The following is a 144,179-nucleotide window of genomic DNA, read 5'->3' as shown; positions in this document are numbered from 1 at the left end:
GGACTAAGTTCCACTATACGGGCAGTCGGATGGGCTGAGAACCATACCGGCTGTTAATCAGGCTGGTAAAGACCGGTCAGGTATATAAATATTATATAGGACAAAGGTCCACTATACGGGCAGTTGAATGGGCTGAGAACCATCCCAACTGTTAACCAGGCTGGTAAAGACCGGTCAGGTATATAAATATTATGTAGGACAAAGGTCCATCAGTCGGTTGCGATCGGCTCCTCCGTAATGTGAGACGGGGCAGGGTGCTGCGGGGCCGTGTCAGAGCTATATGCGCTGACCCTCATGTTTGGGCATGCGATTGGTCCTGTGGCGCCAACAAAGTGTGCTATGTGATGAGTTATGGATGAGTTGTCTTTATGAGTACCTTGGGGATGTGACTATGGGATTTATGCTGGGGATTGTTTATGTTGGGTTATGTTTATTAATTGTGCTCAGCTTTATCTGTCTTGCCTGTTGTGGATTGTATACGCTTGTTATAACTGTTGCTTGTGTCTAGCCTTATCTGTCGAGTCATTCTCGGTTTTAAAAGCTAGAGTTCGTAGGATATATCTTCATGCTCAAAATGGTTTTCGTATATCTATATATATCTCTATATGTATTGTATTTCAACGCGTTGGAGTGGGTTACCAGCATCTCTCGCTGAACAGATATATTTGGCTTTCAGGCACAGAGGATTAGAGCACTAGAGCGCGCTAGACTGGAGCGTAGAAGTAGAGTAGTTTCCCTTTCGGCCTGCGTGCCATGTTATGCATTTATATTTCGGAGGATATTAGTTAGATAGCCTGTGCACCTGGGTTCTCTAGCCCAGGTGTGGCATAACACCCCGTACTCTTGTATCGTATTTTGGGATTTAATGAGATTCTATCTTTATTATATAAGTTTTAAAAGTCTTGAAAATCTGGGGTGTTACAGTTGGTATCAGAGCCTAAGTTTGACCCTAGCATAAAACTCTTAAGACCGGACTTTAGGACATTAGGCTTGAACTCTAGGTATTTAGGAACATAGGACTCAGGAATCTTTTGACGCGCGGTGAGATTGTGAAACCCATACATAACCTCCCCTCACTTTATCCCTCACTAATTTAAAGAACTCCCATTCGCTTACCACACCAAGGTAAGGGTACAACACATCAACGCATCATTATAATAAATATTGGCCCAGAGAACCAGCGGCACGGCGCCAACGGGAAGTTAGTCAAGGACCCCACATCCCTCGAAGAATGGATCCAAACCTTAGAGAAAATCCTCGAGTTAGTGGAATGCCCAGAAGAACGTCGCGTAGAGATAGCCTCATTCTGCTTCGGACACGAGGCCGATCTCTTACCAACAAAAACCAGGGTTCGACTGGGAAAGCCCCAAAACACGACTACAAGAACGATTCTATCCAACACACGTAAAAGCATCCATATACGAAGAGTTCCCCCCATTTGAAACAAGGGACAGCTACCGTCATGGAATACTATAAACGATTCCTCGAACTAGCATGCTTCGCGCCAGAACTAGTTCCCACCAAGATAACCAAAATGGAAAGATTCGTATCGGGCCTCAACTTCGAAGCCCGAGAAGCACTAGTGGTAAGCAGACCTCGGACCCTCAACGAGGCTTACTCCAGTGCAGCAAATCTCTATCGAATCCAACTACTCCAACGTGGGGTTCAGGAACAGATACGAAAGAGAAACACCGGAGGTGGAGCACCACCTATAAAAGAACGAGAAACGACACTAACACAAGACCGAGTAACCTAGCCAGCCAAAGGTCACTGTAACACCCCGTGTTACGGCCCTCAATCCCGGATTAATTATTAAATTAATCCCATTAATAATAATTAAATATGATTTAATTCGGTTAGGTTTCCTTTAATTAATTAATAAAGGTCCACCATGAACCGTGGACCCTTGCCTAAATTAGAGTCCTAAGCCTATTAGGAATAAAGAAAGTAAACCCTTTACTATTCAGATTCTAATTAGGAATCCTAGACCTAGTTATCTATTAGGAATAAAGGAAGTAGGCCTTTTACTATTCAGACTACGATTAGGATTCCCTTTAATTAATTAATTAATATGGTCCACTATGGACCATGGACCCTATCCCTAAACCCAATCCTTAGTTCCAAAAGGAATAGAATTAGCAAGCCTATAATATTAGTTCCTAACCAGGACTCCTAAATATATAAATAGGGGACTTAAGAGACACCTAGAACCCCCCACCACAATAAACGTTCCACCACCCCAAAGTGCTCCAAGAATCCCCTTAGAAGAAATCAAGAAAGCAAGAAAGCTTAAAGAAAGACCCTTCATAGCCAAGGAATTAATTAAGGCTAAGAGGTAACCCATGTCTCAACAAAAACTATTTTCATAGCTATGATTTCCCCTTAGGGTTTCCCCCATATTATTGTGAATGGCGAAATTATGGTGATTAGTATTGATGTTGATTTGATGATTCCATGGGGAATCCTGATAATCTTGATAATTGGGAGTTTCTTGATAATGATGATATTCTTGATGATTAATTCGGGATCCTTGATGATTATGTGTTGTTCTTGATGATTATGATGTTCTTGATGATTAATTGGCATCCTTGATGTTTATGTGTTATTCTTACCGAATCTTGTAATTAGAAGATGAATCGTATTCTTGTTGATATAAAAGTAATTAGAACCCTAGGTTGTATCGTATGTTATTATTCTTGGGTTATCGGGTGGGGAAATCGCATGTTTGGGTGTTGATTATGTTTAGAAAAGCATGATAGGTTAGGTGCCGTTCGTTTCTCGTATTTGATCCGTTAATTGTCTACGTGTTGTCGTTAATTGCGTTGTAAAGTGTCTAAGCATGGTTTCGGGTTTCACAACGGTTCCTGGGGCGAAAAGTGATGAAAAGAGTCAGTGGGGGGTAGGTGGGGGTAGGGGACCCGCCACCTACCCGTGGCAACTTCGGGCAGTTCCGGCAGCGGGCAGCCGGCGGGCGGGCAGCTGCCCGCCGGGCACCCGCTGCCCGAAACAGTGTTGGCCGGCGGGCAGCCAGCGGGTGGACCCCCACCCACCGGCTACCCGCTGGAAAATCATCCCAACTTGGGATCCCGGCTTCCCCGTTTGATGTTCCCCGTTCCCCGTGGTGTCCCAACGGACTCCGTTTATCGTGCCTATGTCTAGTTTGATGTTTCGGGTACCGTTCGTAGGTTTATGAGTCTATTATATTGCATGCTAGTTGAATTGGTATCCCGTTGACCTAGGTGGAAGAAGCATGAACCCCTTAGGACTATTCTTAGTATGTGATGGATCACGCTTAGGTTTCGTTATACGTTCTATTCCCCTTCCCAACGTGTAATGTGGGTTGTATGTGCTTGCTATGTGTTATGTGTGCGTGTTGCCCCAATTCGGTTGCGATCGGATTGGTTATCCTGAGCTGCGGTTCAGAAGCCGGCTACAGTCAGATGGGAATTCCTGGCTGCAGTCGGATGACGGTATCCTGGGCTGCGGTCCAGAAGCTGGTTGTAGTCAGATGGGAATTCCTGGCTGCAATCAGGTGACATCTTTCCTGAGCTGCGGTTCAGAGGCTGGCTGTAGTCAGATGGGAATTCCTGGCTACAGTCAGATGACACACTCTCTTGGGCTGCGGTCCACTGTTTGGTTGCGATCAAACATTATGATGAGCTGCGGTTCATCGGTCGGTTGCGATCGACCTCCCCGTGTTGCGATACGGGGCATGGTGCTGTGGGGCCGTGTCAGAGCTATATGCGCTGACCCGCATGTATGGGCATGCGAGTGGTCCTGTAGCGCCAACAATGTGTGTTATGTGTTGTGATATGGACGAATTGTGACTATGAGTGCCTTGGGGGATGTGACTATGGGATTTATATTGGGGATTGTTCATATTGGGTTATGACCATTGTTTATGCTTTGCCTTATCTGCCTTACCTGTTGTGAACTGCATATGCTCGTTATACCTGTTGCTTGTGTCTGGCCTTATCTGTCGAGTCATTCCCGGTTTTAAAGCTAGAGTTCGTAGGATATATCTTCATGCTCAAAATGGTTTTCGTATATCTATATATATCTCTATATGTATTGTATTTCAACGCGTTGGAGTGGGTTACCAGCATCTCTCGCTGAACAGATATATTTGGCTTTCAGGCACAGAAGATTAAGTCACTGGAGTGCGCTAGAACTTAGAAGTAGATAGTTTCCCTTTTGGCCTGCGTGCCACGTTTACGTATTTACGCTTTGAGGATATTAGTTAGTTAGCCTGTGCACTTGGGTTCTCTAGCCCAGGCGTGGCATAGCACCCCGAACGCTTGTATTTATATCTTGGGATTTAATAAGATTCTACCTTTATTATAAGTTTTAAATGTCTTGAAAATCTGGGGTGTTACAGTCACCCCTAGGGAACAACAAAGCTAACGCAAGGAGCCTCCCTTGCCCGGAATGCAACAAAAGCCATAAAGGTAAAGACTGCATGGGCAATCCCTGGCGCTGCTTCAACTGCGGAGAGGAAGGACACAAGGCCTTCCAGTGCACTCAACCCCAAAGACCACGCACCACCACCACGGGTCAACGCGGGGGCACCACTCGTCAAGGAAACTACGGCACCCCCGGAAAGATATTTGTCATGAGCCGCACCAAGGCCAAAACTCGGGAACGAAAGCAACCACGAAGAAGGGAACCAAACCCCAGAAGATGAGGACCACGCAAACCCCGCGGAAGAAAACCAAGATAAAGAAGTCTGCGATGAACCGCAAACTACGAAACCCAGGAGACCCTAATCATAAGCAAACCCTGAACCACTAGCAAAGCCTACACCAGTGCTGCCGACCTCTATCAAATCCAACCTCTACAACGGGAAATTCAGGAACAAACCCAAGGGAAGGAGTAACAGAAGTGGGGGACCACCTGTAAAAGGGACTGGAAACGCCAATTAAATACAAGGATGTAAAGTAACACATAAACAACATCCTTCCTCAACCTTTAATGCGAATTGTCGAAAAGGACTCGACATGGCAAGAAGAGGCGACAGACGCATGGAAAGTACCACACAACTAAAACTCCCCAGCAATCAAGGTCGTACCTTGGAACAAAGACCTCGATGGTTTTAAGACACCGTAAGAAGTACATGAGACACACAAAATCGCCAAAACACCACGCGACGTCGAGGGCAGTCAATCAAATGCATTCCAAGGAAGGGAAATGCATCACCAAGCACTTGGTCACCAAAGGATCGAACAAAGAGCGAGCAACAAGCCGAACTCCAAGAAAAACCAAGAAGGCTTATCAAGCAAGGAAAAGACGAAGTTGACTTATAACCAACTACCCGGTGAAGATGACGAGGTTGCTAATTGGAAACCGGATCCGGCCTACTGGGCGGAAAGAACATACGAGAGTCTTGACTCGGCTAGAACTCGTGCTTAAGGATCAATAAGCATTGTGCGATGGGTCATCCTATGTATTCAAGTCCCTTTTATTGTGCACAAAGGCATGGGACTTGTCGGGACATGAATCTGTGCATTCTTGGGATCTTTCCCGAAGGAATTCACCCTTCCTAGTCAACTTCCCGCGGGTCCCCAACGGGACCTTGATGGGACCCTAACGGGTCCTTGACGGGACCTTGGCGGGACCTTGACGGGTCCCTGACAGGAGCTTGGCAAGCGGACGACCGCCCACCTCGCGCCCACTGGAACAATGTACTGATTTCTTAACTCCTCGTTTTATTGACTCATGGCGCACTTGTGTGCCTCGATTGATGAATGCGAGACTTGGGTAAAGAACCATGGGTTGCCCACACATGGTGTCCTTGGTAAAAGACCTTGACACGCACGACACCATCGGAAAAGCATGACCAATTGCATTACACGTGGAGTTGAAGTTGGACTCTACGATACAACCAACTAGGGATGATTGACATAAAAGATTGTGCAAACCAAGGAGGCGAGTTGGGAACTCGTGCTAAGGACTCACAAAGACCTTAAAAGTCAAAATGCTAAGGATGGACCGGGACTCCTTCAAACCATGGATATCGTTCAAGCAAATCAGAGGACCCCTTACAAGTTGTATGGAATCAAGAACTACGTAGTCCATGGTGCTAGGCAAAAAGGTAAAAAAAAGCACATTTGTGCCAAGATCTCAAGGGTCATTAAGAACCCACAAGGAAATGAGATGACTCGTAAAGTCACCGAGTCATTACACAACGAGGTTAGGTAACCAACTGCGCTTCAAAAAGAAAAAGAGCATGCAAGGACGCCTTCACCATTAAAAGTAACACAAAAAGGCACAACTGGTCGAACCTCGGGGAAGACATGAAGTCTTACTAAGAATTTCATTCACTAAAGAGGAGATGAAATTCAATAAGAAGGGAAAATCAACCCAAAGTTTACCGACTTCCAAGAAACTTTGGGAAGAATTTGGGAGGTGCGCCCTAAGAGATTGGCTTGGTTGACCAAACTTGGTCAAGACCTTGGACGCATTAAAGAAGTAAGTGTTAAATCATCACGGGAGATTCCCTCAAGATAGGGGAGAAGGATGAAACCTTAGCCGGGGAAGCAAGGTCTAACAAGGATCTTAAAGTCAAGCAAGTGCCAACACCAAGGAAGAAGGATCATCAGTTCGTCAATACGTCATGATCAAAGCATCAAGCCAGAATAGTCACTTGAAGATCGAGAACCCTTAACCCATCCTAGCCGAATTCCCTTCCCTCCCTCGAAAAATCGGCCCCCTCCTTATTTCAAAACCCTTCCTACCCTTCGACCACACTCTTGATCTCCTATTTTAACGATTCCATACAAGGTGGCAACCTCACACCCTAAGTTGCAACCTTGAAAACTTTGATCCTAATTCCTAAATTCACTTTGTCCTCAGGATTAAAACCCACTCTCTTAGCCCTTTAAACCTAATTGTTCCCAAAAACCCAGCACGCATAAACATACAATTATACAGTTTCCCCGTAGAATGCATTCGCTATAGGACCACCGTACTACTTTGGACTCGTTACCCCAGCAATGATTACCAAGCTTCGGGGACGAAGCTTCTCGTAAGGGGGGAAGAGTGTAACACCCCGTGTTACGGCCTTCAATCCCGGATTAATTATTTAATTAATCCCGTTAATAATAATTAAATATGATTTAATGCGGTTAGGTTTCCTTTAATTAATTAATAAGGTCCACCATGAACCGTGGACCCTTGCCTAAATTAGAGTCTTAAGCCTATTAGGAATAAAGAAAGTAAACCCTTTACTATTCAGATTCTAATTAGGAATCCTAGACCTAGTTATCTATTAGGAATAAAGGAAGTAGGCCTTTTACTATTCAGACTACGATTAGGATTCCCTTTAAATAATTAATATGGTCCACTATGGACCATGGACCCGTATCCCAAAAATAAGCCCTTAGTCCTATAAGGAATAGAATTAGTAAACCCATACCATTCAGACCCTAATTAGGAGTCTTAAATATATAAATAGGGATATAGGAGGCACCTAGACCTTTCACCACCACAATAAACAACTCACCACCCCAAAGAGCTCCAAGAATTCCCTTAGAAGAAATCAAGAAAGCAAGGAAGCTTAAAGAAAGACCCTTCATAGCCAAGGAATTAATTAAGGCTAAGAGGTAACCCATGTCTCAACAAAACCTATTTTCATAGTTATGATTCCCCCTTAGGGATTCCCCATATTATTGTGTATTAATGACTTGTGATGATTATTATTGATGATTGATGTGATGATCCCATGGGGGATCTTGATAATCTTGATATTGGGAGATCCTTGATAATTATGATGTTCTTGATGATTATATGGAGTTCTTGATGATTATGTGTTGTTCTTGATAATTGTGTGATGCCCTTGATGCTTATGTGTTATTCTTACCGAATCTTGCAATTAGAAGGCGAATCGTATTCTTGTTGATATAAAAGTGATTAGAACCCTAGGTTGTATCGTATGATATTATTCTTGGATTATCGGGTGGGGTAATCGCATGTTTGGGTGTTGATTATGTTTAGAAAAGCATGATAGGTTATGTGCCATTCGTTTCTCGTATTTGATCCGTTAATTGTCTACGTGTTGTCGTTGATTGCGTTGTAAAGTGTCTAAGCATGGTTTCGGGTTCCACAATGGTTCCCAGGACGAAATTGTGTGATAAGAGTCAGTGGGGGGTAGGTGGGGGGTAGGGGACCCGCCACCTACCCACGGCCGGAATGGTGATCCCGGCAGCGGGCAGCCGGCGGGCGGGCAGCTGCCCGCCGGCGACCCGTTGCCCGGAATAGTGAATCCGGCGGGCAGCCGGCAGGTGGCCCCCCACCCACCGGCTACCCGCTGGAATTTTCCACATCTTGGGTTCCCGGCTTCCCCGTTTGATGTTTCCCCGTCCCCCGTGGTGTCCCAACGGACTCCATTTATCGTGCCTATGTCTAGTTTGATTTTCGGGTACTGTTCGTAGGTCGTATGAGTCTTATATATTGCATGCTAGTTGAATTGGTATCCCGTTGACCTAGGTGAAAGAATTATGAACCCCTTAGAACCATTCTTAGTATGTGAAGGATCACACATAGGTTTTGTTATACGTTTTCTCCCCCTTCCCAATATGTTAATGTGGGTTGTATGTGCTTGCTATATGTTATGTGTGCATGCTACCCCGACTTGGTTGAGATCGATCGGGCTATACGGGCAGTCGGGTGGGCTGAGAACCATACCGGCTGTTAACCAGGCTGGTAGAGACCGGTCAGGTATATAAATATTATATAGGACTAATTTCCACTATACGGGCAGTCGGATGGGCTGAGAACCATACCGGCTGTTAACCAGGCTGGTAAAGACCGGTCAGGTATATAAATATTATATAAGACAAAGGTCCACTATATGGGCAGTTGAATGGGCTGAGAACCATCCCAACTGTTAACCAGGCTGGTAAAGACCGGTCAGGTATATAAATATTATGTAGGACAAAGGTCCATCAGTCGGTTGCGATCGGCTCCTCCGTAATGTGAGACGGGGCAGGGTGCTGCGGGGCCGTGTCAGAGCTATATGCGCTGACCCTCATGTATGGGCATGCGATTGGTCCTGTGGCGCCAACAAAGTGTGCTATGTAATGAGTTATGGATGAGTTGTTGTTATGAGTACCTTGGGGATGTGACTATGGGATTTATGCTGGGGATTGTTTATGTTGGGTTATGTTTATTAATTGTGCTCAGCTTTATCTGTCTTGCCTGTTGTGGATTGTATACGCTTGTTATAACTGTTGCTTGTGTCTAGCCTTATCTGTCGAGTCATTCCCGGTTTTAAAAGCTAGAGTTCGTAGGATATATCTTAATGCTCAAAATGGTTTTCGTATATCTATATATATCTCTATATGTATTGTATTTCAACGCGTTGGAGTGGGTTACCAGCATCTCTCGCTGAACAGATATATTTGGCTTTCAGGCACAGAGGATTAGAGCACTAGAGCGCGCTAGACTGGAGCGTAGAAGTAGAGTAGTTTCCCTTTCGGCTTGCGTGCCATGTTATGCATTTATATTTCGGAGGATATTAGTTAGATAGCCTGTGCACCTGGTTTCTCTAGCCCAGGTGTGGCATAGCACCCCGTACTCTTGTATCGTATTTTGGGATTTAATGAGATTCTATCTTTATTATATAAGTTTTAAAAGTCTTGAAAATCTGGGGTGTTACACTAACGATGATGAGGTAAATTCTCAATCCTCCTCATCTACTCAAATAGAAGCTAACTCAGATAGTGAAGGAAATTCAAATGAGTCAATTTTTGAGATGATGATGAATTTCAAGGTAATTGAAAGCACATACTCCAAGTTGAAAGAAGAGAACTCTCGACTTATGATCAGTTATGATGAGCTCAGACGCGTAAGAATTAAAATATCGAGCTAGCTTAGCCATTGCTAATGATCAACTCGAGAAGCAAGTTTATCTTCTGAAGGAGCAGTGCACAGAAAGAGAGTTAAGGGAGCAAAATATTCGTGAGGTCATTGCATCTTTCACTAATTCATCTAAGATGATAGATCGAATGGTGAATGCATCAAGATCACCTAGGGAAAAAACCGGAATTGGCTATGACCCAAGCTCCTAATCACAAATCCTATTGGACAAACCTATGGATCCTTATCCTAGTGGAGGTTTAAAATCCATGTTCGTTCAAGGACCAACCTAGATGCCCGAGCCAATGAATCAGATTGACAACGGTAAGGCACCACAAACGAACAACAAGCCATTCTAAAGGAAAGTCTATCCAATGTGTTGTGGAACCAACAAATGGGAACTTCCCGAAAGGCAATCCTAGACATTTTAATAATGTCAAAAGGAATGGATCAAAAGTATATAGACCGAGTCTATATTATAAAAAGGGTCAGATTACGAGAAACAACAATTTGAGGGTAAACTCTAATGTTAATAAGAGGCAAGTTCGTTTAGTGAATCAATGCAAGGCTTATTCACATGGAAATCAGAAAAATGAACGAAATGGGTATGCTAAGCCTAAGAGGTCACTTGGAAGACCAATGAAAGGCGACGGAAGAAGTGGACCTTCCGAAGAAGACTGGCTTGTGTTCCCCGAACCTTTATCGAAAGCAGAATTCGAGAAGATTCACAGACAAAAACAAACTAACTATTCTAAGGTGTATCGCAATCCACCCGAAAACTATTTTCGAAGATGATACGAAGCCAAAACTTTTGCAAAAATCCCTTATACATATCGCGTGTTTAATGGATACAGGGGACCAAGGTTGGGTAATACCAACTCTAGGTTCGTCTGGATCCCAAAATTGCCGGCCTAATTTCACTTTGTGGAGAATTCTTTTCTTTCCATTTTATGAGAATGCAACACTTCTTTTTACCTTGGGTATTGCTTTAATTAATTTTGGAGAATGCAGCATTCCAACTTTTAAAGGGCGCCTCTTGCTTTAATGTGGAAGCAGCGCCTTAAATTATTATTTTGCACACAGCGATGTTCGACGCATCGAAAACAACTCGACGCGTCGAGTTTCGTGAACTTCAGATTAAAAGGCTGCTGTCCAATTTCGACGTGTCGAGTCCGGGACTCGACGCGTCGAGTCTTCTGGGCTCCAAACTCGTACATTTTGGCTCCAAACTCTCCTTTAAACTTCCCTTACTTATAGAATTGACCTACAATAGTTCAAAAAACACTAACAAACACCGTAAAACATTCAAAACAAGTGTGAACCATATATAACTAAATAATAAAACAAAGGATTAAGCAATTAAATCACCAAAATCATGAACCTAAGCCTAACAAATATAAATAAATCAATATTATAAATATGCACAATTGGACTCACATAAACCCCCCCACACTTAAGCATTTGCTTATCCTCAAGCAAAACCAAGAAATAAATCACAAGTCTAGCATATAAGTTACTCCTACTCTCTCTTGCACAACCTTTCAAACCACCAACCAACTTGCTACAAAATAACAAGCTTCAAGAATCAAATTAGCTTGGCACATAATACCCATTCTCAAGCCAATAACCAAGGACCAAGAATTTAAAGTGTGTGAGGATCAAGTGTTCACAAATACTCAGTTGCGATTATGCAAAACACGACTCATGAATGAGATCCCATAGGATTGCCCTTCATACTCCTCTAGATTAAATCTCAAAATGTATGCTAAGATCAACTAGGACTTTATTTAGCTTGTAATGGGGCTACGGGTGATGGCTAACAAAGAAGTGGTATGGAAAAATTAATCAAAAAGAGAGAATGTCACAATTATCTATCTTTTCAAAATTTGGAAGAGATGAGACAATCACAATTCAAGGAGCAAATTTCTTTTAAGAACAAAGCAACTCTTTGGTAAAGTGGGGTCCAAACTCAAAAACTTCCAATCATTCTTTCTTTCTCTTTTTTTTTTTTTTCCTTTTCTTTTCTTTGATTCTTTTCTATGGATTTCTTTTGAATACATGAAGACAATTTTGATCCAATCTTTCATGACCCCCACACTTGAACATTTGTAATAACAGATGCTTTTTGGCACAACTCCATAAAACGCTTCTTCTAGAAATAATAAAGATAAAGGTTTAATTCTCTCAAAAAGGGTGGAAGGGAAATATTTGGCTAAGAGCTAAGGGTTATAATAACGGGGGTAAATCAAAGAAAAACAATCACAATGAGGGGATAAGTGCTTAGCACTTATTTAAACAAACGAGGCGTACAATGAGGACATAAAGGATAAAAACATATGTAGGGACGGGTTTTAAGGCCATGGCTAAACAAAAATGGCCTAAATCACTTCAAAACGTGCAAAACTTAGACATCTCTTAGGGAGTAATGAGGCAAGTTCTAGCAAAACACCCATGACCGGAATTTGACATAAGCCTTCACTAGCAATGCATAACATCAAGAATTAATCCCATTATTAAGTGGTTGACAAAACTATTGTCAAGGGAATAGATCAATTATGTGTTTCACCTCAAATCATCAATCATAAATTGAATTGCAACAAGCACCACTAAAACAAACCCCAAACCAACAAGAGAAAGTAATTGCAATTGCATGCTAAGACAAGTAACTTATTTACCAAAAATAGCATATGAGTCATCCAAGCAAAAGCAAAAATTTTAAAATTATCCCCAAATTATTGACTCCTCCCCCACACTTAAAAATTTGCATCGTCCTTGATGCAAAACAAAAGAAAAGGAGAGCAAGAGAAAAGAGAAAACTAAAAAGTAATAAAATAATCACGAACTAGAAAAAAATAAAACTAAATAAGATGAAACTAGAAAGAAATAAATAAGGAAGCAAAATAAAAGATAACATGGGGTGCTCCCATGAAGCGCTAAGTTTAACTTCGCTAGCTCGACGTTACCTCTCTAGCCATAAAGGGATTGGAGAAGGAAAATCCCCTTCTTTCCATCAATTTTCTCTTCCAAATATTTCTTGAAATGATATCCACTTATAAACTCTCTTGAGCTCGAACCCATCATATCATTATGTAAGGCACCACATTCTTCCGAATCAAGAATTATGCCTCCATTCTCTTTTCCTTCTTTTTCAACACTCTCTTGTTCAACAAGTAATGAGAGTCTCGGATCATCCACATGAACCAGCAAGAATTGGGAGTCATTGGATATATAAATAGGCAAATGTGTACCATCATTCTTAAGAACTCCAATGCCTCCGGAATTCAAAATTTCTTTAAAGTCCTCTCCAAGGGAAGTGTTCTCCATTGGTAAGACATCCTGTAACACCCGGTGTTACGACCTTCAAACTCGAATTAATTATGGAATTAATCCCGTAAAGAAATAACTAAAACGGACTTAAATTGGTTAGGACCCCCTTAATTAATTAATGTGGTCCACGATGGACCGTGGACCCTTGTCCATATTAAAGACTATGAGCCCGATAAGAATAAGGAAAATAGACCATCTACTACCCAGACTCTGATTAGGATTCATGATATTATAAATAGGGGGTTAGAAAGCAATTAGAACCCTCTCACCTCTCATAACACCAAATACACGAATCGCCCAGGAAACCTAGCCAAAGGGATTCCCCGCAACCAAGCCTAGGGAAATCAATCGGGAGGAAATCTTGAGAAAGAACCTTAATAGCCAAGGGAGGATTAATTAAGGTTAAGAGGTAACCCATGTATTACAAAACCTATTTTCCTTGCAATATCTTGATTATTGGCTCCTTTAATAATTGTATGTGTGATTTTGTGATTGAGTCTTGATAGAGCTTTTCCTAGGATTTATGTTGTGTTTATTTGATAATCTTGATGATCTTGATATTGTGACAGATTATATGTGTGGTCTTGCGTTTGGGCATGTCTAGAGCTTGTCGTTTGGGTTTATTTGATGGGATCTTGGTCTTCTTGTGATTCTTCTTGTTCGTGCATGATCAGGAGTTGATTCTTTAATCTTGATTTGTTAAGAGCATGTAATTAGGATTTAACTGTATTCGTTTCTTGGCTTAATTCTTGTGGTTCAAGTCTATATTGTCATTGTTGTGTATTGGGATGTATTCGGACTTTGTTTTGGGTTTAACGGATGAGTTCCCGGGTGGGAAAATGCCAAAATACCATCATACCAGCGGGAGGTCGGCGGGGGGACGAACCGCCATCTGACCACCCGCCAGGCATACACAACAATACCAGTGGGCCGCCGGCGGGTGGACGACCACCCGTCATGCAGCCGTTTGTACATAGTGCTGCCCACCGGCCGGTGGTTGACCACCCGCCGTACACCCGCTGGTACGGGCGGGGTGGTGCCGTTGTGTATCGTTTGTTGTTTCCCCATGTCCCGTTGTGTCCCGTTTGGTGTTTATATGTCTCGTTTGATATTTTGGGTACTGTTTTAGGAGTTATGAGTCGTGATTATTGCATGTGGGTTAAGTTAATATCCCGTTAGCCTAGGATGAGATTTGTATGATCTCGTAGGTGTCTTGTGGTTGTCTCTTTATCTTGGGAAGTAGAGGTTAGGCTGTATCTTGTGGGTTGCATGTTTATGTTGATGTGATTGTCGTGCCTTCCCTTTGACTACCCATTGCTATGTGTTGATGTGTATAGATTGTTGTTGTTATTGAGCGGTGGCCACTGCGTTGTTGTGCATGTTCACTGATTGATTGTACCTGATAAGAAAGGGACGTGATTAGTGGAAAAGAATTTTTGGAGTTTAGCACAACGAGTGCCCAGTTATTGTGCTAAAAGCACAGACCATTCGGTTATCGTGCTGAAGGCACGGACCAACCTTGATTAGTTTGCTAAAGGCATAGATCAAGTTATAAGCACTGCGGTGCCATGTCAAAGCTATATGCGCTGACCCCTTGGTAGTGGTGCTAGAGGCATGGATCATGTGAATGGCACTGTTGTGCTATCAGATTGGTAACATGTTGGAGATATGTTGGAGGGGAGCCATGAAGTACTCTAGAGGGATAAGGGGGTGGCGTTATAAGGGTGGCCTGGAGGTACAGGTTGGAACTGATATAAGGATGGAGAGGAGTAAAGGTTGGAACTTGGTATAAGGATGGATTGTGATGCTATTGTTGGTATTGCCTTTGCTTGTCGTTGTGACTTGTTGTTGTTATTATTTGTTATTGCTGAGCTTTGTGGTTATCTTATCTTGTGAGTTAGGACGCATGCTAGTATCTTTACGATGGTTTGTAATGCTAAACCTGTTGTTATGCCTTGAGTCTTGATCCTGGTTTAAAGCTAGTGTTTGTTTAGGATTATATATGTATTCCGGTTTCGAAATGGTTTTTATATCTACCTATATTGTACTTAATGCGTGGGAGTGGGTTACCAGCATTATCCGCTGACGGTTGTTACACCGCATGTTTTTCAGGCGCAGATCTGTAGCTTTTGAGTAGTGCCGTCAAAAATGGATTTTTCCCGCGGGTCGACCCGTCCCGCCCCGCCGTAAGTAGGGGACGGGTTATTCATTAGGTGACCCGCTAGGAGGCGGGCTTTTTAGCCCGGCCCCGCCTTGGTCACGGGCTCAGGCGGGGCGGGTCAGGCTAAGCCCGCGACCTGCTAACATAAAAAAAAAAAAAAAATCACTCGTAGGCCGCTTGCCCGCTTCATCAGTTCACCGATTCAGCCTTCAGGGAATTTCAAATTCTCGACTTTCCTCCCACCATCGACCACCGCCATTCATCAATTCGCATATTCCTAATCCTTGAAGAGTTGAAGCTGAAGGCATCAGTAGTAGTGTAGTACTCAGTTTCGTGGAAATCCCCAACCCTAGAAGGAGTAATATCAAGTATCAACCAAGTATATAAATCGCAAAAACTCAATGTCCCAGTCCCCAAATCCCAATTCCCCCAAATCGGCAAATCACCCATAGTTCTTCTGCAATCTCGCATCACACTGGTCACAGGCGAGCGGCGGCAGTCCTGCTCTTGGCTCTTGCAATCTCGCATAAGACATTCACACCGACAGCACTGCGACAGTCCTTCTGCTCTTGTAGTCTCGCAAATCGCAATCCCCATTGGCACTCCACACTCGGCAGTCTAATAGGTTCTCCACTTCTGCAGTTCTGCTCTTGTAGACAAGCAGTAAGCCTCACGGACCTCATCGCCTCACAGCCTCACAGGTATGTAGTATGTACTGGAGTTTCAAATTATAAATAAATTCAAAATTCCTAAAATATTTACTCTGTACAGTATGTTACTATCAATTGTTCAATATTATGTTCAATAGAATCAATACTATGTTAGTAATTAGTCTGTTATTTGTGACTTATGGTCTAATAGTTTTTTTTTTTTTTTGTTTTTTTTTTGTTTTTTTTTTTTTGTTTTTTGTAGATTAGTAGTAGAACGGTAGAAATAAGCAATGAATCTAGTGATGGACTCATGTGGTTTGAACCAAACGGAAACGATTAACCAAATTACTGGCGTTAAAGAAGAGACTAATAAACAAAAAGGTAAGTCTAAAGTACGTACCTCAGATGTTTGGGAATTTTTTTATAGATAAAGGAGTTGGTGAAGATGGGATACAAAGATCTGAATGTAAAGGTTGTACAAAAGTATTAAAATCTGGGGGTAAAGAATATGGAACTTCGTCATTAAAGCGACATAAAGATAGATGCAAAATGTTGAAATTGAGGTTCAAACATTTTGAACAAATGCATTTTGATCTTCAAGGAAAAATGAGGTCCAAGTTTAATCAAAATGTATATCGTGAGATGTTAGCTGAAGCAATTATTGAACATGATATGCCATTTTCATATGTTGAGTATGCTGGTTTTAGGAAGCTTGCTTTGTATTTGAATCCTGAAATTCCTATTATCTCTAGAAATACACTTGTGTCTGATGTTAACAAAGTTTACATAAGGGAGAAAGGTAACTTGAAACAAGTATTGAGGAATATTCCAAACAGAATTTGCTTGACTTCTGATTTATGGACTGCATGTACTACTGAGGGATATAGCTCTTTGACTGCTCATTTTGTTGATGAATGGTGGGAATTGACTAGTAAAATACTCTCTTTTGAAAATATGCCTCCCCCATACGGGTGTTGAATTGGCATAAAAAATATATGGGTTGTTGAAAGAATGGGGGATTGAAAAAAAGATTTTTAGTTTGACATTGGACAATGCATCTAATAATGATTGCATGCAAGATATTTTGAAAGATAAATTATCTTTGCATGATAGCTTATTGTGTTATGGGGAGTTTTTTCATATTCGCTGTTGTGCTCATATTTTAAATCTATTTGTCAAAGAAGGTTTGAAAGTTGTGAGTGGTGGTGGTGGGTCATTGGATAGAATTAGAGAATTTGTGAAATATGTCAAAATGACCGAGAGTAAGAAGAAAACTTTTGTGGAATGTATAAATGAAGTAGGTAATATTGATACTAGTATTGGCTTGAGAATGGATGTGTTAACTCGTTGGAACTCTACATATTTAATGTTGGATAGTGCAATTAAAATACAAAAGGGCTTTTAGTACTCTCCAATTGAATGATAGGAATTATAAGCATTGTCCTTATAGTGAAGATTGGAAAAGAGCTGACTATGTGAGTTCCTCAAACCATTTTATGAAATTACCAACTTAATTTCTGGCTCTTCTTATCCTACATCAAACATGTACTTTATGCAAGTTTGGAAGATTGAGAGAATCTTGAAAAAAGGTTTGCATGATGAAGACTCATTGATAAGTGACATGTGTAGAAGGATGTTAGGCAAATTTGAAAAGTATTGGAGTGAATATAGTGTAGTGCTTGCTTTTGGGGCTGTCCTTGACCCGCGGTTAAAGCTTACTATGTTGGGGCGTTTGTATGATAAGGTGGAGGAAGATCCTATTAAATGCCAAGAGAAAATGTCACTTTTGAAAAGAAAATTGTATAAGCTTTTTGATCAATATGTTATTCCTAGCAAGTCGGGTACTTCACTCTCAGATTCTTCTAATGCCATGCATTCAAAAATGCAAAGTCATGCAGGGATCAAAAATAAAGGGAAAGGGCTTTTTGATGTGAGTTTACAAATTCTTTATATATTAATCCTGCTATTTAATCTATATAATATAATTTGCTTATATAATATTATTTAATCTTTGTAATTTGCTTATATTCTAATAATATACTTTACATAATGTAGGATATTAAAGATCTTAGTAGTGAACCTGTCAGAACAGTTGAAAAATCTGAATTAGCCCGCTATTTGGATGAAGGATTGTATGAATTAGCATATCATGAAGATTTGAATGTCTTGGATTATTGGAAAGGTCTTGCTCATGTATATCCAAACCTTTCGTTGATGGCACGTGATGTATTGGCTATTCCTATCACTACTGTTGCATCAGAGTCTGTGTTTTTTTATTGGTGCTCGTGTGCTCACAAAATACAGAAATAGTATGTTACCTGAGAATGTGCAATCACTTATTTGCACTCGTAATTGGTTGCATGGTTTTAGTCTTGGTAAGCTACTAAACAATTTTTTTTCTTTACATTTTCTTACTTAGTTATTATTATTATTATTATTATTATTATTATTATTATTATTATTATTATTATTATTATTATTGTTGTTGTTGTTGTTGTTATTATTTGTTTATTGTAATTTTACTTTTAAATATCATTTTTATATTTTTATGTAGACGATGAAGAAGGATTAGAAGGCTCTAATGAAGACTCAAATGTTGTCCAAATCAATGATGATAGAGATCAAGGAGAAGAAGACCATGATATGAATGATATAATGGTTGATGAATGTTGAGTTTTAGAAGTTTAGTATTTACAACACTATTTTATTTTAATTCTTGATATTGGATAGAAACTTGAAAGTTTGAATAATTTCTTTTAGTTGATAGTTATTTTGTATTAATATTTAGTATTTAATGCATGTTATTACTTTTTAGTTAACTTAGTTTGCATAATTGCATGTCATTTTTTTATATAAATTTACACAGTTACATGTTGTGTTTTTGTTAGTTAACTTAATTTTCAATAATTTTAAAAAAAAAATCTCTTTAGTGTAGTTACACTACTGCAGTACTGTGTAACTTACACAATAACAATGTAGAATTTTTTTTTTTAATTACAAGAAAATATTGGCATGCGGGTTGGCTCGCCCCGCCAACGGGCTTTGGCATGGCGGGGCGGGCCAGCCACATTCCAAGCCCGCTAAGAGGCGGGCTTTTTAGCCCGTCCTGCTACGGGGACGGGCTTTGGTGTGTTTTGGCCCGTCCCGTCCCGCGAGACCGTTTTGACGGCTCTACTTCTGAGTGCGCTAGATAGAAACGATGATCTAGCTTAGATAGTAGCATTTGTTAGTTGGCCTGCGTGCCTTGATTTGTACTCAATTGTGAACTTGTGTATTTATGCTTTGGTTAGTAGTTTGGCTTGTGCGTCTAGGTAACTAGGTTCTCAAACCTAGACGTGGTTTAGCACCCCGACACTTATGTTGTTAGTTCCGCTTTGTTTGGATGGATAATGATATATTCGTCTTAATTTCGTAGGCTTTAAATGTTTTAAAAATTAGGGGTGTTACACATCCTCATTAAAATCATGTGCTCCATCAACAACTTCCTCATCTAATGGACAACTATCCATGTGTTCCTTGCAACCATTACCTTGCAAATCTACACTTTTCTCCCAACTTAGTGTCTCCATCTCAATGCATTCATCCATAACCTCATCATCATCATTTCAAGGTCCTCACCATCCTTTTTATTTCTCTCAATGCATTCATCCATTAAATGAATTTTGGAGTGGCTCTTGAATTGTCAAATCTTGTCATTGAGCCATCTCGTGATCAATTTGAGCTTGTCGCTCCAGAAGTTGAGAGTACAATTGCATTAAGTCATTACTCTGTATGCACTTCATCTCAATTGTTGAGTCGTGATCAATTTGAGCTTGTCGCTCCAAAAGTTGAGAGTAAAATTGCATTAACTCGTTAGTCTGTATGGACTTCATCTTGATTGTTGGGTCAAGTGGTTGACATTCTTGTTGAAGCTCTTGGTATTGAGGCCCCTGAACTCGCCCTGGATATTTGTAATTGGGATCCAAGATGAAGCAATTTTCTGCTCATGAGGTCCACCCCATATCATGCACCATAAGGGTTGTGGAGTAGGTGGTGTGCATCTTTGATAAGTGGCTTGACTCATGTTGGCACAAAATCCTTGAGTAGGTTGTTGAGGAACATGGTTGATGGGGTTCAACATATAACAATTTTCTACAAAGTGATTCCCACCACGAAATGAATACCGTTGGGGTTCTGATATGAATGCTTGAGATGAACTTTCTTGAAAATATCCTTGACTTGAGTTGGCAAAATTTGAGAAAGGGAATTGTTGTTCCATTCCTCTATATTCTTGATTCGTATTCTAACTCATCTCATAATCTTGGGAAGGAAGGTAGAGTGGTGGCATGGTTCCTTGAAATTCATATCCATCCATAAACTAAAAAAAATTGTTAATAAAGATAAAAATAAATAAATAAATAAATAAAATGGACTAGACTCCTAGAATAAAACTTTCACTAATATTAATACTAAACGCACTTCCCCGGCAACGAAACCAATTTGATTGTAGTATATTTTCAAACAAATAATACCCGGAGTATTGGGTAATCGATCCACAGGAAAGTGATTGTATTAAGAACTAGTTACTAATTTATTCATTAAAGCTAATACTAACGATAGACTTGGATGGTTGCATTAAATAAATAAAATAAAGCAGTGATTCAGGGTTTTGAAAACAAAATAGAGAGATTGAGATTCCTAGGATTCAAGTGTTTAATTCCCTAGTGCCTAACATAATGTAATATTAAATCTGGGTTCATACGAGTGTGAGAATGCAAGGTGGTATAGAGCTACTCTCGTAGTCACTAACACTGGTGAATTTCCACTCTCGTGGCTTAAACACCCAATAAAACAAGATAAGGCATCATAAATTCCTAATTACTACCATCTCTCGATGTGCAATAATCAAGAATTAAACTCCCTAAATAAATTACCATTTACCAAGGTACAACAATTAGGTGCAATTATGTGTGCCCTAAATTATGCCTAACTCTCATTGTGACACAAAGAAAGCAAACAAAGCAACTAACTATGGCCACTAATTACAAGCATCAAACAATAAAATCACAAATGCAACACAAGTATTAAACCTAAATAATAATATATTAAAGAATCTGATAACTCTGACACATAGGTTCATAAACACTTTTACCCAAGAATCTCTAATGGAATTTAGCCAAGCATGACTAAGTTATATATAGCAAATAATAATAAAGGAAATACAAATTATCAAAAGAGTACAAGAATGAACTAGACGATTCTCTCAAATCTCCCTAGTCTTCTTCTTGCTTCCTAAGATAACTTGTGGCTCTTGATTTCTCTCTTTCTTGTCTCCAAAGATCTCTAAATATCCCCTTAGGGTTGGACCAAGGTGAGATTTTATAGTGGGACTAAAACTGGGACGAAATAGAAATTTTCTTTATTTTATTTTCTTGGTGAATTGCTGCCCTAATTTCACTTTGAGGAGAATTCTTTTCTTTCCATTTAATGAGAATGCATCACTTCTTTTTAAACGGCACCTCTTGTTTTAATGTGGAAGCAGAGCCCTAAATTCTTATTTTGCACATAGCGATGTTCGACGCGTCGAAAACAACTCGACACGTCGAGTTTTGCGAACTTCAGATTAAAAGGCTACTGTCCAATTTCAATGCGTCGAGTTTTTCGGACTCCAAACTCGTACATTTTGGCACCAAACTCGCTTTTAAACTTCCCTTGCTCATAGACTTGACCTACAATAGTTCAAAAACACTAACAAACACAGTAAAACATTCAAAACAAGTGTGAATCATAAATAAATAATAAAACAAGGTATTAAGCAATTAAATCACCAAAATCATGAACTTAAGCCTAACAAATATGAATAAATCAATATTAGAAATATGCACAATTGGACTCACATCATTGCTCAAGCCATATGTCAGGAGACAAATCAAATATGAGCAATTTTAAAGAAGTCGATGGCCCGAAAGTAATATTTGGAGGGGAATCAAGTGGATAGACAAAAGGAGTAGGAGACATCATAAAAATATGGAATAATCATTCGAGAAGTCTCTTACGTTGAAGGATTGAAGTTTAACCTTCTAAGCACTAGTCAATTTTGTGACAAGGGATATAAAGTTGAATTCTTAAAAGACGAATGCAATGTGATCAGCACAGAGAATGGGGATATTGTACTATGCGCTAGACGAAAGAAAAATATGTATGTTATATCATGGGAGCTCTCTAAGGCAAATGTGTGCCTCATGGCCAAAAGTAGCACCGATCTAAATTGAGAGTGGCATAACAAGTTGAACCACTTACATCTCAAGATAATCAGCAAGTTAGCAAAAAGAAACCTGGTAGAAAGCTTACCGAAAGTACCATACATCAAGGACAAAATATGTGATGCTTGTCAAATGGGCAAGCAAATAAAATCTTCTTTCAAATCCAAATCCATAGATGCGAACTCTTGACCTCTAGGTGTCTTACATATTGATTTATTTGGTCCAGTTGATCCACCAAGCCTAAGTGGAGGAAAATACACTCTTGTAGTCGTAGATGACTTCACCAGATACACATGGACAATCTTTTTGAAAAAGAAGAACGAAACTAAGAAAATGCTACCAGATCTACTAAGACAACTTCAAAATGAGAAAGCAGTCAGCATCATTAGAATCAGATCAGATCAAGGCACTAAGTTCGTAAACAAAGTCAATACAGAATTTTGTGGACAGAATGGCATATTCCATCAACTCTTGGCAGCCAGAACTCCTCAACAAAATGGTGTTGCCGAAAGCAGAAACAGAACTTTGAAAGAAGCAGCAAAAACCATGATAGCTCATTCAGAATTGCCAAAACGATTTTGGGCTAAGGCAATCAACACAGCATGCTATACCCAGAATTGATCCCTCATTAATAAAGCTCATGGAATTACACCATACAAACTATGGAAAGGTAAGAAACCTGTAATTATTTATTTTCACATCTTTGGATGCAGATGTTTCATCCACAACAATGGGAAGAATCATTTGAAAGTATTTGATGAAAGAGTGGATGGATGTCTGTTCATGGGATATTCATTAGTAAGCAAAGCTTTCAGAGTTCTTAATAAAAGAACTATGGTGATAGAAGAATCCATTTATGTCAAGTTTGACGAACAAATGGAAAAGAGATCAATCAACAATGTCACAAATGATGTGAGAAACTTAAGCATACAGGCTAAACCAAGCAACACCGTCGAAGAAGGATCAGATCAAGAAGATTTCTTGATATCTTATCAAAGGTATCAACCTAAGTCTGTTGATCAAAACACACAATCTCCACCCGAACCTACTGTTGAGATGATTGCTCCCGAAGAGCATGTACCACGAGTTCAACCAGAACCAATGATCTACGTAGAACTGCCCTACATTCCTCAAGTTGATGAACATGCACCACCAACATCTTTTGAACCTGACTTGAGATGGTTGAGAGATCATCATCCTGAACAAATTATTGGAGATGTACGAGAAGGAGTGAGAACTTGAGCTTCGATTCATGAAAGTATGATGTCATGCTTCTTATCTCAACTCGAACCCAAAACTATAGAAGATGCACTAAGTGATCTAGACTGGGTTACAACCATGCAAGAAGAACTGCATCAGTTCAAAAGAAATAAAGTATGGGAACTGGTTCCTAGACCCTCTCACAAAAATGTTATTGGAACTAAATGGGTATTTAGAAATAAAATGATTGAAGATAGAACCATTGTTAGGAACAAAGCCCGACTGGTAGCCAAAGGTTATTGCCAAGAGGAAGGCTTTAATTTTGATGAAACCTTTGCTCCAGTGGAAAGATTAGAGGTAATATGTATCTTTCTAGCTTATGCTGCCTACAAAGACTTCAAGGTCTTCCAAATGGATTTCAAAAGTGGATTTCTAAATGGATTTCTCAAAGAAGAAGTTTATGTAGAGCAACTGCCCGGATTTCTCTCTGATCACGAAAGTAATAAAGTCTATCATTTAAAGAAAGCTCTATGTGGATTAAAGCAAGCTCCCAGAGCTTGGTATGACACACTCTCATACTTTCTCATCAATTGTGGATTCTCGAAAGGAATAGTTATAAAACACTCTTTCGTATTAAAGATGGAGATCACATATTGTTTGTGCAAATATAAGTGGATGATATTATATTTGGTTGCACGAATCTTAACTTATGTGAAAAATTCTCTAAACTCATGCTAAGCAAATTCGAGATGAGTATGATGGGAGAATTGGACTACTTTCTTGAGTTACAAGTAAAGCAATATCCTGACGGAATCTTCATAAACCAAGCTAAATATACAAAGGATTTGATCAAAAAGTTTGGTGTTGATGGGAAATCATTAGTCAAAATCCCCATGAACACTTCATTACGTATGGAAATTGATAATGAAGGGAAAGATGTTGATCAAACGAAATATCGAGGGATTATCGGTTTATTACTATATCTAACGGCAAGTATACCTGACATATCTTTTGCTGTTGGTGTATGTGCTCGCTTTCAATCCAAACCGAAAGAAAGTCACTTGATTGCAGCTAAAAAGATCTTAAGATACGTCAAGGGCACTCAAAGTATTGGACTTTGGTACCCAAAAGGAGGATCTTTCGACCTAATTGGCTACTCAGATGCGGACTTTGCAGGGTGCAGAATATACCAAAAGAGTACCTTTGGAACATGTCAGTTCTTAGGGGGAAGTTGTTGCGCACAAATCCTATGGATGGTGCAACAATTGAAAGATTATGGGTTGTGGCACGAGAAGTGCGCATAAACTGTGATAACATGAGTGCAATTGCCATAACTCATAATCCAGTATTACACTCTCGAACAAAGCACATTGATTTCAAATATCATTTTATTCGAGATCATGTTGAAAAGAAAGATATATCACTCAGATATATCAATACTGATGAACAGCTTGTAGATATTCTCACAAAACCACTCAGCGAAGGAAGGTTTTCCTCTCTTCGGCATGAGTTGGGTATGATTGAAATGACCTAATCAAAGAATCTTCTTTTTGGCACGCCTACTGCCATTATTCCCTTAAAAGATTTAGAAATGGAGCATTGGGAAGAGAAAATAGATATCTCTCACTCATCCCAACCTGTCTAGAAGATTCGGGTTCCTACTATTAAAGGATGCATTTCTATGTAGTAGAAACCACTCTAATCAACTTCTTTAGTCTTTCGTTCTAGTTTTTGTTTGCAGGAAAGCGATGAAGAACGACAAAGGAAAAGGAAAGATGGTCAAAACCAGTGATGACTATGCTAAGATGCATAAGAAAGGCAGAATGACGGCATGGCTTGAAATGAAGGAGCGTTGTGCCAGGCGAAGAGGAGCTAAAGCAAGCCATACTCGCTGAGACAGCTCACAAAATTATATTGTCATTTCTTCAAGTGATGACGAAAGAACACCATCTCTACCTCATCTTGATGAACGAGTAGCTCTACCGCCGGTTGAAGAAATCTCTTATGCCTTTCCACAAAGTCCTGGTTATGCCCCAAATGCACCCACCCTAACTTCTGCGGAGCTAAACGAGTATAACGAATTGTACAACCCAAGGAGAGAAGTACACGCGGACGAACTAGACAGTTTTGATTACTCTCCTCCAGGCACTCCATCAATCCTCACTCCATCCCTAAAATCAACTGCGACAAGCAAGAAAAAAAAAAAGACTAACATGTTATGATCTTTGAATCACTCCTTGGTTATCTTTCTCTCATTAATGAATGAATCATCCTCATATTGGTATGACTTGTCCAAAGTCTTTTCTTCGCTCCATCATGAGAAGAACGAATAAGGGATTTCTTAATCTTTATTTAATTAAGAACATCCTCATTGTTATATCCACTATATATGGTCCAATGATCAAGTGACACGTGGACATGGAAACTCACGTCTTCACAAGAAGTTACAAATGCAATGAATGCGGTGATGAAATAAAGCGGTCTTCATGTCATGATAAACTGACCAAAGCATTGAAGGGTCATTCATGATCACTAAATTCCATCACTCGTGATCTCTTCAAATGGCTATATATGGAGAGCCATTGTCTCATGTTATCTCACACATTCTCACAACAAAAATGGAAAACAAAGTGAATAGCTCAAAACTCTCAGGAAAGTACTCTACTAAGAATGATGTCAGGGTGCATAAAGAAACACAAAAGAAAATCAAGAAGGAACAAGGCAAATCTTCCAAAAATGCAGCCTTCCTATCAGAAGAAGTCCTTGCCAGTCCGGACTTTGAAAAGGACTATATGGAGTTCCTTCAAAACTATCCTGAAAGCAACACTTCTGATAAGGACGAATTGGGGAGTGAGGATGAGTCCATCATGTCCTACAACACCTGGAAGTAATCTGCCAGCAGCTGGATAACACGAGGAGTTCCTGAGGAGTCATATGAGGTGAAAGGACCAACCAAGAAAGGAAAAGGAAAGAAGTAGTTTCCTTTCATGCCAATGGTCTCAAATGGACATATGTTTTTCGTGTTATGTTTCGGTGTAATAAATGTCTATGTATGCAGTCCTCGTTCTTATGAAATAATAATTTCTTTTTCCTTTCAGTGTGTCATCAAGAATCTTTATTTGATTCATGATTCTCTAACATTATCACGAAACTTTATTTGTTTCTTGATACAACGAAAGTTCCGTCATAGACATCAAAAACAAATGAATCTTTATTTGATTCATTTAATCGAGAAGCAACTCAAATGAAATAGAAATGTCTTATGATCTGGCTAGTTTTCTATTGTTACCGAATCTTGATCATGGGAATGTCACAAAAGAATCCTACAGAAGATGGCATTTATTTCCTCTATGACTAATTCAATGAGTTTATGCGGTCAAATGCTCTATCAACACTTGGCTGATTGAAATGACAGTGGAAATATCGGTTACCATTTAAGTCACAAGTTGAAATCAATGCTGCACAGGAAATTTGGAATTAAAGTTTGGATAACTGACTCATGCATTGAATGGTCATTCATATCTCGCAAATCTATACCACCTGTGACCTCTCTCACTGGTTATATAAGGAGCTTTGTACTTCTGAATACATCACACTTCTACAAATCGAGAAAATGGACAAGAAAAAGAAAGGCTCCATGTTCACCAGAACATATCTCACTAGACAAATGCTTAAGAAAGAGAAGGAAACTCAGACATATCCGAAAAGAGCAAGGCAATCTGTATCCTGGAAACAGTAGCAAAAGTCCAATGGACATCTCCTCTGATGAAGAGGAGTCGACTGGTTATGAAGGTATTATTACTGAAGATGCTCCTCAGCCTGATCAAAACGAAGCTCCACCTCTTACTGGAGAAGATGAAACCTCCCTGAGCAAAGAGTTTCCATGAAAGGAAGACTTTAATTTGACAATACAAACTATGACAAGGACTATCTCAAATGGCTCCAGATGGTTGAATGGGGTGAGATGGCATATGATCAAAACTCTGATCTTGAAATGGATGACAATGAGACCACTACTTCTGAAGACAGTGGTACCAGACTCTCTGAACTCATCAAGAAGGCACTTGCGGAAGTAAGAACGAGCAAGAAAGCAAAAGGGAAGGGCAAGATTCAGTTTCGGGAATGGTAAGAAACTACTGGCCGAAAAATGATGTTCTTATAATCTGTGTTTTAAGCTTTCTTATCTTGTGTGATGTTCTGGTGTTCACTTCTCTCGTGTGATGGTGTTCTCTAATAAATGTCTAGTGGACGTTTGGTGTTATGAATCTATTTTAGTTCATTTATGTGTCATTCATGAAACTTTATTTGATTCGTGATGCACAATGTTTCGTCCAAAATATCAATGCACAAATCTTTTAAGATAAATCTTCATTTGATTCACTTTATTGAAGAAGAAATCAATCAAGATCATAAATTATTGGCAAAGATCTTGTGCTCTTATCAACAGTTGAAATTCATTTCTAGCATTTTGTCCTTTATTTGAATGAAATCTTCCTAACCGTTGGATGAAGACGTAGAGACTGATCGTGGGAAAGAGAAAATAGGTCCACTTCCCCATAAAGCAAGGTAGTGGGGCAGGCGAAAAGACAAGCATTAAATGTTTCGTAGACTACTTGAGTGATTTTCTCACTCCTCATTAAGTGTGCTATCAAGCTTTGATTCATTATTCACCCCAACTGAGAAATTTCTACAGTTTGTTACCTTAAAAAGGCATCAACTGACAATAATCCAAGGGGCATTTATGGTTTTTTTTCACCATAGATTAAATACAAGTATGGGTTACCCGATCTCGTGGACCCGACCCAGTAAACCATACCCCTTTATTCTAGAAACTCTCACCCACTACTCATTCCTTCATTTATACGTTTCTTTTCATCTTCTCCAAGCCATCAAACTCTCTTAGCGTTTTCACCTAAACACTTCAAGAAAATCTCTCATAGTACTGATTGATCATGTCAGGTCCAAACGCATACCACTTACCCGGGATGAAGATTTGTCGGTACTCCTCATTTAGGTTGTAGTAAAATTCGTAAGTCAGCAACTTAGAGTACGCACATATTGATGTTACTATCTTCAGCAGACCGACCTCACTCAGCAGAGGCAAAACATCACGAACTAAATTCAATTGATTCTCATCCACTGATCTCTGTACTATTAGCTCACGTCTCACCATTGTAGACCACTTATCTTGAGCAGTTGTAGAGACAAACTGTGGCTTGTAAACAGAAGAATTAGGACTGTCAGAAACATTCTGCAGATCAGGAGTAACACTCCTTCCTCTTGGCTTTGAAGTAGCTTTCATCTTTCTAGTTGCTGTTGATGGAACAACTGTAGGAGCCTTATTTTTAACAGAAGACCTAATGGTCTTAAACACTTGTCTGACCGGTGGGTCACTTTCACCCTTCTCAGAATCAGCCGACCTTCTTCTATTTTCAGGTTGAGTGGATTCGGTAGGTGCATCACCGGTAACCACAATAACTTTTTCTGGAACTCCTTTTCTTTTGGACTTTCGCCTTTCTCTGACAGGGGAGCTCTTTGTAGGACTTGGAGATACAGAATTGCTGGTCTCAGACACAGTAGAGGATGCAAGGAGTTGGGTGACTTCTTTGATTTTGAAAGATGTAGAATCTGGATGTGCTGTCTCTTCCACTTTAAGAGACTCAATTGGGTCAGAGGATGGAGCTTGTGAACCGTAGACTTCAGCCAGGATTCGTTCATCTTCACTGTCTCCTGGAATAGAAGGATCATTCGTCGGATGTATAACTCTGTATGGTTCAGGTATCGAGGCAGACGGTAATCCCGCAAAATGACGGATATGGTCAAGGCTCTCAGCCAAATTTGAGGATGTATAGACAGGGACAACATCAATCGACTCAGAAGGACGGGGGCTTACGGACTGTTCAGCAATAGTCTCAACAGACTTCTTTGTGGCAATTCAACTGGGCAATCCTCAACAGAGGGCTTATAAGATAGAGTAGACACAGGGTTAACAGAAACCATCAAACGATCAACATCCGCAAAATACACAACTAGACTCAATTTATCAATATTATCAGACTCGTGAACATTCCCCTCCGATTCAATCTCAAGAATAGGTTTTGCGTACTCAGATTTTTCAGTGGACAACTGGGGTGGATCATCAGATACAATCGGCTTAACATGCAGTAAGATTGTTGCAGACTCTAGACTAATATCAGACTTCTCAATAGGTAGCTCAGACTTAACATCAACAGATAACAACTCAGAAGGCTTATCAGGAGAAATTTCAATAGGAGTGTCAGAAGTATTTGACCTATTTCTTAGAATCTCGATTCGGTGCTTAGCCTCCTCCTGGGCTGCTTGAAGATAGAGATGATGTGCTTCTGCCCGTCGACGAGAAATTTCCTCCCATTCCAGAGCCATTTGTACAAAGTATTTGAGGAATGCCCCTGCACAATTCCCATCTTCTGGTTCATCAATAGAAGCATGGCTAATATCATCATATGCTTCTGAAGCCATCATCAAAAGGTTGCTTGTATCATCGTCTAACCAGTTCTCATAGAACTCAGGGTCGTCAGATATCACCGTGACAAGGATTTCGTCGCGAAGAACAGGGTCCAATTTCAGCTTCTTCTCATTGCGAGTTGGAGAAGTGTGTTCACATGCTTCTGAGCACTCTCTGGTGAGTAAGATTATCTTCCCAACTTCATAATGATATCACTCACTGCATCGGCCATATATGTGTGTTTTGAAAGAGAGAGTGGAAAACCCTAGGCAGAGATCTTTTAGAGAATATTAACAGAGAACAGAGTAGTGTTGAGTACTCCTTTTCCACTAAGACCGATCAGATGAAATATATAATCCCAAGGGTGAGGAACGCTAATTAATGCGGTTGACAAGAGGCATGCAGCTATGAAGTGATTAATGCAACGGTATAGCTCCATTTTAGGGATAAAACGGAAGATTTGAAATTTGAAACATGCAAATTAATTTTGGTAGGCTAGGTTAAGATATTTACTTAACAAAACAGAAGAGAGTTAATTTAGGAATTCAAAGATTGGAATTTTGACTCGAGGGTGAGAAAACCATAGACTCTCCTTCTGATTTACCGTTCTGTCTTAACAGTCCATCCTGCAGATCCAGAGAGCAAATCTGAGAATCTCAAACCGATTTGCGTATAGAGGCTTAGTCAGTGTGTCTGCCAGCTGCTTGTCTGTCTAAATATATTCCAACTCTATCTCTTTTGCTTCGACCAAATCTCTGATATAGTGATGCCTTAAATCAATATGTTTGGTCCTGGAGTGTTGAACATGATTCTTTGAAATGTTTATTGCACTGACATTGTCACACTAAAAAGTCATATATTTTTGAGAGAGACCATAATCCAACAGCATTTGCTTCATCCATACAAGTTGAGTGCAACATCCCCCAGCTGCTATGTATTCTGCCTCAGCTGTACTCAGGGAAATTGAATTTTGTTTCTTACTGAGTTCTGATACTAAGTTTTTCCCAATAAAGAAGCATCCACCAGATGTGCTTTTCCTGTCATCAATGTTTCCTGCCCAATCAGCATCACAGTACGCAATCAGACTCAGTTCACTGTCCTTGGAATACCATATTCCATATTGGATTGTACCCTTGATGTATTTCAAAATCCGTTTAGAAGCTATCAAGTGTGACTCTTTTGGAGCAGATTGATATCTTGCACACATACCAACACTGAACATTATGTCTGGTCGACTGGCAGTTAAATAGAGCAGGCTTCCAATCAGACTGCGGAATCTACTGATGGACCGGCATCATCTTTAGACTGCTTTGTAGAGGTCGAAATAGGAGTCCAAGGTGTTTTACATCAATACATGATTCCAGATCAAACTTCTTGACCAAGTTCTTAGCATACTTTTCTTGGGAGATAAAATATCCTTCTGAACTTTGTTTAACTTGAAGCCCTAGGAAGTAAGTCAGTTGACCAACAATGGACATTTCAAATTCTTCCTTCATGACTTCCACTAAATCATCAGTATACTTCTGTAGAGTAGACCCAAAAAGAATATCGTCTACGTAGATCTGAGCAATTGTAACATGACTTCCAGTAGTTTTAACAAACAACGTTTTGTCTACACTCCCTCGATCATAACCATGATGTAACAGATACTGAGTCAGTCGTTCATACCATGCCCTTGGGTCATGTTTGAGTCCATAGACAGCTTTCCTAAGTTTGTAGACATGAGTTGGATGAACTGGATCTTCAAATCCCTTAGGCTATGCCACATAAATATCTTCATACAAATAACCATTCAAGAATGCTGTCTTGACATCCATCTGAAACAGTGTGAAACCCAGAATGCATGCTATTGCTAGTAAGATTCTGATTGACTCCAATCTAGTGACAGGTGCAAATGTTTCATCATAGTCAACTCCCTCTATCTGAGTATACCCTTGAGCCACTAAACGAGCTTTGTTTCTTGCAATGTAGCCTGCTTCATCAGTTTTATCTTTGAAAATCCACTTTGTTCCGATTATGTTAACACTGTCAGGTCTTGGAACCAGATCCCACACATGATTTCGTTCGAACTGATGTAGCTCCTCTTGCATTGCCTTAACCCATAAGTCATCCTGCAAGGCTTCCTTCACATTTTTTGGCTCTATTTTTGAGGTGTAGCAGGCGAAACTGGCTATTTCTATCAGATTGCTTCTCATCCGGCTTCTGGTGTGCATTCCACCTGTTGTATCACCAACTATGTTGTCTGATGGATGGTTTTTCTGAGTTCTTGTGGGCTTATTTTTTCCATCTCCATCAGAAAGCAATTTGTCCTTTTCTGATTTACTTTCATCTTCTTCTAATGATTCATGTGTGTCAAATAGTTTGGTTGTGTCAGATATTTTTGGCGGATCACTAATAGGGGTGTTTGTTGTAGACCCTATAAGCTCGACTGTTTGGTGAGTATCAGTCACAAATGCTTCATCTGATCCTTCTGGATTATCATCAATAACCACATTCACTGATTCCATGACTGATTAAGTTCTTTTGTTGTAGACCCTATAAGCTCGACTGTTTGGTGAGTATCCAATAAATATTCCATCATCACTCTTAGGCTCGAACTTTCCTCTTTGTTCCCGGTCAATTAGAACATAATATTTGGTTCCAAACACATGAAAGTAATTCAATTTTGGCTTCTTCATATCTCATATGGCGTCTGTGACGTACCTGGCCTGAGATAGACTCTATTGACTGTATGACAGGTAGTATGCACTGCTTCTGCCCAGAAACGTTGTGGCAGATGTGAGGCATGTAACATTACTCTTGCCATTTCCTTCAAGGTTCGTTTCTTCCTTTCCACAACCCCATTCTGTTGTGCTATTCGTGGAGCGGGGAATTCATGAGGTATCCCATTTTCTGAACAGAATTCTGAGTATAAGGCGTTCTCAAACTCTTTTCCATGATCACTTCTCAACCTTTGGATTTTTACAATGGGCTCGTCCTTTTCTTTTTGTACTCTTATGCACAGAGTTTTGAAAGCATTAAACGCCTTAGACTTTTCTCTTAGAAAATATACCCAACTGAACCGTGAGAAATCGTCCACACACACAAAGATGTATTTCTTTCCTCCAATGCTTTCAATCTGAGTTGGTCTTAGAAGGTCTATATGAACCAGTTCTAGACATCTCTCAGTAGTAATCATCTTTACTGCTTTGTGAGGGGCCCTGATTTGTTTTCCAATAGCACATGCACTACAAACTCCTTCCTGTTCTATTTTAAGCTTTGGTATCCCTCGAACAGCTTCAAGTGTGATCACTTTGTCCATATCTTTGAAATTTATGTGTCCCAAACGTCGATGCCACAGTTTTGATTCGTCTGCTTTTGATATAAGACAGGTAGTTTCATTTGTTAAAACATAGCAATTATCAGAAGAGTGAGTTCCTTCCATTACCACTTGATCTGCCTTATCACAGACTCTGCAACAGTCTCGGTTGAAGCACACATTCCAATTCTAATCACATAGCTCACTGATGCTAATAATATTTGCTTTTAGGCCACTGACTAAGAGAGCTTCATCCAGATGTGGCAGTCTTGGCACATTTAAGGTACCTTTACCAACTATCTTCCCCTTTTGTCCGTCCCCATACGTCACTGATCCACTGCTAGGTTGAACAACCATGAGACACTTGCCATTCCCAGTCATATGTCTAGAACAGCCACTGTCGAAGTACCATCTTGCTTCAGTCGTAGAGGCGGTCAGTACAATTGTGGGATAGCAGATTACTTATGATTTCCTTACCCAACCTGCCTTGGGAAAGGAGTAATAGACTTGTTATGATATTTCTCCTTCCTCTGATCTCTGTAGAAGAAGTAGCATTCAGGTCTGGTGTGCCCTTTTGTTAGACAGTAGTGACAGATGGGTACATACTGTCTGACTTTAACAAACTTAGTCTTAAACTTTGAGTGTTGAGACTGAAATTTGACTCTGCTAGATTCAGCTCAGTAATCAGAGAGGGCATGCTTCCTTTCTGATAGAACTGAGTTGATCTTGATGATTGACCTCGTTCATGACAGAGAACTGAGCCACCACCAAATGTACCTTCTTTGATAAAAATAGGAGCTAACATTGAGGGCTGTCCACGTTCAAATCCAAGTCCTTTTTAATCACTAGGATTTCGACCAGAATCCATAATTTTGTCTAAGGTAAATGTGGTATCCATCATCTTGATGGTTTTCTTCAGATCCTCCAATTCTTTTATCAGCTTTCCCTCTTGAGATCTGATCTGAACAATAAGATCTTCTTTTGTGACTAATTCCGTGTTTAGTTTCTTCAGTAGTTCATCTCTGTGTTTCAGATCTTCATTCAGATTCTTGTTGATTTTCACTAGTTGTTCCCAACTGCCAACCAGTTTAGCAAATTCCATCTCTAGCTGAACATGTCTCTCTTCAAAATCATCGGATGATATGTAGGATTCTCCATCAGTTTCATCTACTTCTAAGTGATCCTCTGTTGCCGTAAAGAAGGCTACGAAGTTTCCAACATTTTCATCATATGGGTCATCTGTTGCTTCCTCTTCATCATCACTTAGGGTAGACACAGACATAGATTTCTTTCTTTTGAGATACGTTGCATATTCAGATTGTATATGTCCAAACCCTTCACACTCGCGGCACTGCACTGACCGATTTAGAGTTTTAACTGTGTCAGTAGGTGTACTTCTGAATTACCCTGTTCGACCAGTCTGGGACTGATTATTCTTTGTGAAGGAGGATAGCTCCGATTTCTGATATGAGGAGTTTCCACTTTTGTACTGAGTCCTGTTAGGTTGTCCTTGACTTCTTCAATTGATCTCTTTCAGTATTATCTTGAATTTTTTTTTTAACAAGGCTAGGGCTTCATCATATATGTCATATGTGTCAGATTCTCTATCAGCCTCAGCAACAAAAGCCACTGACTTGCCTTTTCTGCTGACTGCAGGATCGTCATCGGCCAACACTTGGAGTTCATAAGTATGTAGATTACCCATAAGCTCTCACACAGTCTTCTTCTCCCAGCCTGTGTTTTCCTGAATTGCAGTCACTTTCATTCAGAATCGTTTGGGCAGAGAGCGAAGGATCTTCTTGACAACTCTTTCATCTGTAAATGGTTCCCCAAGTACTGATGCTCTGTTCATCAAATTCTGAACACGACTATGGAAGTTAGAGATAGTTTCTTCTTCACTCATCCCGAGAGCTTCGAACTCTGATAAAACCATTTGAAGATTTGACTGTTTGACATCACTGGTACCCTCAAATCTAGTTTCAAGGATTTCCCATACATGTTTTGCTTCTTTTATCCCTGTAACCAAGGTAAAGACTAATTCATGTAGAGATCCTACAATAGAATTCATCGCTTTATTATTCAGATCAGAGGACGACATCTCATCTTCAGTCCATGTCTCCATTGGTTTGATCTCAGCAGATCCATCAGCATTCTGAACTGTCAGAGGACTCCATCCAGTGAGGACAGTACGGTAAACTCTGGTGCCTTGTGCTTGAAGATAAATCTCCATCCGAGCCTTCCAGAAGGAATAGTTGTGACCATCCAATTCTCGTGGCTTCATACTTGCATCCATCCTGAATCAAAACAGACAACCAGCCAGAACACACAAGCAGAGAGTAGTCTAACAGCCAACAGACAACCAAGTAAACAGCTTCTTAAAGAGAGAAAAATGCAAACGAAATTTCCCGTAAGGATCAAGTCACTATGTAGACTTAAAAGCTTTGATACCACATGTAATTTTGCATATTCTCAGTATAAGAATATTGATTCAGTTTCTAGCAAGTGGAATACTGGACTGGCTGACTCAGATACTTAATCAACCAGTCATCCAGATAGAAAGCGGATTAATTTAAAGCGGAAGGCTAAGGCAGAAAGTAAATCAACAGATATGTTTGTTTACCTAGTTCGATACAGTGTGTATCTACATTTGGGGGAAGATCACCGAGGCGTCCAATCCACTAAATCATAATTCAATGTACAAAGGTAGAGAAACAACAATCTCACCCAAGTGCCCCACACAAGGTCTGTACCCAGTCTACAAAGGTTTAGTGGATTGTTGAAGTCGGAGAGCCACGCATGCAAAAGTCCAATGAAATCCCTTCAATTGGAGAGCTAACTTTGATGCAGTCCGCTTCAATGACGCAGTCCCACATTGTTCCCACAACTGAGTGATCTTCGCGTCCTATCGTTTAAGCAACGTTGATACTTCTCAAGTTCTTCTTCATAATCACCAAGAACTTATTGTCTTGAGAAGAGGCATGACAACTAGAGATGTGTATTTTGTGTAGTATAGAATGTTTCAGCTTCAATCAATGTGTAACACCCCGAAATTTTTCAACTTTTAAGACTTATATAATAAAGGTAAATTCTCATTAAATCCCAAAAGATAACATAAAGAGTACGGGGTGCTATGCCACACCTGAGCTAGAGAACTCAGGTGCACAGGCTAACTAACTAATGTCCTCAATAATGTAAATGCATAAGCATGGCACGCAGGCCGAAAGGGAAACTATCTACTTCTACGCTCCAAGACTCTAGCGCGCTCCAGTGTCTACTTCTCTGTGCCTGAAAGCCAAATATATCTGTTCAGCGAGAGATGCTGGTAACCCACTCCAACGCGTTGAAATACAGTACATATAGATATATACATAGATATAAGAAAAACCATTTCAAAGCATGAAGATATATCTTAAGAGACTCTAGCTTTATAAAACAGGGCATAGACTCGACAGATAGGGATAAGCACAGTCAACAGTCATACAATTCACAAGCATAGGGAACAGACTCGACAGATAGAGATAAGTACAGCCAATAGTCATAACCAAGCATATATAGTTTACTAGCATGTATCCTATGGTCACGCTTTCATAATATTCATAACATCAAACCATCCATATCTCATCACATAGAACACTTTGATGGCGCCACAGGACCAATCGCATGCCCATACATGAGGGTCAGCGCATATAGCTCTGACACGGCCCCGCAGTACCCTGCCCCGTATCGCAACACGGAGGGGTTGATCGCAACCGACCGATGAACCGTAGCTCATCATAACGTTTGATCGCAACCAAACAGTGGACCGCAGCCCAAGAGTAGTCATCTGACCGCAGCCAGGAATATGAACCGCAGCTCATGTAAAACGTTTGATCACAACCAAAGGGTGGACCGCAGCCCGAGAGTGTAAATCTGACCGCAGCCAGCTTCTGAACCGCAGCTCAGGAATAACCAATTTGATCGCAACCAAATTGGGGTTTCATGCACACATAACACATAGTAAACACATGCAACCCACATTGACACATTGGGAAGGGGGAGAAATCGTATAACGAAACCTATGCGTGATCATCCACATACTAAGAATACTCCTAAGGGGTTCATACTTCTTACACCTAGGCCAACGGGATACCAATCCAACTAGCATGCAATATATAAGACTTATTCAACCTACGAATGGTACCCGAACATCAAACTAGACATAGGCACGATGGACGGGGTCTGTTGGGACACCACGGGGGTCGGGGGAACATCAAACGGGGAAGCCGGAATCCCGAGGCGGGGGAATTTCCAGCGGGTAGCCGGTGGGTGAAGGGTCACCCGCCGGCTGCCTGTCGGTGACAAGTCTCTGGGCAGCGGGTACCCGGCGGGCAGTCGCCTGCCCACCGGCTGCACGCTGCCGGCGACGTTAAACCTGGCCGCGGGTAGGTGGCTGGTCCCCTACCCCCACTTACCCCCCACTGACTCTTTTTCACAAATAACGTCCCGGGAACCTTTGTGGAACCCGAAACCATGCTTAGACATCTTTAAACGCAATTGATGACAACACGTAGACAATTAACGGATCAAAAGCGAGAAACATGCGGCACATATTCTATCATGCTTTCTAAACATAATTAACACCCAAACATGCGAATTCCCACCCAATACCTTAAGAATAACACCATACGAGTTTCACGTTACATCCTAGGGCTCTAATCACAATTAAATCATCAAGAACGTAACCCATCTTTTAATATCAAGAAATATCAAGATTCATCAAGAACATTACACAATCATCAAGAAACCCTTATCATCATCAAGATTATCAAGACAAAACCATATCACCAATTATCAAGATCACATCATCAATATCATAGCAATTCATCAAGACACAAGAATATAGGAGGATGCCTAAGAGAGAGAGATCATAGCTAAGAAAATAGGTTTTGTTGAGACATGGGTTACCTCTTACCTTAATTAATTTCCTTGGCTATGAAGGGTCTTTCTCTAAGTCTTCCTTCTTTCTTGATTTCTCCTAGGGGAATTCTTGGAGCTCCTTGTGTGGTGAGAGATTATTGTGGTGTGGGTTCTAGGTGCCTTCTATGTCCCCTATTTATATATCTAAGAGTCCTAATTAGGGCCCAAATACTATAGGCTTGCTAACTCTATTCCTTTTAGGACTAGGGGTTGGGTTTTTAGAGGTGAGGCCCACGGACTATGGTGGGCCTTTTCCTAATTAATTTTGTAATTTAATTCTTTCTTTGGATAATTGGTTAAATGATTAATTGGTTTTAGGGGTCGTAACACGGGGTGTTACAAATGGAACCCTAATTCTTGAACGAATAAGGATATATATACTTCTTTGATTTGGACACTCTCTCCAAAGATATCTTTGGCTGTAAATGGTAGGACTTTTTGTGAAGAAGGAAATCTTTAAGATTCGATTCGTACCTTTCATGCTGATCTGTTGATATTATTTCCAAAACTGTCTTCTCATAACCGCATCCCCGCTTTTTAGAAATCTTTCCTTTATCAGATCTTCAGTCGCTTGATCTAACAGTGCGTCTGTTGATTGTACTGATCAGTCAGTCTTCTATAAGAATAAACATACACCAAGCTAAACCCTACCTTAATTTGCCATAATAATATTGCCAATTATATATTCGAGTTTTTCTACACAAATAAGACACTAACAGAAAGAATGTGTCTCTTCTGAAGGCAAGGCAACCCGAGACAAAATCTCTGCTAAAAACACCTCCTTTGAACAAGTCACGAACTCCGCAATCAATGATCTAGCTAAAGCTGCGGAGCATTTGCTTCAAGACTTAGTACAAGTTCAGGCAAATCAACAGAAACTTGAAGGGAATCAAGAAAAGATCCTTAACGAACATCATCACATGAAGCATTCTAATTTCAACCTTAAAGAAAGGGTAGATCTTGCGTGCATGAAAGTTGATTCGATACATGATGATCTGTTCCGTGTAGGTGAAAATCAAATGGCCACTTTGAACTATGTACGAGAAATCTTAATTTCTCTTTGAACTCTCACTCAACCTCTATCCTCGGCAAACGATGATGCCAAAAGGGGGGAAAGAAGAGACAAAGATGGTGAAGGAGGAAGCGAAAGAAGGGACAGGAGAAATTTGGACGAAAGAAGAGATGAAAGAGGAAGCAACTCGAGAGGAGAAAAGTCTAACCATTGTAATAATGTTCATTCATTCTGCTCTCAGTTTTATATTTAGTTGTTATTCTATTCGCTTATAAGATTAGATTATCATCATTTGTTATGAGTTATGACTTATGAATTCAATTATCTAAGTGAATTTTAGAAGTACACGACAATGGCTTCTTTGGCTTGGCAACAATTAACTTGTTACTGCCTTGAATCCTTGGCCCCTTCCACTTGAGTCAATAGCAGGTTACAGGTATAACAATATCAGTTCAGTATGTGCTAGCATTTTGCCTTAATTCTAGGAATCCTGTTTGCATATGTTTGGCTAATCTGATATGGTATTATGATTCTACCTTACTCTTTTACCTTACCCTTTGGGCTATGATGATGCTTCCACATTTATTTGAATCAAAGGACTTTGGGATGGTAGGTTGCTCAAGTTTTGGGTTTTGTTTTAAAACTTTAGAAGCAATTCCCCCAATCTTAATGATACGAAAATACAGCAATCTAAGCCTACTTTAATTTCTGAGCAAAAATGTAAAATTGTGATTCTTTTCAGTTTTTTTTTTTAATGTTATTTAACTCTTTTTTAAGTTTGCACCTTAAGCAAGAGGATGAGGAATGCAGAATTGCTGAGTTGCTGTTAAATGCTGAGCCTACTTTAAGCTTGCTTTTGCCTGTTGGCTGTTGCTGTCACTTAGTTTTTGAATGATGCCTTAACAGCTGAACTAATTTTTTGTGAATTTGTAAAATGTAATTCAATTTTTGTAGTATGTATATGTTCAGTAAAGCTGTAAAGTTTATATAAGTTGCTACTTGTTAGGGCTAAGTGGCTAACTTTTAAGTTGTGATTTTAAAGTTGTAAGTTGTTAACTAGGTAGTAGTTACTACTTAGTAGTTAACTAGTTACTAGTTACTAATTACTACTTAGCTTTATTTAGCTGATTTACTTTTTTAGTACTTAATTAGTAAATTTGTAGTTTTTTATTAATTTTTTTTTATTCCAATCCGATTTCATCCGAAATTCGAAATTAACCATCCATTTTGCCCCGTTTTTGCGCGGAATTTCTCTATTTCTACCGGGATTGGTTCTAGCTTTGTAGATACTATAAAATCCTCCATTTCTCAACCCTAATATTCATTCGGAGATCATTGGAGACAAGAAAGAGAGAAATCAAGAGCCACGTATTATCTTGAGAATCAAGGAGAAGACTAGGGGGATTTGAGAGAATCGTTTGGTTCATTCTTGTACTCTTTTGATAATTTGTAATTCTTTTATTATTATTTGCTATGTATAATTTAGCCCAGTTTGGTTAAATTCAATTAGAGATTCATGGGTAAAAATGTTTATGAACCTATGTACTTGAGCTCTCAGATTTTTTAATATATTATTATTTGGGTTATAACTTGCGTTGCAATTGTGTTTTTATATTGTTGTTGCTAGTAGTTAAATGGTCGTAATTACTTGTTTCGTTTGCTTCTTTGTGTCACAACGAGAGTTGGACATAATTTAGAGAACACACAATTGCACTTAATTGTTGCACCTTGAGAAAGGGCAAATTAGTTAAGGAATAAATTAATTCTTGATTATTGCGCATCAAGAGATGGTATTAGTTATGAATTAATTATGAATGCTTGTTCTTGTTTTATTGGGTGTTTATATCACGAGAGTGGATATTCACTAGTGTTAGGGACTACGAGAATAGCTCTATACCATCTTTCCATTCTCACACCTGTTATACCCAGATTTAATATTGTCATTTAGATTTGGCACTAGGGGATTAAATACTTGAATCCCAGGAATCTCATCTTCTCTCTATTGATTTCAAAACCTGAATCTTGCTTTTACAATAATTTTATTTTAATCAGCCACCCATGTTTTTCGTTAGGATTAGCTTCTCGTAAATTAATTAGTAACTAGTGCTTGATGCAACTACTTCACTGTGGATCGATAACTCGTACTCCGAGTATTATTTGTTTGAAAATATATTACAATCATATACCTTAATTAATTTTTTTACGTCATACACTTTAAATAACCACTGACGGTGTTTTTTACACATACACGACGGTTTTCGAAGTGTCACGCGCGTAAGTGATTGCCATTGTAAATATACACTTCCTACAGCGGTTTCGGAAACAACTGTATATGTTAACTATATACGGCGGTTAAACAACCTCCGTGTATGTCAACTATATAAGGCAATTATTTAAACAACCGCCGTCTATTAAGTGACGTAGAATAACACAATATATTAGACGACAGTTATTTAAAAAAATCGCCGTCTATTAAGTGACGTAGAATAACACATTATATTAGACAACGGTTATTTAAAAAAAAAAAACCGACGTCTATTAAGTGACGTAGTATACCATTTTTGTAGTAGTGATTAGGGACAAAATTTGCAATTTTAGTATAACTCAGGACAAAAAGTGTAACGTCAATGATAACTTAGGGACAAATGTGAACATGACCAACACTTAGGGACGAATCCTACAATTACCTTATAACTCAGGGACGAAAAGTCCTACACCAATGATAACTTAGGGACGAAAAGTGAGCATGACCAACACGGACGAATTAATACCATCTGAGGTCCTCCGAGTATAGTGGTTTTGCCACGTTTAGTCTTAAACTTTTAAATTGACCATCTGTGGTCCTTCGACTTTCAAATTAAACCATTCGTGGTCAAAGTTAACCACTCATGGTACTTCAACTATTAAATTTTAACCAACTATGGTCCTTTCAAGAGGACCACGACTAGTTAAATTTTGAAATTTGAAGGACCATGGATGGTTAACTTGGACCACAAATGGTTAAATTTGAATGTTGAAGGACCACAAATGATCAACTATACTCGGAGGACCTCAGATGGTATTAATTCAATTCTACAATTACCCTATAACTTAGGGATGAAAAATGTAATTTTTCCAAAAAAAAAAAAAAAAAAAAAAAAAAAAAAAAAAAAAAAAAAAGAAACATAAAAGTCCATTTTGTTATTTTGGTCCACTTTGCCGTCCTAGTGTGTGTATATATATAGTGCAAATTGCGGTGTTTTAAAATGTAAGAAAATTTAACTAACGAGAATCTCGAAGTAATGAATGTTAAACTTTTAACTTTTTATATTTATTTTTTTTTGGTAGAGAACTTTTTAGGCTAAAGTGTCATCCCGCACCATAAACTATAACAGATTCTTCAACCGCACCTGAACTTTCATATCATTCAACTAGATCCACTTATTAATTATTTTTTTCCATCTAGAACTTTGTACAGATTACTTACAGGTTACAGGTAATAATATGCTGACATGGAATTTTTTAATTTTATTTATTTATTTATTTTGCGTTCACGTCTTCCTCCCTCACCGTTTCTGGGTAATATGCTAATCTTGGCCTCGGTTTCTACTTCCTCGACTGCGCCGTCGATGACATCGGGGATTTCGTCACTGTCCGCGTTGATCCCGACGTTCCTTCTGGACAAGTCTCAATGTCTGATCCTGGAAGCACATATCGCACACGTGACGAGATCTGGAGTGAGACAGGAGCGTGATATAATTGAAAGAGTACGTCTGAAAACTCATACTAGCTCATGATATTGCCATTGAAAATGAGCTAAAGGATATTGAGAAGGAAATTAGAAAAGAAGCAGATGAAACCATTAGCTAAAGCAAAGGAGTTCCAAATGCCAGATACTTCTGAACTCTTTTCCAATGTTTATGCCAAAGGGTTAGGAACCGAGGCTTTTGGAGCAGACGGGAAGGAACTGAAAGCAACACTCCCTTGATTCTACAAGTGCATCAATAGGCCACTATTTGAGGAGATAAAAGAGGGGTTTAAAGAATAACACCAACACATTAAAACAGTCAGTTTCCACATTCCCTTCCAATCTAGCACAGCCTTCCTGCCCCATTGATTTTTCACAGTTAGGTAGCTCCATTTTTTGATGATCTAAATAATGAATCGTCTGAATACCTGTAATGACAAATTTTCATTTTTGATAGTAATAATAATAATAATAATAATAATAGGCTAACTAGATATTTTTAGGTCTTATTCTTCCTAGGCCCAAATTATAATTTAGTTGGTTAAGTTTTGATTTGGGCTTAGTCCATTCTTGGGCCCAATAATATTTGTATATCATAAGCTTGAGAAGTCCATTAGGGGGAAGGAGGTTATTCTGGAATCTTAGTAGAGAAGAAAGAGGGGAGAAAAGGACACTTGGAGCTTTTGGCGTAAGAAGAGTGAGGAGGCAGTAGGTTTTGCTTTTGTGCTCAAAAACAAAGTAAAAAAAAAAAGGGGACAAGGTAATTACTTTAGTTTTGTTGTTAAAAGAAGATATTTTACACTTTAGCATCCTGGTTCATTTTTTTGCTGTAATTCGAAGCTTAAGAATGGGAATTCTAGTGAAGAATTGAAATTGTCAAGGGTTGTTTTAAAGTGGGTGTTTTGGGATAGCTTTAGTAGGGTTATGTGCTATTTTATTATTTCATTTCCCTTGCAAACCTATGATTTATTACCCATGTTGCAGCTGATTTTTCTCCCTAATGAACTACATCTTAATTGTTAAATTTTGACAGTACTTGTTTCAAGAAGAGTAATAGAGGTCTTAGGCTCATTTATTTATATTTTTGGCTTGTTGCTTGGTGTGGAGAAAACATGGTTTTTTATAAATTTACAAGAAGAATTTGTAAATATTTGGAATGCTAGTAAGTTATAATGGTGTATGTATTCGATAGGTGACCGTGAAGGTTAGTGCATAAAGGAATTTCTATGCTTAAAGCTTACTAAGGTAAGGGAACTTTGCACTTACTTACTCATTGTAACTTATATACCATAGCTTAAGTGATTGTAAAATATTGAAGCTATTCTTGAATATTATGGGCATGTTTTGTATGATAAAGAATTAGTACATATCTCGTGAAAATTTGGGAATTTGATGCGTTTTAATGTTGATCATGTTATATATAGATTTTCAAAGGTATTAATCATATTGGTGGTCTAACCACCCTTGTCTTGACTTGGAATGTTCCCTTGATTTCCAACTGGTGGTCTCGCCACCCTTGATTTGGAACATTCCCTTGATTTTAATTGGTAGCTTTGCTACCCTTGACTAGTGTAATATTATTAATTGATCTTGGCTCATCCTATGAGTATATTATAGTTCTCAAAGTAAAATGGTGAGTTAGGTAGGTAATATCTTTATTTATTTATTTCTATGATATTTTGAGCACCGACCTATGATTCATGACTTGAAGGGAAAACTCTGGAATTATTGATACTCTTATGCGATAAAATTGTATAAGAATACTAACGATTTCATTATAATTTTTATTAAACGTCTTATGTTACCTTATTTATTTGTGGTCCTCTTTATTCTTTATACTTGATTTGGTAGAGAAGTGTTATATGATGTACCATGCTTTGAGCTCACTTGTGTGTTCATGTTTTCAGATTAGAGTGTTGATCGAGGTTAAGACAAGGGAGGTCACATTTTGGGGTTAAAGACCATGGGGTATTAGTCTAGTGTTTTGTGATAGAGGAGGACTACTTCTAGTCTTTTTGTGGAGATCAAAGTCCATAGTAGGACCTTGGATTTCAAGTTGTAATTTTGGACCATGTCTAGAAGCTTAAATGTGTATATTATAATTCCAATTAAGCTATCTTTGGGAGAAGGAACTTTAAGACCAAGGGGTTGTTTAGGTTATCTTGTGATTGATATTTTGTTTAGCAGGCTTCGTATTATAACGATTTTGTTTTTGTCGTAATAATACGGCCGGGTTACGCTCATTTTTGGGGCGTGACAGAGTTGGTATCAGAGCCTAGGTTTGGAATTGATTTTCTATCCAAGCATAGGTTGACTCCTTAAAAAAAAAATTAAAAAAAATCTAGGCTTGTAAACAAATGTATGTTCTAATATGGATTGGGTGGGTCGTTTGTAAATCTTAGGTATTTGATGTTGTGAATGATTGTTTGTATTGTTTTTGTTATATTTCATTGTTTGTATGTCTTTCAGCAAATTAGTCAATTCATGGATAGAGGTCGTGGAGGAACCTCTGGCGGCGGAAGAGGAAGGCAGGCAAGGCAATCGAGAGGTGGTCGAATTGCTAGGCTAGTTCAAGGGATTCGAGATGTACCGGTTGATGAAGTCCCTTCTTCGGGTATTCCTCAACCTCAAAATACCTCTCAAGCTGCGCCTCAAACAACTACACAAGTTGACATTGCGGGCACCTTTCAAGTGTTAGCTAACCTTTTGCAGCAACAAGCAACTAATAATCAAGCGTCCTATTTTGAAAGGTTTAGACGTGTAAACCCACCAACTTTCGATGGTGGACCAAATCCCTTGGCAGCAATTAAATGGATCAAAGAGGTGGAGAAATTGTTTGTAGCTATGCAGTTCCCTCCGGAAATCAAATTGGGTGTAACTATACCATTGCTTCAAGGAAATGCAGAGCATTGGTGGGGGGTTACAAGGGCATCATACCCAGATGGGGATCATATAACTTGGGAAGAATTTAAGAGGGTGTTTTATCGTAACTATTTTCCTGATAGTGTAAGGAGGGTGCTAGAAAATGAATTCCTAAATTTGGTGCAAGGTGATATGACAGTCTTGGAATATGCTCATAAATATATGGAACTAGGAGAGTTCTTTCCAATCTATATGAGTAATGAGGAAACAAAGACCAATAGGTTTGAAAATGGTTTGAGGTCTGCAATCCGCAATCATATGTCATCTAATGTTTATCATAGCTACCAAGAAGTGTTCGATAGTGCCATAAAAGTTGAAGCAAGGTTGAATGAGTCCAAGGAGCAGTGGTCTGACAGAAAAAAGGTAAGAGAATCCATACAACAATATGGAAAGCCAAGGGATAGTGGAAATGTACCAAATAAGAAGACAAGTAAAGGACATGTTGTGCAGACCAAGGAGTGCAACTTCTGCCATCTTTATCACACTGGGGAATGTTGCCGTAAGTCTTGAGCATGTTTTGAATACGGTCAATTGGGACACAAAGTGAAAGATTGTCCAAGGAAAATGCATATTGCAGCAGGATCAACTCAACAAAAACCCAGGACTAATGCTCGCGTATTCGCTATGACTCAACAAGATGCAGATGTTGCCGACAATGTTGTTTCAGGTATATTGCCCATAAACTCTATAAACGCTTATGTCTTGTTTGACTCTGGTTCCTCTCATTGCTTTGTGTCTAAGAGATTTGTGAAGTCTTTGAACCTAATAACGGAAAAATTAGATGAACCCTTGATTGTTAGCACCCCTATGAAGAAGATTGAAGTTGCGGCGGATATGTGGGTCAAAAATTGTATTTTTTTGCTTGGAGGGAGAGAAATGGTGGCAAATCTAGTTTTGCTGGATATACATGATTTTGATGTCATACTTGGGATGGATTGGCTATCAAAGAACCATGCTTATATTGATTGCTCTAAGGGAAAGGTTATATTCTAGATTCCAGGGCAACAAGAATTTTGCAAGCAAAACTGCAAAGAGAGAGGTGTATTGGCCACTAAGATACCCCTACATATCATCTCAACCATGAGTGCAAGAAAATCATTAAGGAAGGGATGTCAAGGGTTTATAGCTTATGCAATTCATGCACAAACCAAAGATGTGAAATTAGAAGACATTCCAGTGGTTAGTGATTTTCCTGAAGTTTTTCCTGAGCAATTACCAGGAGTACCCCCTGATAGAGAGATAGAGTTTGAGATTGATTTGATCCCTGGAACAACTCCTAAGTCCAAAATTCCATATAGGATGGCTCCAGCAGAGTTGCGAGAATTAAAGGTACAATTGCAAGAGTTACTAGACATGAAATTTATCCGCCCTAGTGTCTCACCTTGGGGTGCACCTGTTTTGTTTGTTAAAAAGAAGGATGGGAGTTTTCGACTTTGCATCGATTATAGAGAGTTGAATAAGGTAACTGTAAGGAACAAATATCCGTTACCCCGCATAGACGACTTATTTGACCAATTACAAGGAGCAAAGTATTTCTCTAAGATTGACTTGAGATCTGGTTATCACCAATTGAAAATCAAGGCAGCAGATGTACCTAAAACTGCGTTTCGAACTAGATACGGCCATTATGAATTCTTAGTTATGCCTTTCGGGTTAACGAATGCTCCCGCTGCTTTCATGGATTTGATGAACAGGGTATTCAAGCAATTCTTAGATAAATTTGTTATAGTCTTCATCGATGATATTTTGGTTTACTCTAAAACCAAAGAAGAGCATGTAGAACACTTAAGGATGGTGTTGCAAACATTGAGAGACAAGAAGTTATATGCAAAACTAAGTGTGAGTTTTGGCTTAACAGAGTATCTTTTCTTGGTCATGTAATATCAGAAAATGGAATTTCTGTTGATCCAGCCAAAGTAGAAGCAGTGTCTAATTGGCCACGACCTACGAATGTAACTGAGGTAAGGAGTTTCCTAGGGCTGGCCGGCTATTATAGAAGGTTTGTGGAAGGATTTTCTCAAATTGCTTCTCCCTTAACTAACTTGACACGGAAGCTTGTGAAATTTGAGTGGACAGCAGAATGTGAAAGAAGTTTTGAGGACTTGAAAAGTCGTCTAGTAAGTGCACCCATATTAGCACTCCCCTCGAGCATGGGAGGATTTGTTATATACAGTGATGCCTCAAAGAAAGGGTTGGGTTGTGTGTTAATGCAAAATGATAGAGTGGTGGCTTATGCTTCTCGCCAACTAAAACCTTATGAAGCGAACTACCCAACTCATGACTTAGAGCTTGCAGTGGTGGTTTTTGCTTTGAAAATTTGGAGACATTATTTATATGGGGAACCTTGTGAGATTTTCACTGATCACAAAAGTTTGAAATACTTGTTCACACAAAAAGATCTAAATATGAGGCAAAGGCGTTGGCTAGAGTTAATTAAAGACTATGATATAAGATTTCACTATCACCCAGGAAAAGCTAATGTGGTTGCAGATGCACTTAGTCGAAAATCATCTATGGGACTTGCAAACTTTCTAACTATGCAACCTCAGATACTAAAAGAGTTTGAAAGGATGGAGGTAGAAGTGATAACTAAGGATAAGTTTAGTAAGGTTCTGGCAACTTTAACTGCTCAACCAGCATTATTGGATAGAATTAAGGTTGCTCAAATTGATGATCCAGGGTTGAAAAAGATAAAAGAAAGATTAGAGAAGGATGAGACTACAAACTTTTTAATTTTTGGGGATGGTTCATTGCGCTTCAAGTCTAGGTTGTGTGTGCCAAATGATGAGGTGATTAAGAGGGAAGTCTTAAGTGAAGCTCATAAGTCTCATTTTGAAATACACCCTGGTGCCACAAAGATGTATAAAGATTTGAAAAGAAACTTTTGGTGGAGCGGCATGAAGCGTGACGTAGCGGACTTTGTATCAAAATGCATGGTTTGTCAACAAGTCAAAGCAGAACATCAAAGGCCTGCAGGATTACTAAGGCCCTTAGAAATACCAGAATGGAAATGGGAACACATTTCAATGGATTTTGTGTGTGGGTTACCAAGGACTACTCGAGGAAATGATTCTATTTGGGTGATTGTTGATAGACTCACTAAGACTGCACACTTTTTGCCAGTTAGACGTACTACACCATTGAACGATTTGGCTCAACTCTATATTGATGAGATTGTTCGATTGCATGGAGTTCTAGTGAGCATTGTTTCAGATAGGGACTCAAGGTTTTTATCAAAATTTTGGAAGAGTTTGCAAAGAGCCTTGGGTACAGAACTTAAACTCAGTACAGACTTTCACCCTCAAACTGATGGGCAAACAGAAAGGACAATTCAGACCTTAGAGGATATGCTTAGAGCTTGTGTACTTGACTTTAAAGGCAGTTGGAGTAAACATTTGCCCTTAATTGATCGAGTTTGCTTATAATAATAGTTATCAATCAAGCATTGGAATGGCACCGTATGAAGCATTATATGGGAGGAAGTGTAGGTCACCTTTGTGTTGGGATGAAGTTGGAGAAAGAAAGATATTGGGTCCTGAACTGGTAGAACTTACAGTTGAGAAGATTCAATTAATAAGAGATAGGATCAAAACTTCTCAAGATAGGCAGAAGAGTTGGGCTGATTTGAAAAGACGAGGCTTAGAATTTAATAGCGGAGATTTTGTGTATGTGAGAGTGTCTCCTACTAAGGGCGTGATGAGATTTGGAAAGCGTGGAAAGTTAAGTCCTCGCTATGTGGGACCATTTGAAGTTCTTGAAAGAGTTGGTGATTTGGCCTATAGGGTCGCACTTCCACCAGGATTATCTAGTGTCCACAATGTCTTCCATGTATCTATGTTAAGAAAATATATTTCAGATCCTAGTCACATATTGGACTATGAGCCACTGCATATCAAAGATAACTTGTCCTACACAGAAGAGCCTATTCGTATAGTTGACAAGAAGGAACAAACCTTAAGGCGACGTAATATCCAGTGGGTCAAGATACAATGGTCTAATCACACATCAAGAGAAGCTACTTGGGAACGAGAGGAGATCATGAGAGAATGTTATCCTGAGCTCTTTACTGAGGAAGGTATGTAAGTTTCGAGGATGAAACTTTCATTAAGGGGTAGAGTATGTAATGACAAATTTTCATTTTTGATAGTAATAATAATAATAATAATAATAGGCTAACTAGATATTTTTAGGTCTTATTCTTCCTAGGCCCAAATTATAATTTAGTTGGTTATGTTTTGATTTGGGCTTAGTCCATTCTTGGGCCCAATAATATTTGTATATCATAAGCTTGAGAAGTCCATTAGGGGGAAGGAGGTTATTCTGGAATCTTAGTAGAGAAGAAAGAGGGGAGAAAAGGACACTTGGAGCTTTTGGCGTAAGAAGAGTGAGGAGGCAGTAGGTTTTGCTTTTGTGCTCAAAAACAAAGTAAAAATAAGGGGACAAGGTTATTACTTTAGTTTTGTTGTTAAAAGAAGATATTTTACACTTTAGCATCCTGGTTCATTTTTTTGCTGTAATTCGAAGCTCAAGAATGGGAATTCTAGTGAAGAATTGAAATTGTCAAGGGTTGTTTTAAAGTGGGTGTTTTGGGATAGCTTTAGTAGGGTTATGTGCTATTTTATTATTTCATTTCCCTTGCAAACCTATGATTTATTACCCATGTTGCGGCTGATTTTTCTCCCTAATGAACTACATCTTATTTGTTAAATTTTGACAGTACTTGTTTCAAGAAGAGTAATAGAGGTCGTAGGCTCATTTATTTATATTTTTGTCTTGTTGCTTGGTGTGGAGAAAACATGGTTTTTTATAAATTTACAAGAAGAAATTGTAAATATTTGGAATGCTAGTAAGTTATAATGGTGTATGTATTTGATAGGTGACCGTGAAGGTTAGTGCATAAAGGAATTTCTATGCTTAAAGCTTACTAAGGTAAGGGAACTTTGCACTTACTTACTCATTGTAACTTATATACCATAGCTTAAGTGATTGTAAAATATTGAAGCTGTTCTTGAATATTATGGGCATGTTTTGTATGATAAAGAATTAGTACATATCTCGTGAAAATTTGGGAATTTGATGCGTTTTAATGTTGATCATGTTATATATAGATTTTCAAAGGTATTAATCATATTGGTGGTCTAACCACCCTTGTCTTGACTTGGAATGTTCCCTTGATTTCCAACTGGTGGTCTCGCCACCCTTGATTTGGAACATTCCCTTGATTTTAATTGGTAGCTTTGCTACCCTTGACTAGTGTAATATTATTAATTGATCTTGGCTCATCCTATGAGTATATTATAGTTCTCAAACTAAAATGGTGAGTTAGGTATGTAATATCTTTATTTATTTATTTCTATGATATTTTGAGCACCGATCTATGATTCATGACTTGAAGGGAAAACTCTGGAATTATTGATACTCTTATGCGATAAAATTGTATAAGAATACTAACGCTTTTATTATACTTTTTATTAAACGTCTTATGTTACCTTATTTATTTGTGGTCCTCTTTATTCTTTATACTTGATTTGGTAAAGAAGTGTTATATGATGTACCATGCTTTGAGCTCACTTGTGTGTTCATGTTTTCAGATTAGAGTGTTGATCGAGGTTAAGACAAGGGAGGTCACATTTTGGGGTTAAAGACCATGGGGTATTAGTCTAGTGTTTTGTGATAGAGGAGGACTACTTCTATTCTTTTTGTGGAGATCAAAGTCCATAGTAGGACCTTGGATTTCAAGTTGTAATTTTGGACCATGTCTAGAAGCTTAAATGTGTATATTATAATTCCAATTAAGATATCTTTGGGAGAATGAACTTTAAGACCAAGGGGCTGTTTAGGTTATCTTGTGATTGATATTTTGTTTAGCAGGCTTCGTATTATAACGATTTTGTTTTTGTCGTAATAATACGGCCGGGTTACGGTCATTTTTGGGGCGTGACAATACCATTATATGGAGCGGCGCTATCTTGAGTTGCATTCCATCTGAGGATATGTAAGGTATCAGCCGCCAGACTGATATGCAGCCTGCATATATATGTTTTCTTTCATGGATGCTCTAATATTTTTCTATTGTTCATATCTTTGGACTTCTTTTTTGCAAAGATGTGAAAGTTGGTTGTGCCAACTTTGTATTTCATCTACTTTTCATTGTCATATCAATGATATGATATCATAAAGCAATATTTGACGGTAAAAAAAAAACCTTAATGCAAGGAGACGTCCGTACTACAAGGAGACGGAAGGGAACAACGGGGTTGCGTGTTCGTCGTCGAGAATTTGAAGAAGGGGAGGTTTAGCGACGTGTTGGGGAGTCTATTCACGGGGAAATTTGGTCGGAAGATGGGGATTGAAGGAATGAAACTCTCACGGGAAGAAGAAAGAAGTTCAAGGTGCCATATCAACTAGTCAACATTAAAATTAACCACGTCAACAAGAAAGAAGCTCCACATCAGCTGACAACCGGTGTCATGTCATCTTGTTACTTGAAAACTTGTGAAAAGTTCTAGATGGAAAAAAATAATTGGTAAGTGGATCGAAATGAATGATATGAAAGTACATGGTGCGGCATGAAGAATCCGTTATAGTTCAGGGTGCGGGATGACACTTTAGCCGAACTTTTTATATTTATAGTTGGTGGACTAAAATAATATAATATTAGATAATTTGTGTCCGCTGTTTTGAGCGACTTTGGCCATTAATTATTGAGAATTCAATAATTCATCTAAAGGAAATCATTTCATTTTGCACTCTAAATCAAATCAATTTCTGTTTCAACTTCTTCCACTTCCCATAAACAACACCGCCAATTCAAGTAGCTACCATTTCTTCGCTGGTAACAAATTTTGTTTTGCCCATGGCGGACGCTGCTGTAAAGTTTCTATTGGACCAACTATCAAAGTTGATCCGTGAAGAGTACTCGCACTTGGGAGGGATTGGAGATGATGCGCAAGACGTCAAGAATGCTTTCCATCGTTTGACGGCGGTTTTGAGAGTTGTAGACGAGACAGAAGAAATTGATCCTCAAGTTAAAGCTTGGGTGGAGATAGTCCGGGAGCTGGCTTATGACGCGGAAGATGTTCTTGACGAATTCTTGTTTCGCTTTGGAGGCGGGCGGAGCAGTGGTGGATTCTACGCTAAGATCAAGAACATATACACTTCGGTCAAGAACTTGAGGGCTCGGCGAAGGCTTGCTCTTGCGCTGCGAAGAATCAAGGCCAGAGTGAACAACATCTCTCAGGAACAGCCAAAGTTGTTAACAACCTCTGATCACACAATCCACAACCAAAACAAAAGGGTGTATGACAGCCGAAGGGATGCCCTTTTGCTAAAAGACTCGGATCTGGTAGGTATTGACAATCCCAAGTTGTTTCTTGTTAACCTCCTACTTGCTGTAGATAAAGATTTGAGAATCCATTCTGTAGTGGGTATGGGGGATTGGGGAAAACTACTTTAGTTAAAAAGGTTTTTGATGATGCACGAGTGGTAAATCATTTTCAGCCTCGTGTGTGGCTTACAGTTTCTGAAACTTTTAAGGTTGATGAGTTGCTAAAAGATGCAATTCGGCAGATAATAAAGCAAACCAATCAACAGCTCCCTCAAGGTTTTGAAGCCGGACACTGATAAATTGAAAGAATTCATTAATAACATTCTTTCAGGCCAAAGATATATAGTTGTTTTGGATGACATATGGGACGCTTCTGCTTGGATGGCATTCAAATACGTTTTCCCCGGTGAAAGTTTTGGTAGCCGTATAGTTACCACAACTCGAAATAATGAAATAGGTGTCCATGCAAGCAATGAAACCCATGGCAAAGTCTACCCTTTAGAGCCTTTGTCTCATAAAGATTCATGGATTTTGTTTTGCAAAAAGACATTCTTCGACGGTTCATGTCCTCCACACTTGGTGACCATGGCTGAAAACATCTTAAAGAGATGTGATGGTCTACCCCTAGCAATTGTGGTGATAGCTGGAGTATTGGCTAAAAAGGGTGAGAGCATTGAAGAATGGGAAAGATTCCAGTACAATTTCAACGTCCAAATGGAAAGCAATAATTGGATGAAGAGCATGCATAATTTACTTTCCCTTAGTTATTATGATCTACCATATTATCTCAAGTATTGTTTCTTGTACTTGAGCATCTTTCCAGAGGATGTCATCATCAACAGAAACAAAGTGATTCGACTATGGATTGCAGAAGGATTTGTTAGGGAAAACAATCGACATGTAAAAGAAGAAGTTGCTGAAGCCTATCTGAATGAATTACTTCATCGAAACTTAATCATACTTGCAGAGAAGGATACATATGGAAGGATGAGGGGATTTCGAGTGCATGATATTTTGCGAGAAGTTATTCTTTCCAAGTCAGAAGAGCAAAACTTTACCGTCATTATTTCCACTGGACAAAACACAGAGTCTTCCAACAAGTCTCGACGCCTTGCAATCCATAGGTTTGATGGCCACATTTTGAAGTACACTTCATCAAAAATGCATCTTCGGTCTTTACAATTCTTTGATCCACTTTCAAGCTCGGCATTATCTTCATTATCGAAGATGTTTACTGCCAAATATATTCCTCTAAAAGTATTGGATTTAAGTGGTGCTGAGTTAGAGGAAATTCCAGAGGAGGTTTTTAATTTGTTTCAATTGAAGTACTTGAGCTTGAGAAGAACAAAGTTGAGAAGCGTTTCCAAATCTATAGGACGTCTTCAAAACTTAGAGACACTTGATTTGAAGGAAACTGATCTGATTGAGTTGCCAACTGAGCTCTTAAAACTTCGCAAACTTCGGCATCTCCTTGTATACCTTTACCAAGATAAATGGAGTACTAATCCTTGGATTGGTACACAATGCTTTAATGCTCCATTTAAGATCGGAGAATTACTGTCTTTACAAAAGTTGTGTTATATACAAGCAAATGATACTCTTGGCATCAAAATAGTGTCAGAGATCGGAAAGCTAACACAACTAAGAAGACTAGGAGTTACAAAGTTGAGACAAGAAGATGGCGAAGAATTATGTTTGTCCTTCAAAAAGCTGACAAATCTTTGCACTTTAGATCTTACGTCAGCTTCAAAAGATGATATCCTTGATATCCAATATCCTCTACGTAGGGTTCCTCATAGTCTTCAAAGGTTATTTTTAAGAGGGCGTCTGGAGAGGGTACCTCAATGGTTATCCTCACTTGTATGCTTAACCACTCTTTGCTTGCAATGGAGTAGACTTGTTCAAGATCCATTACCATTTTTGCAAGATCTGCCCATGTTAGCATATCTTGATTTTTCAAAGTCTTATGAAGGGGAAGGATTGTGGTTCAAGGCCAAAAAGTTCTCAAAGCTCGAGACACTGTGTATCGGTGAGTTCGATGCATTGAAATGGATAAGAATTGAGGAAGATTGATGAAGCATAACACATCCAGTGAGCTAGCCAAGTGACCTCTCTCTTTTCTCTGTTGCTTGCTGCTGTTATAAGCTTTGAGGCATTAGGGGCTTATTAGTCTTTTTACCCTAAGAGTTAGTTATAACCGTTTTTTGCTTTCATCTTGTTCCCTTCTCTCTGTATAAAGAAGATGGATTGCCTCTATGTAAAGAGAGTTTTTTATCACACTGAATAATATTTTGGCTTCCTTTTCTACACCATAATGAAGTTCTCAAACCTTAGCATTCATGCATCACTAGTTTGATCATGGTATCAGAGCAGAGAAGGAGCTACGCTGCTGCAACAATGGCGCAGAACATAGCAGGAGGAGATGATCGTGGTAATCAACCAGCCGGATCATTGAATCCAAACCAGTTGAATCAACACAGTGTTGAATTCGACGATCCCTACTATCTACACATCACAGAAAATCCAAACATAGTTCTAGTTTCTCCAATTTTGAGTGAAACTAATTATCCTTCGTGGAATCGAGCTATGAAAATGGCGTTAGAAGTGAAAAATAAGTATGACTTTGTCAGTGGAGCCATTCCAAGTCCGAATGAGGGAGATCCGAGGCATGCGGCATGGAGGAGATGCAACCGCATCGTGTGCTCTTGGATCCTGAGATCTGTTAGTCCAGCCATAGCTGAAAGCGTCATGTACTATGACAAAGCTTCCGAAATATGGAGTGCTCTCAATCGAAGGTACTCACAAGCTGATCCTCACAAAATTTCTGAAGTGCAAAACGAAATCTATAAGAATGTGCAGGGAAATTTATCAGTGAATGAGTACTTCACTAAGTGCAACTCTCTGTGGCAACAACTGAGCGTCTTGAGACCCCTGCCTCTGTGTGAATGTACACCTAGATGCTCGTGTACTCTCATGGAGAAATTGCAGAAAGAAAGAGAAGATGATTGTGTCATCAGATTCCTAGAAGGCCTGGGTGAGGAGTATGAATCCATTAAGTCAGGGATCCTTGTCATGGATCCTATGCCGGATGTAGGAAAAGTGCTCAATATGGCATTAAAACTTGAAAGGAAGATCAAGGGAGTAATTAATCAAAAAGCTACTGACCTAATTCAAGCTAATGCAGCTCAAAACAGTGGTCAAACACAATCTATAGATGAGCAGAATGTTGTGGCCTATTCATCATCCATTAACAAGAAGAAATTCAGCAGTAATGGAACAAAAAATGTGCCTAAATGCACATTCTGTGGTATGCTAGGGCATACTATTGAGAAGTGCTACAAAAAGAATGGCTATCCACCAGGGTGGATTCCAGGATATAAAACCAAGCTCAAAAGCAACCAGGATGGACAGCATTCTATGAACACCTCTGTGAATCAGGTTGGAGATATAGGCCTGTCAGATGATCAGTTTCAAAGGCTGGTGGTCCTTCTCTAAAACCAGAATAAAGCCAACAATTCCAATGCTGCTGTTGCTCTCACCAACCATGGAATTACAGCAGACTTTAAGGAACTTGCTGAGAATCATAATGAAGGTAACCTATATATCAATGCCTTTCAAAATTCTTTTGATGTGTGGATACTGGATTCTAGTGCCACAGACCATATTACATGTTCATTAGAATATCTTGAAAACAACTATCAAGTCTCTGGAATTTCTGTTAAATTGCCTAATGGAAAAACTGCTGAAGTTACTCATATAGGGAAAGTGAAATTGGACAAAAACATCTTATTGCAGAATGTGTTGTGCATTCCCACCTTTGCTTTCAATATAGTATCTGCAAGTAAACTGACCAAACAAGCAGAATGTAAAGTCATTATAAGACCTGATTACTGTGATATTCAGGGACCTCTTGGAAGAGTGGATGGTTTTGCTAAGGAAGATGATGGACTTTACTTGATTACTAGACCCCCTGTCAGATTGAGAAAACAAGTGCCTGATAAGGAAGTGAGATCACAGTGTAATAGCATTAATATTGATGTATGGCATGATAGACTAGGGCACTATCCTGTTAATAAGATCCCTTTCTTGAAAGGAATAAACACTACTCTTCCTGCTAGAATTGTTGACAAGGTCTGTGAGATTTGTCATTATGCAAAGCATAAAAGGTCAGTTTTCCCTGTTAGCAATTCCAGAGCTCAGAAACCCTTTGATCTCTTGCATATGGATGTGTGGGGTCCATTTGCTGATGCTTCACTTAAAGGTGAACATTACTTTTTGAACATAATTGATGATTTTAGTAGGTTTACCTGGTTGCACCTAATGAAGAATAAATCAGAAGTTAAGGACATCTTCAAAAATTTCTGTAGTTATGTTCAAAACCAGTTCTCTGGGAGTATTAAGGCTATTAGAACAGATAATGGTACTGAATTTCTAATGCCTACTTTCCTTAATGAGAAAGGAATTATCCATCAAAAGTCATGTGTGTACACTCCCCAACAGAATGGTATAGCAGAAAGGAAACACCAGCATGTGTTGAATGTGGCTAGGGCACTGAGATTCCAATCTGGTTTGCCTACAAAATTTTGGGGTCATTGTGTGTTACATGCCATATATCTCATAAATAGACTTCCAACTGAAGTCCTTGATGGAAAAATTCCATTTGAGTTGATGACTGGAAAACATGTTGATTACAGTCAACTCAAATCATTTGGTTGTCTTTGTTTTGGTGCCACATTACCACATCCAAGAACCAAGTTTCAACCAAGGGCAAGAAAATGTATATTTCTGGGATATCCAGCTCACACAAAGGGCTATATTTTATATGATATAACTGACAATTCTGTTTTGGTGTCTAGAGATGTTAAATTTCATGAGCAGATTTATCCCTTCAAAGAGGCAGCCTCTGCAAAGCCACAATCCACAAAAGATGTGATGTTTGATCCTTCATTGCCCTTAGTTCCCATACATACTGACAGTGAGTATTCTCTTTTAAGACCTGAGCAAGAAGACCACATCAATAACCAAAATGATGAGAGCAATGAAGACTTCACAGTTACTCCTGATTTTGAAAATGAGGTGACCAATGAAATAGGAGTTGATCCCTCAGATTCTGGTACTCACACCATAGTAGATCAGCAGGATGATACTGAACCATCAGATGGTCACAGATCTCCTATTCACAATGACAGTCAATTCATCAGGAGATCTTCTAGGACAAAGAGTGCACCCCTCAGATTACATGACTATTATTGTCAACATCTATATGCTGATTGCTCAGGCAAAAAGACTTCTCCATACCCTATTCACAAATATACCAGTTTTGATCCCTCTTTGTCCAGAGTTTCTACTGTCTCAACTCCATCTGAACCCCAGTCCTATAATGAAGCTGTAAAAAAGGATGAATGGAAGAAAGCCATGAAATCTGAAATTGAAGCCCTTGTTCAAAACAATACTTGGATCTTAACAGACTTACCTGATGGAAAAGTACCTATTGGGTGCAGGTGGATCTATAAAATCAAGCATAATGCAGATGGATCTATTGAGAGGTATAAGGCTAGACTGGTGGCAAAAGGATATACTCAACAAATGGGAGTAGATTACACTGAAACCTTCTCCCCTGTGGCAAGAATGACAACCATAAGAACCCTTTTGGCAGTAGCTGTGGCTTTGAATTGGGAAATCCAACAGCTTGACATCAATAATGCATTCCTTCATGGGGATTTGATGGAAGAGGTTTACATGGTCCTTCCACCAGGCTTTGTAAGTGATAGACCTAATCAGGTGTGTAAGTTGCTCAGGTCACTGTATGGTCTCAAGCAGGCCAGCAGGCAGTGGAATGCAAAACTCACTCATGCCCTGCTAACTGATGGCTTCTGTCAGTCTACTGCTGATCCTTCCCTATTCACAAAGAGATCAGGTACATCCTTTACAGCATTACTAGTATATGTGGATGATATCTTGATAGCTGGTACAGATTCAACACAGATCACAAAGCTAAAACAGTTCCTGGATCTTTCCTTCAAAATAAAAGATCTTGGACAGCTACACTATTTTCTGGGAATTGAAGCTACTTGGAGTTCTAAAGGCATCAATCTGTGTCAAAGAAAATACACTCTAGATATCTTGAAAGAGAATGGATTTCTAGAAGCTAAACCTGCCAAGACTCCTTTCACCACAGGTCAAAGATTGAACACTACTGATGGGAAGCCAATTGCTAATCCTGAGCATTATAGAAGACTTGTGGGGAAACTTCTATATCTAACTAACACAAGACCAGATATATCCTATGCTGTACAACAACTCAGCCAGTTTGTGGATAAACCAAGTGATATTCATCTCATGGCTGCACATAGAGTTCTTAGATTCTTAAAAGGAACACCTGGCAGAGGCTTATTCTATGCTGCAAATTCTCCTGCTAAACTACAAGGATTCTCAGATTCAGATTGGGGAACTTGTACTGAATCAAGGAAATCCATCACTGGATATTGCATCTTTCTAGGAAACTCTCTCATTTCCTGGAAAACAAAGAAACAAGCAACTGTGTCTAGATCATCCTCTGAGGCTGAATATAGGGCCCTGGCTACTACCACTTGTGAGATACAGTGGCTTACTTATCTCCTCAAAGATTTGCAGGTTCACATTGCTGAGCCTATCATCTTGTATTGTGATAACAAGTCAGCAGTGGCTATTGGAGAAAATCATGTATTCCATGAGCGTACTAAGCATATTGATATTGATTGCCATGTGGTGAGGCATAAAGTTCAAGAAGGGTTGATCAGACTCCTTGCCATTCCTAGCAACAAGCAGCTTGCAGACAGTTTCACCAAAGGGCTGTCGAAACCTATGTTTGATGATTGCCAATTTAAGCTGGGCATGCAGGACATCCATGCTCCATCTTATGGGTGGGGGGGGGGGGGGGTGATGAAGCATAACACATCCAGTGAGCTAGCCAAGTGACCTCTCTCTTTTCTCTGTTGCTTGCTGCTGTTATAAGCTTTGAGGCATTAGGGGCTTATTAGTCTTTTTACCCTAAGAGTTAGTTATAACCGTTTTTTGCTTTCATCTTGTTCCCTTCTCTCTGTATAAAGAAGATGGCTTGCCTCTATGTAAAGAGAGTTTTTTATCACACTGAATAATATTTTGGCTTCCTTTTCTACACCATAATGAAGTTCTCAAACCTTAGCATTCATGCATCACTAGTTTGATCAAAGATGCATTACAACATCTCAAAGAGTTGTACTTGGATGAATGCTTATTGCTTGAGCAGGTGCCATTGGGTATTCAATATTTGTCTAATCTTAAGAAAATTGATATTTATGATATGGCTGACAAATTGATGGCAACTTTAGAGACAAATGGTGAAAACTATGCGAAGATATCTCACATTCCAGCAATTAACATTTCCCATATGGTAGATGGTAAGCGGAAGTTTTTACATTAATGGGTGGTTGCAAAATTTAGTATGCGCTAATATAATGCACATGATGTATATCTGTACTTTGTGTTTTCTTTTTTAATTTAATTATTTTTCAGAATAATTAGAAGTTTGTATATATTATGATAGATTTTGTAATAGGTAAATTAATGGATTGTAGATTTTCATATATTATGATTTTATTGTTATTGTCAAATATGGCATTTTGCGGCCTAGGTTGGTGACCTCTAATGCCCTTTGAAAGTGTTCGATGACCAATGATTTATTCAAAAGTTTAATAATTTGCAGTAAAGGTTTTTATACTGCCACCTTTTGGGTCCCAAACTCACAATATTGAAGATTGTTATTGTTGAGATTTTATGATATGATTGAGTCTGTTGAAATTTTTAATTTTATATTATGTAAATAAGTTTATAAATATAGGATTTTATTGTATATGCAATTTTAAATCATAATAAATTTACGATCTCTTAACGGAATATCTTGTTAACCACTTCATTTTTTATTAATCTTTAACATACCATTTGAACCAATATATGCCATTTTGAAAATTAATATGAACAATAAGATAAATTGGTGTGTCAAATAAAAATAAAAAGGCGAGAAAGTAAATTAAACTTTTTGTAAGTAGATGTCACACACATACACATAAATAGTTAACTATAGATACAAAATATGTTAATTGTGAACACATAAGATGTTAGTTACCATGTTTTGCGTCTACAGTTAACATATTATATACTTACCATTAATAGTTTGTACTGTGTCTGTAATTATCATGTTATGTGCATTCAATTTGTTTTTAGGTACAAAAACGGTTAACTATAGGTACAAAATGGCTCAATTACAGACACATAATCTAAAGGTTATTTTTAGACCAGGGTCCACAATACATGGTAGACCTGGTCTATGGTATAATTTGCCATGTACATCCATCTAAAATGTGAAATGAAGGCATATTAACCAAAGCAATGAAACCAAAGCAAAGCAATGAATATAAGCATCATCACATTAACAAACATAGCACTCGCTTTTGATTCATTATCATATAAAATAAGCTACAGATTGCATTATGGGAAACAAAGTGAAAGTACAAGGAAGAAGCCTTCAATTCCACATCCCAATGAAGTCCACTGGACCTTGCACTAAAGAGCATGGCCTAAGGGTATCCCCATTAGGACGTTCATACCCAAATTTTGGAACACTAAAATCTACTTGCTTTGCTTTTTAACTAATGGGAAGCCTAAAATTAAGCTGCATTTTTCTCCTGCAATGCCAAAAAATTGTCAGAAATTTTGAAAAAAAAAAAAAACAAATGAAGGGTGAGACGCGCAGGTGCGTCTCACCCTTCTGCTTGGCGGGCGCGTGTAACACACGCGCCCGCCAAAGCGTTTCAGATTGGCCGCCAACTGGTGGCCACTCTGAAATTAATTGTTTCTGGCCGTTGCCAATGGCAACGGCCAAAATTTGTGCCGACGGCCATAATTTGTGCCGTTGCAAATTGCAACGGCACAACTTATTATTATTATTTTAATTTTTTTTTTGTTAATAATTATCATTTTATTTGCTATAAATAACACATCTTTCAAAGTTTTTAACACTTTTCATCCTACTCTCAATTTTTATATTTCTCTCAATTCATTCAACTCTCTCAATTTGCATACAAAAATGGAAGGAAACAATTCAAATAACCAAAATTCTCACTCTTCTTCTTCTTCTCAAAATTACGAGTTACGTGACTCGCAATTGCATCATCAACTTCGTGCGGATTTGGTTGAGCATATATGGAACAACAACGGCAATTAATTTAACCGCTTTGTGTTTTTATTTTTTAAGCATTTGAGTTTATTTTTAACCGCTTTGTAGTTTAATTTTTAAGCAATTAGTTGTTTAATTTTCATGTTATAACTATCGTATTAATTAATTAGGCTTACTATGTTTATTTTAATTATACGTTTGGAAATGAATGCTTGCAATTTTTACGTATGCTAATTTACATATTATTTTTACGTATCATTTATGTTTACCTCTAAAATTATAAATTTTTAAATCAAATAATAAAGAAATAATTAAAATATGGTGATAAAATGGTGGGTCCATAAAAAGTTGAGAAAAAACTTAAAACTAATGGGAAGAAGAGATTTTGTGATTGAGTGAGATAGTGGATGATGAGGTGGATGTTGGGGTCCACAAAAATTAGGGGTAAAATCCTCAACTATTGAGGATGCCCTAAGGAGGAGGGAAGGATAAACTAATTAATTAAGCAACAAACAAAGAGGAAAATAGGCAGAGGGATCTTGGGTTAAAGGCCCCAATGTAACGTTTTCCTTATGTTATTATTATTATTATTATTATTATTATTATTATTATTATTATTATTATTATTATTATTATTATTATTATTGTTGTTGTTATTATTATTATTATTATTATGGTAATATGGTTATTATAATAATTATAATATTAAGTAAATATGTGGTGCAAATCAATAGGCTGAATAAATATTAGAACTTAGTCAGCATTAGGTAATTAGTTGCCTACATTGATGGGATGTAGGTATTGAGACTCCCAAGTCCTCTCACTGCTTAGTTGACGTATCATACACCATCTAGAGTCACTGAGAGAAGTGAGAGAAACACAATCAGTCTACGGTGATTTCACAGCAGTCCGAGAAACTCCCGTTCGTCAGACCACGAGTCCAGACGATCAAGGTTCTAAGCTATGGCTGGAGGTTAGTGGATCTAACTTGTTTATTTATTGCCAAGTATAAAGTGTTCTCTACGTGGATTATGTGCTTACATTTGGTATCAGAGCCATTTTGTTAATCTCTGCCTAGCCTTTTGATTGATTGCATAATCTACAGTTTGTTTTACATATGATATACATTCTTGTATAATTTAGGATTTGTATGTAATGTGCAATCATATTTGTTGGGCTGCTGGAAAATATTTGTGTTCCCTTTTTTCCGCATTTAGAATTCAAAAAAAAAAAAAATTGCAATTGGATTGCCGTACTACATTGTTCACCACCGATTTCCGTTCGCCGGTTTTGGACCTCCGGTTGTCGATCGGTTCGCCGGTGACCAGAGACGTCGATTGAGCACGTGGTCTGCTGGATTTGGTTCGTCGGCAGACCACCGTTGATGACGTTTTGCGATTCGACGGAGGCTGATGCGCGAGGCGGCGCTGGTTTGCAAAGAGGTCGGCGGTGGTGGCGGAGCCGGGTTTTCCCAGTGATGACGCCGCTGCTGTCTCCTCCTTCAGGCGTCCGATGATGGCTGGACGTTTCGCAACGGCGGAGGCAGGCGCACGGTAGCGGCGGTGGTTCGCGAGTGGTCAGGCGGTGGTGGTGGAGTCGGGATTTCCCAGCGAGACGCTGCTACTGCCCTTTCACTGCTGGTTCGCCGTTCGCTTCAACGTCTGCTCTTGGTTCCCGCTGCTGCTAAGTTTGGTAGTAGATGAAGAAGATGATGTATTAAGTTTTGGGCCGGGGTCTGGCCCAATTCGGCCAGACCTGGGCTTTATTAAAAATAATAATAATAATAATAATAATAATAATAATAATAATAATAATAATAATAATAATAATAATAATAATAATAATAATAATAATAATAATAATAATAATAATAATAATAATAATAATAATAAAATCAGTTCTGGGCCTGTTTATTCTTAAGTTCATTTGGCTTCCTGAACTTTTTTTTTTATTTCATCATATTTGGTTTCTTCTTTTGGATTTTATCCAATCGATTTTTTTTGCCTAAAGTTGATATTAAGTCATTATTCAAATTCTGAACAAATTAATATGTTTCAATTTGTTTTGAATTTTAATTTAATATTGAATTTCAGTTTAAATTGTATTAAGTGTTACAATTTAATTGTGGAGCATGAGTTATAATATGCATAATCTAAGCATGTTTTTTACTGTTTTATTGCACTAATTATTTGATTGTTATAATTATGCATCTGTTAGAAAAGCATGTTCTTTTAAGTATGAATTTAGAGCCTTTTTAGGTCTGAATTATATGCCTATTATGCATGTTATAGTGCCTTTTAGGTGAATTTAGTGTCTTTTAAAGATAGATTAAGCATATTATTTTACTCATTCGGTTATTGCTCCACTCGTGCCTTTCTAAAGTTATAAAGCACATAAAATACCAAAGTTCTAGTTTACCCAAATTTAAAGCCTTATCCATAGGTGTATATCCATGATCTTATAGATCTTTCAAACAATTTTACTTCAAATATGAGAACACATGACTTAGAGGGAAGTTTCTTGGGGAGGAATACTAGTTCTATGGCCCTGGATTAAAAGCCTTGTTGCTACTAGTTCCCTTGCGATGCAACTCTGTCTAAGGAGTTGGTATTTAACCAAGCTTCAACTCGACCAACTTTCCTGGGAGTATACCTAAAGATTGTCCATCATGTTTTGGTTTAATTTGTTTGCTAGGCTTTAAATTACCCTTTGCCAAGTGATTACAATTTTGTAATTAAAGAGTAGCCACAGGATCTTTAATTGCTTAAATTGTTTTTAGATTAACTCACATAAAGAGTTGGCAATATCCTTGTAATTAATTCTATATGATATGTCAAAATTTAGCCCACAGGCAATTTTGTTGTATTTGTAGGATTGATTAGGATGAAATGCCAAACTATGATCATAATTTGCCCATAGGGATTATGTATCGGCATATAGTTTTGGTAGTTTTGTCATTGAGGGTGGAAAAACCCAAACCGTACCCATTCCGTTTTCACCATTCAGTTTTGGTAAATCCATTATGTGTAAAAATTTAGTCCACAGGCAATTTTTATGGCATTCGAATTTATCTTTTGCATAAGTTTACATTGGTAAAATATGCACTTCAGTTCTTTTGTGCCTCAAAAATCAAAACTAACCAACTCATAATTTTCTTCCAGCAACTTCCCCAACTGTCGCGCAAATTGATGTTCCAATGCTTACTCCTAATAATCATAAAGAATGGAAAGATTCCCTTCTCATCTATTTTGGCTGGCTCGAAATGGACTATGCTATCAACCATACAGAGCCCTCGACTATCACCACGGAAAGCACTCAAGAAGCCAAAGAACTTTGGGCTAAATGGGAACGATCCAACCTGCCTATGCATCTTGTTCATTAAGTCTCGGCTTCCAAGTGATATTCGCCGCACGGTTGATAAAATTACAAAAGTTCAAGATTATATTGAGGCCATTGATAAGAAGTTTGAAACTTCAGACAAATCCCTAGCAAGCACCTTAATAATGAAGTTCACCTCCCTTCGTTTTTCTCCTGCTGATGGTGTGCGCAGTCACATCATGCAACTCAATGATATTGCAACTCAACTTGACAAGTTGGAGATTAAACTTCCAGACTCATTTGTGGTGCACTTTGCACTGAATACTCTCCCTTCTGAGTATAGTACCTTCAAAATTGCTTATAACACACATGACAAGAAATGGTCTGTTAATGACCTAATCAATAAGTGTGTGCAAGAAGAAGGGGGACTACTTCAGGAACAAAGGGGGGAGAGTGCCATGCTTGCAATAGACAAGCCTAAAGGGAGATATGGAAAGCGTCCCACTTCAGCTAAAGGGAAAGCAAAAGTATCCCCTCAGACTGACATTAAGAAGGCACAGAAATGCTTCTTCTGTAAGAAGAAGGGGCATATGAAGAAGGACTATGCAAAGTTTAAGAAATGGATGTCTGAGAAAGGTATGATATCTTCCTTTGTTTGTTTTTAATCCAATATGTCAAACGTTAATGCTAACACTTGGTGGATTGATTCTGGTTCAACAATCTACATTGTAAATTTTTTACAGGATATGCAAAATCTGAGACAACCGATGTCAAATGAGCGAAACATCTTCTCCGGAAATAAGATGGGCTCGCTGATTGAAGCCGTAGGGACTTGCAGGCTGATCTTAGAAAGTGGTTTCGTTTTGGAGTTAGAGAGGACTTTTAATGTACCAACTTTTTCACGAAATTTGATTTCCATTTCAAGACTTGTACCTTTGGGATTCAGTTTTAATTTTTCAGACAAGTATTTTAAGTTATTCAATAATTCTACTTGTATTGGAAACTCTATCGTCTTCACTTACAAAACGATGCAAGTTATAATTCCTTACATGTTCAAATTGGAAACCAAACGGTGTAGTATTAACGATAAATCTTCAATGTTGTGGCATCGGAGATTAGGATACATCTCCCTTGAGCGCATTAAAAGGTTGGTAAAGGATGGAGTACTTTCTACTCTAAACTATACTGACGTTGAGACTTGTGTAGACTGCATTAAAGGTAAGCAGACTAACAAGTCAAAGAAAGGTGCCAATAGAAGTTCAACATTGTTAGAGATAATTCATACTGACATATGCTGTCCAGACATGGATATGCAGGGCCAGAAATATTTCATCACCTTTATAGACGACTTCTCTAGATTTACCTGTGTATTTACTTCATCATAAGTATGAAGCATTGGTTGCCTTTAAAACATTTAAGGCTGAAGTTGAAAACCAATGCAAGAAGAAAATACAAATAGTTAGGTCAGACGACAGAGGTGGTGAATATTATGGTAGATACACAGAAAATGGACAAGCTTTGGGTCCGTTTGCTAAATTCCTTCAAGAGCACGGGATTGTTGCCCAATACACCATGCCGGGTTCCCCGAATCAAAATGGTGTTGCTGAAAGAAGGAATCGGACTCTTTTTGACATAGTGCGGAGTATGCTAAGCAACTCCACACTTCCAAAATCATTGTGGGCCGACGCTCTCAAGATAGCAACGTATATATTGAACCGGGTTCCGACCAAGGCTGTCCCCAAGACACCTTTTGAGCTTTTCAAAGGTTGGAAACCGAGTTTGCACCATATGCGTGTTTGCGGATATCCGTCTGAGGTGAGGATTTATAACTCATATGAAAAGAAACTTGACCCGAGGACTATAAGTGCTTTCTTTATTGGATATGCACAGTCTTCTAAGGGTTATAGGTTTTATTGTCCAAAACATACTACTAGGATAGTGGAATCAAGAAATGCTAAGTTTCTTGAAGATGATTTGATCAGTGAGAGAGATCTATTTAAGGACTTAGTTCCTTTATTTGATCATGTTGACTCTTGCGCTTCTACGTCATATAATGGAGTTGTACTTATACGCAACTCGCCTTCAGTCCCGCCTGCGGTTGTGCAACCCATTGTTGAGATTCCACAAGCTGTTGAAACTCAACCATTGGAAGAACAAGTTCAGGACTTACAGCAACCTTCTGAACTAGACTTCGAGCCAATGGTTGAACCAATTCAGGATTTTCAGTAAGATCCTGAACCCACACAGACCGAAATTGAACCAATTCAAGAACTACATCCAGTTCCTGAAGAGGTAGTTGCGCCACAACCTTCACAAGGTACTGGTTTTCCAACATTAAGACGGTCTACTCGGGTGAGGCGTTCAGCAGTTCCTAGCTATTATTTATCATATCTACAAGAATCTGACATTGGAGCTGAAAATGATCCCGTAACGTTTTCACAAGCTACAAATTGTGCATAGTCCAATTTGTGGTTAGAAGCCATGAAAGATGAAATGAATTCCATGAAGAGTAATGGAGTTTGGAACCTTGTTGAGTTACCTAATGGGGCCAAGCCGATTGGCTGTAAATGGGTATTTAAAACCAAAAGAGACTCATTAGGTAACATTGAGAGGTACAAGGCCAGGCTCGTTGCTAAGGGATTTACTCAAAGAGAAGGAATTGATTACAAGGAGACCTTTTCTCCTGTATCAAAGAAAGATTCTCTTCGAATCATTCTGGCTTTAGTTGCACATTTTAATCTTGAGTTGCAACAAATGGATGTGAAAACCGCGTTCCTAAATGATGATCTAGAAGAGGAAGTTTATATGAAACAACCTGAAAGTTTCTCTTCTAGAGGTGGTGAGGATTTGGTGTGTAGGCTTAGGAAGTCCATATACGGTTTAAAACAAGCCTCCCTTCAGTGGTATATTAAGTTTGACGGGGTCATTTCTTCATTTGGTTTTGTTGAAAGTCCCTTAGATCCTTGTATATACCAAAAAGTTAGTGGGAGTAAAATCTGTTACCTTGTTTTATATGTGGATGATATCCTACTCGCCACTAATGAGGTGGGGATGCTTCGCGACGCGAAACAGTTCCTTTCCAAAATTTTTATATGAAAGATATGGGTGAAGCATCTTATGTCATTGGCATAAAGATTCATAGGGATAGGTCCCGAGCCATATTGGGTCTATTGCAGGAAACCTATATTAACAAAGTTTTGGAAAGATTTCAGATGCAAAATTATTCACCGAACGTTGCTCCCATAGCAAAAGGGGATAAGTTTAATTTGGACCAATGTCCTAAGAACGACTTGGAGAAGGAGGTATGAAGGATATTCCATATGCTGAAGCGGTTGGATGCCTTGGCTATATTCAAGTTTGTACAAGGCCCGACATTGCCTTTGTCGTCGGTATGTTAGGGCGGTACTTGCATAATCCAGGCATGGACCACTGGGGAGCTGTGAAGAGAGTTCTGAGGTATCTCAAAGGTACCAAAGACTTCAAGTTGGGTTTTAGGCAGACGGATATCCTGGATGTTGTTGGTTATTCTGATGCGGACTTCGCTGGCTATGTTGATTCTCGGAGATCAACTTCCGGGTACGTCTTCATAATGGCCGGTGGGGCTATCTCATGGAGAAGTGTTAAACAATTCTTAATAACTACTTCTACCATGGAAGCCGAGTTCGTGTCGTGTTTCGAGGCCACTTCGCAAGGTGTGTGGCTCAAGAATTTCATCTCCGGGCTTAAAATTGTGGATTCTATATCTAAGCCATTGAAAGTTTACTGTGACAACTTAGCTGCAGTCTTCCTAACTAAGAACGACAAATATGGGAGTCGAAGTAAACACATCGACATCAAGTTCTTAGCCATTAGGGAGCGTGTCAAGAATAAAGTTGTATTCATTGAACACATTAATCTGAGTTGATGCTAGCAGATCCTTTGACTAAAGGCATGCCTCCATTTAAATTCAATGATCTGATTCAGAAAATGGGACTTTCGTCCACTTTGTAAATTTGTATAAACATTCAGATCAGTTAATGAAATTCTTTTGCACTTCAGTTTCTTCAGATACTTCAGATATTTTCTTTGAGTGTGTACACAATTTAGTTTTATCTCAATAAGAAAATATACTTCAGTGGAATTGAAATGAGCATATGGTTTGTTTCATTAAGTTTGATTACCTAAGTACTCGAAGGCAATTTGCATTTGATCATAATGGGTATTACTCGCGCTAAGAAGGACATATCATTATGCTTGGTGTGATCTTGTTCTTTGGGTTCCGTATATGCACCAAGTGGGAGAATGTAACATTTTCCTTATGTTATTATTATTATTATTATTATTATTATTATTATTATTATTATTATTATTATTATTATTATTATTATTATTATTATTATTAAGGTTATTATAATAATAATAATATTAAGTAAATATGTGGTGCAAATCAATAGGTTGAATAAGTATTAGAACTTAGTCAGCATTAGGTAATTAGTTGTGTACATTGATGGGATGTAGGTATTTAGACTCCCAAGTCCTCTCACTGCTTAGTTGACGTACCATACACCATCTAGAGTCACTGAGAGAAGTGAGTGAAACACAATCAGTCAAAGGTGATTTCACAGCAGTCCGAGGAACTCCCGTTCATCAGACCACGAGTCCAGACGATCAAGGTTTTAAGCTATGGATGGAGGTTAGTGGATCTAACTTGTTTATTTATTGCCACGTATAAAGTGTTCTCAATGTGGATTATGTGCTTACATCCTATACAAAACAAAAAGTAGTATATGCTCTGTAATGGGAAGCTAGGGGAGTGGCTCATGATTAGAAAAAGTGAAGTATAACAAACAATGTCATTTTACCTCATTAACATTTTGTCTAGAGAGGGGGCTGATCTTTGTTGATGTTGGAAGTTAGCTGTTCATTTGTTGGGTAAGTTGTTCCATGTGATCCGCTTTGTTCTATCCATTTTCAACTTTATTGGTTTCATCGACCATAGAATCTTCTAATATGGTTGAATCCATCTGGTCAACCTCAATAGGTGGTGGGCTCTGAAGAAACTTCTCCCAGAAGGAGGAGTCTAGAGGTATGTTGTCATCCATTAGGCCATTCTGCCACTCGATTTGAGGATCGGGAGAAAATCCATCAATTTCTAAGGGCATGTTCCCATTCCCCGCCAGTCATGTTGGATCTATAAGATTACCACTCGAAGCTTCAGATCCTAGGATATCCATGTTGCTTTCAGACACTATACCTCGTAACTGAGAAATCTCTGGCATCATCATATCTGAAGGAGAAAGCGAAACAGGAGGCAACTCTTGAGCTCCAACCAGTGGGCTTATATCTGAAAATTGATCACTGGCCATTTCAGCAGAATTGACGAGAGGGGAAGATTGAATCTCATACATAGTCGGTAATGAACCTTGAGCAGTAACTGAGGAAGTTGCAGGCACAAAAGGCTGCCCAAAAACGTGGTTGGGTGAATTCCCATGATCTAATGTATTATTAGATTGAGAAGAAACATCACTAATCATAAAGTTATCAAGACTACTGCTGCCAAAGTACTCCAATGTAGGAGAAGAATCCATTTTCATCATTTGCCGAAGCACTGCAGCTGCTGCATCATTCATAGGTTGATACTTCACAATCTGACCGTCCGCAGGGCTGACAGAGTGATCATCCAAACCAACTTCCTGTTTAAGCCTTCGTTTCTTGTTCCCTTCAATTATGCGCCTATTGCTGTCATTTTGCTGCTGCACAATGTGTGCCAGAAATCTAGGGCTGTTAACGGCTTTTGTAATGAACAACATCATCTGTTGTTGCCGCTGCCCCATACCCTGTAGGCGCAGCACCATTGTTTGCAACTGATTGTCAGTAGACTGTTGCTGCTGCCTCAACCTAACAAGCTCGTGCATAAGTACATTTTTGTCTCTCTTCAGCCTCTCAACTTCCTCATCAAGACCAAATTTCCCAACCTCGACACACATCCCAACAGATGAACTCTGTCCTTTGTGGTTGTTGCTGTGAGTGATTCTGTCCATGAGCAGGTTTTCGCAGACTAATACTTCTAAGCAGCTGTTTTTGACCACTTAAAAATCCCTCATTAGCAAACTTTTAATTTGTAAAATATTTGTGTCTATATTTGTGGGTTGATGAGATGAGAGCAGATTAGGGTCGTCTTTGGCAATTGAATTTTTTGTTTGTTTGACTTTTTTCGCACTTTGGTCAGAGTAAGAGGTCAATAGCAGTCTGAGAGACAAACCACTGAAAATTGGCTGAAAGGACCATTTTTTCAACAAAAACAATAATAGTGGATTGAGATTGCAAGGTTTGAATGTCGCGGATCAATCCTGATAGTATCACTATAGTAGTGGGACCAAAAGTGCAAAAACTCTGTCTTAAGCGGATGAATGATTAGAGTCATGAATTTTGACACCAAAATAATTTTCGTGAATGAAAATTAGTATTAAAACAATAATCGTGAATAAACATTGATAAAAATTAAATATATAAACCAAAACTGTCATTTTACTAATATTGAGATATTTGCTTATTTATTTACTATCTAAAATCGGTGTGGACATTAATGGCTGTCGTTTTGGTACACGTTATTATTGTGGGTGCCATTATATTAATTGTATGTCTGAAATTGAGGTGTGACTGATGAGAACTGAATGAATTATATTAAACGAGATAATGACAGAGAGTATAGACAATGAAAATATATACAAGGAAGAGTTACAAACTGGAATAAGGAGTTATAAACTGACTCAAATACATAGAGTCATAATACTTCCCCTTCAAGCACATGGTATACTAGTAACCTGTAGCGCGTCTCTAAGGAAAGAAAATCTAGGGCCAAGTAGAGCTTTCGTCACTACTATAATGTTAACATTTAGTGACGTCTTTTAAACGTCACAAAAAATAAAAAAAAAATGCCAGCAAATGTATTTACCGACAAAATAAAAACGTCACCCCGACCATCGGGTTAGCGGCGTATGGAAATGTATTACTGACGAAGTTATGTTTTCATCACTAAATGTTACTATTACCGACGTTTTTGCATGGTCTTGATAATGTCATGGAATACATACATTTTGAGACGAAAGATAAACAAAAACTTTAGTAATAGTTTGTGACGAAATAAAATATTTAGTCAGAAAATGTGTCTTTACTGACGTTTTTCATAAAATGATGCTTGTCATGAATAAATTGAATTGACGAAGAAATTGGTAATGCGTCAAGAAAATAACATTTATTGACAATTATGTATATTATTATGCTTGTCATATAATTGCTGATGAAATACCAATTTGTCAATAAAAATACATTTACTGACGTTTTTCCATATATTCGTTGTCATCACTAAATTTTATATTTGGAGATATTTATAATTTTTTAATAATTGATAATTTACACATAGTTATATCTAAAAAGATTTTCACAACAATTTCATGTAATTGAAATAAAATAGTTTAGCATCAATTAAAATTTCAAAATAGAACAATATTTTTCATAGTACAATATTGAATTACAAGAATGTAATGTGATATAAATGGTTCCTAAATAAGTTGGTCATACTAGACGTGAGAATATATGCAATTCTATGCACATAAAGACAGATAATAATTCTTAAGTTTATCGAATTTATTGTTGTCGGCACTTTGGAAGTCCTTTGTCTTAGAGAGAATGTCTGATATGATGTCTGGTCGGGTCCGATTTGATGTCTAGATATGCAATAATTCCCTGCCATTAAAATACATAGATGTTTTTCAAGTATGAATAATAAATTATTCAAAATTATATATTCAATTCGATAGTTGATTTGTATCACTTTTATACTTATTTGTGCTTATATTTAAGGGAAAATTGTAAAAAATGCCCCTCTATAATATGTCAATTATCAATGTCATCCCTGAATTATGAGTGGTGTAAATGTTGTCCCTCAATTATCAAAATGGTGCACATATAGCTCCTCCCGTAACGGACATGTGGTTTCCCACCGCTGTCCATTGCTGGTACTTCGAATCGAGGGAGGGAAAAAACAACTAAATTACATATTTACTTCGACTTAACGGTGTCGTACACTAACGGGGAACCACATGTCCGTTACGGGAGGGGCTATATGTGCACCTTTTTGATAATTGAGGGGCAACATTTACACCACTCATAATTCAGGGGTGCATTGATAATTGACATATTATAGAGGGGCATTTTTTACAATTATCCCTATATTTAATTTCTAACATAACTTTCCTTTGCTAATATTTCATTTAGTTACTTATAGCATGTAATCATATTTCATTCTCCACTAATTTACTTCCAAAAATCAAAATTTATATAACAAAGAAATGTTAAATAAAGTTCCAAACTATGGGTTATACCTTCAAATTTTGGTATGCTCCTAACTGATATCATTAACTAAGTTGTCAATACTTAATACATACTCATGAAGACCTCTACAAAATCAAATCCAAGCTAATTTATGGTAAAATCTCCAAATTTAAAAGTATTCAACTTTTAGGAACACTGATTTCAAATAAATAAATAATCGGAACACATGAAGCTGAATAAGAAAATTTTAATTTTCTCTTTGAAAAGTTTATATTCTTTTATTATCAAAATTTCAAATGTCAAACATTACCTCCACAATTAAATTCTAGCAAAATGTCGAAAGAGAATCCAAAGCTAGTATGTTAAATTCAAAATCTGAAATTTTATAAAGACAAATAAAACTTGCTAAATCTATAAAACAATTTCAGGAGAAAATCACTATAAAAGTTTAGATATCAAGTATTCCATCGATAACAATATGTACCTTGTTGCATCAAGTTGCAATCTTGATGCTGCCATATATATACTGCAACTCAAATTCATAATTTTAATTTCCTAAGAAATAAGAATACCACAATTATGATCAAACAAAGATTAAAAGAATAAAACTAAAAGCAAACCACATAAAAATATTAGAATACCATCAAAAGGAACTTAGTATAAACGACAAAAAAATCAGTAATGCATGTAATGGTTAAAGTCCTTCTGTGCCTTCAAAAATAATAGCATAAATAACAGTACAATAACGTCATTTGGCATTCAACTCCAAAAAAATACACCCTTCAGAACAAAAAATAAATAAACAAATAAAATGAGTGTGTAAGAATAAGATTTACAAGTTTCACCCAAGTTTAATCTTATCATAAAAGCATAAACTTGATATCACACCATAATCTTAGCGATGTACTTTACCTTGTAAAGCTAAAAAGTGTTGCCTAATCTAAAAAATTAAGACTTGCAAATAATGGATTAAATATTATTTTACAGTGTAAGAATATTTATGGAGAGGTTAGGCAATTGGACAAAAATTAATTACCCTAAAATTAAATATGAAAAATAGAAAAGAAAAGTGTGATCTTGAGTAAAACAAAGTAACCATAAAAATTAAATGAAGCAAATATGATAAGTTTGCAGTGATGCAAGACACAATAACAGAGTGGGTCAGATGCAATGAAATCATGGGGTATTATATTAGTATGGAGAGAACTTAAACATACATTTTAACTATATAAAACCAGTGTTAGATTCCGTAATATCTATAGCAACAAAAAAATATTTCATAGTTGTTAAACCTCAAAAAAGCAATAAGAAATGAATGCTATAAGTTTGCTTCTCACCCTAAGCAATGATCCATCACAACAAGCAACTAAATCAATTGATATATTGTCATATTGTATGTCCAGGAGCCGTGAAACACACATTGTATAGAAGAAACATCACTAATCATAAAGTTATTAGGACTTGGACTGCTGCTGCCAAATTAAGTCATCGACAAGCTTTTTTAGTTAGGGGACCCAATTGCGGGATAGGGGACTAATTTGACCATTTTTCCATTCGTAAATGATATATACTCGGCGATTCCTAAAGCTATAAAAAATTAAAAATTAAATGTTATTTTAATTTCCACTATAAAGCTCATTACACAATATTTATTTCCGATGTTGCAATCTTAAAACAGGGGGAAACAAACATTATTAGCACCAAAGTATCCATGAAGATAAAATCAGAGAATGAAAAAAAAATATCACCTAAAATAAAAATAAATAAAATAAAATCGCTGTCGAGATTGCCGGCCGGTGAATATTCAAAAATAAAGTTTTAAAAAAGCATAAAAAACCACTATGAATCTTAGTTCTCTACAATTCTTTGAACCACTTTCAAGCTTAGCGGCTTCATCTTTATTGTCGAAGATGTTTACTGCCAAATATATTCTTCTAAAGGTATTGGATTTAAGGGGTGCTAAACTAGAGGAAATTCCAGAGGGACTTTTTAATTTGTTTCAATTGAAGTACTTGAGTTTGAGAAGCGTTTCCAAATCTATAGGACGTCTTCAAAACTTAGAGACGCTTGATCTTAAGGAAACTTATGTGGTTGAGTTGCCAGAGGAGCTCTTACAACTTTGTAAACTTTGGCATCTCCTTGTATACCGTTACCAAAGTATGCGGTTCAATCCTTGGACTAATGGTGCACAAATCTTTAATGCTCCATTTAAGATTGGGGAATTACTGTCTTTACAAAAGTTGTGTTATATACAAGCAAATGATACTAATGTAGTGTCTGAGATGGGAAAACTAACACAACTAAGAAGACTAGGAGTTAGAAAACTAAGACGAGAGGATGGCAAAGAATTTTGTTCGTCATTGGAAATGTTGACAAACCTTTGCTCTTTAAGTCTTGGGTCGAATTCAGAGGATGAGATCCTTGATATTCAGCATCCTCTGAACGTCATTCCTCTTCGTCTTCGTACATTAGAATTGATACGGCGTTTGGAAAGAGTACCTCAATGGTTATCCTCACTTGTAGGCTTAACCACTCTATGCTTGCAATGGAATGGACTTGTTGAAGATCCATTACCATTTTTCCAAGATCTGCCCCTGTTAGCATGTCTTCAATTTTCAAAGTCTTATGAAGGGGAAGGATTGTGCTTCAAGGCCAAAAAGTTCTCAAAGCTCAAGCATCTGTGTATCCGTAACTGCAACCCACTGAAATGGATAAGAATGGAGGAAGGTGCACTGCTTCATCTGGAAAAGTTTGAACTGGGAAAATGCAAATTGGTTGAGCAGATGCCGATGGGAATTGAACGTTTGTCTGATCTTAAGGTAATTACTATCTATGACTTGGCTGACAAATTCATTGCAAATTTAGACTCAGAAAGCAAACAAAGTGAAATGTATGCAAAGATATCTCACATTCCAAAAATTAACATTTCCCATGTCATAGAGGGTACGAGGAAGTTTTTCTTTTTGTCTTTCTTCCCAAAAGGTTGAATCTCCAATCCCAATGGGCCCCTACAGTCCGGCCCGACACAGCATCTAAGAGGTTAGACCTTTGCTTACTGCGTACAAGGAGTCCCTTCACTTTGTGAGATTGCTCTCACTGCCACTGGTGAGACTTGGTCTCTGGTCTTTCTTCCCAAACTTCACCCATGTGACCAAACTGAGCTGTTCATGCGGGCTAAGTTTTTCTTTTTGTGATTTAATGGCGGGTGGTCATGAGATTTAGTATGTTGTGTTGTATATATATACTTTGTGATTTAAATTTAGTTGTTTTCTAAAGTATTAAATTAAAACTTTTGATTGTAATATTAATTGATGGTAGCTAGATTATCATATGATTTTATTGTATTGTCTAGTACTCTTTGAAAGTGTTCATCACCAAAGATTATCCACAAGTCGTTTAATTTGCAGCATAGGTTTTTATAATACTCCAGTTTGGTAAAATAGTTAGTTTATCAGTCAATTTTAGATTGTTTGGTCACTATTAGTTGCTTGACTTAATTAAACAACCAATATAAGTGTTTGGTTAATTAACTTTTTGTAACAGTTTATTGCTCCAAAAGGCTAAAATTCAAAAAAGTTGTTCAAAACACCTTTTTCGATTATCTTTTTTGAGAAAGTCATTTGGTATATAATCATCTCTCAGCTAACAACTAATTTACCAAACATATTTCTACAATCAACCAATACTATCATCTAATCAAATCCACTAACCCAATCAGCTAATACTCTAATAGCTATCAGTCAACAACTATTTACCAAACACCGTACCCCCAATATGCCACCTTTTGGGGCACAATAATATTAGAGATTGCTATTATTATATTGTAGAGATTTTTAAGACATGATTGAATCTGTTGAATTAATTTTAAATTTCTTTTATATTTAATTTTTATTTAAATATGTCTCTAAATATAAAATTCTGTTGTATATATTATGTATAATTTTTTATGGTCTCTTAGCGGGATATGTTATTAACCACTTCACAAATCATATTTAAATTAATAACATATATACCATGTGCAGCAATACTGCCAATACAAGTCAGTTTTAGTTGTAAGTGTTTATTTGTAGTGATGCATGGCCCCTGAATGTAGTGATGCACTCATGATTGATTTTCGGTGATGAGATTGCAAAATGGATGCTTTTATTCTCGTTAATATATAAAACTTTTTCTAATGTTAACTAATTACTTACACTTGTGCTATACTTTAGTGTCATAACTCCATTTATGACATTTAAATAGTTTGGGCAAATATGGATTCAGATTTCAGATGATGGATTTAATGAAGGTGCATTCAAATTAGATAACATTTTCCTTTGGTCAAGTAAATTTTTTGCATCTATGCAGTCCACTTCTCACAAAACAAAACTAATCTAGCGGAGTTAATTTTAATCTTAAAAGGATAACCCAGTGTGTGTTCTTCAAAAACAAAACAAGAAAAGCTCAATAATAATTTATAATTCTAATTTCAAAAACAGAGTAAATATTTTAACCAAAGCAATGAATATAAGCATCATCACATTAACAGAGTCAAAGTACAAGGAAGAAGCCTTCAACACCACAACCCAATGAAGTACATTATTTTATATATTGTACCTTCAGTACAAAAATAATGTACTTTTAAGTACAAAAATAATGTAGTTTCAATATATTAAAAAATGTATTTGATATTTTATGCTTTCAATAAATTAAAAAATGTACTTGATATTCATGGTTCACACAATAATTTACAACTTACTTATATGTGGGGCTAACATTTAGGTAGTTTGGGTAAATATGGATCATGGGTTTAATGAAGCTGCATTTGAAATTGATAACAACTTTTTCCTTTAGTAGAGTTCATTTTTTCCATCCAGCACTAGCATCTACTTGTGTAATAAGACTAATCCTGACTAGTTATTATGAACTTAAAAGGATAATTAAAATTAAAATTAACAAAAGTAAAAATACACAATAGTGTATTATTCTAATTTCAAAACTACACTAAATGTATATCCAATTGTTACACCATGGACGATGGTTCATATTGCATTGTGAACCGTAGTCTAAAAATTATGCATCTGCCGTTGATACATTCTGTACCTACAATTAACAGTTTCTGCACCTGTTAACAAATTGAAGACACATAACATGATAATTACGAACACATAAATATAACTACATACACATAAATAGTTAACTATAGATACAAAATATGTTAATTGTGAACACATAAGATGTTAATTACCATGTTTTGTGTTTACAGTTAACATATTATGTACTTACCATTAATAGTTTGTGTCTGTAATTATCATGTTATGTGCCTTCAATTTTTTACAGGTACAAAACCGGTTAACTATAGGTACAAAATGTCTCAATTACAGAAACATTATCTAAAGGTTATTTTTAGACCAGGCCAGAGTCCACAATACATGGTAGACCTGGTCTATTGTATAATTTGCCATGTACATCCATCTAAAATGTGAAATGAAGGCACATTGACCAAAGCAATAGAATGAATATAAGCATTGATGGATTTAATTAACCCGGGGTGGCCCGAATTATTAAACCCGGATAAGAACATAATATGGGAAATATATAAACGGGACAAAACAATGTCGTAAGGCCGCAGGGACCGTAGGTCGTGAGGACCGCATATTATATTAAATGCCGTGAATAGGCTATTACAATGATTCGCTATTACAAAGTATGTAAGTAGGATAGTTCGTAGATAGCATGTCCCTTGTTAGGACAAGGAGGGGGGCTTTTATACAAGCCAAGCCCCCAACCGCCTCCCCCTAAAACAGGGGGTTAGTTGGAACTGGAGTTGACCGCGTCCAGCCTCGCGACCAGGCCGCGCTGTGGGGGCTGGGCCGAGCCCATCTGGAGCTCGGACCGGGCCCATGTGGAGGTCGGTCCGACCTCCTGGAGAGGCCAGTCCGACCTCCTAGAGAGGCCGGTCCGACCTCCAATCATGGCCCGTGCAGGGGCCACGTGGCGAGGCCTCGGCCGGGGCGGGTACGTGGCACCGCCCCGAGACCTGTTCCTGCTCCGCGCCCTCGGGTCGATTCCCAATATATCCATCAAGCATCATTATCACATTAATAAACATAGCACTCGCTTTTGATTCATCATATAAATAAGCTACAGATTGCATTATGGGAAACAAAGTGAAAGTAGAAGAAAGAAGCCTTCAATACAACATCCCAATGAAGTCCAATGGACCTTGCACTACAGAGCATGGCATAAGGAGGGAAGGACAAACTAATTAAGCAACAAAGTAAGAGGTAAAGTAGGCAGAGGGGGATCTAGGGTTAAAGTCCCCAATACAAAACAAAAAGTAGTATATGCTCTTTAATGAGAAGCTAGGGGAGTGGGCCATGATTAGAAAAAGTGAAGTATAACAAACAATGTGATTTTACCTCATTTACATTTGTCTAGAGAGGTGGCTGATCTTTGTTCTGTTTGGAAGTTAGCTGCCCCATTTGTTCGGTAAGCTATTCCATGCATGTGATCCGCTTTGTTCCATCCATTTTGAACTTTCTTGGTTTCGTCAACTGTAGTATCTTCTAATATGGTTGAATCTGAAAAAGGCTCGTGGATCTTGAATGCAAGATATAACCTAAAGGTTCCTACTAAATTTTAATTCAATTATTAAGTTGGATTAGCTCCAGGATCTACTCCAGACAGAATAAAGAAATTAATTATAAAAGCAATAAAAGGAACCGTGCACTAGGAAATGTTCACGCAGTTCGGAGCCTCACTCCTACGTCTGCGGGGCCACTCACGTCAGCCCAATCCACTAGATGATCAACAAGGAGTACAAGGGGGAGTACATTACACACTAAAGCATAAACTACACTACTCAAGTGCACTACTCCAGCGACTACTCCAGCGACCACTCCAGCATCACCATGGTCTTGACGTGCAGGCTATCTTCATCACAACTTGAACCAGTTGAGAAACCTTCAACACACGAATATATTGATAGAAAAACCAGTGGAGGATTTGAGGAATGATTTGTAGAATTTTAATCCTTGAATCTTCAATTTTAATGCTTAACAAATTAGCATTTTATAGTGGTGATATGAAACCTCTTTGGTCTGAAAAAATGCAGCCTTCAATTCCTCAAATTAAGCTGCATCTCCTGATTTTAAAAAGCCATAGAAGTAGGATCTTGACCAAAATAAATGTTTGAATGAGTTTCACTTCTTCTGGATTACTTCCTGGAGCTGATCCTGGACTGCATCCTGGCGCTGACACTAGACTGGAGTAGGCGTTGATCCAGACTCAACCTGACACAAACACTGGACCATTTTGACAACTAATTTAAGCCAACTTAAGTGGGTTTTAAATGTGTAACATTTTACACTTACAATCTCCCCCTTTGGCAATTAGTTGACAAAATATACTTACAAATATACTAGTAGGCTTTTAAAGAAAAAATAGATAATCTTTATTAACAAAAATAGCCACTAAGTATATTTGCTTACAATGAATAAAACACATGATCTGTGAAACAAAAAAGATATACTCCCCCTCAACTTGATACTCCCCCTTTTTGTCAAATAAGGGCCAAAGGTGATCATTAGTGGGTAGGACTATGAGCTGACAGAGTGCCCGATTTATCTAAGGCAGGGGCAGGTTCCAATTCATCATCTATTATCACCAGTAATATCCATATCTCATCCATGCATCCCTTATCATCCATATCAATAATCTTCATATTCAACCCATGTCACAATAGAATTCACCATGAAGATGGTAAAATAATCAATCTCATCAACAAGATAATCTAAGGAAATAATCCAAATAATATGATAATCCAAATGATAATCCAGATGAGATAATCCAAATAATAGGATAATCCAAATAAAGATAATCCAAATGAGATAATCCAAATAAAGATAATCCAAATGAGATAATCCGAATAATATGATAATCCAAATAAGTATGCTTCCCCTCAATTAGTACATTGACTGTTCGTCAAAAAGAAACACCATAGCTTAGAGCAAGATTCCTTTTGCTTTGTTTGAAAGAAATTGCCATATGAACCTGCACAAGCTAAAGAGAAACAAGAGACCCAGAACAAAGCACATCAACTTGCACACAACTCAGCAAAACAACAATTCAAGAACTTAAAAAAAAGTTCAAACAAAACAGAAAGATTAGCAAATAAACAAGTCACATCTAGATAAAGTAGATTTAGACACAGATTCATATAAAGCATATTAAGGCACAGATTCATATAAAGAATATTAAGGCATAGATTCATATAAAGCATATTTAGGCACAAATTCATTACACTTAGCACAGAAAGCACACGACCAAAAAAAAAAAAAAAAAAAATCAAACACGGTCATGACCGAACAAAACACATAACACATAGAAACAAATACACATGACTTTACAAGAATAAAATTTTCAAATTTAGACACCAATTCGGAGGAAAAAGTAGATATAGAAACTAGACCAGAGGTTCCTGGAGTAGAGACAGAAGCAGAGATAGAACCAGAGAATTTTAGAGTAGAAACTGACACAGAACCAGACTGGACAGGATTAGCAACAATCATAACTGGAGCAAAAAAAAATTCGAAGGTTCAATCACACAAAAATGATCAAATCATAAATGGACATTTAAAGAACACATAGAACCAGTCAAAGAAAGCAAAACAGGATAACCCAGGCAAAGAAGAACTGCGCAGAGCAAAAGGCAACGAGAAAGACAAAAAGATAGGAATTGAAAAAGGTATTGAGCAAAAACCACCACTAGTAGAGGAGAGAGTAGAAAAAGGTACCATATTTTAGATTTTGTGAACTCTCCAAGTCAGCAATCGGAGAATTAGGATTAATATTTTCTGGACTAGGCCAGCAATTCTTCTGGATCTGAAACAGTAAAAAAAATTTAAAAAAAACTTATTGAATTATAAAATACCTGGTTTTATTTCGATGATGACCCTTCAATCTTGTATTTGCAGATTCTCTAATCCAATTCCTCTGTCTTCTACTAATTTCTCTTGAGTTGCGATTGGAGTTAACTGGGATATAAAATCTACTTTCCTAACCCACCCTTGTTTTACAAACGGTGCAATGTGTTTATGGGTGTACTTCTCACGCCTTTGGTCTTTATAAAAGTAAAAACATTCAGGTCTGGTATGGCCACGAACCCTGCAATAATGACAAATAGGGTTATAGAATTTAAATTTTGGATTGTCACTCCTTACATTACCAAACCTTTCCTGAACTGTACTAGTTTCTGGAGTATCTGAAATTGGTCCAGGTGCTGAGTCAGAGTCAGAAGCTTTTACAAAAACTGTCACAGCCTTGTCTTTTCCGCCAGAAAAACCTAAACCATACTTGGTAGATGTTGTCCTTCCAGAATCTAAGATTTGGTCGAGGGTGGAAGTGTTGTTCATCATTTTAATTCTCCTTTTGAGCATGTCCAACTCTTGTTTGAGTCCTTCTTCGCATTTGAGCCCGCCTTTGATGATGTTGTCCCTGTCAGATATTTTAGATAGATACACTTTTTGGCATTTTCTAGAATGCTAACCTGACTAGACAGAGATCTATTCACTTTTACAAGAATTTTCCATTTTGCATACAACTTTTTGTATTGAACTTCAAAAGAGGGAACTGGTAAATCATGGTCTTCAGCCGACACATATTTTCCAGCTTCTGAGTTTACTTCAGCTTTTAGGTCAGACTCCAAGTTGGCTATTGCAGTGAAAGCCACAAGGTTACCAGAGATCGCTTCTGGATCAGATCCTGGATCAGAATCAGGTTCAAGTTCATCATCATCACTCCAGGTTAGAGCTGCCTTCATCAACTTCTTACGCCTTAGGTATGTTGTACATTCTGCTCGAACATGGCCGAATCCTTCACATTCATAACACCTAATGCCTTTTGCACTTGATTTATCCATGGATTGAGAGTTTCATGATAGACGAAAATTAGATGATCCAGTCTTTTGGCTGTTACGTGATGCATTTGATGTTGATCCCTTCTGGTTTTGAAACTTTCCATTTTGAGAGTTGATCATCTGTTTCACCTGTTTCAAAAGCTTCGAAAGTTGGTTAATTAAAAATTCAACTGGATCATCATTTCCCTCGTCTAGATCAGATACTGACTCATGTTCTTCAACTATAAAGGCAATGTTTTTCTTCTTTTTTGTGAGATTAGAGAGTATTTCCATCTCATAGGTTTGTAAGTTTCCCATTAACTGTGCTACTGTTTTGTTCTCCCACCCGTCATGTTCTTGAATTGCAGTGACCTTTATTCTAAATCATGGAGGGAGTGAGCGCAAGATCTTCTTGACAAGTTTAGGTTGAGAGAAAGGTTTGCCTAGAACGATTGCACGATTTGCTTGTTCCTGAACACGGGCATGGAAATCAATTATTGATTCGTCTTCTTCCATTTTTAGATCTTCAAAATCAGATTGGACCATTTGCAGTTTGGACTGCTTGACTGAATCAGTCCCTTCATAAGTAGTTTCCAAAGCCTCCCACGCCTCATTAGCTAAGTCACAACCTGCAATAATAGTAAACTGACTTTCATGCATTAATGAAAAAAATGATATCTAACGCCCTATTGTTATATCCTGCGGTAGTCATCTCAGCATCCGTCCATTCTGTCTCTGGTTTGAGGACTGGAGGATCTTCTGGAGTGGCTCCAGCTTTAGTAGGATGAGTCCACCCAGTAAGAACTGCCCTCCAGTCCCTCTCTCCATGAGCTCGTAGGTGCATTTTGGTACGAGCCTTCCAGTACGCATAGTTGTCACCTGTTAATTCAGGAGGTGCTCTATGTCGTTCCATTCTGCAAAACTCAATGCACGGTAAGCCAAAGAAGATTGACCAGAAAAGTAGAATCAAGAACAAAAACCGAGACCTTGTGTTCAAGAAACACGAGTGAGCCAGATCGATTAGACAAATTTTTTAAGTCCCCGAGCTTTGATACCAATTGAAAAAGGCTAGTGGATCTTGAATGCAAGATATAACCTAAAGGTTCCTACTAAATTTTAATTCAATTATTAAGTTGGATTAGCTCCAGGATCTACTCCAGACAGAATAAAGAAATTAATTATAAAAGGAACCGTGCACCAGGAAATGTTCACGCAGTTCGGAGCCTCACTCCTACGTCTGCGGGGCCACTCATGTCAGCCCAATCCACTAGATAATCAACAAGGAGTACAAGGGGGAGTACATTACACACTAAAGCTGTAACACCCCGTGTTACGACCCCTAAAACCATTTAACTAATTAACCAACAGCCCAAGCACTACAAGAAAAATCGTGATTTGCGACGGAAAAATTCCGTCGCAAAAACGCAAAATTCCGTTGCAAATTGCGTTTTGCGACAGAATTTTACATTTTCACAACGGAATTCATTCCGTAGTGTCAAGGCTTGTCGTATTTCATTTCGTGACGGAAATAATCCGTCACGAGCCGTGGCGACAGAAAATGGTGACGGAATTGTCCGTCGTGAAGTAAGCGACGAAAGTTATTTTGTCGTGAGTCCGTAGTAATTTTGGCAACGGAAACGTTTCTTTCTGTCGTCATCGCATGAAAAATATTCCGTCGCGAAACTCATATTCGGTTGCATATTTCTGTCGTGAAATATAACGATGGAAATAATTATTGTCACAATTCCGTCGCTAACCTTTTCGTTGCAAATTTGTATTCCGTCATAAAAAAAAAACAACAAAACAAATTGTCGTCGCAATTCCGTTGCTAATTTTTCTGTTGCAAATTTCGTATTCCATCGCACAAATTCGTCATAAAAAAATGACAAAACAAATTTCCGTAGTAATTCCCTCGCTAGATATTTCGTTGCAAAATTTGTTTTCCAGTACAAAATTTCGTCGTAAAAAAATTACGGAACTAATCATTGTCGTGAAGTAATGTATTTCAAAATACACAACAATTCATCATCTCCTTCCAAATACAACCAACAACTCATTATTACAATCACCATGTCTAAATATTGTTCACAAAATTCTTATCAATTCATTAGCTGAATAATGCTTCATACTAGAAGCTCAAATAAGGCTACTGAGAACAAATATATAAAGTTTCTCAAAAAAAAAAAAAATAGACGGCAAACAGAATGGTATGTGCAATACAGACTTTCACAAATATTGCCCTCTACTTTGGCATCATCCTTCTTACCCAATTCTTGATTATCTGTCTTATTTTAGCCTTTTATATATCTTACCCAAGGACTTAGTACTGCCTGCATCACCTTGCTTAAATGAGCTACAATGGAACTTGTCCGCTTCTCGTAATACTCATAACTCATTGAACATACCCTGCCACATTCAAACTTCTGAATTTAAGAATGTTTGTAAATATGTTAATGATCATTACTAGCACAATGCAACTACCAATTTCTAGCAATAATCACATTAATGGCTGGCATCATGATAGGAACTAGAGTACTGAACTCAACTTTCAGTTTTGAAATCAGTGGAGAAAACTGTAATACTACTGATAAATAGAGCTCATGTATTTCATTGGGTTATGAATAAGAAATAAACTTTGTTTTCAGTGTACTATGGCCAATTCTAGCCATTACATAAATCGAGTACGCACAGAATCCCAAAATAGAGTTACAAATACCTGAAGATTGAGTTTGTTGCAGGTGGCTTTAACTTGCACAACACTAGTTCGATCTTTTTTTCCATAGTGTTCTTGGGAAAGAAAGGCAGTTGTGAATATGCGAAAATAATTTGATAAAACATTTTGTAGAACAATGATGTTTTTTTTTTACATATAGCATTTTCTTTTGTTCTTCGTCGCAATGCTCTAATGCTTTTACGACCAGCCAAGAGACTTGAAATCTTCAATATTTATTCCAATCGGTGTGCACAATGATATGAGTTAAATAACCATCAGCTAAGCAAGAGATTGGATCTCAAAACATGCTCTACTGTTAATATATATTTTTAGGTACCCAAAGTGGAATTTACTATACTATGGAGGAAGAATTGTATACCTTGCCAATCTTTTCAGGGTCACCAAAGCAATCCAAATAATCATGTAAATGCATAACATACAATTTTATTATCAGAAATGTATATTTAGAAACATGACGGATTATATCAATTCAATCTTACTCAACACATCTAGTTCAGTTGTGCAAAATGATAGGCATCAACATGTCATTGCAATTATGCACTATGCCACTATGTAGAAATTTTTTTAAAATAATAATAATAATAAAACAGAAACAACTAAAGCAAACTATAAGTGAAAGCAAGATGTTGAAACCTAAACTGAAAATAAATATATAAAGGAATAACCTAAAACTCATTAAATTTGAAAAGAAAGTTGGAACTTGTTACCAATTACTATTTTATTTTAACCTTTTATATATCTTACCCAAGAAGGACTTCAATACTGCCTGCATCACCGTGCTTAGATGAGCTTCAATGGAACTTGTCAGCTTATCGTAAATTTTTTCTTTCATACCTATTGAGTGATAATCACGTTAATTATCAACATGCATATAGTTTATATAAAAACATGAGATATTAAAGGCTGGAATCATTGTGGGAACTGCAATTATGAAAAATGGAACCTGCAAGATATTATCCATTGTAGTTAGTTGTTCTGTTTATCCACTCACAAAGAACTTTGCTTAGCTTCTAGCTTATCAAACTACATGTCTAATTGAAGAACAAATACAAGCATAGATTGCACTAAACTATGAAACTTGCAGCGGACTAATATCCCCACGTGTAATCTGCAATGGTTCTTAGATATGAGCATTTATACTTTATGAACATTATATATCCAGTGGGAAGCATGCTGTCATCTAATCTACTCATTCACTAACATTGTAAGAAGCATAGTTTGCATTAATATAGCATATATAGATCATTTCTCCACTGTGAATTTTCTTGAAAGGATATTATATTACTCTGGCCATTTCATAATATCCAATCTCTATGAAAAGAAGACTCCAAATAAAGAACAACCTCCATCACCCAAATATATGAAACCTGGCGACTCACCAGGAAGTAGAGTCTCTCTATCACGAACTGCTATATCCGATCCCGTCTAAAATCTCCAGTAGCTTTTTGGTAAGTAGTAGTCTCTATAACAATTTTGCCATGAACATTTTACCCATTTTTTCTACATCAATAATAATTATGCTAACAGAGAAATATACAATAAAATGAAACAAAAAAACTAGTACCTCGATGCCATGGACACCACCCCCCTCCAATCTGGTGGCTGGAGCTAGGGTTTCCACATCGATGGTCCGATGATCGGCGAAGGAAGCTGACAGTGCGGCAAAGCTAGCGGTGTAGTCACCACCTCTATCCGCCGGCAGGATTGGACGGAAATAAAGAAAACTGTGCGTCGGCGGAGGCGATAGGCGGCGATGGAAGCGCTGACGGCGACGACATGGTCCAGTGGTGGGCGATGACAGAGAATGTTTTGAAAAAAAAAAATTGAAAAATACTTGTGTACAATGGCGGCAAAAACTAGAGAAGAAAAAAAGAAGAAAATTTTGTAAAATATTGGAGGGAAAGAGGTTATAGATTTAATAAAAGAATATATTAAATTGATTATAGAACCCACGTAGAAAGTTATATATTAAAAAAAAAAAAAACAATGTCATATGGGGGTCCTCCGAGTATAGTGATTTTGCCACGTTTAGTCCTAAGTTTTCAAATTGACCATCTGTGGTCCTTCGACTTTCAAATTTAACCATTTGTGGTTCAAGATAACCACCCATGGCCCTTCAACTATTAAATTTTAACCAACCAGGGTCCTTTCAAGAGGATTACGACTGGTTAAATTTCAAAACTTGAAGGACCATGGGTGGTTAACTTGGACCACGAATGGTTAAATTTAAAAGTCGAAGGACCGCAGATGATAAATTTGAAAGTTTAAGACTAAATGTGGCAAAATCACTATACTCGAAGGACCTCAAATGGTATTAACTCTTAAAAAAATTACTTATTATATATAGAGTTAATACCATTCGAGGTCCTCCGAGTATAGTGCAATTGATGAAATTGGTTTGATCGATTATATTTTCTGATGTTATCCTTGCTTGAATTCGAGCAAATAATTGTCAATTACACATGCGATGCACAGAATAAATTTCTTTTATTATATATTTAGATAATAAAATTAAAGATAAAATTATAAAAGAAATTCTAATATTGAACGTGCACATTTATTTGATTATAAGATTAGTGCTAAAGTATCACTCGGTTAATTGAATAATATATGACTCGTTTGTCTGTAATTATCTTAAAAAGATTAATATGTAATATGATTTATGTAATTTTATTATTATTAAAATAAATATGGAAAAAATGAGAAATAATTAGCATTTAAATTTTGTATGATTAATATAGTGCATAAGTATATATATGTTGTATGTATTTAAAAAAAAAAATATTCTAAATATTGATGAACACATATTTTGTTAATTTTATATTTGTTTTTCTTTAATTATATTTCTTATTTTATTAATTACAAATAAGGAAACTGCATGTACAAATGAAAAAAATTTAAGTATTAAATTTGTATGGATTAATATAGTTCGTAATATATTGAGCATAAATCCTTAAAATTGTGAATCGTTACCATTATCTATAGTACAATTCATTCTGTAATATAATTTTAGCTATTTTATGATATTTTGAGCATAAATCATTATTTTATTATTAATATAAATCATTACAACTATAAATCATTATCATTATTTTAAGCTTAAAGTGCGGTGGAAGACAACACATAAACGACAGTGAATAAATAAAATTATTTTAAAAAAACGCACAAAGGTAACTTTGAAGTGTTGTGTATTCAAAGTGCGGTAAAAGACAACACACAAATGATAAGGCGTCACATTTTCTGTCGCCAATTTGTCAACATATTGGCGACGGAATTTCTTCTGTCGTCGCATTTTGTAGCGAAAATAAACTTTACTTAAAAAATTAAATATTTTAGTAACAGAAAGAATGATCATCGTAAGTTCCATCGCCAACATCAAACGTCAAATCTATCATTGCGCCAAACATCACAATAGAATTAAATCCCGTTGTTGATTCCATCGCCATAGCGTGACAGACATATAGGGCGTCGCATTTTCTGTTGCCAACGTGTCAACATATTGGCGACGAAATTGATTCGGTGGTCCAATTTTGTAGTAAAAATAAACTTTACTTCAAAATTTATATATTTTCGCGATGGAAAAATTCTCGCCGCAAATTCCGTCGTCAACCTCTGTCGCCAACTCCTTGGTGCAAAGATTACATGGGAATATTTTTCACTTTGCGCCAAATATCGCAACGGAATTTATTCTCGTCGCCGATTTTGTAGCAAAACCGCGACGGAACCATCGACTGTTGCCTTTTCCGTCGCTATTGTGGTGACATAACTTAATTCTGTCGCAAAATCCGTCACCAAAATGTGGGCGCCAAAATTTCCCATGTTTTTTTCTACTTTGCGCCAAAAATCGCTATGGAATTGCATTCCATCACCATTTCCGACGCAAAATCCGCGACGGAACACGTTCCGTCGCAAAAACTGTCACGAATTGACAACAGATTATATTATGTCGCAATTTTTCTGTCGCGATTCATGATTTTTCTTGTAGTGAAGAGAAAAAATAAATTATAATGATCAATTAGGAAAAAAGGCCCACCATAGTCCATGGGCCCTCATATATAAACCCAACCCCTAAGCCCAATCCTTAGTTCCAAGAGGAATAGGATTAGCGAACCTATAATATTAGTTCCTAATTAGGACTCCTAAATATATAAATAGGGAACTTAAGAGGCACTTAGAACTCCCCACAAGATTAACACCCCACCACCCCAAAAGAGCTCCAAGAATCCCCTTAGGAGAAATCAAGAAATCAAGAAAGCTTAAAGAAAGATCCTTCATAGCCAAGGAATTAATTAAGGCTAAGAGGTAACCCATGTCTCAACAAAACCTATTTTCATAGCTATGATTCCCCCTTAGGGTTTCCCCCATATTATTGTGTATTGGCGAGATGTGATGATTATTATTGATGTTTGATGTGATGATCCCACGAGGGATCTTGATGATCTTGATATTGGGAGATTCTTGATGATTATGGAATTCATGATCATTATATAGAGTTCTTGATGATTATGTGTTGTTCTTGATAATTGTGTGATGCTTTTGATGTTTATGTGTTATTCTTACCGAATCTTGCAATTAAAAGACGAACCGTATACTTGTTGATATAAAAGTGATTAGAACCCTAGGTTGTATCGTATGATCTTATTCTTGGATTATCGGGTGGGGAAATCGCATGTTTGGGTGTTGATTATATTAGAAAAGCATGATAGGTTATGTGCCGTTCGTTTCTCGTATTTGATCCGTTAGTTGTCTACCTGTTAATTATTAGTTGCGTTGTAAAGTGTCTAAGCATGGTTTCGGGTTCCACAAAGGTTCCCGGGACGTTATTGTGTGAAAAAGAGACAGTGGGGGGGTAGGTGGGGGGGAGGGGACCCGCCACCTACCCACGGCCGAGAAACACCGCCCGGCAGCGGGTAGCCGGCGGGCGGGCAGCTGCCCGCCGGCGACCCGCTGCCCGGAACAGTAAAGTCCGGCGGGTGGCCCCCACCCACCGGCTACCCGCTGGAAATTATCCCACCTTGGGATCCCGGCTTCCTCGTTTGATGTTCCCCCGTTCCCCGTGGTGTCCCAACGGACTCCGTTTATCGTGCCTATGTCTAGTTTGATATTTCGGGTACCGTTCGTAGGTTTATGAGTCTATTACATTGAATGTTAGTTGAATTGGTATCCCATTGACCTAGGTGGAAGAAGTATGAACCCCTTAGGACTATTCTTAGTATGTGATGGATCACGCATAGGTTTTGTTATACGCTTTCTCCCCCTTCCCAATGTGTAATGTGGGTTGCATGTGCTTGCTATGTGTTATGTGTGTGTGTTACCCCATTCGGTTGCGATCGGATTGGTTATCCTGAGCTGCGGTTCAGAAGCTGGCTGCGGTCAGATTGATACTCTTGGGCTGCGGTCCACCGTTTGGTTGCGATCAAACGTTTCTATACGAGCTGCGGTTCGTCCTTTTTCCTGGTTGCGGTCAGATGACATCCTCTTGGGCTGCGGTCCACTGTTTGGTTGCGATCAAACACTATGATGAGCTGCGGTTCATCGGTCGGTTGCGATCGACCCCTCCGTGTTGCGATACGGGGCAGGGTGCTGCGGGGCCGTGTCAGAGCTATATGCGCTGACCCTCATGTATGGGCATGCGATTGGTCCTGTGGCGCCAACAAAGTGTGTTATGTGTTGTGACAGGGACGAGTTGTGATCACGAGTATCTTGGGGGATGTGACTATGGGATTTATATTGGGGATTGTTCATGTTGGGTTATGATCATTGTTTATGCTTTGCCTTATCTGCCTTATCTGTTGTGAACTGCATATGCTCGTTATAACTGTTGCTTGTGTCTGGCCTTATCTGCCGAGTCATTCCCGGTTTTAAAACTAGAGTTCGTAGGATATATCTTCATGCTCAAAATGGTTTTCGTATATCTATATATATCTCTATATGTATTGTATTTCAACGCGTTGGAGTGGGTTACCAGCATCTCTCGCTGAACAGATATATTTGGCTTTCAGGCACAGAGGACTAGAGCACTGGAGCGCGCTAGAACTGGAACGTAGAAGTAGATTAGTTTCCCTTTTCGGCCTGCGCGCCATATTATGCATTGTGTTTCAATGGATATTAGTTAGACAGCCTGTGCACCTGGGTTCTCTAGCCCAGGTGTGGCATAGCACCCCGTACACTTATGATATACTTTGGGATGTAATGAGATATTACCTCTATTTTATAAGCTTAAAATGTCTTCAAAATCTGGGGTGTTACAGTTGGTATCAGAGCCTAAGTTTGACCCTAGGAAAAGACTCTTAAGACCGGACTTTAGGACATTAGGCTTGAACTCTAGGTACCTAGGAACATGGGACTCAGGAATCTTAGGACGCGCGGTGAGATTGTGAAACCTACACATAACTTCTCTACACTTTACCCTTCCTCATTCTAAAACCCTTCCCCACTTATCACTTCATAAGAAGTTCACCAGACTCTAATTTAACGTTCTTATAAACACTGACCAGAAAGACGATAGCATGGCACCGAACAGAAGGCAATCAAGAACTCCAGAGCCCGCCACAGACGACCCCTTGACCCAAACCCTACGACAGCTGACACAAGTCGCACAGGCACTAAGTGACGCGGCCCTTCGCAACAACAGGCCCCCACCACCTCCATCAAACGCAAACTCAGACGTCGCCCGACAAGTTTCAAATCACCGACCACCCACGTTTTCGGGAGAAGAGGATCCCGCGGTCCTAGAAGAATGGATCCGAACCCTTGACAAGATTTTTGGGGTAGTAGAATGCCCGGAGGAACGCCGCGTAGAGATAGCCTCGTTTTACTTCGGGCACGAGGCCGATCTCTGGTGGATCCACGAGGGACCCACTTATCAAAGAGAACCAGGGTTCAATTGGGAGAACCTCAAGACACGACTACGAGAGAGATTCTACCCAACCCACGTAAAGGCATCCATGTACGAAGAGTTCCTTCATCTAAAACAAGGAACGGCCACCGTCGTGGAATACCATAAACGATTCCTCGAACTGGCACGCTTCGCACCAGAGCTAGTCCCCACCGAGGTAACCAAGATAGAAAGATTCGTGTCGGGCCTCAACTTCGAAGCTCGGAAGGCGCTAGTGGTAAGCAGACCTCGGACCCTCAACGAAGCTTACTCCAGTGCTGCGAATCTCTATCGAATCCAACTACTCCAACGCGGAGTTCAGGAACAAATACGAAGAAGAAACACCGGAAGTGGGGCACCGCCAGTGAAAAGAACGAGAAACGACACCGGCACAAGGACGAACAACCCGACCAACCAAAGACCGCCCCTGGGAAACAACGAAGCTAATCCAAGAAGCTTCCCTTGCCCAAGATGCAACAAAAGCCACAGGGGCAAGGATTGCGCGGGCAATCCCTGGCGATGCTTCAACTGCGGGGAGGAAGGACACAAGGCCTTCCAGTGCACTCGACCCCAAAGACCACGCCCCACCACCGTGGGTCAACACGGGGGCACCGATCATCAAGGGAGTTACGGCGCTCCCGGGAAAGTATTTGTCATAAGCCACACTCAAGCCAACCTCGGGAATGAGGAGGACCTCGGGAAGGAAAACCCAATCCCGGAAGACGAGGACCATACGGACCTCGCAGAAGAAAACCAAGAAGACGAATACTGTCTAGGATAAATCGTCACACCCCCTTGTAACCACCCCCCTCTTTTGTCATACAGACCACTTACTTAGCTTAGCTATTTCGGAATTATTATGAATAAAGATTTTTTTTGATCAAATTCCAATTTCCACTACAAAGGTAAAACACAAGTTACACTATCAACCCAACCTTCCCTCCACTGAAGGACGAAACAAGGAAAAAGACAAAAAAAACCACACCATCAAGAAATACTTTATGTTGCCATTAGGAATGGAACCTTGGACCTCCCCCCTACAAGTTAAAGCCTCAACCACTAGCCCATGAGTGTTTCTTGAAACCTCAAGGGAATACTCCCTTGTTAAACCCCTCCAAGTCCCTAAAACCCACAAAATCCCCAAATAAAAAACCCTCCTTCTTCTTCTTCTTCCTCCCCACTCCCTCTCCTCCTCCCTCTCACACACCCCGCTGCCCCACCATAGCAACCACCCACAATCACCTCACGCTATCGCCAATCGGACGCCGCCACCGCCCGGCCACTCCCCGCCGACCTCGCCTCGCCTCGCCGCCGTCCAAACTGCCACCGGAGACCACCCGCTATCCACCCGAACGCCACCCAGCTGCAACCCGCTGCCCAAACGCCACCCCCACGCCGTCGCACCAACCCAGAACCGCCTAGCCGCCACCACCTCGCGACGCCACACTGTCGGAGACCCCACCAGAAAAAAATCGTGCCAGAACACCACCGCCATCTCGCCGGAAAACACGCCGGAGGCCCACCGGAAAACTCACCGGAAAACCGCCGCCGCCTCGCCGGAAAAGAAGATCGCCGGAAAAACGTCGGAAAACGTCGCCATCAACCGAAGCACCACGATGCCAAAGAAACCCCTCGGAACCCGCACCCCGGAGTGGAGCAACGCCGATTACACCGTGATCGGAGGTAAAGCACTTGAACCCGACCAATTCTCTCCGGAATTGGTTGATATGCTCAAACATCAAGGGCTTTTAGATACGTATCTCACCATCAAAGGGGATACGTACCCCGAATTGGTGAAAGAGTTCTATCAACACCTTGTAGCCACCAAACGGGGTGACAAGGTAGAAATCACCACCAAAGTCCGTGGCAAGGAAATTGTGCTTTCCGAAGGCCGTTTGGCCAAGCTCTTGAAATTGACCACCACGGGTGTGTCTAACTATGACCGAAAGGGGTGGATTGATACCCAAAATACGGGATACAAGGACTACCTCGGGTACCTACTCGGGAAGGAGGACGGGTTCACCTCGGCCACACGGCCAAACCGGAAGTGGCTATCGGCAGAACAAAAGATATTAGTTATGATTGTAACCGATAGCCTCTTGCCCACCAATAATAAAAGCAAGGACGTAGGGAGCCTAGAGTGCACCTTTGCTTATCTCTTGAAACATAGAATCAAGTTCAACCTGCCGGCACTCATGCTAAAGCACATGGAATTCTGCAAGACAAACAACCGGCTTAGTCTACCCTACGGGATGATCCTAAGTTGGATCATGGAAAAGAAAGGGGTGGACCTAAGCCACACCGAGGTCAAAACCGCCAATGGTATGGTTTTCAATGCTCAAAACCTTCGCCGCAATGACATCTACTTCACCGAAGGGGGACATTACCTCACCTTCGAAGAAATTTGCCAAAAACCCGAGGAAGAGCGGAGAGAATTGGTTGACCGGTTGGACATCTCCAACAAGAAGCTCAAGCGAGCCATCCAAGATTGTGGGGGCTCGGAGGGAAATGAGGAACAGGAGGAGGATGACAGGCCTAACCCGTTAGTGCTCCCACGGTCAGGAGGGGACCCGAGGGGACAGGACGAGGGTTCGGTCAATGAGCGCATTCTCGCACAACTCAACCGACAGAACCAAATCATGGAAGAAGGGTTCTCATCCTTGATTCGCACCACACGCGCACTCGATCAGAGGGTGGCAGCAATCGAGGCCACCTTGGGCACTCGTGGGGCGTCCAGTTCCAGCGCAGGAAACCGAGGTACACCCAGAACTTCTCTATCACAACGCCATCAAAAGTTCAGTCTACCCCAAGCCATGACAAACGTAAGGTCGCAACCCTAATCAGGAGGCCGAGCTACGAGGTGTCTAGGGGTGAAAGGATGGACTTTAACACCGGGCTTCGGGGACGAAGCCCCTTGTAAGGGGGGGAGAGTGTAACACCCCGTGTTATGACCCCTAAAACCATTTAACTAATTAACCAACAGCCCAAGAGAAAGAATAAATTATAATGATCAATTAGGGAAAAAGGCCCACCATAGTCCATGGGCCCTCATATATAAACCCAACCCCTAAGCCCAATCCTTAGTTCCAAGAGGAATAGGATTAGCGAACCTATAATATTAGTTCCTAATTAGGACTCCTAAATATATAAATAGGGAACTTAAGAGGCACCTAGAACTCCCCACAAGATTAACGCCCCACCACCCCAAAAGAGCTCCAAGAATCCCCTTAGGAGAAATCAAGAAATCAAGAAAGCTTAAAGAAAGATCCTTCATAGCCAAGGAATTAATTAAGGCTAAGAGGTAACCCATGTCTCAACAAAACCTATTTTCATAGCTATGATTCCCCCTTAGGGTTTCCCCCGTATTATTGCGTATTGGCGAGATATGATGATTATTATTGATGTTTGATGTGATGATCCCACGAGGGATCTTGATGATCTTGATATTGGGAGATTCTTGATGATTATGGAATTCTTGATGATTATATAGAGTTCTTGATGATTATGTGTTGTTCTTGATAATTGTGTGATGCTCTTGATGTTTATGTGTTATTCTTACCGAATCTTGCAATTAAAAGACGAACCGTATACTTGTTGATATAAAAGTGATTAGAACCCTAGGTTGTATCGTATGATGTTATTCTTGGATTATCGGGTGGGGAAATCGCATGTTTGGGTGTTGATTATATTAGAAAAGCATGATAGGTTATGTGCCGTTCGTTTCTCGTATTTGATCCGTTAGTTGTCTACGTGTTAATTATTAGTTGCGTTGTAAAGTGTCTAAGCATGGTTTCGGGTTCCACAAAGGTTCCCGGGACGTTATTGTGTGAAAAAGAGTCAGTGGGGGGGTAGGTGGGGGGTAGGGGACCCGCCACCTACCCATGGCCGAGAAACACCGCCCGGCAGCGGGTAGCCGGCGGGCGGGCAGCTGCCCGCCGGCGACCCACTGCCCGGAACAGTAAAGTCCGGCGGGCAGCCGGCGGGTGGCCCCCACCCACCGGCTACCCGCTGGAAATTATCCCACCTTGGGATCCCGGCTTCCTCGTTTGATGTTCCCCCGTTCCCCGTGGTGTCCCAACGGACTCCGTTTATCGTGCCTATGTCTAGTTTGATATTTCGGGTACCGTTCGTAGGTTTATGAGTCTATTACATTGAATGTTAGTTGAATTGGTATCCCATTGACCTAGGTGGAAGAAGTATGAACCCCTTAGGACTATTCTTAGTATGTGATGGATCACGCATAGGTTTTGTTATACGCTTTCTCCCCCTTCCCAATGTGTAATGTGGGTTGCATGTGCTTGCTATGTGTTATGTGTGTGTGTTACCCCATTCGGTTGCGATCGGATTGGTTATCCTGAGCTGCGGTTCAGAAGCTGGCTGCGGTCAGATTGATACTCTTGGGCTGCGGTCCACCGTTTGGTTGCGATCAAACGTTTCTATACGAGCTGCGGTTCGTCCTTTTTCCTGGTTGCGGTCAGATGACATCCTCTTGGGCTGCGGTCCACTGTTTGGTTGCGATCAAACACTATGATGAGCTGCGGTTCATCGGTCGGTTGCGATCGACCCCTCCGTGTTGCGATACGGGGCAGGGTGCTGCGGGGCCGTGTCAGAGCTATATGCGCTGACCCTCATGTATGGGCATGCGATTGGTCCTGTGGCGCCAACAAAGTGTGTTATGTGTTGTGACAGGGACGAGTTGTGATCACGAGTATCTTGGGGGATGTGACTATGGGATTTATATTGGGGATTGTTCATGTTGGGTTATGATCATTGTTTATGCTTTGCCTTATCTGCCTTATCTGTTGTGAACTGCATATGCTCGTTATAACTGTTGCTTGTGTCTGGCCTTATCTGCCGAGTCATTCCCGGTTTTAAAACTAGAGTTCGTAGGATATATCTTCATGCTCAAAATGGTTTTCGTATATCTATATATATCTCTATATGTATTGTATTTCAACGCGTTGGAGTGGGTTACCAGCATCTCTCGCTGAACAGATATATTTGGATTTCAGGCACAGAGGACTAGAGCGCTGGAGCGCGCTAGAACTGGAACGTAGAAGTAGATTAGTTTCCCTTTTCGGCCTGCGCGCCATATTATGCATTGTGTTTCAATGGATATTAGTTAGACAGCCTGTGCACCTGGGTTCTCTAGCCCAGGTGTGGCATAGCACCCCGTACACTTATGATATACTTTGGGATGTAATGAGATATTACCTCTATTTTATAAGCTTAAAATGTCTTAAAAATCTGGGGTGTTACAAAAGCATAAACCACACTACTCAAGTGCACTACTCCAGCGACTACTCCAGCGACCACTCCAGCATCACCATGGTCTTGACGTGCAGGCTATCTTCATCACAACTTGAACCAGTTGAGAAACCTTCAACACACGAATATATTGATAGAAAAACCAATGGAGGATTTGAGGAATGATTTGTAGAATTTTAATCCTTGAATCTTCAACTTTAATGCTTAAGAAAGTAGCATTTTATAGTGGTGATATGAAACCTCTTTGATCTGAAAATTGATCACTTGCCATTTCAGCAGATTTGACGAGTCGGGAAGACTGAATCTCAAATATAGTTGGTAGTGGACCTTGACCAGTAACTGAGGAAGTTGCAGGCACAAAAGGCTGCCTAGAAAAATGGTTGAGTGAGCTCCCATGGTCTAATGTATTATTAGATTGAGAAGAAACATCACTAATCATAAAGTTATCAGGACTACTTCTGCCAAAGTTCTCGAGTCTAGGAGAAGAATCCATTTTCATCAATTGCCGAAGCACTGCCGCTGCTGCATCATTCATAGGTTGATACTTCACAATCTGACCGTCGGCAGGGCTGACAGAGTGATCATACAATCCAACTTCCTGTTTAAGCCTTCGTTTCTTGTTCCCTTCAGTTATGCGCCGATTGCTGTCATTTTGCTGCTGCAAAAAATGTGCCAAAAATCCAGGGTGTTAACGGCCTTTTCAAGGAACGACATCATCTGTTGTAACCACTGCTCCATACCATGTAGGCGCTGCACCATTGTTTGTAACTGATTGTCAGTAGACTGTTGATGCTACCTCAACCTAACAAGCTCTTGCATAAGTACATAAGTAGGTTTTCGCCGACTAATACTGTGACACCCCGAAAATCCATCCTTTAAATAGAATTAACTATTAATTCATTCTAAGCTTGCTTGACAAAATCCCTTCTTAAATTCTTAATTAATAGTCGGAGGACCTAAATTGACCATGTTCCTTGGTCAATTGAATTAGTCAAAGAGAAAGACATTGAGCTTTATGCCTTGTACCTAACCTTTTAATGTCCTCCTAACCTTTTTTGGAGAATAAGTGTAACACCTCGTGTTACACCCTTTAACCCCAGATTATTTATTTAATTAATTCTGTTAAAGAATAGTTAAAAAGGATTTAATCTGGTCAGGATCCCTTAATTAATTAATATGGTCCACGAAGGACCGTGGACCCTTGTTTATAATAAGGACTTTAAGTCTATTAGGAATAAAGAAAGCGGGTCTTTACTACTCAGATTCTAATTAGGAATCCTAGACCTATATACCTGTTAGGAATAGTAAATAGGTCTTTACTATTCAGACTCTGATTAGGATTCCTAACTCTATAAATAGGGGATTAGAAAGCAATTAGAACCCTTACCACCCATAGTTATATTACACGAAATTATTCCCAAAAGATTCCCCACCACCAAGCCTAGGGAGATCAATCGGAGGGAAATCTTAGAGAAGAACCTTAATAGCCAAGGGAGGATTAATTAAGGCTAAGAGGTAACCCATGTCTTACAAAACCTATTTTCCTTGCTATATCTTGATTATTGGCTCCTTTGATAATTGTATGTATGATTATGTGATTGAGTCTTGATAGAGTCTTGCCTAGGGTTTATATTGTGTTTATTTGATAATCTTGATGATCTTGATGTTGTGATTGATTATATGTGTGATCTTGTATTTAATTATGTCTAGAGCTCGTCCCTAGGGTTTATATCGTGAATCTCGTGTTATGATATTCTTGGTGTTATTGGGTGGGTTTACGCATGTTCGGGTGTTGAGTCTAGCCTAGGACTTGTCTTTAGGGCTTTGGATATAGATTTCTAGAGATTCTTGCAATTCCGGGTGCTCCTGAACCGTTATGTGATTGATGTCAAGTCTTGGCATGTTTAGGATCGTGTTAGAACGTAATTGGAATGATTCTTGGTTTAATCTTCGTTAATTGAATCTGTGATATTGTTGTTGCGTGTCAGAATGTGTTTGGACATGGTTTTGGGTTCCACGTACTAACCCCGAACTGGGAAAATCTACATTCATACCAGTGGGGGATAGGTGGGGGGATGAGTCCACACCACTTACCCACTGCCCACGGTGCCCGGTTCCAGCGGGCAAGCGACTGCCCGCCGGGCACCCGTTGGAACAGTGACGCTGCCGGCGGGTGGTCCACTACCCACTGCCCACCTGCTGGAAAGGCAAGGTGTGGCGGGGTGTTTTCCCCCGTTTGTTGTTTCCCCGTGTCCCATCGTACCCCGTTTGACGTTTGGGAGTCTCGTACGATGTTTTGAGTACCGTTCTAGGAATTTATGTGTAGTGCGTATCATTGTTATTATGTCTTGATTGTTATTGTTGATTGAATGTTGATTGATTGAAAGGTGATGAGTGTTGTGGTCATTGTGCAATGATCGATGTGACTAATGAGAATGAGATTGTGATTGGTGGAGATGAATTATTGGCGGAAAGCACAACGAGTGCTAGGTTATCGTGCTAAAGGCACGGACCACCCCTTAGACTTGCTGGCTAAAGGCTTGGGTCAGGGTATACGCGCCGCGGTGTCATGTTAGTGCTATATGCACTGACCCCTTGGTATTAGACCATGCGAATGACACTTCGGTGCTACCATGTTGGTGGACTTGTTGGTGGTTACGGAGTGGGGCATGTAGTTGCTCCGGAGGAAAAAAGGGAGGAGGTATAAGGGTGGCTTGGAGGTACATGTTGGAACTTGGTATAAGGTTGGAAGATGGATTGTGTGCTTTGATAATTACTTGCTAATTGATTGTCTTTGAGTCCCATTGTTGCCTCTATTTGTTATTTATGAGCTTACTTGTCTATTATGCATTGTCTTGTGTTCTTAGGATGCATGCTAGTCTTTATGATTGTTCTATAGTGTCAAGTCTGTTGTTGTGTCTTGAGTCTTGATCTTGATTTAAAGCTAGAGTTGCTTAGGTTATATATGTATTCCGGTTTCAAAATGATTTTCTTATATCTACCTATGTTGTACTTAACGCGTGGGAGTGGGTTACCAGCATTATTCGCTGACGGTTGTTACACCGTATGTTTTTCAGATACAGATCAGTAGCTTCGGAGTGCGCTAGATGGACACGAGGACCTAGCTTAGATAGTTTAGTATTGGTTAGATGGCCTGTGAGCATTGGATTGTATCATGGGTATTAATTATAGTTTATGCATGTTTGGTTAGTGTAGCTTGTGCATCTAGGTTCTCAAACCTAGATGTGGTATAGCACCCCGATACATATGTTGTTAGTTCCGCTTTATTTGGATGAATAATGATAGATTTGCCTTTATTTCATAGGCTTTAAATATTTTAAATATTAGGGGTGTTACAGTTGGTATTAGAGCCTAAGTTCGACACTAGGATAAGGCCCCTAAGACAAGACTTTAGGACATTAAGTTCGGACTCTGGATACTTAAGTACATAGGATCTAGGAAGTTTAGGCCACGTGGTGAGGTTGTGAGTTTATATATCATTATCTGTTTAACTTCTCCTGAATCTATTCTATGCTTAGCTTAAAAGTTCCCCATAAATTATAGCATCAATGTAAGGATGTGAATCCCTAACTTACCATTACGATTGTTGTTGATCCTGTAGATGCCAGAATGGCGCCAACGAGGAACCAGTTGAGAACCCCTGAGCCTCCTACCCAAGATTCGTTAACCCAGAACCTACAATAGTTGGTTCAGGTTGCCCAGACGTTGAGCAACGTCATCCTTAATAATAAACAACCGAACACCCCCGAATGTGAACCTAGACGTGGCTCGCAAAGTCTCGAGCCATCGCCCACCCATCTTCGCAGGGGAAGAAGGTCCTACGACCCTCGAGGAATGGATCCGAACGTTCGATAAGAACTTTGAAGTAGTGGAATACCCGGAAGGACGCGTGTGGAACTAGCCTCATTCTACTTCGTACATGAGGCTGATCTTTGGTGGGTTCACGAGGGACCTGCCTGTAGGCAAGAACCAGGATTCAAGTGGGAAACCCTGAAGGCTCGGTTACAGGGACGTTTCTACCCCGCGCATGTAAAGGTAGCCATGTACAAAGAATTCCTCCACCTGAAACAGGGAATAACTACAGTGGTGGAATACCACAAACGATTCCTCGAGCTAGCTCGTTTCGTACCTGAATCGGTGCCCACAGAGGTGACTAAAGTAGAGAAGTTTGTGGCGGGTCTCAACTTCGAAACTCGAAAGGCTTTAACCGTAAGTAAGCCCAGGACCCTCAACGAGGCTTACGCTAACATCACCAACCTTTACCGAATCCAACTTCTACAATGGGGAGTTCAGGAGCTGATCCAGAAAATGAGTAACGGAAGTGGAGGACCACCTGTAAGAAGAACTAGGACGCCAATTAAATGCAAGGAAGTGAAGTAACGCATGAACAACGCCTTTACTTAATCTTTAGTGCGAGGTAAGTATATCATGTTGACTTGTAAACCCTTTGCCTCAGCTTAAAATATCCTTCGCCCTTGAATCCCAGCCTCTCGATATTCCTAATTATTGAAACCCTTGCCTCGGATCCTTGGTTATCCTTGAAAGAAATTAAACACCCGTTATGCCTTTACTTTCTCTTTGTTGTATCTAATTTATCCTTGGAAACCTTAAATCGTTATGAGCTTGGAATCACTATATGTGAAGGAGAAAGAGAAACAGGAGGCAACTCTTGAGCTCCAACCAGTGGGCTTATATATGAAAATTGATCACTTGCCATTTCAGCAGAATTGACGAGTGGGGAAGACTGAATCTCAGATATAGTTGGTAGTGAACCTTGACCAGTAACTGAGGAAGTTGCAGGCACAAAAGACTGCCCAGAAACATGGTTGGGTGAGCTCCCATGGTCTAATGTATTATTAGATTGAGAAGAAACATCACTAATCATAAAGTTATCAGGACTTGGACTACTGTTTCCAAAGTTCTCCAGTCTAGGAGAAGAATCCATTTTCATTATTTGCCGAAGCACAGTCGCTGCTGTTGTAACAACCCAAAATTTCATTTTATTAATCCGGTATTAAGAAATCTCAAAATAGCCTTTTTCACTCCATTAAAAATTTTTGCGATCAATCGGTGCTTGAATAAAATATTTTTGTCACATTTTAAATTAATTCGACACCAAAATTGATTCTATTTCGGAAATTCCTAAACAAATTTTAAACAAGGGTTCATCTAAATAGCTTTTTGAGAAAATTCATTTTCAACCCCAAAGTATTTAAAACAGCATTTCTAGTCTATGGTTTATGTTGCATGGTGGACCACTAGACATCCAAAATCCTTTTCCCGATTCATCTTCGAGCTTATGAAAATTACTCCTTTGCTCCCAACCAATCATTGATGATCAACCTAGGATTTTGGTCCCTATATAAACTCCATTATTCCATCTTGAATCCCTGATCTCATTCTCTTGCCTCTCCCAACCTTGTCCGCTAGAAAGAAGAAAGACACACAGTAAGTTCTATTCTCCACCATTCATCTACCCACTTTGTTTTGATGCCCTCTTTGCCCATATTCATTGAGTTTTCTTAGGCTTAGTTTGTGGTTGATGTTTGGGGTGACGTTATTTCCCCCTTATGTTTTCGGTCTTTATGATGGATGCCAGACTTTTACTTTATTTCTAGTTTTACCTCTTAGCCTGTGCAATCACCACGGAGTGGTGGTTGTGGCGGTGACACTCCCACTATTTATTTATTAGTTATTTCCGTTGCTTAGTTTATGTTAATGGATGCTTAGAGTTATAATTAGGAGTTAGAAAAGTGGGGTGTTACAGCTGCATCATTCATAAGTTGATACTTTACAATCTGACTGTCGGCAGGGCTCACAAAGTGATCATCCAAACCAACTTTCTGTTTAAGCCTTCGTTTCTTGTTCCCTTCAATTATGCGCCGATTGTTGTCATTTTGCTGCTGCACTTAGTGCGCCAGAAATCCAGGGCTGTTGCAAGGAACGACATCATCTGTTGTTGTCGCTGCTCCATACCCTGTAGGCACTGCACCATTGTTTGCAACTGATTGTCAGTGGACTGTTGCTGCTGCCTCAACCTAACAAGTTCTTGCATAAGTACATTTTTGTCTCTCTTCAACCTCTCAACCTCCTCTTCAAGACCAAATTTCCTGACCTCCACACACGCCCCAACAGATGAACTCTGTCCTTGAGGTTGTTGTTGTGGGTAATTCTGTCCATGAGCAGGTTTTCGCCGACTAATACTTCTAAGCAGGTGTTTTTGATCTCTTAAAAATCCCTCATTAGCAAACTCCCAGCGGTTTGGATCAACCTTTCTAAAACCCTGCTCCACAAAGAAATCCAAATAGATATAAGACACAAGTAGGACAGTTCCACATTTTTATTAGTAAGCTAATGAATTCATGTGTCCAAACACTCTGGAACTGAATTGTTATTAATGAAAATATGGATTGAAGCAAAACATTTTTGTATGCATCCAAATACAAGTTGACAATCAAGGCTGGAGAGCAAACAAGATATGGTTATGAAAATATGGTAGTAAAATCCTTCAAAATGGATGACATTTTTTAAAGAACTCCCTTACCTATTTTTCCTGACTCATCTAATTCAGTCAGGCAGACAGCACACATATAATTAGGTCCTCGGCAGTTCATTCAAGATCCAAATGCTCAAAGTAGAATTATTCATTTATGAAAAATGGAAGAAATACTAATATAGTAGTCATAAGTCTTGTCATTTTCTACTTAGTGATGCCTGTAGTTCGTAGATAGATTATGTAGTCCAAGACTCACACCGACATCAGATCAGTGAAGAAGTAGGCACTGGAAATTATGCAAACTTACTACTGATCACATGCTTCTGAAAGGATCAAGAAGAAATTTTTTTAAAAAATTTAAAAAATAATTGAAAGTGTGCCGTGAATCTCGAATGCAAGATGTTACTAATGTTCTACTTGATTTTATATTAAATACCAATCAAATCCATTAATTAGGTTATTTAACAATAATAAATAACGGAAAAGACTGCAGAAAACAAATCAAGTACACAAGAGAATTGTTTACGCAGTTCGGAGTTCCTTCTCCTACATCTGCAGGACAACCCACCTCTGTCCAATCCGCTATAGATGCTCACCAAGGAGTTATACAATAGGTAAGTACAAAAAGGCTACCAGCCGTTACTACCACAACACCTTCCTAACATCTACTCATGATTGTACGTGCATGCCGTGACGATGTTCAAACGAAGCTTCAGCTGACCCAGGTACAGACAGTCCAGCTCAGTAAATAACCCACATAGAATAGATTAATAAAATATATTAAGAATAAAGAACTATATGGATTTTCCTTTCTCTCAATTCGTAACTTTCCATAAAGGGGAAACTTCCTTTTACAGTAGCATTTACTCCGTCAATATGATCCATGTTAATAGCCTCCTTTTTATTCGAAGAACCACAACCATTCATTTAACTTAGAGATCCACATAAGCAGCATCCACCAAAAAACAAATCGTGCTGACTTTCCTTTCTATTGTAGTCAATAATTGATAGTCATTTAATTAAATACCATATGATAGGAAATGGTCCAAAAGCTTGGCCTACCTTAAATCTATTAAAATAAAATAAATTGGCCAACATAGGTTTTAATATGTACTAACTTTGTACACTTACAATCTCCCCCTTTGATTATTTATTTGGCAAAAATACTATAGCATCTTATACTTTGGGCAAACAAGAGAAATACATTTTATTAAAAAACTCTTAGTATGTGTGCTGGACAATAACCTAAGATAAGATAAGTAATTACCCAAGCTCTTTTTGGACCATATTCCATCCAAGAATCAACAGTGGTAATTCCAAAATAATCTGTCTTGATGAAACCCAATAGAACTCCAATACATTGCAGTTAATAATAATCCAGATAGTCCAAGGAATAATAAAAAGATAGAATAGCTAAATAAAAGCTATTCTCCAAAAAGAGAACTGCATAATGGAGAGCTACTGATTTCATAATAGAGATGAAATCATAGTACCAACAGTCACGGCCCAACTCCAGCAGTCACAGACAGCAATTCATTAAACCACTTATTTACTACTGCTCCCCCTTAATTTTACCAAAACTCCCCCTTAATCCATACTCCCCCTTTTTTGCCAATTAATTGACAAAGGTGAACATCTATATTCGTGGATTGAGTTCGACGGGGTGCCAGATTGGACTGAACCTGTATAACAAGATTAGAAACAAAACGAGAAATGCAGAATGTGATAACAATTTTAGCAAATAACATATAAGCACATAAAGACACACAAGTCAAGTTGGAGCAGATTAAGTAGATAAAACATACCAAGGAATAAACACATTAAAGCACAAATTCGTAGCAAATAACACAAAAAGCACACAATTGGATCACTCAAAAAGACAGATTGGTAAATAAGACAGTAAGCACATTCAGGTAAAGCATATTCAGCCAGAGATTCAAATAAAGCAAAATCAGGCACAGATTCATATAAATCAACTTCAGGCAAGAATTCATAACAGTTAGCACAATAGGTACACAAGCAAACACAAATACGGTCATGACCGGACCAAACAAAACACATTCACATAAAACATAAAGTAACACAAGAGAATAAACATATTAATCAAATTGCACCAGATTTATCATTCAAGCAAACATATTTTAACACAAGAAACACCAACAGAATAAACAAAATTTAACTTACATGTAAAGAGACAAACAAATAAACTATCAAGAAAAGAAAAAGAGTCTGAAAGATTAAATGCACCTGATGTTTTAATAAATCCAGAGATACATGTATAAAAAAAAAAAAAAAAAAAAACTAGAAAGGACAATTCATGTTCAAAATAGATATACACACAATAATATTTAAAAAAAAATCATCTTAGGCACATTTTAAAGGAGCAAACAATGCAAACACAAATAGCATACAAGAGCAACGAGAGAAAAAAAAAACAGGGAAAAAGATAGAAGAAAAACTTTTAAGATTCTCAGACTAGGTATTGAAATAATACCAACTAAAAAAGAAGAGTTAGAGGGTACCAATATCCCTGAGTGTTTTGAAGCCTTCAAGCCAGTGAAAAATTGTTCCCTGTCAGTGTCTTATTCCTCCTCCTTATCAAAAACAAAACAAGGAAAAAATCAACAATAGAAAATTGATAAATTAGAGTAGAAATTACCTCCTCCATAGCATTCTGTGAAATTTTTGAACTTGTGTCGGAAATTGCTCGTTTGACTGGGAAGATAGAATTTTTGCGATAGAGAATTTAGCGTCTAAAAATTTCTAGCAGTGGCGGTAGCAGACGCGATCACAGAATGCTGAACGGTGCGGCTAAACCTGTTTGCAGCAGCAGAGGTTCGGTTAGAGAGCGGTGATGGCTTCAGGCGGTGAGACATGGCTGGACTAGATGGTGTCTTCGTGGTCTGCTCCGGCGATGGCGGCTTGGACGGGTGGTACGGCTGTAGTTTGTTGCCTATGGTCGGAAGAAGCAGCAGCAGTGGCAAGTTTGGCCGGTCGGAGATGTGGACGGCGACTACAGGTGGCGGTGCGGCTGTTCCTGATTGTGACGATCGCTACTAGGTGCTGATCTGCTGAAGAAAAAGCAGCTTCGGCCATGGGGACGTTGAGGAGCGATACGAAGATGCGGCTAACAGTGATGATTTTTGGGGCTTTTTTCTTTTAAGAAACTCTCCCTTTAAAAAAAAAAAATAAATAAAGAAGGGATTTTGAATAGATGGAAGTTTGTAAAAAATTGGGTACAAGAATTTTAGAAGGATAAGGAAACTTTTGAATGGAGAAAAGATTTGAATTCCTATAGATTAAACAGTCTAAAAAAAACTTAAGTAACCTGAGACATTAGCAAACTTTATTAGCAAAAAAAGGTTATTATAATTAAAAGTAGAGAATTACCTGTAATTCTTAACTGCAACCCTCAATTGCACCTTTGCCAATTTTCATTTTGAGATGCCTTAGAAATTGCTTGAGAGACAAAATCTGTTTTCTTAACCCACACTTGTTTTACAAATGGTGTAATATGTTTGTGGGTGAACTTCTCGTGCCTTTGATCTTTATAGAAGTAGTAGCATTCTGGTCTGATATGGCCACGCAACTTGCAGTAATGACACACGGGGTTATAGAGTTTATAAAATTGGTTATTTGACCGTACTATACCATTATTTTGTCGCTCTAAGCTGGATTCAAGTATGTCCACTGGATTTGGTCCTGATGCTTTGACGAATACAATTTCATCTTTTGAAATTCCCTCGGTGACTCCCAGAATAAATTTTTCAGAAGACTTTCTTCCTGAATCAAGTATTTGGTCAAGTGTTGAGGCTGTGTCCATCATTTGGATTTGTCTTTTGAAGGTGTTCAACTCTTGCTTCAGGGTCTGTACCTCCTGTTTCAGTCTCTCTTCTGGATCAGACGCCTCTTTAAGCAGTAAATCCCTATTAGCTACTTGATTTTGGTACACTTTACTAGTATTGGCTAATATTCCTATCTCACTAGTCAATTGACGATTAGCTTTTAGCAGGGCTTCCCACTTGGGATACAATTTATTAAACTCTACTTCATAAGAAAAAGCAGGTAAATCTAAATCTTCCGCGGAGCCATATTCGCCTTCTTCTGAATCAACTATGTCTCCACGTTCTGAACACGCTAAAACACGAGCAGTGAATGCTACAAAGTTACCAAAAATTTCTTCTGAATCAGATCCAGCTGCGTCAGTCCCAGGTTCGTCGTCACTCCATGTAATGGCCGACATAGATTTTTTACGTCTTTGATAGGTGGGACATTCCGCTTGGACGTGACCGAAGCCTTCACACTTATGGCATTTTATCCCTTTATTGCTAGATTTTTCTTTGGATTGCCCTGGACGTGAGACAGAAGATTTGAAATTTGATGAGCCCGTCCTAGGGCCAGCTTTTGATGTATTTGACATTGATCCTTTTTGTGGTTTGTTGTTGCGGGAATTCTTTGACACTTGTTTCAAGATTTTAGAAAATTGCTTAGTTAAAAACACAACAATATCATCACCTGGTTCATCTGAGCCATAGGCAGCATTATTTTCTTCAGTGGAAGAAGCTAAGTTTTTTTGTTTTTTTCATGTGATCGGTAAGGATTTCCATTTCATATGTTCGAAGGTTTCCCATTAATTGAGTAACATTCTTATTTTCCCAACCGTCATGTTCCTGAATGGTAGTGACCTTCATCCTGAACCTGGCAGTAGAGATCTCAGAATTTTCCAGTTTTGCTTGGGAAAAAGGTTCACCAAGGACCATTGCACGATTCGCCAATTCTTGCACTCGGCTATGGAAGCTAATGATGTTCTCTTCTTTACTCATTCGAAATTCTTCAAAGTCAGACTGTATCAGTTGCAGCTTCGATTGTTTCACTGAATAGTATCTAGTGCTTTATCATTATTTCCAGCATTAGTTAATTCAGTTTGGGTCCATTCAGTTTCAGGTTTTGCCACTTGTGGACCGCTAGTACTCGTAGTAGCTTTAGTCGGATGAGTCCAACTCGTCACAACAGAACGCCAAACAGCGTCTCCTTGAGCTTTTAGATGCGTTCGTGTGCGTGCTTTCCAATAAGCATAGTTATCGCCCGTTAACTAGTGAAGAACCTTAACACGATCCATTCTGAAACACTCAACAAACCGTGAGATTGAACAAAGTAATATAATAAATAAAAGCAACAAAAGCCGCTGAAATTGTGCCGTGAATAATTTAAGTCTCCGGGCTCTGATACCAATTGAAAGTGTGCCGTAAATCTCGAATGCAAGATGTTACTAATGTTCTACTTTATTTTATATTAACTATCAATCAAATCCATTAATTAGGTTATTTAACAATAGTAAATAACGGAAAAAGACTGCAGAAAATAAATCAAGTACACAAGAAAATTGTTTACACAGTTCGGAGTTCCTTCTCCTACGTCTGCGGGGCAACCCACGTCTGTCCAATCCACTATAAATGAGGTAAGTACAAAAAGACTACCAGCCGTTACTACCACAACACCTTCCTAACATCTACTCAGGATTGTACGTACATGCCGTGACGATCTTCAAGCGAAGCTTCAACTGACCCAAGTACAGACAGTCCACTGAGTAAATAACCTACATAGAATAGATTAATAAAATATATTAAGAATAAAGCACTGTATGGATTTTCCTTTCTCTCTAATTAGCATCTCTCAATTCGTAACTTTCCAGAAAGAGAAAACTTCCTTTTATAGTAGCATTTACTCCATTAGTATGATCCATGTTAATAGCCCCCTTTTTATTCGAAGAACCACAACCATTCATTTAACTTAGAGATCCAAATAGGCAGCATCCACCAAAAAACAAATCCTGCTGAATTTCCTTTCTCTTGTAGTCAATAATTAATAGTCATGTAATTAAATACCATATGATAGGAAATGGTCATGCGTTTGGGAAAGACTACTTTAGTTAAAAAGGTTTATGATGATGCCAAAGTGATAAATTACTTTCATTATCGGGTGTGGGTTACTATTTCTGAAACATTTAAAATTGAGGAATTGCTAAAAGATGCATCTAAGCAACTAGTGAAGCAAACTAAAAAAGATCCCACTCAAGATTTTGAAGCCATGGACTCAAATAAATTGAAAGAATTCATTAAGAACATTCTTTCGGGCCAAAGATACATCATTGTTCTTGATAACATTTGGGACATTAATGCTTGGATGGCTATCAAATATTCATTTCCTACGCAGAGTTTTGGTAGTCGTATAGTTATCACAACAAGGAATAGTGAAATTGGTGCCTTCACAAGCCGCGAAACCCACAGCGGCATTGTCTACCCTTTAGAGTCATTGTCCTCTGAAGATTCATGGACTTTGTTTGGTAGAAAGACATTCTTAGGTGGTTTTTGCCCTCAACACTTGGTGAACATTACTGAAAACATCTTAAAGAGATGTGGTGGTCTACCACTGGCAATTATGGTGATAGCTGGGGTGTTGGCTACAAAGGGTGAGAGCATTGAAGAATGGGAAAGATTCCAACACAATCTCAACATCCAAATGGAAAGCAATAATTGGATGAAGAGCATGAAGAATCTTCTTTCCCTCGGCATCATCTTCATTGTCAAAGATGTTTAGTGCTAAATATATTCCTCTAAAGGTATTGGATTTAAGAGGTCTTGAACTAGAGGAAATTCCAGAAGAAATTTTTAACTTATTTCAATTGAAGTACTTGAGTTTGAGGAGAACAAAGTTGAGAAGCGTTTCTAAATCTATAGGACGTCTTCAAAACTTGGAGACACTTGATTTGAAGTACACTAATTTTTGGGTTGGGGCTTCCCTCCTATGTGGTAAATAGCTCATTTTGGACCAAGCCTATTCCACTGCAATATTTGTTAGCTTGATGGAAAAGTTTGCTGACAGTTATTTGGGTTGGAGAATGGGTTATTGGGTAGAAGTTAAAGAGTGGATGTTGGGATGAAGTTGTTGGGCAGAAGTTTGCTTGGGATGAACTTGGGAAGAGATTTCCTAAGGGAACTTGGGAAGAGGTTTCCTAAGGTTTATGGGAGGAGATTTCCTAAGGATTATGGGAAGAGGTTTCCTAAGGTTTATGGGAGGAGATTTCCTAAAGATTATGGGAAGAGGTTTCCTAAGGTTTATGGGATGAGATTTCCTAAGGTTTATGGGAGGAAGTTGAGGAATTAATTAGCTTTCTTAATTTCTCAAGGTGGTTGCCTGCATCTATAAAAGGAGGGAGAATTTATTGTTTCCTTACCACTACACCAGACACTTCTACATACTACACATATTCCTTTAGTATTTTTCGGCAGAAGCAGTAGGCTAAAAAAGAAAGAAAAATTCAGTTTTCTTTCTTTCTCTTTGCACGGCCGTATGCAGCAGTTGAAGGAGAAACATCTATTTCTTCTTCTTTTTGTGCTACTTTGTCGTGGGTTTGCCTAGCTTCTTTGGTGGCACGACGGTGGCGTGTGTCGGCAGGTTTTGTCGCACGTCTGATGGATTTGTCGTGAGGTTTGCCGAAGATCTTTGGGGTACTTTTCTTCATCAAATATTTGTAGAGGTCAATGTTTGTTCCAGTCATCATCGTTTTGGGTAAGCTCGTAATATTTGTATTCTTTTCACCTTGTTCGTGGTGGTTGAATATTTTGAGTACGAGTTGGTATCCCTTTTAGGCCTGTGAACGTGATATATTGTATTTGGCCTAGTTGTTGTATTTGATGATTTTAGGGTGTTTGGCTCGGGTGGTAGCCAGCAACTTTGTACCCAAGATTTGTTATAGTGGAATATTGTGTTGGTGGTGGTCCGTGGTTTTTCCCTGTGGTTTTGGGGTTTTCCACATAAATCTTGTGTTCCTTGTGTCTGTTATTTATTTTGGCTATTTTGCACCATCTCGTATTTGCGCTCTTGTCGGTCCTGTGATTTTATTTGTCATAGGTGGTGGGATTTTTCCCTACAAAGTGGTATCAGAGCCCTGGTTGTTGATCAGGTGTATTTGACATGGAAGCAAATACGATAAATATGGTGCGGTTGAACGGTAGAAATTTTCACATTTGGAAGGCCAAGAGCCCAAGATGAAGGATCTCCTATTTGTGAAGAAACTACATCTACCTGTGTTTGCAAGTGCAAAGCCAGCAAATATGTCAGACGAGGAGTGGGACTTTGATAACCAACAAGTTTGTGGTTATATTCGACAATGGGTCGAAGACAATGTTCTGAACCATGTTATTAATGAGACGAATGCCAAGAGCCTGTGGGATAAGCTTGAGACCCTGTATGCTTCCAAGACAGGGTGTTCTTGATCAGTTGTCAAGCATGGGCATCATATTTGAGGATGAGGTACTTTGTCTTTGGTTACTTAAAACTCTACTTGATTCTGGAAAACATTTGGGGTTTCTTTGACCAATCCTGCTCCCAACGGTGTTGTGACCATGGAGTATGTCAAGAGTGGTATCTTGAATGAAGAAGCAAGAAGAAGATCTCAAGACACCTCCACTTCTCAGTCAGAGATTTTGGTTACAGAAGATAGGGGGAGAAACAAGCAAAAGGGTCAGAAGGGTAGAGATGTTAAATGTCATTATTGTTGCAGGAGAGGACATATCAAGAAATTTTTCTTCAAGTTGAAAAGAGACAAGGATCAAGATGATGATGATGTCACAGGGAACCAAGTTGCAATAGTTGGAGGAGATTTACTTGTCGTCTGCGATAAGAATGCCAACAATGTTACTTGCCATGAGACAACTTGGATTGTGGATTCAGGTGCAGCCTACCATGTTACACCAAGGAAGGAATTCTTTGCTTCATATACTCCAGGTGATTTTGGAGAGCTAAGAATGGGTGATGATGGTCAGGTGAAGGTGATTGGTACCGGTACAGTTTGTCTTGAGACAAGCAATGGCACAAAGCTGTACTTAAAAATGTAAAGCATGCATCGGGAATCAGATTGAATCTTATTTCTACTGGAAATCTTGATGATGATGGTTTCTGCTGTTTCTTTGGTGATAGACAGTGGAAAATTGCCAAAGGCTCACTGGTTGTTGCACGAGGTAGTTTTCTAATTTGTACTCTTTGCAAAGTTCCTCTTTGGGTGGTTCAGTGAATGTGGCAACAAAGGAATGTGCATCAGAGTTGATACATTCTAATGTGTGTGGACCAATGGAAGTTAGGTCACTTGAGGTTTGTTGCTGTATCGCCGGGACGGCGATATCCTCCACATAGTCGGGAGGGGGAGATTTGTTGGGTTAGGGCTTCCCTCCTATGTGGTAAATAGCTCATTTTGGACCAAGCCTATTCCACTGCAATATTTGTTAGCTTGATGGAAAAGTTTGCTGACAATTATTTGGATTGGAGAATGGGTTATTGGGTAGAAGTTAAAGAGTGGATGTTGGGATGAAGTTGTTGGGCAGAAGTTTGCTTAGGATGAACTTGGGAAGAGATTTCCTAAGGGAACTTGGGAAGAGGTTTCCTAAGGTTTATGGGAGGAGATTTCCTAAGGATTATGGGAAGAGGCTTCCTAAGGTTTATGGGAGGAGATTTCCTAAGGATTATGGGAAGAGGTTTCCTAAGGTTTATGGGAGGAGATTTCCTAATGTTTATGGGAGGAAGTTGAGGAATTTATTAGCTTTCTTCATTTCCCAAGGTGGTTGCCTGCATCTATAAAAGGAGGGAGAATTTATTGTTTCCTTACCACTACAACAGACACTTCTACATACTACACATATTCCTTTTGTATTTTTCGGCAGAAGCAGTAGGCCAAAAAAGAAAGAAAAATTCAGTTTTCTTTCTTTCTCTTTGCACGGCCGAATGCAGCTGTTGAAGGAGAAACATCTATTTCTTCTTCTTTTTGTGCTACTTTGTCGTGGGTTTGCCTAGCTTCTTTGGTGGCACGGCGGTGGCGTGTGTCGGCAGGTTTTGTCGCACGTCTGATGGATTTGTCGTGAGGTTTGCCGAAGATCTTTGGGGTACTTTTTTTCATCAAATATTTGTAGAGGTCAGTGTTTGTTCCAGGCATCATCGTTTTGGGTAAGCTCGTAATATTTGTATTCTTTTCACCTTGTTCGTGGTGGTTGAATATTTTGAGTACGAGTTGGTATCCCTTTTAGGCCTGTGAACGTGATATATTGTATTTGACCTAGTTGTTGTATTTGATGATTTTTAGGGTGTTTGGCTCGGGTGGTAGCCAGCAACTTTGTACCCAAGATTGGTTATAGTGGAATATTGTGTTGGTGGTGGTCCATGGTTTTTCCCTGTGGTTTTGGGGTTTTCCACGTAAATCTTGTGTCCCTTGTGTCTGTTATTTATTTTGGCTATTTTGCACCATCTCGTATTTGCGCTCTTGTCGGTCCTGTGATTTTATTTGTCACAGGTGGTGGGATTTTTCCCAACACTAATGTGATAGATTGCCATTTGAGCTCTTAAAACTTTATAAACTTCAACATCTCCTTGTGTACAGTTACCCAAATAGGGCGTATAACCGGTGGACTGGTTTCCAAAGCTTTAATGCTCCATTTAAGATTGGAAAATTATTGTCTTTACAAAAGTTTTGTTTTATACAAGTATATGATACTAATGTAGTATCTGAGATAGGAAAGCTAACACAACTAAGAAGACTAGGAGTTAGAAAATTGAGACAAAAGGATGGCAAAGAATTTTGTTCGTCGTTGGAAGAGTTGACAAACCTTTGCTCTTTAAGTCTTGGGTCGAATTCAGAATATGAGATTCTTGATATCCAGCATCCTCTATGTGCAGTTCCTCTTTGTCTTCGTACATTGCAATTAATAGGGCCTCTTGAAAGAGTACCTCAATGGTTACCCTCACTTGTAGGCTTAACCGTTCTATTCTTGGAATATAGTAGACTTGTTGAAGATCCATTACCATTTATGCAGGATCTGCCCATGTTAGCATATCTTTATCTTGTTCATCAGTTTTATGTAGGGGAAGGATTGTGCTTCAAGGCCAAAAAGTTCTCAAAGCTCAAGCACTTGGATATCCGTAGCTGCGAGGCACTGGAATGGATAAGAATTGAGGATGGTGCATTACATCATCTTGAAAACTTTTACCTGGAAGAATGCAAATTGCTTGAGCAGGTGCAGTGCCGCAGGGTATTCAACATTTGTCTAATCTTAAAGTAATTGGTATCCATGACGTGGCTGACCAATTGATGCCAACTTTAAAGGCAAATGGTGAAAACTATGCAAAGATATCTCACATTCCAAAAGTTACCATTTCCCAGATCATAGATGGTAAGCGGAAGTTTTTTCATTGAGGGGTGGTTGCAAAATTTAGTTTGTGTGTGTGTGTTTTTTTTTTTTAATTTAATTATTTTTCAGAATAATTAGAAGTTTGTATTATGATAGATTTTGTAATAGGTAAATTAATTAATTGATTGTAGATTTTCCATATATTATGGTTTTAGTGTTATTATTGTCTAATACGGCACTTTGTGGCATGGCCTGGTTGGTGACCTCTAATGCCCTTTGAAAGTGTTCACCAATGATTTATCGAAAAGTTTAATTTGCAGTGTACGTTTTTATAATGCCACCTTTTGGATCACTATATTGGAGATTGTTATTGTTGAGATTTTATGATATGATTGAGTCTGTTGAAATTTTTAATTTTATATTATGTAAATAAGTTTATAAATATAGGATTCTATTGTATATGTAATTTTAAATCATAATTAATTTACAATCTCTTAACAGGATATCTTATTAACCACTTCATTTCATAGTAATCATTAATAACAATGTATGCCATTTTGAAAATTGATATGAACAATAAGAAGATAAATTGCCGACCTGTTTATTGTTCGTCGACGACAATTTATTGTTCTTCAAGGCAACTCAAGAGGAGGCAAGTGTGATCAAGAATTGCTTGGGAGTGTACGACCATAAATTTTCAGAAACCTGATATCTCCTAAAGCAGGAACTCACTACCTGTTACTAAGTAGAGCATTGCAGATGAGAACTGATATATTTGTATTGAATTAATGTAATTACAGATATACATACTACATGTATATATACAATGAGAGTCTTAGGAAGACTAGGATAAGGAATCATAATCTAACTCAAATACATAGAGTCCTAATACTCCCTCTCAAGCGCAGGGTACGTTGGTGACGTGTAGCTTGTCTCTAAGAAAAGAAAACCTAGGACCAAGTATGGCCTTGGTAACGATATCTGCAAGTTGATCTTTAGTTAATATAATGTAGACTTGTATATCTCCATTTGCAACTCTGTCTCTAATATAATGGTACGAGCATGAAATATAGGATTTGCACACATGTAAGTAACACAAAGATTATCACACCATAGCGTGGGAACAGACACACTAGTCACGCCAATTTCTCGCAACAGGGATAGGATCCAAATTACTTCAGCACAGACTGCTGGAGCTTTATATTCAGGCTCAGTTGAAGATCTAGCAACAGTTATTTGCTTCTTACAGACCCAAGACACAATATTGGATCCAAGAAACACAACATAACCACTAGTTGACTTACGGTCCTCATGACAGCCCGCCCAATCAAAAATCAGAAAAAGCATGCAACTCTCTAGACACTAACATTTTTTTAAGCAAAGAAACTTTTATTGACGGCAGATAGCCCGATTCAAAAACAAAACCTCTAAGGTCAGACAACAAAGCCAATTTGGCTTTTACAGGAAGAGAATCTAGAGAAGAAAAAATCTTTGGATAACTAGCAGTAAGACCCTCCTCCGCCAGAGCGTCAGCGACCTGATTAGCCTCACGGTAAATGTGTCGGATCGTAGACCCCCACTCCGATAGACAAAAGCAAACGTAGACGACAACCGATCTAATCCTTCAAGGAATCTTCTCGCTCGATGAAGAGACAAGACCGGCTAGAGCTTGAGAGTTTACCTCAATGATCAGGGGCCGAGTTACAATCATATCGCACCATTGAATGGCTTGCTGCAAGGCAAGAGCCTCCGCCTCCAGAGCCGATGACGCGTCCAGCCGGAAGCACAACCCCACAAACATCTGGCTATGTGAATGTAACACCCCAAAATTTTAAAACTTTTTAAAGACTGTATAACAAAGGTAAATGATCATAAATCCCAAAATGTTTATAAGAATACGGGGTGTTATGCCACACCTGAGCTAGAGAACTCAAGTGCACAGGCTAAATTCTAAAACCTCAAACAGTATCAATACAAAATCATGGCACGCAGGCCGAAAGGGAAAACTATCTAATCTACGCCCCAAGCCTCTAGCGCGCTCCGGTGATCTACTCGTCTGTGCCTGAAAGCCAAATATATCTGTTCAGCCAGAGATGCTGGTAACCCACTCCAACGCGTTGAAATACAATATATAGATATATACATAGATATATGAAAAACCATTTCGAAGCATGAAGATATATCCTAAGAGACTCTAGCTTTCAAAATGGGGGTTAGACTCGACAGATAGGGATGAGCACAACCAACAGTCATAATCAAGCATGCACAATTCACAAGCGTAGGGAACAGATTTGACAGATAGAGATAAGCACAGCCAATAGTCATAAACAATCATATACAGTTACTAGCATGTATCCTAGGGTCACGCTTCCATAACAATCCAATCATCCATATCTCGTCACATAGCACACTTTGTTGGCGCCACAGGACCAATCGCATGCCCATACATGAGGGTCAGCGCATATAGCTCTGACACGGCCCCGTAACACCCTGCCCCGTATCGCAACACGGAGGGGTCGATCGCAACCGACCGATGAACCGCAGCTCATCATAGTTTGATCGCAACCAAACAGTGGACCGCAGCCCAAGAGTATGTCATCTGACCGCAGCCAGGAAATATGAACCGCAGCTCATGTATAAACGTTTGATCGCAACCAAACGGTGGACCGCAGCCCAAGAGTGTAAATCTGACCGCAGCTCAGGAATAACCAATCCGATCGCAACCGGATTGGGGAATCATGCACACATAACACATAGCAAGCACATGCAACCCACATTAACACATTGGGAAGGGGGAGAAAACGTATAACAAAACCTGTGCGTGATCCTTCACATACTAAGAATAATCCTAAGGGGTACATACTTCTTTTACCTAGGTCAACGGGATACCAATTCAACTAGCATGCAATATATAAGACTCATACAACCTACGAACGGTACCCGAAATATCAAATTAGACATAGGCACGATAGACGGAGTCCGTTGGGATGCCACGGGGGTCGGGGGAACATCAAACGGGGAAGCCAAAATCCCGAAGTGGGGTATTTTCCAGCAGGTAGCCGGTGGGTGAGGGTTCACCCGCCGGTGGCGTGATTCCGGGCAGCGGGTGCTCGGCGGGCAGCTGCCCGCCCGCCGGCTGCCCGCTGCCGGTGTTTCCCATATTGGCCGCGGGTAGGTGGCGGGCCCCCTACCCCCACCTACCCCCACTGACTCTTTTATCACAAAAAATGCCCCGGGAACCATTGTGGAACCCGAAACCATGCTTAGATACTTTCAAACGCAATTGACAACGACTCATAGACAATTAACGGATCAAAAAGCAAGAACACATGGCACATAACCTATCATGCTTTTCTAAACATAATCAACACCCAAAAATACGAATTCCCGCCCAACATACCAAGAATAATACCATACGAGTTCCAGGATACATCCTAGAGTTCTAATTACTTTTAAATCAACAAGAACACAATTCATCTTCTAGCATCAAGATTCGGTAGGAATATCACATAAACACCAAAAACATCATATAATCATCAAGAACATCAAGAATACCATATAATCATCAAGAACCTCTTGTCATCCAGATCATCAAGATTACCCATGGATTCATACACCAATTATTAAGATCAATATAACGAATCATCAACACACAAGAATATGGGGGAAATCCTAAGAGGGGAATCATAGCTATGAAAATCGGTTTTGTTTAGACATGGGTTACCTTCTAGCCTTAATTAATTCCTTGGCTATGAAGGGTCTTTCTTGGAGCTTTCTTCTTTCTTGATTTCTCCTAGGGGAATTCTTGGAACTTCTTGTGTGGTGAGGGATTATTGTGGTGGGGGTTCTTGGTGGCTCTTAAGTCCCCTATTTATACATCTAGGAGTCCTAATTAGGAACTAATATTATAGGCTTGCTAATTCTATTCCTTTTAGGGCTAGGGGTTGGGTTTTAGGGGTGAAGGCCCACGGACCATGGTGGGCCTTTTCCCTAATTAATTATTATATTTTAACTCTTTCTTTTGGGTGATTGGTTGATGATTAATTGGTTTTAGGGGTCGTAACACGGGGTGTTACACTCTCCCCCCCTTACGAGGGGCTTCGTCCCCGAAGCCCGGTGTGTTAATCCATCCTTTCACCCCTGGATATCCCGCATTTTGGCATCCTAGTTAGGAATGTGGCCCCACGTTTTGTCTTAGCTGGGGTAGACTGGACTTCTGGTGGTGTGGTGATAGGAAAGTTTGGGTCTACCTTGGTTTCCTGCTCCGGAGTTGGATGCCCCGCGAGTGCCCAAAGCGGCCTCGATCGCTGCCACCCTCTGATCTAATGCGCGTGTCGTCCGGATCAAGGACGAGAACCCTTCCTCCATGATTTGGTTTTGCCGGTTGAGTTGCGCTAGGATGCGCTCATTGACCGAACCCTCGTTTTGCTCCCTTGGGTTCCCTCCCGATCGTGGGTGCACTGATGGGTTAGGCTCGTCATCCTCCTCCTGATCCTCATTTCCCTCCAGACCCCCACAATCTTGCATTGCTCGTTTGAGCTTTTTGTTGGAGATGTCCAATTGGTCGACCAATTCTCTTCGCTCTTCCTCGGGTTTGAGGCAAATTTCTTCGAGGGTGAGGTAATGTCCCCCTCCAGTGTAGTAGATATCATTGCGGCGGAGGTTCTAGGCGTTAAAGATCATGCTATTCGCGGTTTTAACCTCAGTGTGGCTTAGGTCCACCCCCTTCTTCTCCATGATCGAACTTAGGATCATCCCGTAGGGTAGGCTAAGTCGGTTGCTTGTTTTGCAAAACTCCATGTGTTTTAGCATGAGGGTCGGTAGGTTGAACTTGATTTTGTGTTTCAAGAGATAGGCAAAGGTGCACTCTAAACTCCCCACGTCCTTGCTCTTATTGTTCGTGGGCAAGAGGCTATCGGTTATAATCATAACCAATATCTTTTGCTCCGCCGATAGCCACTTCCTATTTGGTCGTGTGGCCGAGGTGAATCCTTCCTCCTTCCCAAGTAGGTACCCGAGATAGTCTTTGCACCCCGTGTTTTGGGTATCAATCCACCCCTTTCGATCGTAGTTCGACACACCCGTGGTGGTCAATTTCAAGAGCTTGGCCAAACGGCCTTCGGAGAGTATGATTTCCTTGCCGCGGACCTTGATGGCGATTTCTAGCTTATCACCCCGTTTGGTGGCCACTAGATGTTGATAGAATTCTTTCACCAATTCGGGGTACGTATCCCCCTTGATGGTGAGATACGTATCCAAAAGCCCTTGGTGTTTAAGCATATCAACCAATTCCGGAGAAAATTGGTCGGGTTCAAGGGCTTTACCTCCGATTATGGTATAATCGGTGTTGCTCCATTCGGGCGTACGGGTTCCGAGGGGTTTCTTTGGCATTGTGGGGCTTCACTTGAAGGCGGAGTTTTTCCCGGCGAACTTTTCCGGCGAGACCGCGGCGGGGCTCCGGTGTGGCTTGGGTGGCGGGGATAACTTCGTTGGTTTCGAACGGCAAGGGGGGGGGGGGGGGGGGGGGCGATCAACGGTGGCGGCTGGGCGTGTGACCGGTGGTGCTGGTAGTGGGTTGCGGCTGGGCGTGGCGTGGGCGACCTCCGGGCGAAGGCGGGGCGGTCGGCTGGGCGGCGGTGCGGCGGTGTGGGGCTGACGGACGGCGTTCGGCTGGTGTTGGCGTTGCGTGGCTGACGAAATTTTCTGGTGGGGCGGTGAGGTGCGTGAGAGAGGGAAGGGGAGGAAGTGAGGAAGAAGAAGAAGGAGAAGAAGAAGAAGGAGAATAAGGGTTTTTGATTTGGGGATTTTGTGGGTTTTAGGGATTTGTAGGGGCTTTGAAGGAGAAAGTGTTCCCTTGAGGTTTCAAGAAGCACTCTTAGCTTAGTGGTCAAGACCTTGGTCTTACATGTGAGAGGTTAAGGGTTCAATTCCCATTGGCAACATTAGGCTTTTCTTGATGGTGTGGTCCTTGTCTTTTTCCCTCTTTCGTCTTCTTAGTGGTGGGAGGCTTGGCTTGTTATATAATTTTGGTCCCATCTCTGTAAGTAAGATCGAATTTCGATCTAGTCTTTTGTTCATAATAATTCCGAAGTAATTTCTAAATAAGTAGTTTTACAACGAAGGTGATTACAAGGAATTTTGCCGGTCTATCCTAGACAGAAATCGTCTTCTTGGTTTTCTTCTGTGGGGTTTGCGTGGTCCTCGTCTTCTAGGGTTAGGTTCCCCTCCTCGAGATTGCTTTCGTTCCCGATGTCAGCTTGAGTGCGGCTCATGACGAATATTTTTCTGGGGGCACCGTAGTTTCCTTGGTGAGTGGTGCCCCCGTGTTAGCCCATGGTGGCGGGTCGTGGTCTTTGGGGTTGGGTGCACTGGAAGGCCTTGTGTCCTTCTTCACCGCAGTTGACGCATCGCCAGGGATTGCCCATGCAGTCTTTACCTCTATGGCTTTTGTTGCATTTCGGGCAAGGGAAACTTCTTGTGTTAGCTTCGTTGTTCCCTAGGGGCGGCCTTTGGTTGGTCAGATTGCTTGGTCTTGTGTTGGTGTCGTTTCTCGTCCTTTTTACAGGTGGTGCTCCACCTCCGGTGTTTCTCTTTCGTATCTGTTCCTGAACCCCGCGTTGGAGTAGTTGGATTCGATAGAGATTTGCGGCACTGGAGTAAGCCTCGTTGAGGGTCCGAGGTCTGCTTACCACTAGTGCTTTTCGGGCTTCGAAGTTGAGGCCCGATACAAATCTCTCTATTTTGGTTACCTCGGTGGGGACTAGTTCTGGCGCGAAGCGTGCTAGTTCGAGGAATCGTTTATGGTACTCCATGATGGTAGTCGTCCCTTGTTTCAGATGGAGGAACTCTTCGTACATGGATGTTTTTACGTGTGTTGGATAGAACCGTTCTCGTAGTCGCGTCTTGAGGTTTTCCCAGTCGAACCCTGGTTCTTGTTGGTAAGCGGGCCCCTCATGGATCCACCAGAGATCGGCCTCGTGTCCGAAGTAGAACGAGGCTATCTCTACGCGACGTTCTTCTGGGCATTCCACTAACCCTAGAATTTTGTCGAGGGTCCGGATCCATTCCTCCAGGATTACGGGATCCTCTTCTCCTGAGAACGTGGGTGGTCGATGGTTTGAAACTTGTTGGGCGACGTTTGAGTTCGCGTTTGATAGAGGAGGCGGAGGTCTGTTGCTGCGAAGAACTATGTCGCTTAGTGCCTGGGCGACTTCTGTTAGTTGTTGTAGTGTTTGGGTCAGGGGGTCGTGTGCCACGGGTTCTGGAGTCCTTGATTGTCTTTTGTTTGGCGCCATGCAGTCATCTTTCTGGGTCAATGTTTATAAGAACGTTAAATTAGAGCTTGGTGCTCTTCTTTCGATGTGATAAGCGGGGGAATAGTTCTCTTTAGATAAGGGAGGGATAAAGTGAGGGGAGGTTACGTGTAGGTTTCACAATCTCACCGCGTGTCCTAGGATTCCCGAATCCTATGCCCCTAAGTACCTAAAGTTCAAGTCTATGTCCTAAGGTCTGTCTTAATAGTCTTATCCTAGGGTCAAACTTAGGCTCTGATACCAACTGTAACACCCAGAAATTTCAAAAGTCTTTAAAGACTGTATAACAAAGGTAAATGATCATAAATCCCAAAATGTTTATAAGAATACTGGGTGTTAATGCCACACCTGAGCTAGAGAACTTAGGTGCACAGGCTAAATTCTAAAACCTCAAACAGTATCAATACAAAATCATAGCACACAGGCCGAAAGGGAAAACTATCTAATCTACGCCCCAAGCCTCTAGCGCGCTCCGGTGATCTACTCGTCTGTGCCTGAAAGCCAAATATATCTGTTCAGCGAGAGATGCTGGTAACCCACTCCAACGCGTTAAAATACAATATATAGATATATACATAGATATATGAAAAACCATTTCAAAGCATGAAGATATATCCTAAGAGAATCTAGCTTTCAAAATGGGGGTTAGACTTGACAGATAGGGATGAGCACAACCAACAGTCATAATCAAGCATGCACAATTCACAAGCGTAAGGAACAGATTCGACAAATAGAGATAAGCACAACCAATAGTCGTAAACAAGCATATACAGTTACGAGCATGTATCCTAGGGTCACGCTTCCATAACAATCCAATCATCCATATCTCATCACATAGCACACTTTGTTGGCACCACAGGACCAATCGCATGCCCATACATGAGGGTCAGCGCATATAGCTCTGACACGGCCCCGCAGCACTCTGCCCCGTATCGCAACACGGAGGGGTCGATCGCAACCGACCGATGAACCGCAGCTCATCATAGTTTGATCGCAACCAAACAGTGGACCGCAGCCCAAGAGTATGTCATCTGACCGCAGCCAGGAAATATGAACCGCAGCTCATGTAGAAACGTTTGATCGCAACCAAACGGTGGACCGCAGCCCAAGAGTGTAAATCTGACCGCAGCCAGCTTCTGAACCGCAGCTCAGGAATAACCAATCCGATCGCAACCGGATTGGGGTATCATGCACACATAAAACATAGCAAGCACATGCAACCCACATTAACACATTGGGAAGGGGGAGAAAACGTATAACAAAACCTGTGCGTGATCCTTCACATACTAAGAATAATCCTAAGGGGTACATACTTCTTTTACCTAGGTCAACGGGATACCAATTCAACTAGCATGCAATATAGAAGACTCATACAACCTACGAACGGTACCCAAAATATCAAACTAGACATAGGCACGATAGACGGAGTCCGTTGGGACGCCACGGGGGTCGGGGGAACATCAAACGGGGAAGCCAAAATCCCGAAGTGGGGTATTTTCCAGCGGGTAGCCGGTGGGTAAGGGTTCACCCACCGGCTACCCGCTAGTGGCGTGATTCCAGGCAGCGGGTGCCCGGCGGAATATCACATAAACAAGATCAATAGAACCTCTTATCATCCTGATCATCAAGATTACCCATGGATTCATACACCAATTATCAAGATCAATATAACAAATCATCAACACACAAGAATATGGGGGAAATCCTAAGAGGGGAATCATAGCTATGAAAATAGGTTTTGTTGAGACATGGGTTACCTTTTAGCCTTAATTAATTCCTTGGCTATGAAGGGTCTTTCTTGGAGCTTTCTTCATTCTTGATTTCTCCTAGGGGAATTCTTGGAACTTCTTGTGTGGTGAGGGATTATGTGGTGGGGGTTCTAGGTGCCTCTTAAGTCCCCTACTTATATATCTAGGAGTCCTAATTAGGAACTAATATTATAGGCTTGCTAATTCTATTCCTTTTAGGGCTAGGGGTTGGGTTTTAGGGGTGAGGGCACACTGAACATGGTGGGCCTTTTCCCTAATTAGTTATTATATTTTAACTCTTTCTTTTGGGTGATTGGTTGATAATTAATTGGTTTTAGGGGTCGTTACACGGGGTGTTACAGTGAATCTCTCAAACAAGCCCCACCTGTCGCGCTGGCCGATGAGAAAAAAACATCCGTATTTAACTTTAGCCTCCCCACCGGTGGAGTTTCCCATTTAATCCATAAGGTCGCCAGATTCGCCGGATGGCTCAGATGTGCAATGAGACCTTCTGATAAGAGAAAAACACCAACCGCACCTTTGCAGCGATGGGGCTTGCTCAACGATATTAGAACTGGCTCTGCTTTGATTTGCTTTATCAAACCTTGAGCGGAGAGTACCACCCCATCATAAAGACATTCATTGTAGGAAATCCACACAAACCAGAGAATCAAACATGGTAATAACTTTGCGAACCTTTCGAACGAGGGAGGGGTCATCAGCCACCAAGTCTGACAAACTGCCCTGACAGAGCTATTGTAGTGAACTGTTAGGCCAAAACGCCCATGGAAGAACCGCCACACCTTCTGGACTTGGCTGCATTGATGTAGACAGTGTTCCAGGGTCGCGCATGCACTCAAACAGAAAGGACAGACCGAAGGCAAGCAAAAACCAAACCGTTGGATGATGTCGGGAAAAGGCAGCAGATTTTTAAGCAATCTCCACATAAACACAGATATCTTGGTTGGAATTAGACCATCTCACACGCTGGATGAAGATAGACAACATCCCATTTTAGGTCGTAGGGATTTATAAGCTGTGGATAAGGAGAAGTTGCCATAAGTGGAAGGAATCCAGACCAACGAATCTGAGTAGGTAGCGTTATTGCTATCAACGAAGTCCTCCACTTGCTTAATGCGCTTCCACGTGATAGAACTGGTCGCCCCTACCGGCTCATCTGAATATCTGGCAAGCATGAAGGAGCTCCACAAAGTGCTCCGATTAAATAAATTAAAGCGGAGCAAGCATCTTGTAGGGTTGACAAATCACGGATCCCAAGGCCGCCCTCGTCTTTGGGTCTACAAATCTTCCTCCACGCCACCCATTGTCTTTGGGTCGACAAATCTTCCTCCACGCCACCCATTGACTCGAGCTCTTTTTCAACCCTCTTAGGCAAAGGCACAGAGGCCATTGTATATTGAGGAATCATTAGAAGAACCTGCTTTATGAGGGTTAATCTGCCACCTGGGGAGAGCATCTTCCGTTGCCAGCCAAGCAACCGCTTGTCTACCTTTTCCAATAGATGCTGGTAAAATTGAATTATATTCCTACCAGCAAACAAGTTTACCCCCAGATAGCGGAAACGTAGAGTCATGCTCTGCATAGATAGGATTCGGGACATAGTAGCCACACACCCAATGGAGCAATGTTTTGATGTAACAAAGAAGCTCTTACTATAGTTGATTTGCTAGCCGGATCCAGCTTGATAAGCGTTTAGAGTCCCCGCCAACACCTTTAGAGAGCTAGATGCACCATTAACAAAAATGACTATATCACCCGCAAATGCCAGATGGGTAATTACAGGGCAATTGAGCCTAGTGGAATATGGAGACAGCATGCCTGTGCCCAATTTTGAGATGAGAGAGCGTGAGAGAGCTTCCGAAACGAGGATGAAGAGGAGAGGGGATAGTGGCTCTCCTTGCTCCCCCCTCGTCGGCTGAAAAAAAGACACAACTAACACCATTGATCAAAACCGAAAGTCTAGTCGCCTCAAGGTTGTGCATGATTAGGTTGTTAAAGGCAACCAGGAAGCCGAACCGACTCAGAACTTCACAAAGGAAAGGCCACGAGACTCGATCGAATGCCTTCATCATAACATGTTTGACCACAACATTTGCGCCACGGCACCATTTATTTATATGCTGAAGGTGTTCAAAAGCCAACAGAACATTGTCTTGAATGCTATGGCCCTCCACAAAGCCTGCTTGCTCCCTCGAAATTATCTTGGGCAGAATGGCACTAAGTTGAGTAGCGATGATCCTCGTGAAGACCTTGCTTACAAAGGTGCAAAGGCTGATTGGCCTGAAATCTGCGAAAGTGTCCGGGTTGGTCTTTTTAGGAATCAACACTATTTGCACGCTCGCCAAAGCACGGGGAATAGGAACTCCAGCAAAGAAATCCAAAGATGCCATAAACAAGTCATCATTTATTATTTCCCAGCAATGCCTGAAAAAACCTCCTGAGAAGCCGTCGGGACCGGCTGCACTGTCTGGATCCAACTTCCACACTGCTTCTTTAACCTCATCCCGCGAGATAGGCTTAGAGAGAAATGTTAAGTCTTCCTCATCTAAACTCCATGGGATGTTCTGTAGCAAAAGTTTCATTCCCTGGCAGGCTTCAGCCGTGAATAAGCCCGAGTAAAAGGAAATCGCTTCTTCCTAGATTGCTGGTTGGGAAACAAGGATAGCCCCCGAACTATTTTTAATAACACTAATTTGCTGCCTTCTATGTCTGTATTTAACCAAGGCGTGAAAAAAAGGGGTGTTTGAATCCCCTTCCTTTAGCCACCAGACTCGAGCTTTCTGTTTCCAAAACATTTCCTCGCGCTTAAGAGCTTGAAGGAAATTTGTTGGCACTTCATGAAGAAAAGCTCGCTTTTCAGGCACTTTCAGCTTCCGCCACATTAGATTCCAGAATTCTGATACAGTCAAAAAATTCCCGAAAACCTCTCGGTTCCATGTACGGAGTTCCCGCTTGATGCCTTTTAACTTGTAAGCCAGCGCACGCATTCCTCCCCCATCCGCCGACTGATTCCAGCACGTTCTAACCACATTCACAAAACTAGGATGGCAAGTCCACATATTCTGAAATCGAAACTGCTTTTGGAATGGACAAAGCAGTGTTAACGCCACTCAGAAGAATCGGGGAGTGATCTGAAGTTGTTCTAGCTAGAATGTTGATTCTGAGTTCTGTGAAAAATTCCCTCATAGGTGCATTCATCAAGAACCGGTCGAGCATTTTCTAGAATGCCCCTATGTTTCGGATGCCATGCCATGTATAGGGACCGCCCAATGTAGCCAAATCCATAAGTGAGTTGTCTGCGATGAAATCAGAAAAATCTGCAATACAATGGAGGTCTGGGAAAGCACTTCCCCTGTGTCGCAAAGTGACTACATGAATGGTGAGAGATGAACGAAGAAACGAAGGAGGAGTTGTTTCATTGAATTGGTAAAAACTGTTCTGAACTCCTACACTAATGACTAATATATGAAGCTAATATATGAAGTAAAGATGAACGGTTATAACAGCACAGCCAAAAATATCTACAACATGTGAAAGACTTTTCTGGCCTCTACTTCATCTTCTCCCTTGTCACCTTTGGCACTTCATTCTCTGCTTTGTAACACTTCATAACACTTCATTCTATGCTTCGTTCTTATCCTCCAACACCCCCCCTTAAGCTGGAGCGTGTAGATCTTACATGCCCAGCTTAGATACAAAGAGTGAAATGGAGAAACAATGTTCTCATCCAAGAGTTTTGGTTTTCCATCACCAGTGCTTGTTACAATGTCAATGGAATAAACCTCATTTTCTTCAAATTCTGCATCATCTACTCTAGTATCAGGATTAGATACACTCAACACAACTTTGTTTCCATCAATCACAAACTGCTTCATTTGATGACTCAAAACACCCTCTACGATCTTGTAATCATATGCTGCAGCAACCTTCTGTATGGCCTCTGTCACATCTGAGTTCATTTTATCCTTTCCATAAACTTCGGATGCAGCGACATCCATTCCAATAACAACTTTCCTGGTGTATCCAGCCTTTTCAATAGCTGTCTTAAGTAATTCAAGACCTTCCTTGTTCTCCTGGATATTAGGAGCAAAGCCACCTTCATCACCAACATTTGTGGCATCCTGCCCATATTTCTTCTTGATCACAGCCTTCAAATGGTGGTATACTTCACAACCCATCTTCATGGACTCCTTGGAACTAGAAGCTCCAATAGGAAGAATCATAAATTCCTGCATTGCAAGTTTGTTTCCAGCATGGGATCCACCATTAATGACATTGAAAGCAGGAACAGGCAACACTGATTTCTTGTTACCAGCAAGGTTGGCAATGTGCTTGTACAGAGGAATATTTTTTACAGTTGCACCAGCTTTGCAAATCGTGAGAGGCACAACCAGGATAGCGTTTTCACCAAGCTTTTCCTTGCACCATCCCCACTCATTTTGAGTGCCATCTAGTTGTTGAACCATGAAGTTGTCAAAATTGCTCTTTCTGAAAGAAGCAAGACTCCGTGGCCCTAAATCATCTGTACTGGCCTTGATTATAGCAAACACCTCTCTTGTTAATATTGGTTTAATATGTTGCAACGCAACCCTCTCTCTCCAATCAAGATCTATTTGACCAGAAGTAGTTGAAACATGATTTTTATCAATTGAACCAGAAATATAGAGGTCGCAGCCGATAAAGAAAATCAACGGAACAATGGAGGAATAGAAGATGAGAACCACAACGGGGAAACGATATCCACCGCCCCTGTTCCTATGGTTGTTGCTCACACCTGATAATCCCTTCTTCGACGCCATTACATCGGGAGAAAAGATGAGAGAAAAAACTATAATCACCATGACTGATGGCGATTTGCTCGTTATTTTCTCGCTCTCCAAAACAACTTCAACATCGTTGTCATTCATCTCAAACGCATCCTTGCTTCGTTTCACTTTCCATTCGTTGAACTCCGAAACATTGCCGGAAAAATTTCTCTGACTCGAAGTTTCGCTTTCATCAATTTCTCTCACGATTTCACTGTTCGGCTTCCTAGCTTTGCCGGACAACGAAAACCTCGGACGAGCTCCTTCCTTCCACTGCGGAACGGCTGTGGAGATCGCCTGTACTGGTGATTGAATGACCGGAAACGACGGAGAAGCTCCCTGGATCGCCTTCCGCTGCGGATCGGCTACGTAAGTCCGCTGCACCGAACTCAGATTCCTCTGCGGAATCCTTGGTGATGTTGATCGTACTTGTGCGTCGGCATTGTTGTTACTCTGCGTAACAATAATCCTCTCCATCACTTGGGATTGAAGGAGAGATATCAGCTTATTCAACTGCTCAGAGATGCCTAGATCATCTGAGTTGAAGCTCCTGTGAGCACGATTGATCGAGTTCCTCTGCGGAACTGACTCTGGAACAATACGAGAAAGGAATCGCATGAATGGAGATTGTGCGGCTGGAGATTGTGCGATCGGAGTGGTAGCCAGTGTCTCCTAATTCATGTCGGCGACGGTAGAGAAGGCGGCGGCGGCGTAGGATCGCCGCTCTGATACCATGTCGCAAAGTGACTACATGAATAGTGAGAGATGAACGAAGAAAGGAAGGAGGAGTTGTTTCATTGAATTGGTAAAAACTGTTCTGAACTCCTACACTAAAGACTAATATATGAAGCTAATATATGAAGTAAAGATGAACGGTTATAACAGCACAGCCAAAAATATCTACAACATGTGAAAGACTTTTCTGCCCTCTACTTCATCTTCTCCCTTGTCACCTTTGGCACTTCATTCTCTGCTTTGTAACACTTCATTCTATACTTCGCTCTTATCCTCCAACACCATGTACTCGGTAATGCTTAATATAACGTTAAAATCTCCTCCCAGCAAAATTGCTCTGTCCTCATTAATACAAGCAGAAAGCTGTAACCATAACTGAGCCTTGTCTGCTCTAGTGTGCTTAGCGTAGTTTGCTATGAAATCAAAATAGAATTGCCATGGAATATAAGTTTCCTTGCAAAAAAATTCGATTCCCTTGAAGCAATCTCATTCCCTTGCAAAAAAATTCGATTCCGTTAAAAAATTCGGTCTGTCATCATTCACTTGCTATCTCTGTCAAATTAAATCTCAACTTCAAAAGAATCTGACCAGAGAAGCCAAATCTTTGATTCCCTTGAAGCATAACCATCGGAGAATCCAAATTCGCGGACAAAGCCATCCAGTTTATCAATTGAGGGAAAAGGTTCAAGAAAAGAGGTAAAATGAACATGCTCACGACGGATGAGCCGTTTGAGTCTGCATCGTGAGGTAAGTAGACCCCAGACATTCCAGCTCAGAAGGTTCATTTTAAACGATGTGAAATGGTGACTCTAGCGATCTTGCCCGCCGCGAGGCGGGTAGTGACAGAGGGGGTATTCGCTGAGTAATCTTTTCGAGGCCGATTCTTTTTCTTGGTCACAACCACGTAGTCAACTGGTCTGGATTTTGCAAGCTTAGCCTCAAACGAGGTGCTCACTTCTTTCCACGAGTTGAGCAGGGTTCAAGAGAAAGCCTGAGCATTCTGTACTTCATCTCCATCCGATAGAGGGCCTGACTGTGAATCCGAGAGCGATGAAGGGCGAAGGCCTTGATCGTCTATACCAAATTTTCCCAGGGCGGCGTTGGCTTCTGGAATTGTCAAAGGCATCGCCGTGCTGCCAGAATCTATGAGCGTTGGTTCACTTTGGGGGTTGACATGATCGCTTGAATTAGCAGCTTGGGCTTCTTCTGGTTGGTTCAAAAGAGGGCGCCACCTCTTCCTAGGCGGAACCATCAGCGGATGAAGAGATGTTGTGGCTGTCTCCTTGTCTTTTGGGGCTTCACGTCGAGGTTCTTGATGATCCGTTTCAAGGTGTTTGCAATCTGATTCTACATGGCCAAATTTTCGATACCCCTTGCAGTATGGCGAACTGTATTCGTGGCTAACTTTCTGTGCGAAGCCCCCGTAAGAGCCATTTGTGATCAAAATTTGGTTCGGGAGATCAGTGCAGACATTAAGCTCTATGCAAACGCGCGCCATGGATGGCTGATTGTGCGTTAGCGTAGATATATCAACTTTCAAAGGTTTGCCTATCGTATTAGCGATCGAGTAGATTGCTCTTTTGTCATGTAGATGAGCTGGTAGTCCTTCAAAAGCAATCCAGACGGGGACAATAGGAGATTTCGTATCTGGTCTGAAATCAGGCGTCCATTTGAAAATCCGCATTATATAACCTCGGATCGACCAAGATTTACGAAGCCAGCAGTGTTGAAAATCTGTTTCGTGGTCGAAGTTGATGAGAATGTGGCGCTGGTCTATCAATCCCAATGTGAAGGCCCCTCTGAATCCAATTTGTTCAAAGGTTTTCCGAAGATCTGCCATCGGAGGTCTGCCTTTAGCGAATTTCCCAACAAGAGCGAATTTGAATTTCAAGGAAAACTGCTGAATGTCGTGATATGAGAATGAGACTACCGCATGCCTTTGTGCCTTCCTGGCGGTCGAAGAGGAGAAGCCTCATTATTGTGCGAGAGGATGTCTGCAAAGGTCTCTAGACACTAACTTCTTTATACGTAAACCATAAGTGATAGTTCTCTTGGCATACCTCAGTACAGGTTTCAATTGCTCCCAATAAGAGACCATAGGCGCATGCATATGTTGGCCCCGAAAATTTTCACATTTCCCATCTGGGACTGGACAAATTGCCATCCCTACATGGGATCTGCTAAACATACCAAAGAAAATGGGGGGAGGGGGGGGGGATGGGCTTTAGGAGTATCCACAACTTCAACCTAGCCTTATTAGCCAAACAAGGTTGGCGATTGCTCACGTCTTCTTCAAGCTTGATGGCCAGAATCATGAAAGCAAGGTATTTTCCAGACTCCACTTTTTTAAGTGCCACAATCGGACACAATCCTAGCTTTGCCTGGAGAAGCATTCTAGCTGGTAGGAAGGCACTGGATGGGGTTCTTCGTATCAGGATAGGGAACGGTAAATTCACTGCTATTTGGAATTCACTGTGGCTGTTGAACTCAGATAATCCATGTATCTCTTCTGCTGCGTCAGTTGCATGGTAGCAGGCTACAGTAGATCAGACTCAATCGTTATGGCCGATGGCGAAAGTTGGAATCAAAGATTACTAACTGAAGTCATGAGCCCAATCCTTCAATGCAAAGCTGGCAGAGATGTTTGGTTCTACTCCCCCTATGCAAATATTGTAAGTACCTGCCAGTCATTCAACCTTATGTGGAAGCAATATAATGATAGCACAACGATCCCAATGGCCTTTATCTTAAATTCCATATGGCGTGCTCGTAATCTTGATCTATAAGTGGGAGAATATAATACTCCGCTGGACCCTATGGCAACCTGGAGAGATCATCAGAAGCAGAAGCACAATACTCAAGCTGGATATCACCCGGCATGCAGCATAAACCAGAGCAACAGGAACACAAATTCTTCTTTATCAGCCCAGGCTTCCCAAGAGGGTTTTGTTATCTGTCGTGTGGAAGCTACTCTTTTCCCCCAGATGAACAAATTTACCATTGGAGCAGTGTTATTATCTAATGAGGGAACCTTAATTTATTGCGACCAAAAACGGTGACAATATTGGCTGAAGCAGTAGGCTGCAAAGAAGCTCTAATCTTTCGTAGCTTAAAGGTTGAAATATTAGTGTGGTAAGATTGGAGACCGATTGCCAAAATGTGACTAATGAGTTGAAAAATCCAATTACAAATAGATCCTATCTTGACTCTATTATTCAATCCTATACAAACCTTATGAAATGCTTTCACTCTATATTTGTTTCGTACATTAGTAGGTCAGCGAACTAGATCGCCCACACTTTAGCTAAGGTGGCTGGCTCTCAGACTGATACTAGTTCTTAGGACCAAGTTTTCCCTGATTGTATCATTCCTTTTTTACCCAATTTATAGCAATAATATCCCCTTTTTGGTTTAAAAAAAAAAAAGAAGATAAATTGGTGTGTCAAATAAAAATAAAAAAGGCTAGAAAGTAATCAAATTTTTTAAACCTCACTAACAAACTTTATCTACTGTGAGCTTATATACTTATATGTGGGGTTAACATTTAAGTAGTTTGAGCAAATAGGGATCATGGGTTTAATGAGGGTGCATTTGAAATTGATAACAACTTTTTCTTTAAGTACAGTTAATTTTTTGTATCATGCACTAGCATCTGCTTCTCGTGTAACAAGACTAATCATGTAACACCCCTAATTTTTGATATATTTAAAACACATAAAATAAAGGCGAAACTATTACTAATTCCCAAACAGAGCATAAGCTAAACATAGTAGTCGGGGTGCTATGCCACATCTGAGCTAGAAAACACAGATGCACATGCTAAACTAACTAACAAAGCATAAACCATAATTAATACCCAAATATAAATCAAGGCATGCAAGCCATCTCATAAAGGCTAGGACTATCTAAACAAAGTCCACGAATCCAACTAGCGCGCTCTGAAGCTACTCAGTTGTCCTTGAAAAACATTCGGTATAACAATCATCAGCGAATAATGCTGGTAACCCACTCCAACGTGTTAAGTACAATATATACTAACGAGACTCTAGTTTAAATCCAAGATCAAGACTCAAGGTACATTAACAGGCTTGATAGTATAAAATAATCATAAAGACTAAGATGCACCTAAGAACATGTTACAAGACATAATAGGCAGATAGACATATAAATAACAAATAGAAGCAACGAAGGTATTCAATACAATCAATTAGCAAGTAGTCATCAAAGCACACAATTTGTCCTCCAACCTTATACCAAGTTCCAACGTTGTAGCTCCCCTCCGTCCTTATATCAGTTCCAACCTATACCTCTAGGCCACCCTTATATCACCACCCCTTATGCCTCCGGGCAACTACATGCCCCCCACCGAAAAATCGCCTATCAACCACCAACATATCAAGATGGTGTCGCAGCTCCATTCAATGATCCGCACCTCTAGTGCCACTATCAAGGGGTTAGCGCATATAGCTCTAACATGACACCGCAACACTTATAACCTGACCTATGCTCAACGGCAAGCTAGTCGAAGGTGGGTGTGTGCCTTTAGCACAGTCACCGTTATGGCATGTACCTTTAGTACAATGACCGGGCACAAGTGGTTCCAACCGCCAACAATTCATTTCCACCAATCACAATCTCATCATCATCATCATCATTAGTCACACCGGTCATTGCGCAATGACCACGATACTCATCATCATTCAATCAATCAACACATAATCACATAACAATCAAGACACAACAACAACGACACGTATTACACATAAAATCCTAGAACGATGCCTAAAACACCAAACGGGGCTCATACACGACAAACGGGGTACAACGGGATACTGGGAAACATCAAACAGGAGAAAACATCACGAACCTCGACCGGTTTCAAGCGGATAAGACCTTCCGCCGGCGGCCACACGTTATTACAGAATCTCTTGGGAATATTTTCGTGTAATATAAGTATGGGTGGTAAGGGTTCTAATTGCTTTCTAATCCCCTATTTATAGAATCAGGAATCCTAATCATAATCTGAATAGTAAAGGCCTACTTTCTTTATTCCTAATAGATATGTTAGGAATAAAGTGTAATGGTTTTGATATGCCAAATTTGTATTTGTAGATCCCCCAATTTTGTTTATAGGTCTAATAGAGTCTTAGACCATGATCGGGAAATTATTTAAATTGGAAAAGAGAAAAACAGAGGAAGATGCATGAAAATAGAAGAAGAAGATATAAAGCCTAAAATCAAGAATTTGTCTGGAGAAAATGACAAATTGAAGAAGAAGATGAATGATACAATAATTCACTTCAATGCTACTCAAAGAAGATATCCCAGAAGAATTTTCATGAAGAAAATTAATATTGGAAGAATGCATGAAATTGACTTGGAGATCAAGCATCTATGAAAAGAAATGAGTACATCAAATGTGATTGGAGATTTAATCAAAAGCTGTATAGACGAAGTGGATGATGCCTGATATATTATGTGAAATGGCTCAGGTTTGAAACTCACCATTAACAATTTTACAAGGTAAAATTTGAGAAGTCAAATTAAATTAATCTGATGGAGATGGGCGCTAGTTTATGCTTTGGGCGCCGATTACAAGTGGAAATTGGGAAGCAATTTCACTTGGGTGGCAATTGAGATGCAATTGCACTTGGGGGCCGATTTCATAGTAATTGAAATTGGGAGCTAGTTCGAAGCAATTGAAATTGGGAGCCAGTTTCAGAGAAATTGAAATTAGTGGGAATCAATTCAAGATGGGAGCCAATGTAGAATTGAAATTGGCTCCGTGGAAATTGGGAAGCAATTTCACTTGGGTGGCAATTGAGACGCAATTGCACTTGGGGGCCGATTTCATAGTAATTGAAATTGGGAGATAGTTCGAAGCAATTGAAATTGGGAGCCAGTTTCAGAGAAATTGAAATTGGGGGGAATTGGTGGGAATCAATTCAAGATGGGAGCCAATGTAGAATTGAAATTGGGAGCCAATCAATTCAAGATGGGAGCCAATCTAGAAATTGGGAGCCAATGTAGAATTGAAATTGGGAGCCAATAGAATTGGAATTGGGAGCCAATGTAGAATTGAAATTGGGAGCCAATTGAAGTTGTAGTATGGGATGTAATTTCAAGTTGGGGACCGATTCAAAGGAGATCAAATTGAATTGAGATGAAATTCAATTGAAGTTGTAGTTTGGGATGTAATTTCAAGTTGGGGACCGATTCAAAGGAGATCAAATTGAATTGAGATGAAATTCAATACCAGGAGAAGTCTGGGAGCCAATTTCGAAGTCAAAGTCAACAATTCAAATTGCGAAGCAATTGAAAGCAGCAGGAGCAGTTTGGGAGCCAATTGCAAGTCAAAGTTAATTGGGAGCCAATTACAATGGAGAAATTCAAATTGGGTGCCAATTATAAGCCAATTGAAAGTCAATTGGGAGCCAATTACAATGGAGAAATTCAAATTGGGTGCCAATTATAAGCCAATTGAAATTGGGTGTCAATTACAAGCCAATTGAAATTGGGTGTCAATTACAAAGGAGAAATTCAAATTGGGTGGAAGTTCAAAGCCAGTTTGAAGTCTGAGAACACCCAGACGTGAGAATGAAGAAGAAGAAGATGAAGATGAACTTACAGTGAAAATATTCTCACAAGGAAAAATACTAGTTTTAACTAGTATGGGATTAAATTAATAAATATTTTTAAATCCCAAAGATACAAGGACCACTCCAGAGCTGATCAGAGAAGCCATTCTACACCAAAATTGAGACCCAGATATTCTCACTCAAACGTTAAACCAGAGGAATATCAGATGAAGTTTAGGAGCTCATTTACATGGAGATGAAGATCCATCAACGGCTAGCTTATCCTTTCTGACATCTTCGCAGAAGATAAGATAAGATCTCTGACAAAAAGATACAAGATTTCAAAAATGAGAGCGTCTCTTTCCAACGGACAGATTCTCATTACCAGCTATAAAATGATGAAGATATGAAGACTTGAAGATGTGTGTGAAGAGCAATAGAGCAAGAGCAGAAAATTCGAAACTCATCAAGGAGATCGAATAGAGCAATTAAGCTTGAAAGAGCATAGAGCAAAAATCTCATTTGGTACAGAGCATACCAAAAATCTTCAAGTGAGAAGTGAGAAAAGAAAAAGAACTTAGAGAGCTTCAAAAGAGAAATATTCTGAGAGTTCTTAAACAGAGCAAAACAGAGCATAAATATCAAGTGCTTTACTTGATATATTCAAAGAGAGAAAACACTCAGAGCTATCAAGAGAAATCATTCCAGAGTGTTTATCTTCATCAAAGTGACCTGCGCATCATTGAAGATCATCTACAGAGTCTCAGAAGTTGGAAGCAAGACAACACTTGTTTTGGAGCAAAACAAGAGAAGGGAGGAAAGTAGCACGGAGCTGTGAAATCCTGGATTGTCACACGGAGCTGTGAGATCCGAAGCAGCAGTGTCGGAGGCACTGGGCGTGATTGGTGTGGGCTTGGTGATCAAAGCACCAGATCACGGGATACGTTTCTACCGGAGTGTGGAAGACGGGGGGAAAGTAACGCGGAGTCGTGAAATCCTGGGATAGTAGCGCGGCGACGTGAAACCCGAAGCAGCAGTGTGGTGTCACTGGGTGGGATTAGTGCGGGCTTTGTGATCAAAGCACTAGATCACGGAAATTCATTGTATCTTGGAACTAAGGAGTGGTAGATATAGTGAATTGCTCTTGGAGATAAGAGCAAGTGGAGTAGGAGGATTACACCAGGCCACCTCGTGAACCACAATAATTGTCTTGTGTTCTTTACTGCTTTCTTTACTTACCGCTCTTTACATATTCGCTCTACACGAGATATACTGCTCACACAATCTCACACACACTTTATGTTTATTTATTTCCGCTGTGCACCATACTCTAACAATCTAGTTAAGAGTTTTGGTTTATCTCTGTCTTAGCAATTGTTGTGCTGTGCGAAAAAGTTTGAAAGTCTATTCACCCCTGTAACACCCCAGATTTTCAGGATATTTAAAACTTATAAAATAAAGGTGAAATCTCATTAAATCCTAAAACATAATACAAGAGTACGGGGTGCTATGCCACACCTGAGCTAGAGAACTCACGTGCACAGGCTAACTAACTAACATCCTCAATAATGTAACGCATACATATGGCACGCAGGCCGAAAGGGAAGCTAACTACTTCTACGCTCCAAATTCTAGCGCGCTCCAGTTACCTACTCCTCTGTGCCTGAAAGCCAAATATATCTGTTCAGCGAGAGATGCTGGTAACCCACTCCAACGCGTTGAAATACCATACATATAGATATATATATATATATATATATATATATATATATATATATATATATATATATATATATATATATATATATATATATATATATATATATATATATATATATACGAAAATCATTTTGAACATGAAGATATATCCTACGAACTCTAGCTTTTAAAACAGGGATAGACTCAACAGATAGAGCTAAGCACAGACAGCAGTTATACCCTAGCATATACAGTTTAAGACAGATAAGATAAGCACAATAAATAGTCATAACCCAACATATACAATCCCTGGTACAAATCCCATAGTCTCATCCCCAAGATACTCATAACAACGACTCATCCATACTTCATCACATAGCACACTTTGTTGGCGCCACAGGACCAATCGCATGCCCATACATGAGGGTCAGCGCATATAGCTCTGACACGGCCCCGCAACACCCTGCCCCGTCTCACAGCACGGAGGGGTCGATCGCAACCGACCGATGAGCCGCAACTCTATATAATATTTATATACCTGACCGGTCTCTACCAGCCTGGTTAACAGTTGGGATGGTTCTCAACCCATTCAACTGCCCGTATAGTGGACCTTTGTCCTATATAATATTTATATACCTGACCGGTCTCTACTAGCCTGGTTAACAGTTGGGATGGTTCTCAACCCATTCAACTTCCCGTATAGTGGACCTTAGTCCTATATAATATTTATATACCTGACCGGTCTCTACCAGCCTGGTTAACAGCCGGTATGGTTCTCAGCCCACCCGACTGCCCGTATAGCCCGATTGATCTCAACCAACTCGGGGTAACATGCACACATAACACATAGAAAGCACATGCAACCCACATTAACACATTGGGAAGGGGGAGAAAACGTATAACAAAACCTATGCGTGATCCATCACATACTAAGAATAGTCCTAAGGGGTGTATACTTCTTTCACCTAGGTCAACGGAATACCAATTCAACTAGCATGCAATATATAGGACCCATACGACCTACGAACGGTACCCGAAAATCAAACTAGACATAGGCACGATAGACGGAGTCCGTTGGGACACCACGGGGGTCGGGGGAACATCAAACGGGGAAGCCAAAATCCCCAATTGGGGTGCAAACCAGCGGGTAGCCGGTGGGTGAGGGTTCACCCGCCGGCGGCAGCCATTCCGGGCAGCGGGTGCCCGGCGGGCAGCTGCCCGCCCGCCGGCTGCCCGCTGCCGGCGTTGCCCAAGAAGGCCGCGGGTAGGTGGCGGGTCCCCTACCCCCACCTACCCCCCACTAACTCTTTTCATCAAAAAACGCCCCGGGAACCTTTGTGGAACCCGAAACCATGCTTAGACACTTTCAAACGCAATTGATAACACACGTAGACAATTAACGGATCAAAATCAGGAAACAAACGGCACATAACCAATCATGCTTTTCTAAACATAATAAACACCCAATCATGCGAATTCCCACCCAATATACCAAGAATAAGTCCATACGATACAACCTAGGGTTCTAATCAATTTTAAATCAATAAGGTCACGATTCATCTTCGAATATCAAGATTCGATAAGAATATTATATAAACATCAGGAACATCCTACAATCATCAAGAACATCATATAATCATCAAGAACGTCATATAACCATCAAGAACACCATAATTATCAGGAACCTTTCATCATCAAGATCACCCACGGAATTATCCCATCAATCATCAATAATAACACAAATCATCAATACACAATAATATGGGGAAATCCTAAGAGGGGAATCATAGCTATGAAAATAGGTTTTGTTGAGACATGGGTTACCTCTTAGCCTTAATTAATTCCTTGGCTATGAAGGGTCTTTCTTTAAGCTTTCTTGCTTTCTTGATTTCTTCTAAGGGAATTCTTGGAGTTCTTTGGGGTGGTGGGACGTTTATTGTGGTGGGGGGTTTCTAGGTGCCTCTTAAGCCCCCTATTTATATATTTAGGAGTCCTAGTTAGGAACTAATATTATAGGCTTGCTAATTCTATTTCTTTTGGAACTAAGGATTGGGTTTAGGGATAAGGGCCCGTGGACTATGGTGGGCCTTTCCTAATTAATTATTGTGATTTAATTCTTTCTTTTGGGTAATTGATTAAATGATTTAATTGATTTTAGGGATCGTAACACGGGGTGTTACAACCCCCCCCCCCCCCCCCTCTAGACTTTCACCTTACCTCTTTTGGGACCAACAATTGGTATCAGAGCCTGTAGCCTATTTGAGTCAGTTTATACCAACCTTTGGTATTAAAACACGTTGCCCAACTGGGTTAACTGTTTTTTACTGCTAGGCTGATCCATTCTACAAAGTGTGTGAATTCGATTAATCTTTCATATCTCTCGTGATGATGATGAAGAAAGATTTAGCTCAAAATCTATTATTCTCACTTGATAAATTTGATGATTGGAAAGTTCGTATGCAGGTACACTTATCGGCCTTACACGATGAAATGTGGGAAGTTATTTCCACTGGCCCTATAGAAATATTAAAAATCAATACGGCGTTTGTCCTATCCCCGGATGCTCCACAGTACGTACAAAAGCCAAAACCGGAATGGACATCGGACGATAGAACGCGGAATAATCTTGACAATATTGCAAAGGATATTCTATTCAAAGCCGTAGATGATACAATATTTCCGAAGATCCAAAAGTGTGCCACTGCCAAAGAAATATGGGAAACTCTCATCAAGATTGGCGAAGGAGATGAACAAGAAAAAGACAATAAGCTCACAATCGTCATGAAGAAGTTTGAAGATTTCAAAATGCTCTCAAATGAAAGTATTGCAGACATGGAAGCTCGAATGATCAAAGTTCTTGGAGAGATTAGTGATCTTGGCAAAAATATTAGCCAAAAAGAAATTAATCTCAAAATCCTACGAGGCTTACCATCTGCATGGGATATGAAGGTTACGGCTATGTGCGATCACCGAGATCTAAGAATGTTGTCAACAGACAAATTATTTAGTGATCTAAAAGCATATGAGTTTGAAATGAAGGCCAAAGATGATGATGTTCATGAAGCTCGAAATTCTACTCTAATGGCCGAACAACCGTCAACCTCCAGGTTAGCAGAAAATAATGTTGATTTTATGACTGACGAACAATTTGCTCTTTTTGTGAAAAGATTTAAAAGGTTTATGCGAAAAGGAGACAACAAAAATTCTGCTCGTGGAAAATTCATCTCTCGCATAACACAAGAAGAAAAAGTCGAAGAAAATAAGGATTTGTGCTACAATTGCCGCAAACCCGGACATTTTAAAATAAATTGTCCGTATTCGATCGTTAGCAAGTATCAAGGCAAAAATGTTGAATCTACGCAGAACAAATCCGAAAGCAAAAGGTTCAAGCGCGACAAAAGAAAAGCTCTCGTTAGCAACGAACCAAACGAAAATGATGATTCAGAGGATTCATCATCAAGCGATGAAAGTTCATGTTCGGATGATGATACGGCGCTAATATGCAAATCAATTGAGTTGAGTACAAGTGAAGATTGTCTTATGGCTCTTGACGCAGAAGAAGAAGAGGTAACATCTAATTCTTTCAATTCTGTTAATTCTTCTTTTTCTCGTGAATCTATTGACAATCTAATGCGAGAATGTCAAGAGATTATGCTCACTCATCATCAACTCAAGGAGCGCAATAATATTCTAATTCTTGAAAAAGAAGAAATGAATAAAAAATTGCAAGATGCTTTACTTGAAGTGAGTAAATTGAAGAATGAAAATATTCATCTTCAAAAAGAGTGTAAAGCAAGAGAGGTTAGAGAACATAATCTTAGAGCTATTATTGCTACGTTCACTAATTCGTCTAAAATTATAGATAAAATGGTGAGCATGCAAAAGCCATCAGGAGATAGAACCGGAATTGGTTATGACTCCACATGTTCTCAAACCCCTCAAAATCTGACTAATTCTACTACTACTTTAAATAATAAAGTTCAAGTGGTAAAATTTGTTAAAAGTCAGAATAGCACAATGAGACAAGGACTTGGCTATCAAACAAATGCAAAGATGAATGTTGAAAGACCGAAACAATTTAATTATACGGCAAAACAACAAAATTTCTTCAAGCAAAGATATGCCAAAGAGTCAAGTGCAAAAAGATTTCGTAGAAAAGAGGGAAGCTTTTCTAGAAATAAAGTTGGGAGATTTCATCCCACTCAAAAAGATTGGTTGTGCAATAGATGTAATGTTTTTTGTAGACCAAAGCAACCATTCTCTTCCCAGGTGCCAAAATATAAAACTAATTTTCAAAACCCGGCGCCAAAAATATTTTCTAATGTGAGTTATGATTATCGTGTCTCAAATGGTTACAAATCGCCTCATCTTAATTCAATAAGATCAAGGTGGGTTTGGTTACCAAAAATCACTAACAGTAAAGGACCCAAGCAAGTATGGGTACCTAAAGTTAATTAATTTTTTTTGCAGGATGTTTGGTACATCGATAGTGGTTGCTCACGCCACATGACTAGAAATAAATCATATCTAGAGAATTTCAAAGAAATCGATGGACCAAAAGTTATATTCGGAGGAAATCAAATTATGGAATTACAAAAGGAGTTGGCACGATCAAGAAAAATGGTCTGAAGATTGAAGATATTTCTTTCGTTGAAGGGTTAAAATTTAATTTGTTGAGCACTAGTCAATTTTGTGATAAAGGCTATCTTGTAGAATTTTCTAAAGATAATTGCCTAATCAAAAATGAGCTCACAAATGAAATTATTTTATCTGGAAAATGGCGAAAGAATATGTATATTGTTGATTGGAGCACAAGCAAAGATTCAGTGTGCTTAATGGCCAGAAATTC

The 144,179-nt window shown here is 39.6% G+C and overlaps 2 protein-coding genes, 1 long non-coding RNA gene and 2 pseudogenes across 3 annotated transcripts; 3 read left to right on the top strand and 2 right to left on the bottom strand.

Moving 5' to 3' along the window:
- The first annotated feature begins 46,398 nt into the window (after window positions 1-46,398).
- Window positions 46,399-46,827, top strand: LOC109160430. The gene has a single exon (XM_019308728.1). The coding sequence runs from the start codon at window positions 46,399-46,401 to the stop codon at window positions 46,825-46,827; it is 429 nt and encodes a 142-aa protein (XP_019164273.1).
- Window positions 46,828-52,580: 5,753 nt separating this feature from the next.
- On the top strand, window positions 52,581-77,284 carry LOC109160457 (annotated as a pseudogene).
- LOC109160459 lies at window positions 73,313-74,633 on the bottom strand. Its single transcript, XR_002050744.1, has 3 exons — window positions 74,470-74,633; window positions 74,296-74,360; window positions 73,313-73,397 (listed from the first exon to the last, which is right to left on the bottom strand). It is a non-coding gene; the product is annotated as an uncharacterized LOC109160459 (long non-coding RNA).
- A 21,489-nt stretch (window positions 77,285-98,773) lies between the features above and the next one.
- LOC109160427 (heat shock factor protein HSF8-like) lies at window positions 98,774-105,102 on the bottom strand (the record flags this gene model as incomplete). Its single annotated transcript, XM_019308727.1, is given in 4 exon segments — window positions 98,774-98,853; window positions 98,982-99,279; window positions 104,546-104,700; window positions 104,703-105,102. Coding segments are annotated over 4 exon segments (933 nt in total), but the record flags the coding sequence as incomplete, so codon positions are not given.
- Window positions 105,103-111,156: 6,054 nt separating this feature from the next.
- LOC109160426 lies at window positions 111,157-116,515 on the top strand (annotated as a pseudogene).
- The last annotated feature ends 27,664 nt before the right edge of the window (window positions 116,516-144,179 follow it).

This window comes from Ipomoea nil, unplaced genomic scaffold, assembly GCF_001879475.1.
Source record: "Ipomoea nil cultivar Tokyo-kokei standard unplaced genomic scaffold, Asagao_1.1 scaffold2847, whole genome shotgun sequence".
In the NCBI taxonomy this organism is placed as follows: domain Eukaryota; kingdom Viridiplantae; phylum Streptophyta; class Magnoliopsida; order Solanales; family Convolvulaceae; genus Ipomoea; species Ipomoea nil.
Note: the sequence above shows the minus strand (reverse complement) of the source record. Positions and strands in the feature narration are given on the sequence as shown.

What these genes read in the sequence shown, in the direction of transcription:
- LOC109160430 (XM_019308728.1), top strand. Translation starts at nt 46,399, where the DNA reads ATGCATATTGCAGCAGGATCAACTCAACAAAAACCCAGGACTAATGCT.